Source organism: Theropithecus gelada, chromosome 8, assembly GCF_003255815.1.
Source record: "Theropithecus gelada isolate Dixy chromosome 8, Tgel_1.0, whole genome shotgun sequence".
Classification (NCBI taxonomy): domain Eukaryota; kingdom Metazoa; phylum Chordata; class Mammalia; order Primates; family Cercopithecidae; genus Theropithecus; species Theropithecus gelada.
Genome location: NC_037676.1, coordinates 27,215,582 through 27,359,760, shown reverse-complemented (window position 1 = coordinate 27,359,760; position 144,179 = coordinate 27,215,582). Strand labels below are relative to the sequence as shown.

General features: G+C 40.1%; 1 protein-coding gene across 3 annotated transcripts; it reads right to left on the bottom strand.

The window, feature by feature from the left end:
- Positions 1-69,208: 69,208 nt before the first annotated feature.
- On the bottom strand, positions 69,209-140,598 carry FZD3 (frizzled class receptor 3). 3 transcript variants are annotated; one of them, XM_025394360.1, is made up of 8 exons: positions 140,461-140,598; positions 134,519-134,557; positions 131,297-131,829; positions 112,920-113,116; positions 105,600-106,617; positions 82,213-82,361; positions 77,767-78,000; positions 69,209-70,862 (listed from the first exon to the last, which is right to left on the bottom strand). In XM_025394360.1, the coding sequence occupies exons 3-8, from the start codon at positions 131,483-131,485 to the stop codon at positions 70,649-70,651; spliced, it is 2,001 nt and encodes a 666-aa protein (XP_025250145.1). In that variant the 5' UTR covers positions 131,486-131,829; positions 134,519-134,557; positions 140,461-140,598; the 3' UTR covers positions 69,209-70,648. The 3 variants fall into 3 exon arrangements, with proteins under 3 accessions (XP_025250145.1, XP_025250143.1, XP_025250142.1); XM_025394358.1 differs by having other exon boundaries at positions 134,519-134,562; positions 140,461-140,588; XM_025394357.1 differs by lacking the exon at positions 134,519-134,557 and having other exon boundaries at positions 140,461-140,591.
- Between the last annotated feature and the right edge of the window lie 3,581 nt (positions 140,599-144,179).

Here is a 144,179-nt window from a genome sequence, read left to right as displayed (position 1 = left end):
CCTCTCAAGTTCAAGAGATTCTCCTGCCTCAGCCTCCCTAGAAGCTGGGACTACAGGCGTGTACCACCACACCCAGCTAATTTTTATATTTTTAGTAGAGATGGGGTTTCACCATGTAGGGCAGGATGGTCTCGATCTCTTGACCTTGCGAACCACCTATCTCGGCCTCCCAAAGTGCTGGGATTACAGGCGTGAGTCACCATGCCTGGCCCAAGATAACTCTTAATATCCCATTGAGGATCAGAAAATTAAGTAATTTGTGAAACTACCAACTAGCAGACCTAGGATTTGAACCTGATAAACCTGACTTCAAAGTCTATGCCTTTTCCATGACATCACCCTACCTCCTGTTTAGTTTATCTGAAGTATATTCCCTGGCTGGTTGCTAATCCCTGGTCTTCCCATCAGCAGTAGGCATTATCATCCCCAGAGCCTACTATCTTATGTCAGGATTAGCACAGGACTTATTCTATTCTTGTTTTAACACTTCAACGCCTGTTGGACCACTCAGCTCTTATTTCATGCCAAGGGATCCTCTGCCCTGTAGCACAGAGAAAATAACTGAGCTCAGAACACTGAGAACTTTTCCAATCCTCTCACTTCTCCAGGTTCTTCTGATGACTCATCGCCAGGTAACTTCCTGAAAGTGACTCTCCCAGAATCCTAGCACACCAGGATTCTAACAGTAAACCACTTTACACGTCAGTGATAACTCCAGAGAGCTTCCACCAAAGGTAAGAGGAGTGCCGTGGTATAAAAACCATCAGAGCTGTCCATAAAATGTTACTGATGGTACTGTTCACAGCTTCAAAATTATATTCAAGGGAGTCCACGTGATAAATCCTTCCTTGATTTAGCTCCAAAAAAAAAAAAAAAAAAAAAAAAAGTCCTCTCTAAAGTTGAATCTGTGTACTTTCTCTTACTAGAATAAGAAAATGATGTCACCCAACCTGTTTCCTTTTCTGTCGTGGCTTCTAAGAGACTTAAAGCCAAATTCTCTGCCAAAATGTCTCATCTCAGGTGTCCCATGAGATTTATTTCTGCTTCATTGCTTTGATCATTTTTATGTTTTATAATTTTAAAAACAGCTAGTATCTACTGTGTCTCCTATATGCCTGGCCCCATGCCATTCCTGACATGCCTTCCTTCTTTCTGCACACATTTCCTGATAGACCTTCTTTCTTTCCTGTATGCATTTCCAGCAAAGTTCTTTGACACCTCACCCACTTGTCTATCTACGTGTCTGTCTTCCTCCGCCCCAGTTATAAGCCTCTCAAGGGACAGGCACCATGTCTTACCCATCCTTACCTGTTCTGCTCCTAACACAGTATTGCCACTAATGTAGCACTCAGTGAAAATGCTGAATGAAAACACTAATGGATTTCTAGTTCTCCCAACACTCTGTAAAGTTGTTGTTATCTGCATTTTACAGATAAGGAAACATAACATTCTGGTAGGTTAGGTAATTTTTCCAAGGTTCCAGAGTTTGATAAGTGGTTTCAAAGCTGGTCATTGTTTTACTAAACCACCCTAGTGCCTCATTTTTAAAGTTGTTTTATCGTGTAGTCTACAACTCAACTCTCCTGGAAGCAAGCAGGTACAAATAGTGGGTTAATGTATTAGTACTGCTAATAAAGACATACCCAAGACTGGGTAATTTATAAAGAAAAAGAGGTTTAATGGACTCACAGTTCCACATGGCTGGGGAGGTCTCATAATCACAGCAGAAGGCGGAGGAGCAAAGGCACATCTTACATGGTGGCAGGCAAGAGTGTGTGTGCAGGAGAACTCCCCTTTATAAAACCATCAGATCTCAAGAGACTTATTCACTATCATGAGAACAGCACGGGAAAAACCTGCCCCCATGTATCAATTACCTCCCATCAGGTCCCTCCCAAGACACATGGAGATTATGGGAGCTACAATTCAAGATGAGATTTGGGTGAGGACATAGCGAAACCGTATCAGTTAAAAAAGAAAAAGAGGCTCTATCTACCTTTATGCATCATTGTGACGAGTCAGTCTGGCTTTATCCTTAGAGGCCACAAGATTGAGATGTCATCCCAGGAAAATTGTGGTTCTTCCAGATTGCACTCTCTTCCACATCTCTCTCTCTCTCTTTGCATCTCTGCTTATCTCTGAATATCTCTCCTTTTAGTCTGTCTTTTGAGTTTTCTGCTGCATGTATCACTCTGAACATCCATGCAGGCATTTAGACCTCCAGGCAATCCCCATACCTGGTCTCTGCGGGAGCAAGTTACACTAACAGGATTCCACTTCTGCATGTTACAGCCCCTAGACACATGTCTGAAATGGAATCCTGTAGCTCTGGGTGGCTTCCTTGACGGAAATGAAACTCTGTCTGGCATCTGGTACTGCCCACCTTCATCTCATATCATCCACCCTCCAACTCTACCTATTCCCGAGTGGCCCCATCCAGGACTCAATGAAAGCTTATGTAAAAGAAGTTTATGTCCAAGGGCAACTGGCAGAACATCTAGAATAAAGATGGCAGATGGTTGTTACTAGATAGAAAAACTAGAAATTGGAAAAGATATTTGACACGTTGTCAGCCCTCAAATATTTGATAATGAATGAATGAATGAACGAACGAACTCTAACATCACCACTTTTCCACCTTGATACCTAGACAGCCAGCAACCAAACACCAAATTCTGAGCACCCAAATCTCTTCAGCCATGGTAGTCCTATGAATATGCTGTAGCAAGACTGATGGAGATGGAAAACTCGGTTTGTTTTCTGCTTGAAAAGCAAGCCAGAGCACAGCTTTGTCAGTCAGCCCAGAGATTCCTTCTCAGTACCAGGCACTGGTTGTCTTTCAGGGGGAATGGGAGGGTGGGGGTGGGGGAGGGTGGACAGGTTTTGGCTTCACATCCTCCCTTTGCTTGAAGTTGCTCAGTGACCCTAGGCAGTCACTGGATAACTCGGGCCTTACTGTTCTCATCTGTAAAAAGAGGAAGTTGAACTAAATGCCATCTCTGCCACCTTTCAGCTTCTCATTCTGTGATTTGTCCTCCAGGAATCCAGCCAGCATTCTTTCCTTGGGCTGTGATCTATGAGATGCCCATTTTAATCTTCCCAATTGCATTTCCTAGTCTTCCTTATCACAAATCTGTCAGGAGTTGGAGATCAGCCTGGCCAACACCGTGAAACCCTATCTCTACAAAAAATACAAAACTGAGCCAGGCATGACGATGTACACCTGCAATCCCAGCTACTCGGGAGGCTGAGGCAGGAGAATTGCTTGAACCTGGGAGGCAGAGGTTGTACTGAGCAGAGATTGTGCCACTACACTCCAGCCTGGGCAACAGAGTGAGACTCTGTCTCAAAAAACAAACAAACAAAAAACAAGTTTGTCACAAGCTCCTAGATCTTGAAAATCTGATCATAAAGTGACGTTCCATGGAAATTTTTACGTGTGTGGTAAAATAGACTGAACATAAAATTGGCCATTTTCACCATTTTTTATTTTATTTAAGAGACGAGGTCTCACTTTGTTGCCCAGGCTGGAGCAGTGGTGCAATGATAGCTCACTGCAGCCTCAACCTTGGCTCAAGTGATCCTCCTGCCTCAGCCTCCTGAGTCACTGGGATTACAGGCGTGAGGCCACCCTGCCCAGCTATCTTAACTATTTCTTTTTATTTTTTGAGATGGAGTCTCACCCAGTTGCCCAGGCTGGAGTGCAGTGGTGCGATCTCGGCTCACTGCAACCTCTGCCTCCTGGGTTCGAGCAATTCTCCTGCCTCAGTCTCCCGAGTAGCTGGGATTAGAGGAGCGTGACACCACACCCAGATTATTTTTGTGTTTTTAGTAGAGACGGGGTTTCATCACATTGGCCGGGCTGGTCTTGAATTCCTGACCTCAGGTGATCCACCAGTCTCAGCCTCCCAAAGTGCTGGGATTACAAGTGTTGAGTCAACGTGCTCAGCCTATCTTAACCATTTTTAAGTGCAATGGTCTATGACATTACGTATGTTCACATTGTTGCATAACCATCACCATCATCCTTCTCTAGAACTTTTTCATCTTCCCAGGCTGAAACTTTATACCCGTTAAACACTAACTCCCCACTCCTCCTCTCCCCAGCTTCTGGCAACCCCCATGCTTTCTGTCTCTATGAACTCGACTGCTTTAGGGATCTCATACAAGTAGAATCATATAGTATCTGTCCTTTTGTGACTGGCTTATTTCACTTAGCATGATGTCCTTAAGGTTCATCCATGTTATACCATGTCTCAGAACTTCTTTTTTAAGGCTGAATAATATTCCACTGTTTGTATTGACAGGTCTTGTTTATCCATTCATCTGTCCATGGACACTGAGGCAGCAGCCACCTTTTGGCTATTGTAAAGAACTTTGCTAGGCACATGGATGTACAAATATCTATTCAAATCCCTGCTTACAATTCTTTTGGGTTTAAATCCAGAAGTGGCATTGCTGATCATATAATTCTATGTTTCATTTTTTCCAGAACTTCTATACTAGCTCACTGCAGCCTCTACCTCCTCAGCTCAAGAGATCCTCCCGGCTCAGCCCCAACTAGTAGCTGGGACAACAGATGCACAACCATGCCAGGCTAATTTTTGTATTTTTTGTAGAGACGAGTTTTGCCATGTTGCCCAGTCTTAAGTGATCTGCCTGCCTCAGCTTCCCAAAGTGCTGGGATTAGTCATGAGCCACCGTGCCCAGCCTCAAGGGAAATTTTTTTTAATTTTTTTTTTTATTTTTTATTTTTTGAGATGGAGTCTCGCTCTGTCGCCCAGAATGGAGTGCTCTTGGCTCACTGCAAGCTCCACGTGCCGGGTTCACACCATTCTCCTGCCTCAGCCTCCCAAGTAACTGGGACTAGAGGCGCCCACCACCATGCCCGGGTAATTTTTTGTATTTTTAGTGAAGACAGGGTTTCACGGTGTTAGCCAGGATGGTCTCGATCTCCTGACCTCATGATCCGCCTGCCTCAGCCTCCCAAAGTGCTGGGATTACAAGCATGAACCACCGCACTAGGCCAGGGGACTTTTAAATGCATAAACAGCACTGCTTGAGAAGCCAGACACTGCGGTCTCACTCCCATGCTGGCGCCTGAGGTGTGGGTTTACCTGGAAGGGTTGTCCCACCTCCGTCTTCAGAGGCAAGGACCTACCTGCTGTTCAGAATGAGCCCTGTATGAAAGACCACACCTGGGGCTGATTGTGCCTCTGCCCTCACTGGTGCCTTAGTACACACTTCTGGGAAATGGGCTAATAATGCTCAATTCATAGGGTTTTTGTAAGAATCAGGGATAGTGAACACAAAACACCTAAGTAAACACTTGTAGAATGAGCCTATTAATCTACCCTACAAAAACCAAAGGGTGGTTATAAAAACCAAATGAAATCATGTCTAAGAAAGCTGATAATGTCTAAGAATGAATGACCATTTGGTCACACATTCCACCAATGCTGCACCCTCATCATTTCTTTCCTAATCACCGTTGCAGCCTCTTAACGGCTCTTCCTGCCTCCTATCCTCCTAAGTCCATTCTTCAGTGAAGTCTCAGAGTAAGCTGCTTAAAGCAGATCTGATCCTGTTATTCTCCCAGCAAAGTTTCCAGTGGCTCCCCCTGCCTTTACAAGACTTTTTATGGTGTGACCCCTTCCTCTTTCTTTAGTCTTTTTCTGTATCTTTCTGGGCCTCATATTTTGGTACTTTATCTCCATCATTTAAAAACTTTTTTTAATTTAATTTTTTTTTTTTAGACAGGGTCTCACTGTGTTGCCCAGATCGTAGTACAATTGTGCAATCTCTCAGCTCACTGTAACCTCCACCTCCCGGGTTCAAGCGATCCTCACACCTCAGCCTCCCAAGTAGCTGAGACAATAGGAGTACACCACCTCACCTGGCTAATTTTTTTTTTTTTTTTTTTTTGGAGAAATGTGGTCTCACTATATTGTCCAAGCTGGTCTCAAACTCCTGGGTTCAAGCAATCCTCCCACCTTGGCCTCCCAAAGTGCTGGGATTATAGGCATGAGCCACCGTGCCTGGCCTTTACCTCCATGATTTTCTTAATGTTTGTCCCCTCTACCTGGAGCACTCTCCTCCCACTTCTGGCTAAAACTTAGTCATCCTTTAATACTAATTTCAGCCATTGATTTTTTCAGAGGTCCAATAGCACTACGAGCAGACATCTATCATCATACCATGTACATACTATAATTATCTCTGGGTTGATTTCCCCAACTAGATCAGCCTCTTAAAGTCACATGTTAAACTATTCATCTTCATATTCCTAATCCTAGAACTGTGCTAGGGTGTTTATTGAACAAATACATGAATAGGAATAGAGTGATGTTTTTATTATTGGAAACCTGGATAGTTCATGTATGAGTGACTCTCTCCTTCAGAATAACTGCTTCTATAGCCTCACATTACATGACTATTATTTAAAAATTAGTATCATTAGACAATAAAGAACTTTTTTTTAAAATTGGCACCACAAAAGGGGAAGCCACAGAGGAAATGCTCTGAGTTCCTCTCTGTTGTTCTTTCTCTGTTCCTTTCTCCCTTCCAAATAAATGATGTGTTTTAACACAGAGCTACTCATGTCTTTATGGTTCTTCTGAGAGATGCTTCTGTTTCATCAGTGCCTAAGAAATACACTGGCCCCTACTTCTGAGGTCTTGATGACACAGCCTCCATTAATAGATCCTATGTACAGTGTTTTCACTAGGAGTGAGCTAAAGCTATGAGTCCAGTCTTGCACTTAGTAGGTAAATAATCCTCAGAAAAAATGAGTAATTGATGAGTCAGTCACCTGTTTATGTTAACTCCTCTAAGTGCCAGTCTGTAACTACAGGTCCGTTTTTAAAGTTTACCTCCTTTAGAAGCAAAAACTATGCCAGTTGTGCCTTTTTGGAAGCATACGGGCATTGGAATTTTGTAAAAAACAGTGGATCATTTTTTAAATTAACCTAACATGGGTGTATTTACAGTTGATGTTGGAGACCCTTGATCTGCTTATTTTTTTAGTAAGCCCTGAATTTGTATTTAAATTTCTTGATCTGAGTGTCAGTGTCTTTCCATAGGAATCACTTGAGGCTATGGGTTTACCGATGTTCGCAAACCACTGTGCAAAGTTATTGTCTGAATTTAAGATGTCTTTAAACTTCTTTTTAAGCTTCAAATGGTGCCTTCTAGTCCTTATGGTGTTAGTGACTATTAATGACTAGATTTTGGTTTTATCTTTTGGGTTTACTGTCGCTCCAGGGAAGTCAAAATGGTAATCACTAACATATATTAATTTTTTCTTGTTTTTAATCTTTTAAAGATTTGTTTCTTTTTACTCACAAATACACAATGATTTTTATTTTTTGAGACAGGGTCTCACTCTGTCACCCAGGCTGGATGGAGTGCAGTGGAGTGGTCTCGGTTCACTGCAACCTCTGCCTCCCAGGTTCAAGTGATCCTCCCACCTCAGCCTACCAAGTAGCTGGGACCACAGGTGCTCACTACCATGCCAGCTAACTTTTTCATTTTTTGTAGACATGAGGTTTCTCCATGTTGCCCAGGATGGTCTTGAACTCTTGAGCTCAAGCAATCCTCCCACCTCGGCCTCCCAATGTTCTAGGATTACAGGTGAGAGCCACCACGCTTGGCCTCACAACACTTTTAAATGAATATTAATGTGAGATGTGGAATATTGTATATAATAGGCAATTCATAATTTCACATTTTGAAAAAGAACTGATAATTCCAGAGCAAAGTTAAGGACCAGCAGGAATTTCTGCTTAACAAAATATTTAGAATCCCAACAACCTGAGACTTACCTCCTTTCCCTGGGGATAGGTAAGGTGAGAACAATTTGAAAGAATTTTCTTTAGTTCTGGGGATGGGGAGAATTTTCTTACTTTTTATTATCTCAAGTCAACAGGTATGAACGTCTAGCAAAAAAGGAATCTGAGTTCATTGCTAGCATTTTAGACTTGGAATGAACAATAAATGTAATTTTAATAGTTCAACCTTCTCAGAGGCAGAAATGTTTTAAAACCAAGCTTGCCTGATTTCCCATCTGCTTCCTTTTATGATCAGCAAATTCGTTAAGGAGGATCGTGTTTACCTGATGAATACCTTTCAGTTTTCCTAATTATAACCTTTATTACTAAACACCTAAAGGAGTTAACAAGTAAAATCAACCAATTCGTCTTTATGGGAATGAAAATATAGGGTGAAGGTTTTAAATAAAAACATACCTTTAAAAACATGAATTATGCTACATGGGGGATAAGGATCAAAAGACACACGTGCTTTGCCAAACCTTGAAAAGTAGGCAAAGATGGGGTCACCTTAGACTTTCAGCCTGGAGCCTTCAGGGCAGGACATTCTTACCAAGGGGTGAGACTGAACGGATGGAGCCTTGCAGGGTGACCCAGAAACAGGCTGAGGACAGACACCAACAAAATGCAGCATTCCTAGCGCCCCCTATTCCCAGGCTTCCAATCTGCCAAACTTAACTTTTGAAAAGCTCCAATTGTGGGATACCAAATTAAAGTTAGCTGTGCTGAGGGGCTCGCGGGTACAGCTGGCTTTGGGGTCCGCATTCTGTGGTGTCCTCTGGGGTAGGTATGTTTGGGGCTGCAGGGACGGGAGGGCACCCACGGCACGGGCTTACCCACGGGGACGGCGCCTCCTGACAGCGCGCGGCGGGAGGGTGGCAGATGCCGCTTACCCCGTACCCGAGGCAGCAGGGGTTGGGACCCCCGGCCACAGTGTGATACGGACCCCTGCTGACAGCCACACTCTCCCAGCTCTCACACATTCCCGCCTCTGCAGAAACCCAGCCCAGCCCACCCCGGAGTTCACGTCCACACTCGAGGCAGGAGGCATGCACCGCGAGCTTGCAATCGCCCGCCCCAGACACCCAGAGCAGGCGCCCCACGTCCGGCCCGCGGACAGGACGACGGGGCCAGACAAAGAGTTTTAAAATCGATTCCCCGGGCAAAGCCCGGGCTACGGCGAGAAGTGCGAAGCCGTCTCTAAATTTTAGCAGCTCGCCGCTTCTCCCATTAGCACGACGCAGAAAAGACTTCCCACTCCCGAAAGGGAAGATCCCGAAGAGCCCCTACCTCGCTGCAGCGCCAGGTCCCGCGCTCTCCCGCGGCTGCCACTGCGGCGGGCAACAGGGCCAGTGGCCTGGCCCCGCCCTCTCCACAGTACCGCCCCCTGAGGCCCCGCCCCCGGCGCTCGGCAGTCCCGGCCCTGCCGGCTGCCGGTCCCACCCACCGCCCCCCGGCGGCTCTCGGGCCCGCCCCCGACCGAATGCCCCGCCCACCGCCCCCTCGGCGGCTCCCGGCCCCGCCCCCTAACGTCCCGACCACCGCCTACGCGTAGGCTCCCGGCCCTTTCCTCGGAGGACCCGCCCCCGCCGGCTCGCGGGCCCGCCTTCTCGAGGCCCTGCAGCTGGGTTCAAGAGGTAGTGCAGGCCCCAGAGCCCGGTGCATTGTGGGACGTCGCAGCCAACACCGAGCCTGCGCTGCCTCCTGGCGGGCGCCGCTGCAACAACACCCGCACCCGGGTGCACGCCGCGGAGGGCTAGGGCGCCGAGCGCCAAGGGTGCAGAGTCGCTGGGGTCCCGGTAAAGCATGACAATGAGCCGGATGCTTAGAGTGCGGGGCCACCTCCCGCTTAGCGATATAAGGAAACGCGAAAGCAGCGTTAAGACTAGGGCAAGCTTTCGAGAAACTAGGGAAAATCATTACAAAGGGTCAAACGAAATGACGTCAAGGGGAGGGAGAAACCTGTACGCGTCGTTTTTATTTCTGGGGAAACCACAGATCCGCTCAGTCTAGAGAAGAACGGGGTTCCGTGTGACAGGGGCTAAAACTGGAATCCCGAATTCTTCCCATACATGCCCCGAGGAAAAAGTTTAAATGGAATTAAACAAATTACACAAAAATTTAGTGAAAAATGAGAACATAACAAATGACTAGTAAGTCGCTACTTAAATAAGATATGAACATTGTCACTACGTGGAAATACTTGTCATGAGATGTTAAGTAACAAACACAAGACAGCACGTGGCCAGTGATGTCAACTGTGGCAAATCTGCGTGTCCACGAACAGAAGCAGCAGCTTCTGAGCAGCTTAAGAGTTTAATGCGTCTTAAGGTTCTTTATTTTTATTAGATCAGTTTTTAACGTTTCTGAGTGGTTGGGACTAATCCTAATTGTAGATGGCATTGCAATATTTCAGTTTTTCCTCACTGTAAGTAATAATTTTAAAAAGTGACTTAGGAAGAAAACATTCTGAGGCGTTAGGGAACCATGACAATTTTGCTTGTCTGCAAACCCTGGTGGGGCACAAACGGAAAAGTACGTTTAGCAAGAGAGCGTATTGGTTAGCTAGCGCTGCTGTCAGAAAGTGCCATAAGCTGGGGGGGGCTAACTCAGCAGACGTGTGCTGTCTCACAGCCCTGGAGGATGGAAGTCTGTGTTCAAGGTGTGGGCAGCCTTGGTTCCAGTTCTGAGGACTGTGAGGGAAGATTGTTCCAGGCCTCTCTCCTGGGTTGTAGATGGCCAGCTTCATGTACACGTGGCATTCTTCCTGTGTCCACATATCCCCCTTTTATAAGAACACCAGTCAGATTAGATTTGGGGCCCACCCTACTCCAGCATGCCCTTATCTTAACTAATTACATCTGCAATCGCCTGATTTCCAAATAAGGTCATATTCTGAGGTGCTGGGGCTTAGGACTTCAGCCTGTCAGTGAGCAAGGAGGGGGACAATTCAAACACACCTGGAGATTCAAAGTGTACTCTTTGGAAAATCACACAAACTGAATGACAAAAACAATCATAATTAACAATAATGTACATGATCTTAAATGTCTCAGAAAGCCAACAGTGGTCACTGTGGCTCACATTTGAAATCCCAGCACTTTGGGAGGCTGAGAGGGGAGGACCGCTTGAGCTCAGAAGTTAGAGACCAGCGTGGGCAAGATAGCCAGACCCGGTCTCCACAAAAATAAGAAAGTTATCCAGGCATAATGGTGCCCACCATAGCCCCAGCTACTCAGTAGGCTGAGGCAGGAGGATCACTTGAGCCTGGGAGTTCAAGGCTGCAATGAGCAATGATCACATCACTGTACTCCAGGCTGGGTGATAGAGTGAGCCCTATCTCTTAAAACAAATAAAAAGGAAAGCTAAACGGTTAAATACAGTCAAACCAAATTGATTACAATGTTTTTGTTTCTGTTTAACACCTTTCTGGCCTTTCCAGTTTAACTCCGAGATGTTAATGAGCTAAGACAGCCTAGAGGCCATGAAACCTACATGGCGAATCTAACGTGCCTGGACTCCGGTCCAAATGCCTGAGACGGGTGTAGGGGCAGCATCTCCTTGCATTTGAACCCCAGGAACATGAGAGGACATGGGTTGGCAGTTATGGGAAACAGCGTCCCCATTCTTGGATGGCACACACAATCCTTCCTGCTGAAGAACTCAGCGCTCTAGTTCGAGTTCCATAGGAGCCTGCAGAATGTGCTTGTGAACTGAGCCACCTCTATCAGTTAGCCCGACCACAGGGGTGAAATGAGAAGTTCTACAATGTCAGGGGGCACTGGCCCTGCCTCCTGAGGTGGTGGGGACTTAGTGGATCTCAGAGAATTGAAGCCCTGCCTGGCACTGTGGGATCAGTTTTTTTTCTTGCAGGAGTCTGTCTACAAGAACCAGAAGCCCTGTCGGCAGTGTACGGATACGGATGACAGCTGGCTCTCCAGAAATAAAAGCTCTGATGTGTGGTGTCTGCAGATGCCTGTGCTGTAATACTGCCACCCTCGCTGATTTCAAGCTACCGACATGAAGTCACTGAACAAGGAGCTGGGGCCCAGGTGACTGAGTTAACAGGGTCTCAAAGTGGAGAAGCTACTGGCAGGGAGCTGTATCTGGGAGCACCATGGGGGAAAAGCAGACAGAAGCAGCAGCCCTTGGGGGTTAGGAGCAGAACCTCCACCTGGCAGCAGTGGGCGAGGGGAGCTGGGAGCCATGGGCAGTGGGTCAGTCCAGGGAGGAGCAGCAGGGGTGGGGAATGGCAGGGAGCCCCAACACACCAGGAGGAAGCGTGTTCTTTCGGAGTGCAAAAGGGGGGCAATCTGAATTTTCAGAAGGGAGGAAAATCCCCTTCTTTCACTTCTCCCCCAGGAGACCTTGCCAGGAAGGTAGATATTTAGGTTAGAGGGTCCAGGGCTCACACAGGTGTTTCTTTTTTTTAATCACCAAGGTAATTTCTATGTGGGCTTCCTCCCCAGTTTAGAGACTTGGTATCCAGGTGAGCCTCGAGAAGGCCATATGGTCTCCTGTTAGAGCACGGGAAGCTCGTGCTAAATCAGGTAACAGAACTGAGACACAGGTGGGTCTCCTGTTTCTCACACTGGCTCTTAGGAGCACTAGGGGCTGCTGGGGAGTGGGAGCGAGGCCAGAGCCTATTTTCTCGCGCCTGGCTGACCCTGTGGCGTTCTCTCACTGCTTTCAGCACTGTTCTCAGGCCATAAATCCCCCACACTTGCTGGAGTGATTTTACCCACGGTCAAATCTGACCAGCCATAAGCTCCTTCCTGCTTAGAAACCTTGCTGCGCCAGGTTCAACCTCTTTTGTGCCAGACGTGAGGCTTCTCCTGATCTGACCTCCACTCAGCTCCCCAGCAGCTACATTCACTGCCAGCCCCTGGTGACTTCATTGAACCCAGGTTCCCATTTCCCAAGAAGCTTTGTTTGCTTCTAATTCTAGGCCTTTGCGTTTTTCCCCCCTCTGGATTTTATCTCTTTTCCATAGTTCCCTCAGTCTATTCCCATGCCAGGAATCTCGAGTCACATCTACAGTTTTACTATTATTATGATATACCTTTTTTTTTTTTTTTTAGTAGAGATGGGGTTTCACTCTATTGGTCAGGCTGGTCTTGAACTCCCGACCTCAGATGACCCACCTGCCTCGGCCTCCCAAAATACCTGGGATTACAGGTGTGAGCCACCACACCCGGCCTCACTGTCCTTTTTATTATGGTAAAATATTTAAGATAAAGTTTGCCATTTTAGTTATTTTTAAGTATAGAGCTCAATAGCATTAACTATATTCATAATGTTATGCAACCATCAACACTATCCAAAACTTGTCATCACCCATAAGATAAACTCCATATCTATTAAAGCAATAATTTCCACTCCCCCCTCCCCTTAGACCCCAGTGAGTTCGAATCTGCTTTCTGTCTTATGAATTTCCATGTTCTAGATATTTCATATAAATGGAATCATGCAATATTTGCCCATTTGTGTCTGGCTTCTTTCATTCAGTATAATGTTTTCAAGGTTCATCCATGTTGTAGCATGTGTCAGAATTTCATTTCTTGTTTTTTTGTTGTTGTTTTTGGTTTTGGTTTTGGGGACAGCGTCTTGCTCTGTCACCTAGTCTGGACTGCAGTGGCACTATCTCACTGCAGCCTCCATCTCCTGGGCTTAAGTGATCCTCCCACCTCACCTCCCAAGTAGCTGGGACTACAGGCATGTGCCATCACGCCTGGCTGATTTTTGTATTTTTTGTAGAGACAGGGTTTTGTCATGTTGCCCAGGCTGGTGTTGAACCCCTGGGTTCCACCAGCAATCCACCCACCTTGGCCTCCCAAAGTACTGGGATTACAGGTGTGAGCCACCATGCCTGGCCTGACCTTCATTTCTTTTTATGGCTGAATAGTACATATATATTGTACTATTGTATATTGTACATAAACATTCCTTTTTGTTTATTCATGTGATGAACACTTGGATTGTTCCCACATTTTGGCTATCGTGAATAATGTTGCAATGAACATCAGCTTACACTTCACATATGTTTTCCCCTCCGCATAAGACCTTATTTCCACTGTAGACCCTAGTCATAGGCCATCCTCATGCAAAATGAGGAAGGAAGCTGCCCCATCTTCTTTCTGTGTCCTCGCCTTCCCCGCACGGGGTGTTGCTAGCAACAGGTATGACTCGTTCATGGTGGAATTTTTGGCATGAGTAGGACAGGGCAATCTTGCAGACACTCCTCAAATCATTCCACAGAGACACACCACATACTTGGCGTGGCTAAAAAGCAAGTCCTGCCAGGACAAATCCTCTCAAGACTGAGACACTCTAACAGGAAGTGGGCTTCCTGGAGTCGAGTATTAGTAGGCATACTGTGTTTCCTTGATGCAGCCTTTGTGCAAAGGGTTCGAGCACACCTGTTAACTGAATTCACTTAGAGAGGAAAGCTCTTAAGCATTCAGGCAATATCAGCCCTGGGTAAGAATCTTGAAGAGCACACATTTTGGCTTTCATGTCTGACTGCCTCTCTTTCTCTTTGTAGGTCTTTCATCTCCCTCCTTCAGTTACTGACTCTTCATCCCTCACCCCCCTCCCCCATTTCCCTCCACAGAAAAGTATACCTGTTTATTGAAAGTCTCTTATATACTAATTCTTACTAAGGTACAAATGACTGAAAGTACCTTACTGTACTGCCCTTTGTAAGAATAGTTACATTTTTCACAATAATAATTTCACCAGTGATATATTTTTTCTTTTTTCTTTTTTTAAAAGATAGTCAGCATCTCCCTATGTTGCCCAAGTTGGTCTCAAACTCCTGGCCTCAAGTGACCTGCCTGCCACAGCCTCCCAAACTGCTGGGATTACAGGTGTGAGCCACCGCCTGGCCCAGTGATAGATTTAATGTAATAAAATCCAAGAGTTGGAGAAAGACATACTATGCTAACACCAATCAAAAGAAAGCTGCAGGCTGGACGTGGTGGCTCAAGCCTGTAATCCCAGCACTTTGGGAGGCCCAGGCAGGCAGATCACTTGAGGTTAGGAGTTTGAGACCAGCCTGGCCAACATGGTAAAACCTCATCTCTCCTAAAAAAAAAAAAAAGTATATATATATATATGCACACAAACAAAAATTAGCTTGGCATGGTGGTGCATGCCTGTAATCCCAACTACTTGGGAGGCTGAGGCAGGAAAAGTTCTTGAACCCAGGAGGTAGTTGAGCCCAGGTTGCAGTGAGCCGAGATCAAGCCACTGCACTCCAGCCTGGGCGACAGAGCAAGACCTCCATCTCAAAAAAAAGAAAAAAGAAAACTGGAGTAGCTATATTAATTTCAGACATATTAGACTTTTGAGAAAGGAAAATTATCAGGGATAAAGAGGAAGATTACATAACGACAAACGGGTCAGTTCTCCAGGAAGACATCACAATACTCAATGTGTATGTGCCTAACAACAGCATCCAAATAGATGAGGCAAAAACAGATAGACCTGCAGGGAGAAATAGATGAGTTCACTATTGTAATTGGAGACTTCAGCACTCCTCTATTCCTCTATCAGAAGTGGACAGATCCAGCAGGCAGAAAATCAGTAAAGATACAGCTGAACTCAACAGCACCATCAATCAACTGAATATAATTCACATCTACAGAATACTTTATCCAGCAACAGCAAATTACAAATTCTTCTCAAGCGCACATGGAACACTGACAAAGGTAGACCACATTCTGGATAAAATACATCTTAAGAAACATAAAAGAATGGAATTCATTCAAAATATGCTCTCAGACCACAATGGAATTAAACTAGAAATCAATAGCAGAAAAATAGCTGGAAAATTCTCAGATATTTGGAGATTAAACAACATAATTTGGAGGACAGGGGTGGGAGGAGGGAGAAGATCAGGCAGAACAGCTAATGGATGCTGGGCTTTATACCTGCGGGATGGGATGATGTGTGCAGCAAACCACCATGGCACACGTTTACCTATGTAACAAGCATGCATATCCTACACATGTACCCCACACTTAAAATAAAAGTTGGAAATAAAACACATAATTCTAAATAATACATGGAAGAAGTCTCAAGAAAAATTTTTAAACATTTTGAAGTAAATGAAAATGAAAATATCATTTATCAAAATTTGTAGGTGCAGTGAAAGCAATGCAGAGAGATAAATTTATAGCATTGAATGGAAATATGAGAAAAGAAGAAATATCCAAAAGCAGCAACCTAAGCTTGCACCTTAGGAAAATTTAAAAAGAGCAAAATAAATACAAAGTAAACAGAAGAGCTGGGTGCCTCACACCTGTAATCCCAGCACTTTGGGAGGCCGAGGTGGGTGGATCACTTGAGTCCAAGAGTTCGACATCAGCCTGAGCAACACAGTAAAATCCCATCTATACAAAATATACAAAAATTAGCTGGGCATGGTGGCACATGCCTGTAGTCACAGCTACTCGGGAGGCTGAGGAACTAGAATTGTTTGAACATGGGAGGCAGTGGTTGTAGTGAGTTGAGATTGTGCCACTGCACTCTAGCCTGGGTGGCAGAGTGAGACCCTGTCCAAAAAAAAAAAAGCAAAAAGCCCCCCCCAAACCCCACAAAGTAAACAGAAGAAAAGAAATAAAAATTAGGCTAGAAATCAAAGAAACTGAAAACAGGAAACCAATAGAGAAAATCAACAAAACTAAAAGCTGGTTTGTTGAAAGTATAATAAAATTGATAAATCTGACTGGGTTCAGTGACTCATGCCTGTAATCCTAGGGATCAGAAGGCTGAGGCAGGAAGATTGCTTGAGGCCAGGATTTTGAGACCAGCCTGGGCTCATGACGTTTCATGAGACCCCATCTCTACAAAAACATAAAAAAATTAGCTGGGTGTGGTAGCATGTGCCTGTAGTCCTAGCTACTCCAGAGGCTGAGGTCAGAGGATCGTTTGAGCCCAGGAGGTCAAGGCTGCAGTGAGCTATGACTGCACCAAGTGAGACCCTGTCCCTAAAAAAAAAAAAAAAAAAGAAAATACACCTGTGACTAGGCTAATAGGCTAACAAAAAAAAAACAAAAAGAGAGAGAGAGAGAAACACAAATTACTATTATCAGAGATGAAAGAAGAGAGGCCATCACTACTGATCCCATGGCATTAAAAGAATAATTAAAGAATATTATGAACAACTATGTCCAGAAATTGGATAACTTAGATAAAATGGACCAATTCCTTGAACTCACATAAGGAGTAGATAATTTGAATAGATCTATACCTATTAAAGAAACCAAATCAATAATTATTAACCTCCCAAAACAGAAAGCACCAGGCCCAGATGGTTTCACTAGTGAATTCTACGAAATGGTTAAGGAAGAAATGATATCAATTCTATACAATCTCTTCCAGAAAATAGAAGCAGCGGGAGTACCTCCCATTTCATTCTATAAAAGACAGCATATGGCCGGGCACAGTGGCTAACTCCTGTAATCCCAGCACTTTGGGAGGTCGAGGTGGGTGGATCATGAGGTCAGGAGTTCGAGACTAGCCTGGCCAACATGGTGAAACCCCATCTCTACTAAAAATACAAAAATTAGCTGGGTATAGTAGCGGTTGCCTGTAATCCCAGCAACTCAGGAGGCTGAGGCAGGAGAATCATTTGAACCCAGGAGGCAGAGGTTGCAGTGAGCCAAGATCATGCCATTGCACTCCAGCTTGGGCAACAGGGTGAGACTCCGTCTCAAAAAAACAGAAAACAAAAAAACCCAGCATACCTAATACCGAAACTAGACAAAGGCATTACAACTATAGACCAATATATTTCATGAACATAGATGCAAAAATCCTAAACAAATTATTAGTAAATTGAATACAACAATGTTTAAAAAGAATTATAGACTGGATGTAGTGGCTCACACCTATAATCCTAGCATTTTGGGAGGCCAAGGCAGGAGGAACACATCAGCTCACGAGTTTGAGACCAGCCTGGGCAACATAGTGAGACCTCATCGCTACAAAAAACTTAAAAATTAGCCAGGCATGGTGGTGTGTGACTGTAATCCTAGCTACTTGAATGGCTGAGGTGGGAGGATTGCTTGAGCCTGGGAGGTCGAGGATGCAGTGAGCCATGATTGCAACACTGCACTCCAGCCTGGGCAACAGAGCAAGACCCTGTCTGAAAAAAAAAAAAAAGTCAATTTGTGTAATCTATCACATCAATAGGCTATAGAAGAAAACTCATATGATCACAGCGATAGATGCAGAAAAAGCATTTAATAAAACTCAGCACCCGTTCATGATAAGAATTCACCCTGGGGCTTTTATAAAATTAAGAAGATAATAATAACTTTTACCTGGGTAGATTATTGGTCAAGCATACCTGGAGAGTTGACTCACTTTGCTAGAGTTTTGTTTTTTTCTTTTTTTTTTCCTTTCTTTTTTTTTTTTTTTTTTTTTTTTTTTAAAGAGATGGAGTCTCACTCTGTCACCCAGGCTCCCAGGCTGGAGTGCAATGGCACGATCTCGGCTCGCTGCAACCTCCACCTCCCAGGTTCAAATGATTCTGTTGCCTCAGCCTCCTGAGTAGCTGGGACTACAGGCATGTGCTACCACGCCTGGCTAATTTTTGTATTTTTAATAGAGACAGGGTTTCACCATGTTGGCCAGGCTGGTCTTGAACTCCTGACCTCAGATGATCTGCCTGCCGCAGCCTTCCAAAGTGCTGGGATTACAGGCGTGAGCCACCATGCCCCGCCCACCTTGCTAGAGTTTTAAGACATGTTAGAAATGTACAACCACCAAAAAGTTACCATAGGAGATTTAAACATCCGAAGAACATTTGCACTGAAGATAGATTTTGAACAAACATCACGCCACTAAGCTGGAGTGGCTCTTCCTGTCTGCCATCAGAATACTGTTCTGGATCCAGGTGGGCACACGTCAATGAAGAAAGAGCCCTTTGCTCTTTGCTGTTGGCAAAGCCTAAAAGAAATGACGGTCCTCTTGCAGGGAGCCCCGATGACGAGGTCTAGCTGGGGTGGGTGATAGCGGCCAGCTTCCCAGCCAGCAGTGAACAGACTCGGTTCTGTATTTAACCCTGTGACCCCTTTGACATTCGCCATCAGACTTGGTCTTCAAAGCACAATCATTTAGAAAATGAGAACTATTTTCCAGAGCTAAGGAAAGGAAGGCGCTGGGGGCAAAGGGAGCAAAGGGACTGCGACAGAATCCTTTATGCTTCCAAGAGGCCTTTCACCTCGGGGCTCGCAGCAACAAATCCCTGCATTTCAGATGCCCCAGCTGCTGAATCATCACCCCTCTTGCTGGGAAAGTGTGGAAATCATGCTCTCGCTAAAGCATTTCAGCTACAGTAAGATTCAAAGTCACTTAGAAAACTGAAACATAAACACACTCAAATGCATTCAGAATCCAGAATATTACAGCAAGATGAAACCATAACAGTCAATGTGGTTTTTTTTTTAGAAGCAGGGTCTCGCTCTGTCACCCAGGCTGGAGTGCAGTGGCATGACCACAGCTCACTGCAGCCTCAACCTCCTGGGCTCAAGTGATCCTCCCACCTCAGCCTACCAAGGAGCTGGGACTACAGGCATGCACCACCACACCTAATTTTGTTTATTTTTTGTAGAGATGAGGTTTCACTATATTGCCCAGGCTTATCTTCAACTCCTGGAATTAACCAGTTTTCCTGCTTCAGCTTCCCAGAGTGCTGTAATTATACAGCCCTGAGCCACCACACCCATCCTAATAATGTCCCACTTAATAAATGAAGAAACCCCAGCCCAGAGGGACTAAAAATCTGGCCCAAGCACATGCAGCAAGGAGAGGTAATACAGTGGAACAGCATCAAACAGATGTGGGGGGCGCAGTGGCTGACACCTGTAATCCTAGCACTTTGGGCGGCTAAGGTGGGTGGATGACTTGAGATCAGGAGTTTGAGACCAGCCTGGCCAACATGGTGAAACCCCCTCTTTACTAAAAATACAAAAATTAGCCAGGCATGGTGGCAGGCACCCATAATCCCAGCTACTTGGGAGGCTGAGGTGGGAGAATCACTTGAACCCAGGAGGCGGAGGTTGCTGCGAGCCAAGATTGTGCCGCTGCACTCCAGCCTGGGTGACAGAGCAAGACTCCATCTCAAAAAAAAAAAAAAGGCCAGGCGTAGTGGCTTACGCCTGTAATCCCAGCACTTTGGGAGGCCGAGGCAGGTGGATCACTAGATCAGGAGATCGAGACCATCCTGGCTAACACGGTGAAACCCCATCTCTACCGAAAATACAAAAAATTAGCCAGGCGTGGTGGTGGGTGCCTATAGTCCCAGCTACTTGGGAGGCTGAGGCAGGAGAATGGCGTGAACCTGGGAGGCAGAGCTTGCAGTGAGCCAAGATCGTGCCACTGCACTCCAGCCTGGGCGACAGAGCGAGACTCCGTCTCAAAAAAAAAAAAAAAAAAACAAAGAAAATTAGCCAGGTGTGGTGGCATGTGCCTGTAGTTCCAGCTACTCAGGAGGCTGAGGGAGGAGAACTGCTTGAACCCGGTAGGCAGAGGTTGCAGTGAACTGAGATCGCGCCCCTGCACTTCATCCTGGAAGACAGAGTGAGACTCCATCTAAAAAAAAAAAAAAAGAAATAGATCTGGGCTTGATTTACAAACTTGAAGAAGCCATTTTACCAACCTGAGCCCATTTCTTCATCTGTGAAGTGGGGAAAGTAAGAATCATCACAAAGTTCTGGTGTGGAAATTAAGACAGAGATCCTGAGAAGCACCACATAGGGTTGCCACGTGAAAGTGCTCGATAACTGTTATTTTTCTTTGTTTTGATTCCTGGAATCAGAGCTGGTTCTCAGCGCCTGAGCTCTGGGATCCCAGTTCATCCCTTTTTCCTCTGGTCCAGATGACAACCACAGGTAGTGTATTTGCCAGGACTAGGTCAGGTTGGAAATGAAAGAGATCCCTGGGTATGTTACAGCGGCTGTCCAGCACACAAGACATTGACTTGGACCTAATTAACGATCCGTTAACAAAGAGATGAGGAAATTTCCCCTGTTGCCCCAGGATTCCCCACATCTATATTTTCAGCCCTGATCTCTTTTCCCAGGACTCTTGACTAACTCTGGAGTTGTTTCACATGTGTACACACACACACATATATATTTTGAGATGGAGTCTCGCTCTGTCACTCAGGCTGGAGTAAAGTGGTGGGATCTCAGCTTAACTGCAAGCTCCGCCTCTCGGGTTCACATGATTCTCCTGCCTCAGCCTCCCAAGTAGCTGGGACTATAGGCACACACCACCACACCCGGCTAATTTTTGTATTTTTACTAGAGGCGGGGTTTCACCATGTTGGCCAGGCTGGTCTCGAACTCCTGACCGCAGGTGATCCACCTGCCTTGGCCTCACGAAGTGGTAGGTTTGATTACAGGCGTGAATCACTGCATCTGGCTTTTTTTTTTTTTTTTTTTTTGAGCCAATGTCTCACTCTATCATCCAGGCCGGAGTGTAGTAGCTTCATAACGACTCACTGCAGCCTCAACCTCATGGGCTCAAGCGAATCTCCCACCTCAACCTTCCAAGTAGCTGGGACTACAGACACCACCACACGTGGTTATTTTTGAAAACTTTTTGTAGAGACAGGATTTTGCCATGTTGACAAGGCTAGTCTTGAACTCCCGGCCTCCACCAGAGATCTACCCACCTTGGGCTCCCAAAGCTCTGGGATTCCAGGTATGAGCTACCATGCCTGGCCTTGCATACGCCTCAAAAGAACTTATGCAAAAGAGAACTCTGGATTCCACCTTTCCTTTGCCCACCCAGATCTCCTCCTTCAGGGGTCCTCATCCTTAAAAAGGCACCATAATCCACTCAGTAACTTAAACCAAAACTGTAGGAATTTCCCTAGATTTCTTTTTTTTTAATCTTCTTTATCGCTTGTGGAATCCATGTCCGAAATGCACCCAAGTCCACTCTCCACTTTTACTGTACCACCCTCCCCTCCAGCCAAATCCTCATGCCAGTGACCTTTTAAAAATATGCACCATATCAAGTTTTCCCTCTGCTTGCAGCTTTCCAACAATTTCCCATTGCAGTTAGAAAAAAATCCAGACTCCCTTCTCTGAGTCACACATTCTCTGTGATGGCCCCAGGCTATTTCTCTAACTCATATTGTACCCACTCTCTGTTCACTCACTGTGCTCTGGACAAATCGGCCCTTGTTTCTGTGCCTCAAATGTCTCAAGCTCAGTCCTGCCCGAGGGCCTTTGCACGATCTGTGACTCTGCCTGGGATGCTCTGCTAGCAGACCTCTGTGTGGTAGGCTCCTTCAGAACTCAGCCTAATGTCACAATCTCAGATCACCCAACACAAGAAGCCACCCATTCACCGGTACGCCATTTTATTTTAATTCCCAGCTCTTATTGCTGTTTGATAATTTTCTTGGTTATTTCTTCGGGTTTTGTGTGCGTGTGTTTTTTGGTTCATTTTTGTTTTTTGTTTTTCTGAGACAGTCTTGCTCTATCTCCCAGGCTGGAGTACAGTGGCATGATCTTGGCTCAACCTCTGCCTCCCGAGCTCAAGTGATCCTCCTACCTCAGGCTCCCAAGTAGCTGGGACCACACATATGCGCCACTATGACCGGCTAAGTTTTTGTATTTTTGGTAGAGACCAGGTTTCACCATGTTGCCCAGGCTGGTCTTGAACTCCTGAGCTCAAGTGATCCTCCCGCCTTGGCCTCCCAAAATGCTGAGATTACAGGTGTGAGCCACTGTGCCCAGCCAGGTTATTTCTTTGGTTATTTTCTATCTCACTCTACAGGAAGGGAAGCTCTATGAGACAGCAGAGATCTTATCAATGTATCTTGTTAACTATATCTTAGCACCCAGAAACTCTGTGGCTGTCAACAAAGGTATGTTGATTGGGTAAATGAAAGACTGAATTCCAACCCACAAAAACTAGTAGTAAAGTGGAGAGCCTTATCTTGGGGAGTGTTCATTTTCACTGGACTCCCAAGATGGTCTCACATTAGGCACATTTGTGCCTAAATGCACTAGCTCACTGGGCAGGAGTCACAGGATGGGTGAGTTCAGCAGGATACCTTGAACCCTTCCCCAAGTGATCCCAAGTAGCTGGACATCCAAAGGCCTCTCCGCCAGGAGATCTCTGCAAAGGGAGTTCTCTGTGTGTTTCTGTAATGGGACCAGCTTAATGGCCTATTTCTTTCTTTCTTTTTTTTTTTTTTTTTTTTTTTGAGATGGAGTCTCGCTCTGTTGCCCAGGCTGGAGTGCAGTGGCATGATCTAGGCTCACTGCAAGCTCCGCCTCCCGGGTTCATGCCATTCGCCTGCCTCAGCCTCCTGAGTAGCTGGGACTACAGGCGTCCGCCACCACGCCCAGCTAATTTTCTGTATTTTTAGTAGAGATGGGGTTTCACCGTGTTAGCCAGGATGGTCTCGATCTCCTGACCTCGTCATCCGCCCGCCTCGGCCTCTCAAAGTGCTGGGATTACAGGCGTGCGCCACCGCGCCCGGCCTTGATGACCTATTTCAAGACTGTTAACTTGTGTTCCCAGTGCTCTGTGCTATGGCAGTGGATGGTTTCTTACCACAGACATGTGCACGGAAGTTACTGCCTCAAGTCTGTGCTTAGCAGTCTTTTCGGAGGATCAGTTACCTAAAGTAAACACGACACTCTTAATTATTTCCTTCTTTTCATGGCATGCCACGTGCTTTCACACTATTTGCTTTTACCTGAGCTCCTTCCCACCCCACCCCAACTCACCACCTATGGAAACCCCATTTCTTCCTCTTTAGGGCACAGCTCAGGTGCTGCACCCTCTGAGAACCTGTCTGATATTTTCAGATTGAGATTGGTCACTGCTTCCCCAGATTCCTATACACTTTTTTTTTTTTTTTTTTTGAGACAGAATCTCGCTCTGTCGCCTAGGCTGGAGTGCAGTGATGCGATCTCAGCTCACTGCAACCTCTTCCGCCCGGGTTCAAGCGACTCTCCTGCTTCAGCCTACCGAGTAGCTGGGACTACAGGCATGTGCCATCATGCCCAGCTAATTTTTGTACTTTTAGTAGAGACAGGGTTTCACCATGTTGACCAGGCTGGTCTGGAACTCCTGACCTCAGGTGATCTGCCCGCCTCGGCCTCCCAAAATGCTGGGATTACAGGAGTGAGCCACCATTCCTGGCCCCAGTACTCTTTTGTATGTACACACATTATTGTACTTATTTTATCTTACCTTATATAATTACTTTTATACACCCACACCTAGAAAATCATAAGTTCTTGAGGGAAGAATCATGCCATTCTTTTTTTTTTAAACTCCCCTTAGCAACTATCACAGTTATTTATACTGAGTAGGTACTCAGTAAATGTTAGTAAAATGTATAAAGGAATCCAAAAGGTAGAAGCAACCCAAATATCCAGCTACACGTGAATGGATAAGCAAAATGTGGCTTATGTATTCGAAGGAATATTACTCAGCCTTAAAAAGGAAGGAAGACTGGATGCGGTGGCTCACACCTGTCATCCCAGCACTTTGGGCGGCCAAGGTGGGCGGATCACTTGAGGTGAGGAGTTCAAGACCAGCCTGGCCAACATGGTGAAAACCCATCTCTACTAAAAATACAAAAATTAGCCGGGCATGGTGGCTGGCGCCTGTAATCCCAGCTACTTAGGAGGCTGAGGCACAAGAACAACTTGAACCCAGGAGGTGGAGATTGCAGTGAGCTGAGATCGTTTCACTGCACTCCAACCTGGGTGACAGAGCGAGACTTTGTCTCCAAACAAACAAACAAAAAAAAAAAAAAAGGAAGAAAAGAAGGAAATTTGGACCCATGCTACAACATGGATGAAACTTAAGGACATGATGCTAGTGAAATGAGCCAGTCACAGCAAGCAAAGCTGTAAGATTCCACTTACATGAGGCACCAAGGGAAGTCAGATTCCTAGAGACAGGAAGTAGAATGGGGTTGCCAGGGACTGAGGGCAGGAGGAATGGGGATTAGTGTTGAATGAGGACAGAGTCTCAGTCTGGGAAGATGAAAATGTTCTGGGGATGATGGTGGAGAAACTACACAATGATGTGAATGTACTTAACACAACTGAGCTGTACACATAAAAAGGATTAAGATGGTAAATTTTGTTATGTGTATTTTTCCACAATTAAAACACTTTTTAGGCCAGGCACAGTGGCTCACGCCTGTAATCCCTGCACTTTGGAAGGCTGAGGCAGGAGGATCACTTGAAGCCAGGAGTTTGAGACCAGCCTGGACAACAAGACCCCCATCTCTACTAAACATACAAAAATTAGCTGGGCGCGGTGGCATGCACCTGTAATCCCAGCTATTTGGGAGGATAAAGCAAGAGAATCACTTGAGCCCAGGAGTTTGAGGCTGCAGTGAGCTATCATCGCACCACTGCACTCCAGCCTGGGTGACAGAGCAAGACCCTGTCTTAAAAAAAAAAAAAAAATCGAAGAGAGAGTGAGCAGAATTCCTTTTAGTCAGGTGGTAGCTGAACACCTTTGTATGACTACGGAAAGCAGACCCAGGGAGTGGGGAGGATCTTAAACTTCTGCCAGCAGTTCATAGCTATTTTCTCTCCTCTCAGCACAGGGAGACTGCAAATGCAAACCAAACATGTGCTGATCTGCTCAAGTAACACAGACCAGAGGTCCAGACCTCCCCCCTTGTCAGGGCAATATGCCAGGCACTCAGAAATTACCAAGCAACCCCAAGTCACTCTGTCCAGTCATCCTGAAGGGATGAGGAGGAACTGCTAGGATCAGACTTTTGTTCATGATAATAATAATTATTTTATTTTATTATTATTATTATTGTATTTATTTTTTTGAGATGGAGTTTTGCTCTTGTCACCCAGGCTGTAGTGCAGTGGTGTAATCTCAGTTCACTGCAACCTCTACCTCCCTGGCTCAAGTGATTCTCCTGCCTCAGCCTTCTGAGTAGCTGGGATTACAGGCGCGTGCCACCACATCCGGCTAATGTTTTATTTCTGTATTTTTAGTACAGACGGAGTTTCACATGTTGGCCAGGCTGGTCTCAAACTCCTGGCCTCAGGTGATCCGCCCATCTCGGCCTCCCAAAATGCTGGGATTACAGGCATGAGCCACTGCACCTGGCCTTGTGATATTTCAATTCATGTACACAATAGGTAATAAATTAGGGTAATTAGCATATCCGTCATCTCAAACATCTATCATTTCTTTGTGTTGGGAACATTCAAAATCTGTTCTTCTAGCTTTTGAAAATATACAATAAATTGTCATTAATTGTAGTCCCCCATAGTGCTACAACTAGAGTGTATTCTAGCTGTAATTTTGTATCCACTTAAGATAGGCTTTAAAATATATATACATACATACATATATATATATATTTGGGGCGAATTAATAGGTGAAATGTCAGGAGGCTGAGGCAGGAGAATCACTTGAGCCCAGGAGGTGGAGGTTGCAGTGAACCAAGATCACGCCACTGCACTCCAGCCTGGGCAATAGAGTGAGACTCCATCTCCAAATCAAACAAACAAACAAACAAACAAAAAACAGATGTGGACAGACATGGTGGCTCACACCTGTAATCCCAGCACTTTGGGAGGCCAAGGCAGGCAGACCACTTGAGGTCAGGAGTTCAAGACCAGCCTGGCCATATCGTGAAACCGTGTCTCTACTAAAAATACAAAAATTGTGGCTCATGCCTATAATCTCAGCACTTTGGGAGACCAAGGTGGGTGGATCATGAGGTCAAGAGATCGAGACCATCCTGGCCAACATGGTGAAACCCAATCTGTAGTAAAAATACAAAATTAGCTGGATGTGGTGGCGCGTGCCTGTTGTCCCAGCTACTCAGGAGGCTGAGACAGAGGAATCGCTTAAACCTGGGAGGCAGAGGTTGTAGTGAGCCAAGATCACGCCACTGTACACCAGCCTGGACAGCCTTGACAGAGCGAGACTCCATCTCAAAAACAAAACAAAACAAACAAACAAAACCCCACAAAAATTAGCTTGGCGTGGTGGTGCATGCCTGTAATCCCAGCTACTTGGGAGGCTGAGGCAGGAGAATTGCTTGAACCCGGGAGATGGAGGTTGAAGTGAGCTGAGATTGCACCACTGCACTCCAGCCTGGGCAACAGAGTGAGACTCTGTCTCAAAAAAAAAAAAAAAAAAAAAAGATGAAATGTTACAGGTTAATGAAGAAAATATACAACTTTAATACTTGCTTATAAAGTTTTTCTAAGATGCATCTTGTAAAGGATAAAGTTCAACTATTGTAATACAATTTTGTTTTTAAGTAAAGAAGATGGGAAATTCATGGCCTCTGCCTCTCGGGGACAGTAAATTTTGATCTACATGACCAAGGCTCCACCACCGCTGCAGGCTGGTGACATGAAGGGATTTCAAGGAGATATTTATTTCTGATTTTGTTGTCAGGAAAATTAATTTACTCATTTTTACAGGCAAATGACATAACTCTGAATGATTTTAACCTCTTATAAAAGCTTTGTCGTTTCCATTTTCTTTCTTTTTTGTCGTCAGCAAGAGAACACCCAATCCTGGAGCGCGCTCTGGGGACAGCATCCTCAACACCGCCCTCTTTGTTGGCTTTGACCTCAGGACCCCCTGATAAGTTTTTATTCTATGTGCTTGAGACCTGACTCTTCCTCCCTTTTCTTCCTTGCTTCTCTCTCCTTTTCTCTGACACTCTCCAGTCAGTTTATCCTTATGTCCCTCACCACTTCCCACCAGCTGGCAACCGAGTGGGTTTCTAGAAGCCACAGGTGAGAGTTTCCATGGAGGATGCTTCTCTCTCCAAGGCACCTTGGGTGAAAGCAACTGCGGGTTCGGTGCCTACTGAAGCTGAACGTGTGCATAGCTCTGCCTCCGGGATTCCATTCCTGAGTCTGCAAAATGAGAGTCTATGTCCACCAAAGGCTTGTACAAGAGTGTTCATGGCAGCTTTATTCATAACTCAAAGCTAGAAACAATGCAAATACCCATCAACAATGAAATAGATACACTGTGATCAGTCACATCACGGAATGATACACAGCAAGAAAAAGGATGAATTATAGGCCCAGCACAGTGGCTCATGCCTGTAACCCAGCACTCTGGGAGGGTGTGGCGGGTGGACCACGAGGTCAGGAGTTTGAGACCAGCCTGGCCAATATGGTGAAACCCCGTCTCTACTAAAAATACAAAAATTAGTTGGGCATGGTGGCATGCACTTGTAGTCCCAGCTACTCAGGAGGCTGAGGCAGGAGAACAACTTGAACCTGGGAGGCAGAGGTTGCAGTGAGCTGAGATCGCACCACTGCAGCCTGGGTGACAGAGCAAGACTCTGTCTCATAAAAAAAAAAAAAAAGAAGAAGAAGAAGAAAAAGGATGAATTGTTGCTATATGTACCACCATCCACTGATGAATGGCAAAAACAATAATGAACAAAAGAGGCCAAACACACAACTAATGCATACAGAGGTGTCTCCATATGTCTGTCTAGCACTCTGTCTCCATAGGTACAAATCACACAGGCAAAGCCAATGCATAGTTATGGAGACTAGAAGAGTGGTCACCTCTGGGGGATACTCACTGGGAGGGGCACAAGGAGCCCACTGGAGTCCAGAGGCATCCTATCCTATGTCTTAATGTGGTTGGTGGCTACGTGGGCCTATACACATGTAAGAAACTGTCATGACTTGCACACTTTACTGTATGTAAGTTACACCTCAATCAAAAAGTGAGAAAATATATTCTCATACCTGTAATCCCAGAACTTTGGGAAGCTGAGGCAGGAGGTTTGCTTGAGCCTTGGAGTTTGAGACCAGCCTGGGCAATATAGCGAGACCTTGTCTCTACTATTTAAAAAATATATATCTAAAAATTTTTTAAATTAGCCCTGTGTGGTGCAGTGTGCCTGTAGTCCCAGCTACTCTGGAGGCTGAGGTGGGAGGATCGCATGAGCTGGGAGGCTACAGTGAGTGGTGATCACATCACTGCACTCCAGCCTGGCCGAGAGAGCAAGAGCCTGCCTCAAACAAACAACAAAAGGAAAATGTATTTAGAAATTCAAAATAAAGTAACCCATAGATTATCACAAATTGCAAAGCAGAAACGAGCGGGGCTCTGTCCCTTTCCCCGCGTTCTCACTTTGCTGCCTGCTTGGTGTCTGTGCCCAGTGGCATCTGAGGGTGCTGTGAGTGTGCAAGACAAGCAGACACGCAGCAGGTGGAAGCACACGTCCCTCCCCAAAGGCAGCAATCTGGACCCTCCCTTTGCACTTTTGCAATCTCCTAGGCTGTGGATAAAGAGATGAGTGTATGCCCTGAGAAAAGTGGTGGAATTAGAAGTTTCTCTGATTGTGTTTTTCCCCTTGCGTTTTCCCTGATTGCACACACATGCTCTATCTCAGAGTTAAGGAAAATTCTCCAAAAGCACTGCACCTGTGGAATAACTTCTATGGGTGGGATCCACTATGGACAAGTCGCCCCGCACCCATCGAGCCTCTGTCTCTCCCTTTCCCTATTTTATCCTATTGTATCTCCTATTTTATCCTATTTTTCCCAGATCCTTCTCTGTGCCCACATGGTCTTGTCTCCCTCCTTCCTTTTTCTGTCCCCATCCCTCTCGGTGATTCCCTCTCTCTTTCCAATCTTCCCTCACGTAAAACCTCTAGGGTGTGGAAGAAAGATGTCACGATTGCTTACAGCATTCTATCTCACGATTGCTTACAGCGTTCTAAGTTATTTCCTTTTTTTTTTTTTTTTTTTTTGAGAATGAGTCTTGCTCTGTCTCCCAGGCTGGAGTACGGTGGCACAATCTCGGCTCACTGCTACCTCCGCCTCCCGGCTTCAAGCAATTCTCCTGCCTCAGCCTCCTGAGTTACTGGGATTACAGGCAGTGCATCACCATGCCTGGCTAATTTTTGTATTTTTGGTAGAGATAGGGTTTCACCATGTTGGCCAGGCTGGTCTCAAGCTCCTGAGCTCAGGTGATCTGCCCGCCTTGGCCTCCCAAAGTGCTGAGATTACAGGCGTGAGCCATCGTGCCCGGCCCCAGTTTTTCTTTCTTTTCTGTCCTTTCTTTCTTTTCTTTTCTTTCTCTTTTTTTTTTTTTTTTTTTGTGACAGAGTCTCATTCTATCGCCCAGGCTGGAGGGCAGTGGTGCGATCTCGGCTCACTGCAACCTCGGCTTTCAAGCAGAGGGTTCAAGCGATTCTCCTGCCTTAGCCTCCTGAGTAGCTGGGATTACGGGCGCGCGACACCACGCCCGGCTAATTTTTGTATTTTTAGTACAGGTGGGGTTTCACCATGTTGGCCATGCTAGTCACGAACTCCTGACCTCAAATGATTCCCCTCACCTCAGCCTCCCAACGTGCTGGGATGACAGGCGTGAGCCACTGCGCCCGGCCTGGTTATTTCCTTTTAAAAAGGACTTTGGAAAAAAACTCAGTTTTGTTTTACTGAACGCGTTTCCTGTTAATTTAGAGTCATGTACATTACTACGTGGAAATTTGATTTTTTAAACTACATAGCTGTCACTCTAAAGGTTAAAAAAAAAATAAAGAAATCACACCTGTTGGGGTTGTGGTGTGGTAGGCTTGCTGTTTTCTCCCCAGGAAAACAATTTACAGCAACGCTGGCATTAAGTACAGAAAAGATTTACTCCAGCTGAAAATCACATACAATTTCTAAACGGTCTCCATTTATATACACAGTAATTTACAAAATGCCTCGTGGTGGGAATGCTGTCGTGGGAGAGTTGTTTCATTGATCCCGTGTGACCCGCAGAGAGAGGAAATGCAGCTGGGGTATGGCTGGGGGGAGAAGTGAGGCCCCCTGAGGGAGGCTGCCAGGGCAGGGAGAGGCCTGCATGCTGGTGAGAGACAGGGCTGGGTGCAAGTTACCTGGGACCGTGGGAGGCAGACCACCTGCCTCTCCTTCAAAACAATAGTCTTCTCTGTGCCCACACATCCTTGTCTTCCTCCTTTTTTTTATCCCCACCCCCTCTCAGTGATTCCCTCTCTCTTCCCAATCTTCCCTCACATAAAACCTCAAGGCTATGGAAGAAAGATCTCACAACGCTTTACAGCATTCTAAATTAGTTTCTTTTAAAAAGGAATTTGGAGAAAGCTCAATTTTGTTTTAAAAAACACACTTCCTGTTCATTTAGACTCTTGTACATAACTGTGTGGAAGTTTGATTTTTAAACTATATAGCTGTCACTCTAAACGTTAAGAACGTTCAGTACGTGGAAGGGAGGCCACGCCGCATGGCGTGATGGGGCGGGGGTTGCCGGGAGGAAGAGCAGTGGACCCTCCGGTGGCCCTGCTCAGCCTTTCTTCTGCTGCCCTGAGGATTCAGGTATCACTGCGACCTGGCCCAAACCCTGCATTCACCGGGCCCTGCTCCACCCTCCGCCTAGTAGCCAGGGGTATGACTCATCAACTGTGTCTTACCATCTGCTGCTGTCTATGCTCCTTTCCCCAGGAAAACAGCTGGAAGTAAAACAGTCTCACCTCATTATGTGTCCAGTAAGGTATCCGCACTCTTTAGAGATTGATGTCTGGGCCACTACAGTTGGCTTAGCCTTTATTGTGTTAATTTATTTTGATTTTTTATTTTTTTGTAGAAACAGAGTTTTGCTAGGTTACCCAGGCTGCTCTCCTGGGCTCAAGTGATCCTCCCACTTCAGCCTCCTAAGGTGTTGGGATTACTGGCCCTGGCCCAGACTTTAAATCAGCCCTGCAAGGAGTTTTGCTGGAGCACTAAAAAAATCCCCGGTAAGAAAAAAAAATCTGGTCACTTACCCTAATTATCAGTTCCCAGATCTTCAAGATTAGGGTGAAAATACTTAACACACAGAGTTGTTTTGAGGCTAAATGAGATAGGAGGCCTTGTATACAGCAGGTGTGCAGTCGTGGTTGCTCCTCTCACTCACATCCCACTTCCCCCGCTCCACGCCCCTTAAACAAGATGAGTTGGTAAGTTTATTTCAGACTGCTTGGCCGGCAATTAAGAGACACTCCCCCCACGTGGGTAGAGCCAGCTTGGTTCCAGCCTGATGGTCCCTGGAACTCCATATTCTACTAGATTTGTGACAGCTTGATGCAGCTGCTTTGATGCAAGGGCATTTTTGATACAGTTTAAAACACCATCATTGTTTTTGTTTTTGCTTTGTTTTTGAGAAGGAGTCTCGCTCTGTCGCCCAGGTTGGGGTGCAGTGGCACGATCTTGGCTCACTACAACCTCCTCCTCTTGGAGTTCAAGCAATTCTCCTGCTTCAGCCTCCGAGTAGCTGGGATTACAGGCACGCGCCACCATGCCCAGCTAATTTTTGTATTTTTCAGTAGAGATGTGTTTTTGCCATGTTGGCCAAGCTGGTCTCGAACTCCTGAACCCAAGTGATCCACCCGCCTCACCATCCCGAATTGCTGGGATTACAGGCGTGAGCCACCGCACCCGGCCCATTGTTATTTACCTTAAGAAACATTACAAATTATAAACATTCTTGCTCCTTCCCTGAGATTAACCCTATTAAGACATCTCTGCTCTCCTATCCCTGGATGGATGTCAGTTCTGCAGTAATCCCTACCCCTCTACCCCAAATGCAGCTGAAGCTTTTTTATTTTTTGTTTTATTTTATTTATTTATTTTTGAGATGCAGTCTCACTCTGTCGCCCAGGCTGGAGTGCAGTGGTGTAATCTCGGCTCACTGCAACCTCCGCCTCCCAGTTCAAGCGATTCTCCTGCCTCAGCCTCCTGAGTAGCTGGGATTACAGGCGCCCACCACCACGCCTGGCTAATTTTTGTATTTCTAGTAGAGACGGTTTCACCATGTTGACCAGGCTGGTCATGAGCTCCTGACCTCAAGGGATCCGCCCGCCTCGGCCTCCCAAAGTACTGCGAATACAGGCGTGAGCTACTGCACCTGGCCACAGCTCAAGCTTCTTACAGTAGTTTGCCATTAGGGTTTTCATTCAGATAATGTTTTCCTACTAGGAATTACAAACTTGAAACACTTTTTAAAGCTTAAAAATATTTAAAACAGGCTGGGCGCGGTGGCTCACACCTGTAATCCCAGCACTTTGGGAGACCAAGGCAGGCAGATCACGAGGTCAGGAGATCGAGACCATCCTGGCTAACAGAGTGAAACCCCATCTCTACTAAAAATACAAAAAATTAGCCTGCGTGGTGGCGGGTGCCTGTAGTGCCAGCTGCTTGAGAAGCTGAGGCAGGAGAATGGCATGAACCCAGGAGGCAGAACTTGCAGTGAGCTGAGATCGTGCCACTCCAGGCACTCCAGCTTGGGCGACAGAGAGAGACTCCATCTCAAAAAAAAAACTTTTTTAAGAAATTAAAAGGATCTACTAATCCTCACTTGTTTTCTTTACTAATCATTTTGGATTTTTTTCCTTTGAATTATGGGCAGGGAAGATACTCAAATATGGAAGATTATTGCTCTAATTTGAATGAAATAAATGTTTATTAATGCGAGGCAAAAAAAAAAGAAAAAAAGTGGACTTGCAGCTAAGTTCAACCATAGGGACCAGATGGTGTTTTACAGACTTGAAAAAAAAATTACAACCCTTAATAACACTTATTCATGTAGTATAATCAAAACTGACCAGGCATGGTGATTCATGCCTGTAATCCCAGCATTTTGGGAAGCCGAGGTAGGAGGATCAGTTGAGGCCAGCAACTAGAGATCAGCCTGAACAACATACTGAGACTCCATCTCTACAAAATATAAAAAATAAAAACTTAGCCTGTCATGGTGGCATATGCCTGTAGTCCCAGCTACTCAGGAGGATCACTTGAGCCCAGGAATTCCCAGATATAGTGAGCTGTGATTGCACCACTGCACTCCAGGCAGGGCAACAGAATAAGGCCCTGTCCCTAAAAAAAACAAAACCCAAACATATTTCACAAAACAATACTTTTTGTTTTTTTGAGGCAGGGTCTCCCCCTGTCACCCAGGCTGGAGAGCAGTGGTGTGGTCATAACTCACTATAGTCTTCATCTCCCTGGGCCCAAATTCTCCTACCCCAGCCCCCCAAGTAGCTGGGACCACAGGTGTGTGCCACCACGCCCAGCTAATTTTTGTATTTTTTGTAGAGACAGAGTTTTGCCATGTTGCCGAGGCCAGTCTCAAACTCCTGGGCTCAAACAATCCACCTACCTCGGCCTTCTGAAGTGCTGGCATTACAGGAGTGAGCCACTGTGTCCAGCAACCATACCTATTCCCCTACCACCCCACATGGATATTTTCCATTCCATTCTATTTCAATTAAAAGAAAATCTAGGCGGGATACAGGGGACTCACACCTGTAATCCCAGCACTTTGGGAAGCCGAGGCAGGCGGATTACCTAAGGTCAGGAGTTCAAGACCAGCCTGGCTAACATGGCGAAACCCCGTCTCTACTTAAAAAATAAATAAATAAATAAATTAGCTGGGCATGGTGGCAGGCGCCTGTAGTCCCAGCTACTCAGGAGGCTGAGGCACAAGAATCGCTTGAATCTGGGCAGCCGAGGTTGCAGTGAGCCAAGATCGTGCCATTGCACTCCAACCTGGGCAACAGAGTGAGACTCCCTCTCGATTAAAAAAATTAAGAAAAAGAAAATCTTAGGCTGGGCATGGTAGCTCACGCCTGTAATCCCAGCACTTTGGGAGGCCGAGGCGGGCAGATCACATGAGGTCAGGAGTTCGAGACCAGCCTGGCCAACATGGCGAAACCCCACCTCTACTAAAAATATAAAAATTAGATGGGTGTGGTCGCACATGCCTGTAGTCCCGGCTACTCGGGAGGCTGAGGCAGGAGAATTGCTTGAACCCGGGAGACAGATGTTGTAGTGAGCTGAGATCACGCCACTGCACTCCAGCCCGGGTGACAGAAAGAGACTCAGCCTCAAAAAACAAAAGAACATCTTCTTTTGACCCACTAAGCTTATTCTACTTCCTGCTAATGGATTATGATACGCTTTGAAAACCAGTAGGCTAGAATGCAGAATTGCTCTGTGAAATAGAGAAAAATACATGTATAGTGTTTGGGGGTAACAGAAAAATCACGGGAGGAGGACAGGCGGGAAAGGGAAGCGTGAGGCGGCTGTGCAGACGTCACAAGAACAGAGCAATAAGGGGGCAAAATGACCAAGAGTCATTGGCTACCCGAGGGACTTTTAAACACAGACATTCTGATGTCTGTTTCCAGCTGTTTGCCTTGAAGCATTGTGACCTACTCTTTTTTTTTTCCTTTCTGTGAGCCTATGGATTATATTGAAAGACCTACTACTCTCTCTTCCTGAACATCAGCTAAGTCTATTCTTCACACAAATGCCTCTGGAAAGTAGGTTTTAGGTGGGACAGTGGGGGATGGCTGAGTCTCATTTCTGGGTCAAGGAAGTGCAGAGCCCACACAGCACTTACAGGGCCTGGGTGAGATCCATCAGCTCAACTCATGGTGGGAGCAGGGCTCACACTTGGGAAGTCACAGAAATGAGTGCAAATTCCTGGGCACGCGATGGACATTCTCGCCAATCTTATTTGGAGAGCAAGGCTATACCAGCACTGTCAGACCAAAGAACCCAAATCCCAACTATTCAGTGACAGTTTTGAGAGCGGCAGGAGGCAGCTAAATGCCTGGGCAGATAGGGGTGCATCCCCCGTGAAACCCCACCTCCAAGCTGAAGAGAGTTTAAAGCCTGAAAGCCAAGCTACAAGTGAAATCCTCAGACCGGATTAAGAAACTGTCTTCCCGCTTGGCGTGCTTTCCTCTGATTAATCCCACCCTTCACCTATTTGACATATACCTACATTTTCCTAATTGGTTTCCTACACTGTCATGCCCACCTTTGAGTGGTGTCTTCACTTTAACCATTTTGGCATGCTAACAAACCAATCAGCATGTACTCCCCATCCTGAGCCCTTAAAAGGCCCCAGACCTAGCCACACAGGGGAACTTTCGCGCCATCGGATAGGGGAACTACCCAGCCACCCCCGCCCCGTGTCCCTTCTCCGCTGAGAGCTGTTCCATCGCTATATAAAATTCTTCTCCGCCCTCCTCACCCTTCAATGTCCAGCATATCCTCATTCTTCTTGGGTGCGGTATAAGAGCTTGGGAACCACTGAACACAGGTCCAAGCTATGACACAGGTGAGCCGGGGCACGCCAGTGTGGCCGATCGAGGCCCAGGTGGAATGTTGCCGACCGAGTGTCCCCGGCTTGCAAAGCGACCAAGAAGAAAAATCCGACATCGGTTTCATACTCAAACGAGAGAAGGGCAAAGGAAAAAGGAGAAAGCTACGTGAGGAGGGGGAGGCCCCTCAAGACAGAAGGACGCACCCCTGGCTGATGGACCTTATAAGGAGCTCTCTTCTGGAACCAGGAAGGGCTGAAATAGAGACTGGATGAAACCATATGAGGGGGTGAAGAGAGCTGTGAGGGACAGAGAGGGTTGGGTGGAAGCAGGGAAGATGTGAGGGTCAGGAGAAACATAGGCAGGGATGGATGGGACTCAGAGTGGAAGAAAGGAGAGAGTGTGAAGGGAGAGAATGAAGTGGAAATAGTGATAATATTGGGAAAACCCATCTAGTGACATAAAAATTGGCCAGATGTGGTGCCTCACACCTGTAATTCCAGCACTTTGGGAGGCCAAGGTGGGTGGATCACTTGCGCTCAGGAGCTCGAGACCAGCCTGGCCAACATGATAAAACCCCATCTGTACTAAAAATACAAAAATCAGCCTGGTGTGGTAGTAGGTGCCTATAATCCCAACTACTCAGGAGGCTGAGGCAGGAGAATCGCTTGAACCTGGGAGGCAGAGGTTGCATTGAGCCGAGATCACGCCATTGCACTCCAGCCTGGGTGACAAAGCGAGACTCTGCCTCAGAAAACAAACAAACAAAAAAAACTTGTCCTTAGACAGACAAAAATGGCACTCCAATTTGGGTTATCACTTAACCCCTGAAGGTCAAGGTAACTTTTGTCAGTCCCTAAAGGTGAAATAGGGAAACTACTTCATTGGAGACCATGCCCCCGGGGTGTAGCAGGCACGGCTTTCCCTGCTCTGTGCTTCATTACTGTACCTTTTCCTGTTACTGTACCAAACACAGTGGCAATGCAAACACACAACTATCTGCTGGATGGAAGGATCTCAGCTCCAGACATGCTGTGGTATGCAGGTGGCATCCTCAGAGTTAACAGCTTTGACTTTTTTCTCTGAGTCCATTTCAAATTACACATGTTTTTGGTCTTGCTTTATAACTTTGAAACGATCTTTTTAGGACAACTGCTTTGTGCTTACCTTCCAGGAACTGCAATCATTTTATTGACTCTTAGTTGTAGCTTTTGTCTGGATTTTTTTTTAATCATCTTCTGGCATGGACAGCTGGAGATTCTAACGCAGAGTTACCTGTTTCAACTTCAACGCCGTCATGTTCATATTGTGTTGGTTCAAATGTCTTTGAGAACTAAGACTCATTCTTCCCAGAGATTCTTATCAGTTACTTTCCTTTCTGTCCTTGCTCCTTACCAAAGCATCTGAGAATGCTTCCTAGATGAGTGCATGTTTACTCCATTTGAAAATTAAGCTAGTGTCTAACTCTCTAAATATATCTCAAGATGTAACGGTTTCTTTTATTTATTTATTTAGTTAGTTAGTTTTTGAGACAGGGTCTTGCTCTGTTGCCCAGTCTGGAGGGCAGTGGTGCAGTCATAGCTCACTGCAGCCTAAACTCCTGGGCCCAAATGATCCTCTGGCCTCAGCCTTCTGAGTCACTGGTACTACAGGCGTATGCCACCATGCCCAGCTAATTTTTCTTTTTTTGTAGAGATGGGGGTCTTGCTGTATTGTCCAGGCTGGTCTGGAACTCCTGGCTTTAAGTGATCCTCCCACCTTGGCCTCCCAAAGTGCCAGGATTACAAGCATGAGCCACTGTGCCTAGCCCAGACTTTTAACATACCACAATGACAGCATCGTGCCAACAAAAATACCAATATTTCAACATTGAAAAATAATACAGCATACGGGAATATTTATATGCCAAGATATCGGAACGCCACAAAGTGGGAGTGCAGTCTGTACCCTTGAATGTCAAAGGGGTGTTCTCTGTAATTGTTGAGGCAAATCATGAAAAGTCTCGCATTGCTCAGGAGCACAGTATAAGACTCTTCCTTTTCTCCCCTACATCTGCAGCCACCTGTCCTGGCAGCCCCACAGCCTGCTGACAGCCAATCCTGTCCATGGACTGGAATTCTTACCTTCCACACCCGAGCAATATGCAATCTGAAACAGTGACGCTAGAGGGAGCCGTTACGCTCCAGATGCCTAAGTAGGCCATCCTGGGGAACTTCCCATTAACCGGGTTCCTGGGGGGCAAAGTGAATTGTCATAGGCAAGTCAAAAGCAGCCTGCAACTATCCTCATTAAAAAAAATGTTTCTAAGGAGAAAATATCCAGCTAGGTGGCTTTTAAAATTAGGAACATAGGAAGTCCTAGCCAGAGCAATTAGGCAAGAGAAAGAAATGAAAGGCATCCAAATAGGAAAAGAAGTCAAAACTCTCTTCGCTGACTGTATGATTCTATACCTAGAAAACCCTAAAGACTCCACCAAAAGGCTTCTGGAACTGACAAATGACTTCAGTAAAGTTTCAGGATACAAATGCAATGTACAATTATCTGGGCATGGTGGTGCCCACCTGCAATCCCAGCTACTTGGGAGGCTGAGGCAGGAGAATCACTTGAGCCAGGGAGGCAGAGATTGCAGTGAGTTGAGATCACACCGCTGCACTCCAGCCTGGGCAACAGAGCAAGACTCTGTCTGAAAAAAAAAAAATCAATTTACAAAAGCCAGTAGCATTTCTATACACCAATAATGTTCATGCTGAGAGACAAAGCAATAATGCAATCCCATTTAAAACAAAATACCTAGGAATACATCTAACTAAGGAGGTGAAAGATCTCTGCAAAATCTCTGTAGTTAACAAAACACTGCTGAAAGAAATCAGAGATGACACAAACAAATGGAAAACCATTTCATGCCATTGGAAATGGATTGGAAGAATCGATATCCTTAAAATGGCCATGCTGCCAAAAGCAATCTGCAGATGCAATGCTATTCCTATGACACTACCAATGTCATTTTTCACAGAACTAGATAGAACTATCCTAAAATTTGATATAGAACCAAAAAAGGACCCAAATCACCAAAGCAATCCTAAGCAAAAAGAACAATGCCAGAGGCATCACATTATTCAACCTCAAACTATACAACACGGTCATCATAACCAAAACAGCATGGTACTGGCACAAAAAACAAAAACAAAAACAAAACACAGACACATAGATGAATGGAACAGAACAGAGAACCCAGAAATAAAGCTGCTGCACGCCTACAGCCACCTCATCTTCAACAAAATCAACAAAAATAAGCAATGGGGAAAGGAACCCCTATTCAATAAATGGTTCTGGGATAGCTGGCTAGCCATATGCAGAAAAATAGACCCCTACCTTTCACCAGATACAAAAATTAACTCAAGATGGATTAAATATTTAAATGTAAGACCTCAGACTATAAGAATCCCAGAAGAAAACCTGGGAAACATCAGTCTGGACATAGGCCTTAAGAAAGAATTTATGATTAAGTCCTCAAAAGTAATTGCAACAAAAACAAAAATTAAGAAGTGGGACCTATTAAACTAAAGAGCTCTGTACAGCAAAAGAAACTATCAACAGAGTGATCACCTGAGGTCAGGAGTTTGTTTTTTTTTGTTTTTTGGTTTTTGGTTTTTGTTTTTTTTTGAGACGGAGTCTCACTCTGTCGCCCGGGCTGGAGTGCAGTGGCTGGATCTCACCTCACTGCAAGCTCCGCCTCCCAGGTTTATGCCATTCTTGAGGTCAGGAGTTTGAGACCAGCCTGGCCAACATGGTGAAACCCCATCTGTACTGAAAATACAAAAATTAGCTGGGCATGGTGGCATGTGCCTATAGTCCCAGCTACTTGGGAGGCTGAGGCAGGAAAATTGCTTGAACTCAGGAGGTAGAGGCTGCAGTGAGCCAAGATCATGCCACTGCACTCTAGCTTGGGCAACAAAGTGAGACTCTGTCTCAAAACAAATAAACAAACAACAAACATAAAAAATAAAAAGAGAGTGAACAACCTATAGAATATAACAAAATATTTGAAATTATGTATTTGGCAAAGGTCTAATATCCAGAATCTACAAGGGACTTAAACAATTCAACAAAGAAATAACCCCTTTAAAAAGTGGGCAAAAGACATGAACAGACACTTCTCAAGACATACAAGCAGCCAAGAAACATATGAAAAAAATGCTCATCATCACTAATCATCAGAGAAATGCACATCAAAACCACAGTGAGATACCATCTCACACCAGTCAGAAAGGTTATTATTAAAAAGTGAAGGCAACAACCCACTTCTCTGGGTGCCTTTTTTTTTTTTTTTTTAGATGGAGTCTTGCTCTGTCACCCAGGCTGGAGTGCAGTGGCACTATCTCGGCTCACTGCAACCTCTGCCTCCTGAGTTCAAGCAATTTTCCTGAAGTGATTCTCCTGCCTCAGCCTCCCAAGTAGCTGGGATTACAGGCACGTGCCACCACGCCTGGCTAATTTTTGTATTTTTAGTAGAGACAGGGTTTCACCATCTTGGCCAGGCTGGTCTTGAACTCCCGACCTTGTGATCCACCCGCCTCAGCCTCCCAAAATGCTGAGATTACAGACATGAGCTACTGTGCCCGGCCTCTTTCGCAAAAAAAAAAGTGAAAAAACAGATTCCGACGAGGCTGTGGTGAAAGGGAGCTCTTGTACACTGTTGTTGAAAATGTAAATTAGTTCAGTCACTGTGAAAAGCTGTTTGGAGATTTCTCAAAGAATTTAGAACTACCATTTGACCCAGCAATCCCATTACTGGGTATATATCTCAAAGAAAATAAATTGTTCTACAAAAAAACACATGTACTCCTGCGTTCACTGCCATTTTTCCATAAAATAGATAACATGTTTCTATACTTCAGGAGCCCCAAACAACTCTTGGTCTAAACAGGGCTACAGAGAAGCAGAAGCCAAGGGAAGGAGGCAGAGAAGCAGAAAGATGGAGAGACGCACAGAAAGAGCCAGAAGGAAAGCGAATGAGCAGCAGGGAGGGGGCCCAGCAGCCTCCTCCCCCTCCCCCCACCCTCCCCTGCTCCACATGTACCTGAAGCCCTTGCAAGGCTAAGCCTGGGCTCATCTCTGAAGATGGGCTTCCCTCAGTGCCTCTCTGTGTCCCCCACCCACCTCGCTCTCCTTATCAAAGCTGGTTTCCCACAGGAAAGGGAGCGCCATGGACTCAAAACTCACCAAGCTGCACCATTCCATGGCAACAGCAGGGCTCACAGTCCTGCGGTTTGTTAGGCTATGTTACCTCGGCTCTCAGGTCCCCTGTTTACCTCTCAAGTCCCCTGTTTCTCATTTGGACAATGGAGGATTCAAATACAGACACTCCTCAATGAGGATGGGATTACATCCCCGTAAACCCATTGTAAATTCAAAATATCCTAAGTCGAAAATGCATTGAGGCGGCCAGGTGCAGTGGCTCACTCCTATAATCCCAGCACTTTGGGAGGCTGAGGTGGGCAGATCACTTGAGGTCAGGGGTTTGAGGTAGAGTTTGACCAGCCTGGCCAACGTGATGAAACCCCATCTCTACTAACAATACAAAAATTAGCTGGGTGTGGTGGCGGATGCCTGTAATCCCAGTTACTCAGGAGGCTGAGGCAGAAGAAATGCTTGAACCCAGGAGGCAAAGGTTGCAGTGAGCCGAGATCGCGCCATTGCACTCCAGCCTGGGCAACAGAGTGAGACTCTACCTCAAAAAAAAAAAAAAAAAAAGTGCTGAATACACCTATAGAACATCACAGCGTAGCCATGCCTGCCTTAAATGTTCTCGGAACACTTATATTAGCTGATAGTTGGGCAAGTAATCTAATACAAGCCTATTTTACATAGAGTGTTCAATACCTCATGTAATTTAGTGAAAATCAGAAAAGTTGTATGGGTACTGGAAGTATGGTTTCTATTGAATGCATGTTGTTACCACCATCGTTAAGTCAAAAAATTGTTAAGTCAAACCATCCTAAGTCGGGGACATCTGTTGAGGATAAACGGACATTTTTGAATGAATACGACGTCAGCTCAGAAGTGCAGGGGGCAGTGGGAGTCAGCGTGTCATAGACAGACAGCAGGTGCAAAGGCTACCAGGAAGACCAGCTAAGGCTCTCTCTCTTCTAGGACCTGTGGGTGACAGGAACAGGGGGGCACAGTGAAGGGAACCTCCCTCTTTTGGTGGAGGGAGGAACCTCCCTTTTTGCACTTCTGTGGTCCTTTGTTTGTTGTTGTCGTTGTTGTTGTTTTTTGAGATGGAGACCTCAGGTGATTGGCCTGCCTGGGCCTCCTAAAGTGCTGGGATTACTGGGCGTGAGCCACCGCGCCCGGTCTGCATAGTGTGGTCTTGTGATTAAGAAGGTGGTTACTGCAGTGAGGCCATCAACCTTGTGTCTAAATCTGACCTCTGCCCTCGGCCTCTTCCCTTTCCTTGGGTGTCAGCTGGGGGATGGCCCAGGAGGGCATTTTGGAATTGACTTCTATAAATTCCAACTTAACTTTTAACACTAAATATCTAGCTTGGCTCTAGAGTTTTCATTCTAGAGTTCTTGCCAAGAGAAGAAGAGCTACAAGAAAAAGGTCCCGTCAGGGGTTTGAAGCAGGGCTAACACAAGGAATAAAGTGGCTGGATTAGGCCCGCGCCTTTACAGGAATAAGGACTGCTGACATAATATTCTTAACCTCGTGTTATTTTCTTACGGGTTATATTTCCTAAGCATCTGGGGGCTGGGGGGCAGGTATTGTTCAAAAGAACAGAGGCTTTTAGATGACTTGGGGCAAACAATGTTCCCATTCAAGGGATCAAGGTGGGAGTAATGGATGGAGGAAGAAAGGAATAGATCAAGTGTGAAAATTCTGTGCCAAGCAACTTCCACAAGCTTCCTTCCAGCTGCTCTGACCCTTTTCAGTGAGATGTGTGAACTACACTGTTGCTTTGAGATCTTTCCACTGAGGTGAACGTGGGAGCCACAGGCATTCCTTCATTTGCAATCCTACAAGACAAGGCTCTGGGCCAAAAGCGAATAATGAGCTCCTCCCCTCCAGTCAGTCAGCAGGCGGTGCTCATTAGGAAAGCTCCCTAGAGGGACGCCCCTCTGGGCTTGCCGGCAGGTGTGTCTGCACACGCCCCACCTGCTCCCCGTGACTGAGGCCAGCTGTTAAAGAGAAAGGGCTGCTGGGGCGAAGGGGAAGGGAGGGCAAATCCAGAGGCGCTTTCAAGACGTCTCGTCATCACCTGCTTACTTGTCTGTCTGGGATACAGAAGGTTTACTTGTTGCCCAGGCGACTCAAAAATCCTTGATGTGGGGGGACTGGGCAGAGGGGCTCATGACTGTAATCCCAGCATTGTGGGAGGCTGAAGTGGGAAGATCACTTGAGCCCAGGAATTTGAGATCAGCTTGGGCAACATGGTGAGACCGCGTATCTAAAAAAAAAAACAAACAAAAAAACCCCACAAAAAACAGCCAGGTATGGTGGCATGCACCTGTGGTCCCAGATACTTGGTAGGCTGAGATGGGAGGATCACTGAAGCCAGGGAGGTCAAAGCTGCAGTGAGCTATGATTGCACCACTGCTCCCCAGCCTGGGCGATAGAGCAAAATTCTGTCTCAAAAAAAAAGCATCTGTGATGTGGGGAAATGTATTTTAAAGTATGATCCCTGGGCCATAGAGGGCAGAATCATGTGTGCTTTTAAAATTCAGAGTCCTGGATCCTACCGCAGACCTAGTGAATCAAAAATCCCTTAGGAATCTGTTTTCTCATAATTGCCCCTCACCTCTCTGGCCTCCAGGTGATGTTGATGCAAAGCAAAATTTGAGAATCTCTGTTCTAATAGAAGGAGCTCTTCTCTGAGACTCACGGAAAGTGGATTTCTAGTCCTGGTTTTCCTTCAGGCTAACGGGGCCTCAGTTTTATCATCTGTTGGTTTGGATCAGGGGTCAGCAAACCACAGCCCTTGGACCCATTCTGGCCCACAGCCTGCTTTTGTAAATAAAGTTTTATTGGCACCAGCCTTACTCATTTGTTTCTGTATTATCCATGACTACTTTTGTTTTACAACAGTAGAGATGAGGGGTTGTGACAGAGACTGTTGTGGGACCCTAACAAATCAGTAAGTTAACAGGAACTAGGAAGGAGCCAGGCTGGCAGAACAGGGACTTAATCCAGGCACCGGGGGTCTGACAAATCAATAAGGTAACAGGAACTAGGAATGAACCAGGCTGGCAAAACATAGACCTAATCCAGGGACCGGGGCCCTAACAAATCAATAAGTTAACAGGAACTAGGAAGGAGCCAGGATAGCAGAACAGGGACCTAATCCAGGGACCTAACCCTGTTTGCAACCCCTTTGTGTGAAAAACCACAGCCAGTATCTTGCAGCTCCAGAAATGAAGGTATGTGAGTTGCAAGAAGGCTAAGATCAGCAAAGTGTTTCCCTCAGGCACCTGGAAAGGCCTGGCGGTTATAATTCACTCCAATATTTTCTGAGTGTATATAGCCCAAGCTTACTTGCATGTAACCCCCTCTAGCATGACCTTGTACAGCTTCCCTCCGGCCCCTGCATCTTTGCAGACAGCCCCTTCCTTGCTGTGCTGCCCCTTGCATTCTTGCAACTTATTCTCATCCTTTCTCTAATATATCTTCCTTTCTTTACCCATGACTGTCTTGGTAAATACTTTTACTACCTGTGACAACATGGGCCCCACTAGTCACACCCAAGACAACTGTCACAATTAGCCTGAAATGTTAACTGTGTGCCCTTTACAGGAAAAGTCTGCCAGTCCCCAGGTTGGATGATTTCTAAGCACTTTTCCAATCCTGAGATTCTTTTCAAAAGAATGAATTCCCCCCTCCATAGACATGTTTATGGAGTTCCTGCATCAAGAATTTATTTTATTTTTGACACGGCCAGGGAGAGTGAGGAAAACCAGGGATGGAAGAGGAAGAAGACAACATTTGGAGCCTGAGAATTGGCAGTTAGTACCACTGAAAATACAAACGAAGTGGGGATTGAAGAGAAGGTAGGATTCCTTTCTCAGAGTTTGTTTTAAACCAGTGAAGAGTGGTCTGGTCTAAAACTGTGAAGTATCGGGTTAGTACAAAAGTAATTGTGGTTTTTGCCATTACTTTTAATATCAAAACCCGCAACTACTTTTGCACCAACCCAATAGATGAAATTGGTTTTAGTGCCTACAACCTTTCGCCTAGCCTCATTCAGAACACGTTCCAGGCTTAGAACTTACATCCCCAGACCGAACCCTTATATTTCCTTCTACCTTACAAAATTTCCTATCTTTATCTCATCCATTCCAAAACAAAGATGTTAATCTGTAAATTAATCCATGCTGATAAGCTAATGGGGAAGAGAAAAAAAAGCCCACTCTCAAGTAGAAAAAGGAATTTTAACTGCATTTCTGTTGTCTAACGGTTAGACTCTAACCTATGCGCAACTCTGATGTTGAGAGTTTCAGTGTAATAAGTGAATTGAGTATCTACTGGGTTCTAGGACTTGGGCCACATGCTCTGCCTCTGTGAGGAATGCACCATCCATCTACAGCATTCTCCTCCACTTCTTCTTCTTTTCTTTTTTTTTTTTTTTTTTGAGATGGAGTCTGGCTCTGTCGCCCAGGCTGGAGTGCAGTGGCCGGATCTCAGCTCACTGCAAACTCCGCCTCCCAGGTTTACGCCATTCTCCTGCCTCAGCCTCCCGAGTAGCTGGGACTACAGGCGCCCGCCACCTCGCCCGGCTAGTTTTTGTATTTTTTAGTAGAGATGGGGTTTCACCGTTAGCCAGGATGGTCTCCATCTCCTGACCTCGTGATCCGTCCGTCTCGGCCTCCCAAAGTGCTGGGATTACAGGCTTGAGCCACTGCGCCTGGCCCTGCCCCACTTCTTGTTGCAACATCTCTTTACCACTCCCTCTCCCTCCTTCATGCGCTAAAGACTGCAGCATCTGGTCCCAGGTTTCTTCTGCAACCTGGTTCCTGCAGCTACCTCAGCAGGTTCAAGGTCTGTGCCAACAATACATCCAACACTACATCCAAGCCTCTTGGTTACCTGATACCCTCATCTCCAATGACCATTTCCTACGCTCCACCTTGGTCACCGTCTCCCACAGTCAGACCCTGGACTTCTTATCTCCAGAAACTGGAGCCAAAGTCACTCAAAGCCAGGAGCGTCCACTCTGCCCCCAGGCCCAACACATACCACTGACTTTAACTCACACTACCCACTTTTTAAGCCTGTTGTTAACTCTTCCTAGGATTATGACTTATTGCAGGCAACAAGCCTAGGGAGACAAGAGGACCCAAACAGAGCCTCATGACCATTACCTCATGACCATGAACCTCATGGTTCGTGACAGAACCCAAAATATCCCTAAATATTGCCAAGAGGGAAGAGAGCTGAGTCATCAGTCTGAGTCTGGTTGAGGGACCTTGGGAGGCCCCACAAAACTATTAGATGGGGAGAGAGATGGTTGGGTTGGGCACTGAAATAATGAGTAGCACTAATAAAATACATTCATATATTTTTTTTTTTAGATGGAATCTCACTTTGTCACCCAGGCTGGAGTGCAGTGGCACAATCTTGGCTCACTGCAACCTCTGCTCCTGGGTTCAAGCAATTCTCCTGCCTCAGAGTCCTGAGTAGCTGGGACTATAGGCACCCGCCATCATGCCCGGCTAAGTTATGTATTTTTAGTAGAGACAAGGTTTCACTGTGTTGGTCTCCAACTCCTGACCTCAAGCAATCCACCCGCCTCGGCCTCCCAAAGTGCTGGGATTACAGGGTGGGCCACCGCGCCTGGCCCATAAAATACACTAATATGTTTAAGTTCAAATAGCATTTTAGACCAGGCGCATTGGCCCACGCCAGTAATTCCAGCACTCTGGGAGGCTACGGTGGATTATTTGAGCCCAGGAGTTCAAGACCAGCCTGGGCACCACATAGCTGGGCCTTGTCTCTACAAAAAAAAAAAAAATTAGCTGGGCGTGGTAGTGCATGCCTGTAGTTCCACCTACTTAGGAGGCTGAGCGGGAAGGATTGCTTGAGCCTGGGTGGTTAAGGCTGCAGTGCACGGTGATTGCACTGTTGCACTTCAGCCTGGGTGACAAAGCGAGAACCTGTCTCTTAAAAAAAAAAAAAAAAATAGCATTGAATAAATAAGTAGCCTTATTCTGTGGAAAACACAGTTTCATCAAATCACAGATTTTAACATTAATTATAAGTTACAGCATAAGGTATAACAAAAAGTAAACAGGCTGGGCGTGGTAGCTCACGCTGAGTCAGGAGGATTACTTGAGCCCAGGAGTTCAAGACCAGCCTGGGGAGCACAGCAAGACCTCATCTCTACAAAAAAACTGAAAACTCAGCCGGGTGTGGTGGTGCACACCTGTGGTCCCAGTTATCAGGAGGTTCAGGTGGGAGGATTGCTTAAACCCAGGAAGCAGAGGTTGCAGTGAGCTGAGATTGTGTCACTGCACACCAGCTTGGGGATACTCTGTCTTAAAAAAAAAAAAAAGTGTAAGGAATGACAGAATTAGCAAAATCAATTATTTGACAGCTGTCAGAGTAATAGTCTGCTAACATTTATTCAGGTAAAACTCGTAGAAGGATGTGGGTAAAAAAAGCAAGTGGGTAAAAATGTGTTGAGGAATAGAATATATACATGGGCTCAAAGTGTATGTTCACAATTTGAATGGGATCCATGGATTATATGGTAGTACTGTATCAATGTTAATTTCCTGATATTGATTGCTGTAACTTTTATCATTTTCTTCCCTCTGCTTCCTTGGGGTTTAGTGTGCTCTTTTTTTTTTTTTAGGTTATTGATTTGAGAACCTCTTTTTTTCAATGTAGTTTACAGCTATAAATTTCCCTCCTTTCACTACATCCCGTAAGTTTTGGTATGTTGTGTTTTTATTTTCATACATTTCAAAGTATTTTATAATTTCCCTTCTGATTTCTTATTTGAGCCATTGGTTATTTAGTTCTTGTATGTTTAAAGTTTTTTTTCCCCCTAAAACTTCATTACTTGAAGGACACTTTAGCTGAACATAAAATTCCTTCTTTTCTCGAGTCTCCTAAAAATTAGGCTTTATGTTGGCCTTGCTTTGTATATTGCTTTTGAGAAGTTTAATGCCAGAATAATTCTCATGTCTTTTTAAGTTAGTTAACTTTTTTTTTCTTCTCAAGACTCCGAGGGTTTTTTTCTGTGTCCTTAAAGTCTAATCATTTTACCAGGTGCTTTAGTTAACCAACCACCCCAAAACTTAGTGACTTAAGACAATAAATATTTATTATATCTCATGATTCTGCAATTTGAGTTGGAATTACATGTGCAATTCTTCTGCTACACATGGTCTCTGTTGGGACACTCGCATGTTTATTGCCTTAGCTAGGGTGGCTAAAACACAGGGTAGCTGGGCCTCTTTATATGGGGGCTAATGGCTCCAAGTGGGAGCATTCCAAGAGGACAACCCCTAATATACAAACACTTAACAAGCACCTGCTTGCAACATGCTGATGTCTTATTGGCCAAAGCAACTCACATGACCAAGCCAGAGTCAGTGTGGGAGGAGATTACAAAGGACGTGAATGCCAGGCGGTGTGATTCATTTCGGTTGCATCCACAGTTTACCTTACCAGGATATGTTTCAGAATTGATAATTCCAAAAATCAGTTTTCTCAGTGCCCAGTGGACCCTATCAATATGTAGACTCCAGTCTTCTTATATTTCTGGGTAGCGTTCTGTTTTGGTTTTTCTCAGCTTTGCAGATATTATTTTTGGGTGGCGGTGATGGAAATTTTACCGGCCAAAATCTTTTGCTTTTCTTTTTCTGTTTCTTTCTTGAAGTAGGTTTATATAAGTGAAGACTGTTTACGTCTATGCATTTCCTGAGCAGGGTTTGTGGTGAGTTTGGGAGCATCTTCTTCTGATGGGGTAGTAAAGTGTATTTCTTCAATGGGCAGATTTTGGGAAAGGGTCAAGGGAAGGGTTTAGCTGTCCTTTGACTTTTTGGTTTTCTTTCATTTTGCAAGATTCTGAAATTTCCCCTCGTGGTTCTTTTCCCCTTTACTACTCAGTTTCCACAGGGCACTTCTGCCTCTACTGCTCCCCATTTTTTTACTCTCTTTGCCCCGAGAAGATGACGGTGTCCTTGAATCTTGCATGTACTCTTAAAGTCCTGCGACCTGTAATCTGACAGGACTCTTTTCCAATATTTTCATAATGTGAGTGAAACTTTGATTTTAGCTCAAACTCGTTTTCTCTCTCTCTCCTTTTTTGTTTTTGAGACGGAATCTTGCTCTGTCATCCAGGCTGGAGTGCAGTGGTACGATCTCAGCTCGCTGCAACCTCTGCCTCCTGGATTCAAGCGGTTCTCCTGCCTCAGCCTCCCAAGTAGCTGGGACTACAGGTGTGCACCACCATGCCCGGATAATTTTTGTATTTTTAGTGGAGATCAGGTTTCACCATATTAGCAAAGCTGGTCTCCAACTCCTGACCTTAAGTGACCTACCTGCCTCAGCCTCCCAAAGTGCTGGGATTATAGACGTGAGCCATTGCGCCAGGCCCCTTTTCGTTCTTAAGTGCAGTTTTTCTAGACCCTCTGGTTCTCTGCAAAGTCTGGCAGTGGGTCCTCAAGAGAAATCTCTGCTGTAAGACAGTGTTTACTTTCCTGCTTTAGGTAATTTGAAATTTGCGGTGTTTGTCTTGTTATGCTAAAGGTGTGTGATGTGTATGGTTGTATTCTTCTTGAAAAACAGTAAGAGGTAGATATGGAGGGACTTGGGGTAGGTGGCCATAGTGGTGATCTTGGCTACCCAGATCATTTGAGCCCTCATTCTTTTTTTTTTTTTTAGATGGAGTCTTGCTCTGTTGCCAGGCTGGAGTGCAGTGGAGCGATCTTGGCTCACTGCAACCTCCGCCTCCCAGGTTCAAGCAATGCTCCTGCCTCAGTCTCTCGAGTAGCTGGGATTACAGGTGCACGCCACCACACCTGGCCAAGTTTTTTGTATTTTTTTTTAGTAGAGACGGGGTTTCATCATGTTGGCCAGGCTGGTCTCGAACTCCTGATCTCTGGTGATAACGCCTGCCTCGGCCTCCCAAAGTGTTGGGATTACAGGCATGAGCCACTGCGCCCAGCTGAGCCTTCATTTTTGAGAGATAGTTTTGCCAACTGATAATTCCTGGTTTACAATTGCTTTTCTTTCAATAAACTAAGATATATTCCCGACTCCTGACTTCCACTATTGCTGTAAAGAAACCAGCCTTTGGTGTAATTGCTATTCCTTTATGATTGATCTGTCTCCGTTCTGGCTGCTTCATTTTTTCCCTTCTGGTATTCTTCCATTTTCCTATAAGGTGTCCAAATGCACTTAAAAAAATTATTCATCTTAGCATTCACTGGGCTCCATGGACTTAATGATTAATAGCTTTCAACAATTCTAGAAAATTCTTAGCTATTAGCACTTGAAATATTTCTTTTTCCCATTGCTTTTGCTGGAATGCTGATTTAATGTCATTTCACATCTATTTCTTTGTCTTGTGCTGCATTTGGGATAACTTCTTCAAATCAATCTTGTGTTAGTTATTTATTGTGGCATAACAAATTACTCCAAAAGGGAGCAGTGTAATGCAACAAAGGTTGATCATTTCACAGTTTCTGAGAGTCAGGAGTCCAGGTGTGCTTGGTTGGTGGTTCTGGCTTAGCGTCTCACAAGGAGCCGTCAGCCAGGGCTGTGGTCGTGTGAGGGCATCACCAGGGCTAGAGTAGCTGCTTCCCAGGCCTTGGCTTGCCCCAAGGCCTCAGCTCCTTGTCACCTGGCCTCTCCACAGGGCTGCTGGAGTCCCCTCATGACATGACAGCTGGCTTCCCCAGAAAGGGATCCAAGAGAAACAGCAAGAAGCTGCAGGAAGCCACAGTGACTCCTATGACCTTATCTCCAAAACTGTATAGCTTCACTTCTGCTTTATTCTATTTGTTAGAAGCAAAAAGCTAAAGAATCCTGGACATTTAAAAAAATCACTTTTTTATTTCACTAATCTCTCATCAGTTGTTTCTTCTGTTGTTTCTAATTAAATTGTTCATACCTATGAATTCAATTAGGTCTTTTTTTCCCCAAATCTGTCTTGGCATTTTCCACAGTATCTTGTTCCTTAGTTATACCCCAATACCTTCTTTTATTTCTTTAAATATATTAAATTATTTTGTATTCTTTATTAATGTTAGAATATGGAAGTCTTTGGCGAACAGGCTCTCACTCACAATGTCTTGTGCTCTTTTGTGTGTTTTGCTAGTTTTGACTATGAACTTTTCATTTACCTTGCAAATTTCTCTGTGGAAATTCCTGGACACCTGAACTGAAATTGCATTCCTCCAAAGAAATGGTGCATTTGCTTCTGCCGGTTGCATGAAATTACAGTCATCCAGGACCCTTTGAGTTATATTCTTGGCTTTAGGTTCAAACCACACAGAGAAAAGTGTGTGTTTGGAACAATGTTCATGAAGGCAGTTATGGTTACAAATTCTCAGGGGGGATTCACCATACTCCTGCCAACCAACGCTAAATTTGAAGCAATTAAGTTTCTTTGATGTCCTGTTCTGCATGACTTCTTTTTTCCTCCCTCACCTTCACATTGAAAGTATACCCCTTTGGAAGTCTCCTATTACATTCTCTAATGGGCTGGAGCTTAGGCTCAATCTCTTGCCCCCACATGCTGTGCTGTCTCTAGAGTTCAGCAGAAACTCTCACAGCAGAGCTGCTTCTGGTGCTTATTACCAATGATTTTTGCTTTCACTTTGTTTTTGTCTTTTATTGGTAAGATCAGGGCAGCTTAGCAATGCAAATTACAAAGATTTTCATACATAGTCCAGAATTTGTGCTGTTTTTGTTGGGAAGGTCACTGAAAGTATCTAATCTTTCAAGTGCTAGAAATGCAAATTCCCCAGTTACTCCTCAATCCGTTTGCAACTGCCCTTACTCCTACCCACTGAAGTTGTTCTTTTCAATAACCTCCATGATGTCAAATCAAATTGTCTTTCTCAGTCATCATCTTATTTGATCTTTATTTTTTTTTAAGACAGGGTCTTGTACAGTGGTAGCATCATAGCTCACTGCAGCCTCAAACTCCTGGGCTTTAAGTGATCCTCCTACCTCAGCCTTCTGAGTAGCTGAGACTATGAGCTAACCACACCTGGCTTTTTTATGTATGTGTGTATATATATAAATTAATATATAATATATAAAAATAAATATAAATTAATATATATTTTATATAAATCTATATATTTATATATACATTAATTTTTATATATTAATATACAAATAATACATACTAAATATATAATATATAATATACATAAAAATATATATAACCACACCTGGCTAATATATAAATTTACATATATTTTTACATATACATTTATATATAATTTATTATATAAATATTATATTTATATTATATTTAATATATTATATAAATACTATATATTTATATATTATATATGTAAAAATATATGTATATATGTGTGTGTGTATATATATATTTCTTTTTTGTAGAGACAGGGGTCTCACTTTGTTGCCTAACTGGTCTCAAACTCCTGGCTTCACGCAATCCTGCCACCTCAGCCTCCCAAAGTGCTGGAATTACAGGTGTAAGACACAGTGTCTGGCTTTATTTGATCTTTTTTTTTCTGAGATGGAGTTTCACTCATTACCCAGGCTGGAGTTCAATGGCATGATCTCGGCTCACTGCAACCTCCGCCTCCCGGGTTCAAGCATCCTGCCTCAGTTTCCTGAGTAGCTGGGATTACAGGCGCCTACCACCACGCTGAGCCAATTTTCTGTATTTTTAGTAGAGACAGGGTTTCACAATGTTGACCAGGTTGGTCTTGAACCCCTTACCTCAGATGATCCACTGGCCTCAGCCTCCTGAAGTGCTGGGATTACAGGCATGAGCCACTGCGCCCACTGCCTTATTTGATCTTTAAGAATCATTTGATTGGTTGAACCACTCTCTCCTTTACAAATCTGCTTTCTCTCCTGGCTTCCGTGATAACACATCCCCCTGACTGTCTCCCTATCTCACAGGTCTCTCCTTCTCTGCTTTCCTGACCTTTTGTCCTCTACTCAAATTCTCTTCACTACAAAGTCTTCTCCAAGGTAATCTCATGTAGCCGGATGGCTTTAAATACCATCTAAATCTTGATGATTCTCAAGTTTCTATCTCAGGTCAAACTCAACCAGAGCTCCAGACTCATATGTCCACCTACTTACCTGGCATTTCCACTTGGATGGCTAGCAGTCACCTTACATCTAACCAGTCCAGAATAGAGCATATGATTTTTCTCTCTCCAGCATCTGCTCTTCCCCCAGTCTTCATTTCAGTAAGTGACACCATAATCCATGAGGCTGCTCTAGTCAAAAAACAAAGTCATCTATTATTCATCCCCTTTCCTTCATCTGTCACGTCCAGTACATCAGTACTTCTAGCTCTACTTTCAAAATACTTCCCTTTTTTGTTCATCTCTACAACTTGAATCTGAGTACCAGCCATACTAGTATCTCTAATGTGTACTGGCATAGTTGCTTTTTGAATTGGTCTTCGTGTGTGTGTGTGTGTGTGTGTGTGTGTGTGTGTGTTTTAATACAGGATCTTGATCTGTCACCCAGTATGGAGTGCAGTGGTGCAATCTCGGCTCACTGCAACCTCTTCCTCCCTGGCTCAAACGATTCTCCCACCTCAGCCTCTCAAATAGCTCGTGGAGCCACAGGTGCACACCGTGACACCCTGCTAATTTTTGTATTTTTTTTTTTGTAAAGATGGGTTCCACCATGTTGCCCAGGATCCTATGTGCAATCTTGGTCCTAACAACCCATTTTCTATGGAGCTGCCAAATAATTTTTTAAAAAAATAAAATTATGTCATGTTAATCCCTTAACTAAAACCACTGTTTATTACTTTAAACAATATCCACATTGTTTATGAAGACCTTTAGGGGTCTCTTATCGGACCATGTTATAATATTTATCACTATCTGAAATTAATGTTTATTGTTTGTGTTCTCCCTTTAGATTCAAAATTCTGATTACAGGACTTCAACAGAACAAGGGCATTTTGTTCCCTGACGTAATCTCAACAATCAATAGGTGGTCAATAAACATTGATTGACTCTTCCATATTCTATAAACCCCTCTGTACCATCAGTCCTCATGGCAGAAGTTCTTCCACATGTGTGCCTCCATGATGCTTTGAGCACAGCAGTATTGCAGTACTCAGGTGTTTAGGAGCTCACCTCCTCACAACAGTGTGAGCTGTGTGAGCTTTGCACGATTAGAAACCATGTCACTGGCAGGGCGCGGTGGCTCACGCCTATAATCCCAGCACTTTGGGAGGCCAAGGCAGGTGGATCACGAGGTCAGGAGATCGAGACCATCCTGGCTAACACAGTGAAACCCCGTCTCTACTAAAGAATACAAAAAACTAGCCAGGCATAGTGGCGAGCGCCTATAGTCCCAGCTACTCGGGAGGCTGAGGAAGGAGAATGGCTTGAACCCAGGAGGAAAAGGTTGCAGTGAGCTGAGATTGTGCCACTGCACTCCAGCCTGGGTGACAGAGCAAGACTCCGTCTCAAAAAAAAAAAAAAAAAGAAAAAAAAAGAAACCACGTCATTTTCTCCTTTGCATGCCTAGGGTCTTACAAAAGGAGTAGGTAAACAAATTAGTATTTACTGAATAAATGAATGAATGAATGCTATTGAATGGTTATAGATACTTGAAACATCATTTTCTAAAGCAATTTTCATCAACAGACAAGGAACAATATACAAATGACCCTTGGCTCTGAAAACAACCAAAATTATGACAGCTGAAACAGGCTTAGAGTTAAATATGTCACGTAAAGAGCCTTTATCAATGAACAGGACAAGGAGAAGGAAGGAAGGATTTTTCAATTTTTTTCTCCCCCAAAATAGGACGTCAAGGAGTTTTCAGTTACAGGATTTAGCTTGTTCCCACCTGAGAACCTCTGGATTTGTTAATTTTAGTGCTGTAGCAGGGGCTCCAGAAATAAGCCAATATCTGGCCCATACATTTTTGGAATTTTCAGAAATGCTTACTACCATCACACTGAGAATGCACGGGAATCTTTGTCACTATAATAAGGGTTCATTTGGAATCCACCAAATTGATGAGTGGAGGCCCATGCATTACCTGTGCCCTGGGGGGCTGTTACCAACAGTTCCCCTAATCTGGCTCAACTGTACCCTATCTGTCGTCAGAGAACAACTTCCCTCTTTCTGCCTTTCTGGTCACCTGGACATGTGAGAAATCAAAAGCTTGCATACATAGTGTATGAACGTATTTCCCACATTTAGCAAACACTTTTCCAACAAGTCTGGTGTCATGTGGCGTGTTTAAACTCCTCTGCTGTTTTTATTATTGTACAGTAGCTTGTCTAATATTATTTGAGGCTGATGAGGACATTCCATTAGCCCCAAAGGGCTTTTAGTCTTGAGCTGTCCACAGAGATAGTGAAAAGAGCTCAATATAATTCTTCAGCTGCAGAATAGAAGACAGTGACTCATCAGTACCTTAGTAGAGAGCTTTTGTTATTTTCAAAATATTTTTGAGTGCCTGGTGTTGTAGCTTTTGTTTGTTTAAGTAAGTGGATTTGTGTATAACTCTTTTTTGTGTATGTTCACAGTCTCAGGAGAACCCAGAGACTAGATACTAAATCTGTGTTCCCTAACTTTTCAATAGTTGGTACATGTGAAAATCTCATTTTTCCAAAGCCTAAGTTGCTCCTCATCTCCTTCTGACAAATGGGTTCATTTGCTGGTGGAAGTGTGGGGTTGGAAAAAAAAACAACAAAAAACCACCATGCTTGATTAGATTAAATGAGAAAAATGAAGACCATATGGAAATAAATGAAAACTGAAAAAGTAATGGTAAAAAAAAAAAAATAATAATAATAATAAAAGAGATGAAATCAGAAGAAAGGCAGCAGGGACCGATTGCTCTTATTAATCTCAATTCCTCCAACCTGCCTCCACCCACCTCAACAGTCTGTTTCATGGCAACTGGCCAGCTCTCTGAAATGTTTCTGACTCTTAATGGCCTCCTTGGGCCATTTTCCATTACTCATTTGTTTACTGCCTACACTTTGCAGATGTGGAGGTGTGAGGCTTAGTATATTAGCTTTCTATTGCTGCCGTAAGAAATTACCCCAAATTTAGGGGTTAAAGCAACGTGAATTTATTAACTTCCAGTTCTGTAGCTCAGAAGTCTTGACGTGGGTCTTACTGCCTTAAAGTCGTGATGTCAGTGGTTCCTTTCTGGAGACATTCAGGAAGGATGAATACCTTTGCTCATTCTGGTTGTTGGCAGAATTTAGTTCCTTGCAGTTGCAGGACTGAGAGCCATATTTTCTTGTCGGCTGTCAGCTGAAAGCCATTTCCAGCTTTGAAAGGCTGCCTGCATTCTTTAGCTCATGGCCTCTTTCCTCCATCTTTAAAGCCAGTGACCTTGGGTTAAGTCCTTCCAATGTTGAGCCTTCTTCCATTGTCACATTTCTCTCTGACCACAGCTGGGAAAGGTTCTCTTCTTTTAAGGAATCATGTGATTAGATAGGGTCTCCTTGGATAATTCAAGATAATCTCCCCACTTGAAGATCCGTAACCTTAATCATATCTGCAAAGTCCCTTTTGCCATATAAGGCAAGGTATTCTCAGGTTCTGGGGATCAGGAAGTGGACATCTTTAAGAGGCCATTCTTCTGCCACACTTGGAGTAGGGGTCCTGAGCAGTTTGACTTCTGAATCATTGCTCCTGGGAAGCTTAGAGGAAGTGGGGGGTTGGAAACAGGTAGAATGTGAGGGCTATTTTCTAATTATGTAAAGCACATTACCAGTGTCTTGTTTTCACTGAGAACACTCAATTAGGAGGGCCACGTAACAATCGAAAAATTCCCGGGTAAGATACTTTTACCAAGAGTCTCTTCAAAACAAATGCTAATTGTTTCTTTAAAATTAACGGAAAGGAAAGGCAGCTAGAAAATGAATGGGGCATTAATCAGAGAATTTTAGAAGGGACCTAGAGATTATTTTAATTTACGAAAAAATTTTGTTACACTTTTTAACTGTAGATTTACATGCAGTTTAAAGAATACCCACACCCAGTTTTCCCCAGTGGTAACTATGATATAAAAACCAGGAAATTGGTATAGATATAATCCATCAATATTAATCAGATTTATTGGTTTATATGCACTCATTTGGGTGTGTGTATATGCAATTCTGTGCAATTTCATCACATGCTGATGTGTGTGGCCACCACCAGTCAAGATACAGAACAGTTTAGTAATTTTTAAAGTGGGCTCTTCCAGCTGGAAGAGAGCTCTGTCTAGGTGCTTCAAGAGATGCTGTAATGGACAGGGGTTAAGAAGGGCTGGGCCAAATAAGTGGAATTCAGGGACCTTACACTTCTTTTAAACAAAAGGGTGCTTTTATCTATTTTACGTACTGAGACTACATATACTATTTTATTTGATGAAGGATCCCATAGCTAAAAACCACTGGCTTAGTCCAATACTTCCATTTTGCAGATGAAGAAACTGTGCATATATGTACCTCTGTGCTCCAGCATACACGCTGATTAATCCTCAACTGGCGAATGACCGGCATTTGCCCACCAAGTTAGCCAATGATCAACATAAAACACTCAAAAATACCCTCCTCCCTTCCCTCAAAGGCGAATCTTAAATTTAGCAACAATAATTTAGGGTATTTTTCCATCTTAATTAAGTCTTTGGTTTATCTGAGAAATAGTCAGGAGATTAGGGACTTTATTTGGTTCACTGCCTGGCACATAGTAGACAATCAGTGCCTCAGGGAAATATTTGACTTTAGCTGACAAATTTGTTTGGACAATTAATGAATATGTATATATACATATCTTCATCATAAAAATGGCTAGACCCTTCAATGGTTAGAGGGAGATGATTGTAAAAAAGGGCTCCTGTTTTTCTGCATAAACTTCGAATTAACAGTAGTGTACAGGTTAATTCGAAGTTTATGTACATATAATGTACAATGCAATCTTCACTGATTTTACAGCATCTGGAGATGAGTGTTCAGTTCTTTGGAAGACTTTAAGAGGAATATTCACAACTGGAGTGTTTTGGAGAAGAACTAGGGTCTGACAGGATGTTATAGAAGAACTGGAGAATAGGAATTGGAGAATAGGACACATTTTGCCTGCAGAGATTTGGAGGAAATAGGATACCTTTTTTTTTTCCCCAAATGTCTAGAAAGTACTTCTGTGATAGAATTATTGTATATCTGTAGAATAGTATCAATGAGTGAAGGTATAATTTCCACTCAATATACGGAAAGTCTTTTATAACAATTAGAGTTGTCTCAAAATGAAATGGAAGGCCAAACAACAAAAAAAACGAAGACAAAATAAAAATATAAAATAAAATAAAAATGAAATGGAAGGCTTTACATAGTGAGCTTCCTGCTACTGAAATCATTCAAGCAGAGGGTTATAAAGGATGGTGTTTTGAAGGTCTGCACCAGGTTAAGCTGGACCTTAGGATTTCTAAGGTCTCCCAATAAAAAACTGTATGATCGAGGCAAGATATATGCTAATACATACTACTAATAGTTTAAATCCTCTTCTGCCTTCCTGTGCATGAAAATAAATCACCTGATAATTTGTTTGCTTATATGGGTAGGATTTCTTATTGGGAAATTGATATAAATACTTCAATGTATTTAACCGATATTTATTGAGCCTCTAGTATGTGTCTAATAGTGTAATGTGCTGAAGATATAACAATGAACAGAGATGGGTTTTATCTGCATTGACAAAATAAGTAAGAGAAAAAGGGATATAATATAGGATGGTGTGTGTTTATTTCTATGTGGCAGACTACTGTGATTCCTACATTATTATATGAAAAACTTAAAATATGAAAACATTTAAAAATGCAGTGCAGTAATGTTAAATAGACTGTTTAAAGGGTCTGGAAGATGACAAAGAAAATTATAATTTATCAGGTACTAACGACAGAAAAGAGAACAAAGTTTTTAATTTTATTAAAAATTTCCAATTTATAACCAAAATATACAACCACTACATTTAAAATCAGTTTGTACACTCACAGTTAAAGTGCTAAGAAAAAACATTTACAAAAACTGACATCAGTCTACTGTAAACAAAATAAATCTACAAGAGCAGAGTGCAAAGCACATCAGCTAATGTGAAATTCCCAGTTCATGCTCTAACCAAGTGCACTTGCCCTGTACATCCCAACAACAGCAACTTTTCCACTCATTTGGAAGTGAACCATTTTAATGAACATATAAAAAAGAAACACAAAGAACTAATGCCACAAAATACAAGTCTTTAGCATAAACACTTTCTAATTAGATGTTTATATGATAAACCAAGATTAGACATTTAGAATCACCTCAGCAATTTGATTCAGAATAGTTCGGAAAACTAAACTTCTAAGTGCCAGCTATTTAAAAATGATATATTTTTTTAGAATAATGAAAAGGATACCTTTTCTACCTTTATAGCTCTTGAAAAAGTGTAACAGTAAAATGGGGAAAGACTTTTTTTTTTTTTAAACAAGCATGGTTAGTGTTCATCTGTAAATGTAGTATCAATGAGAAAGAGGTGGAAGACAGACCTAGCTGTTGGTCAGGTAGAATGAGGGTGAAGGAGATCTAGGATGCTTCAGGCATTGCCCTTGAACTTAAAAAACAGGATCAGCAGGCCGTGACTTCATAAGGCCCATAAATACAAATGACTAGCTCCTTTTCTCAAGGTCACTGAAAATATACAGCAGTTTCAGACATCACATGGGTTTGGGCAAAGGGGGCAGATTTCCAAGCTAGGTCACTTAATGGTATCTCTTGCCTCAAAATGTCCCATCAACACTAATTTAAATGATGTCCACTTTTGTTTTAAAGCTTAACATTCTACTCATTGAGATTAATTTGCGCTAACAGCAACGTGGTTGCTTTTAATGCAGATTTCTCTTTAAGAGAGCTAAAAGGGCTATAGTCACTAACACTTTAATATAAATTAGTTAAAGCAAATTTCTAATACTTGAGATAGGTTATATTTTGGAAGTATTGATAAGAATAACTAGGGGATAGAAGGCAGGTAGGGAAGTTCTGGAGAATGTAGCATTTGAGGAATAGGTCACATGAAGAGGGTATCATGAGCATATTGCCCAGGAAGAAGTGTACCAAGCAATTATTGAGAGATCAAAGTAAACTTTCTCCACTATAAAAATGTATCTAGAGTACCTCTGTGGTGTACTAGATTAGTTTTTGTTGGCTAATCTTTTACCCTTATTATTCATATTATTTATATGATGAGATGTAGTCTGAATTTGGAACAACTCAATTTACAACCTATTAAATCATAAAATTGGGGATTTCCTGTGTAGGAGTTTCCTGTTTTTTTGTATGATCTTCAACTTATATACCTTTATTCTTATAACCTGAAATAAAGGTACAAAGAAAATCTTTAAATGGCATTTTATGGCAAATTTGTTTACTATACCACATAGCAGTATTCATTAATTTAGAATGCCTACCAAGAGGATACAATTCCAGTTGCCAAAATTTGAGTCCATATTAGATGTGAGGAGGAAAATTGTTTTGCCTCTAAATGATACTTACAGATGAATCCTTTTATGTCAGGTTGGTGAAAAACTAACTGCGGTTTTTGCCATTAAAAAACTGGCAAAAACTGCAGCTACTTTTTCACCAACCTAATATATAACAATATCTCAGATTATAAAAGCTTTAAACTACACACAGAGTTAGTGAAAGCCTTATTAACATATATATACTCCCAAAAGGTATTAACTTCAATTATGAAGTCATTTTGATAAAACATTTTTGAAAACTGGAAAATTTTACAACAAAATGAAGGATAATTTTTTTAAGGAGAATTTTCTTGGTAAGACTTGTGGTTATCTGTAGAATCTCCTTCATAAAACATCTGATATGTTGATAGGGTTAGGATGAGAAGTTAACATATCTATTCTAAAAGATCTTTTGTTTGTTCCTTCTTGAATATATATATGATGAAATTGCCAGCATCTGATCATTTTTGACCAATAAAACCAGCAATTTCAGGTGGTTCAGAATAATACTGTATTATCCAATTATGACCATGTAGCAGAAACCTTCTTGGCCTGACTCTAACAGAGAACAACTGATCTACTACAGGAGCTGATCTACATGCTGAGATGTGACCATGATCATCTAACAACACTGTAAAAAGTTAAGAAAACAAGATAAGAAAAGGCTCAAAAAACACCTCACATTAAATAAATATGAGTCTTGGGTATCACAAATTAGAGAGAGAAGTAACTAATAATTACTGTTAATTATGATACATTTACATAAATAATCCTCAAATTCACTATCAGATTAAAATACAAAAAGTATTTTTTTGGTAAAATATTTTAGTTTTGAAGAAACAGCTTCCACTGTTCTATTAAATAACAAGATAAGAGAATTTACTCGTTTTTGAGTTGTCGAACTTTTCTTTCTGGGGCTAGAGGAAAGGGATGGTGGATGGCATCAATATCAATCTTTATTATGCCAAAGTGAATGTCTAAATCAGTCATTCCTTCATATATGCGATACTTTTACACTTCAATGAGAAAATAAAACACAAAGATACAATTTGGCATTTGAAAATAAAAGCAGGAAAGTTGTTGGAAGTTGGGGTTAAAGACGTGGTGATTCTAGGGAAGTTAAATATTATAAAAAGATGAATGCTACAAAATTCGGATTTAGTCCAACTCACGCTAAGGTAGAAATAGCACCTGATGGCAAGAGAATGTCCAGCCTAAAATTTTCACATTGGGGAGTCCTATATATGATTTTTAAAGTTTTTTAAGTTCATATAAAAAGAAAATAAGAGTATTTTTAAGTATACATTCACCTCAGCTCAATGTAAAGAACTACTGTGTTGATCTTGTCTCAGAAATATGGAATTATTTCATATTAAATGTTTCTGCTGACAAGATGAGTTCAGGGAAAAATTATCTGAGGCAGGGATAAGGGAAGACATTTGTAAATTTCCTTTTAAAAATTTAGAATGGGAGGAGTAGAGAAATAGGAAAATGGTGGATGACTAAACATAAAGTAAATCACTCTAGGATTACTTGCTTTATCTTACAGGATATCCAATTATTAAAACCCAGAAAATATTAAATGAAATATCTGAATCTCAGATTCAATTTAACAAATGTGATCACAAAGACTTGCAGAGCCAGAGAACTGAAAACAATTTTTTTTTGGTACGCAATCAAAATAACATAATACAGGCATCTCTGAATGAGAAAGGCTGGGCATCTAATTTAATTTCTGACAGCCAGGAGAGTTACATGATCCAGTGAAATGACATAAGACAAGGAATCAAGTGGAGCTAAAGAATCACACCAGAAACCAGTATACCTTCCTATATCAACTTTCCACTATTCTCTAATCATCAGATCTTATCCCAACACCCAGATCTGAACCAGTGTTCAAAAGATTGATATGAGCTAATGTAGACAATCAGAGCAAACACAATGATCTTTAAAGGTAACAGGAACTTCCTTGGCCTAGTGCACAGAGAACACTTAATCTACCAGAGAAATCTGAAATGGAACTAATACAATCTCTTTTTTTTTTTTTTTTGAGATGGAGTCTCGCTCCGCCGCCCAGGCTGGAGTGCAGTAGTGAGATCTCGGTTCACTGCAAGTTCCGTCTCCCAGGTTCACGCCATCCTCCTGCCTCAGCCTCCTGAGTAGCTGGGACTACAGGTGCTCGCCACCACACCCGGCTAATTTTTTTGTATTTTTAGTAGAGACGGGGGTTTCACCATGTTAGCCAGGACGGTCTTGATCTCCTGACCTCGTGATCCGCCTGCCTTGGCCTCCCAAAGTGTTGGGATTACAGGCGTGAGCCACTGCACCTGGCTAATTTTTGTATTTTTAGTACAGAAGGGGTTTTGCCATGTTGACCAGGCTGTTCTGGAACTCCTGACCTCAGGTGATCCACCCACCTCAGCCTCCCAAAGTGCTGGGATTACAGGCATGAGCCACTGCATCTGGCCTCAATCTCTACATTCTATCCGATGACATTTAAGGAACCCTTTGAGAAACATTTTCTGTATAGCCAGAAAAAAATTAAAAATAGCAAGCCACACTGATCTCTAACAATACTTCAAATGAAGACATTCACTTGCCCATGGCAATCTGGCAACTATATTTACATAATAAACCTAAGAATGCAGCTTAAGAATAATTACTGAACAAAAAATTTTCAATCAACTCCTCTGAAATTTCTTTTATATTTTATAATTATTTTAATATTGGTAAATTGAATAGCTTTTAAATTTGCCATATGAACCACTGCTTTGTTCACTAATTTGATCCTGAATACATTTTGTGTAAACTTTAGGCTAACCAGCTATATTCACATTTAAGAGAACAAAGACCACAAAATGTTATGTCATTCTTTTCTATATATCAATTTAAGGTGCTTATATTGGTACTTAAGAAGACTTTCCCATTTAAAAAAGCCATGTCTAATATTTATAACTTTCTTTTTTATTACCTGTAATATAATTTTCCATTTTTGAAATTACTTAAAATTGCTAATGGAAAAAGTTGATAACATATCTGAATCCCATCAATTTACATGCAAATGACATTAATAATACAAGTCGATCTAGTAAAATAATACAAGTTGATCCAGTTCATGGGATGAATAACAAGAATAAAAATGAGACCAAAATAATGATTATAAAATGGTCACAGGAGAACTAAATGAGAGCTGGGTGGAATTTTAGACGCCATCTAAACTAATTCTCTTGTTCCCTAGAGAATGAGAAAATGGAGGCAGCACGAGGAGGTAAAATGCCTTGTCCAAAGTCACACAGTTAACTGCAAAAGAGAGGCAAGACTAGAAATCAAGTTTCCTCACTCAAAATCCTATGGTATTTTTAAAAATAAAATAATGCATTTGTACTAATCATTAAAAAAAATTCTGCCAATTTAGAAAAAATTTTTTTGTTTAATTTTAGACTCCAGGATAGAAAATAGAAATTATAAAGCTCTAAGTTAAAAAAAAAAAAAAAAAACCAATAAGCACAACACAAAGAAATATCTGCAATTTAGCATATACAAACAAGCTGACTTATACAACAAAAAGCCTTAACGCTACAATAATAATAAAGCAATCCATCCTACTTCAGGAAATATGATAAAATATCAACCTTAAAAAATCTTTAAAGACTAACTTTACCAGTTAATGGTAATTAGCAAAATAATGAAACAGTGAATCTTCAAAATCTGAATTATTTCAAGGTAAAAAAACTTGTTTAATCTCTATTGGGAAAAACTGGTGACAGTGACCAATAAAATGAGCATAAAGTATAAGAAACACTTTCACACCAACAAAAATATTCAGGAAAGAACATAACAGATTTCCTGAGGCAGATGATGATTAAAAAAGTAATCTGAAGGAAATTATCCTTCAATGCATTTCAACAGATTGAACTACTGTGTTTTAGGAAGTAAGTAATGTAGTGGTTTGGTGTTTGAGTGAAAACTTTACTTTCTTTTATATTTATGTCAACAGAATTTTACTTCCTAATTAGAGATCACAGAATAAGAAACATGTTTAACTCATATTAAATCTTTATATATTAAATCTTTATAAATCAACCAAATAGAAATGTCTACAAGGATGGCTGATTCTGGGTAGACTTTAACATTTTCATTCTTAGAAGACTTGGATCCTGAGAGAAAACTGTAATCCTATATCAATTTAATGACTAAAGAGGAGCACAGGATTAAGATTAAATCAGTAAAAAACCCAGGAGACTGATTACAGTCAGACGGAAGGCATAGTCTTCCTACTCCTTTCCCAAATTCATCTAATTGGAACAAAAGAAGGAGAGAAAAGAATGAAATTATGAAGAGATGCCAACACAATCATTTTCATACAAAATAGGTCAAAATTATATAAGAATAATGTATAAGATTATACAGCTACTAGGAAATACAGCTGTATTAAATGTAAACATTTTTTCTTAATCAGTTGTAAAACTACATAAAAACATTTAAAAGAATCATGAGTTCCTTTGTACATCTAGGTTCCATAAAAATGCTATCCTTTGTGAGTGAAGAATGGAGAAAAAATCCTTACTTTACACAGTTTAAAAAAATTATAAATGTGTACAATTCTCATAGTGTGATGACTTAAAATGTAAAGTTTTGCCATGATGAAAACCAACAAGTGAATGACTTTTTCAAAACTGTTCTCAATCAGAAAGAATTAGGTACATAAAAGCCAAAAAGTCAAAGACAAGAAACGTTATAGGGTCTACATTCTTCTTTATATATATATATTTTTATAATTTAAGTCAAGCTAATGTACTTACACAATTTCATATAAAAGGAAAAATATAATGAATATCCCCAAATTTGTTCTAGAAATTCAACTACATAAAATTTGAGAGCATAACACATATTAAAGAACCAATACAATTTAAAAGCATAACCTACTTTTTAAAGGTTAATTGGATGACCGATTTAAAGACTGTACCAAATGAATACTGGTCTAATTGCCTTATTTTGTTTGTTACTGCTAAAAAGAAATACTAATGAAGACTGTAACTTTGTTCTTTACAGCCCCCCCCAAATTCTAACAAAATCAAATGATATCAGTAGAACAATTTATGGATCAGGCATGGTGGCTCATGCTTGTAATCCCAGTGCTTTAGGAGGCCAGGAGTTCAAGACCAGCCTGGTCAACATAGTGAGAACCATCTCTACAAAAAATTTTAAAAATTTGAATTAAGCCAGATGCAGTGACTCATGCCTGTAATCCTAGCACTTTGGGAGGCTGAGGTGGGCGGATCACTTGAGGTCAGGAGTTTGAGACCAGAACAGCAAAACTCCTGGCCAACATGGCAAAACTCCATCTCTACTAAAAACACAAAAACTAGCCGGGCGTGGTGGCGTGCACCTGTAGTCCCAGTTACTTGGGAGGCAGAGGCAGGAGAATCACTTGAACCCAGGAGGTGGAGGATGCAGTGAGCCGAGATTGTGCCACTGCACTCCACCCTGGGCAACAAAGCCAGACTCCATCTTAAAAAAAGAAAAAAAAAACTAAAATTAGCCAGGTGTAGTGGTGCACGCCTACAGTCTTAGTTACTTGGGAGGCTGAAGCTGGAGGACTGCTTGAGCCTAGGAGTTCAAGGTTACAATGGACTATGATTATGCCACTGCTCTCCAGCCTGTGTGACAGAGCAAGACCCTGTCTCTAAAAAAAATTTTTTTTTTTTTTTTTTTTTTTTTGAGACGGAGTCTTGCTCTGTCGCCCAGGCTGGAGTGCAGTGGCGCGATCTCGGCTCACTGCAAGCTCCACCTCCCGGGTTCACGCCATTCTCCCGCCTCAGCCTCCGAGTAGCTGGGACTACAGGCGCCCGCCACCACGCCCGGCTAGTTTTTTGTATTTTTAGTAGAGACGGGGTTTCACCATGTTAGCCAGGATGGTCTCGATCTCCTGACCTCGTGATCCACCCGCCTCGGCCTCCCAAAGTGCTGGGATTACAGGCTTGAGCCACCGCGCCCGGCCAAAAAAATTTTTTTTAAGTAGAATAATTTATGGGTTACAGAGCATTATAATAAATGTTATTTCATTTGATCCTTACAATATCCAGTGAGGGAGGCTAAAACCAAAAATTACCTTATCCACATTTTACACTGAAGAAACAAAGACTCAGAGAAATTAAATGACCAGCCCAGTTGACATCATGAGTTAAATTCCAATCCCATGGGAATTTTCATTACACTAGACTACGTAAGTCATCCAAATATGGTAATATGTAAATGTACCTTTGGCATGTCAAAAAGCAATATAAATATCATCATAATGAAATTTTGGTATGTTGATATTTTCTAAGCTCCAGCAAATGATTCACTAATTTATATTAAAAAATTAAGTTGTTCCTTTCATTTCACAGAGATATAGCCTAAACTAAGATGGGTACAATTTGAGTTATTTCCAGCTATTATCACAAAGAAATTGATGAGGTAGGTTAAAATGTAGTAAATTTTTCTAATTTGAACATTCTTAGAATTTTTATAAATCTGCTCTAAGAGCAGCAGAAAAAGGAAGGTTGATTTGAAGATTAATTTACCCAACTGGTCCACAAAGATCTAACAGCATAAGACTAAAAGGAGTCTAATTACTCACTTCTAAGAATCATTCTTTATCTTCTAAAATTAATTAAAAGGATTGGTATATGTCTGTACATATATTTCTTTAATTACAATAGTGACATGGACTGTTATCTATGCAAAATATATTTCATTCAGTGTATTTTACATGCTTATTACCTGCCATATATTATTCTGGTAAAGCAGAGACTTCATTTCAAATACATTGGTTAAATTTAGATCTTTCCAATTTCTTTGATGTGAGACTCAGTACTAGAGTAAAAGCAAGTTGTGTGACAAGAATTGTTCATTTAAATATTTATTGAAAAACTGTATGAAGCCCTGTGCCAGCTGAGTTATTGACCAATTGTTCTTTGAAACAAACTGTTTTGAGTTTAATATTATCTTAGATCTTTTGTCTAATTATTGAATAAAACAATGTTGCTGAAATCAAAGTACTTTTTGAAAAGCTTTTGATAATATATTAACATTTTAGAGAGAACTATTGTTTTCTCAGTTGTCAACTGAAAAAAGAAAACACTAAACATTATCATATGCCAATCAAAGTTAAACATATGGTAGGAAAACTGTCCAGACTTACTCAGATTGGTTTAAGCTAGTTGAGACTTGAAACTGCTGCCCAAACTAAATACCGTTGTTTAAAACCATGGATTAACAATATTACATAAATTTTGTGGGACAAAATTAAGATACTTACTGAAAGTAAAAGTCACTATAGTATTCCCATACATACCAACAATTAATTTGACAGAGAAAATACAAATGAATATATAAAAATGTAGAAGCACGAAGTTAAGATTTTCATAGTGATGTTCACTTAACTGTCTATACTTGGCCCACTTGTAAAAGAAAACCAATTAACATTTTGGCAGTTGATAATATAATGCAGATGGCAATGAATGACAACATCTTCGAGCTCAAACTGGTACCTTCTACATTAACTTATTTTTGTTTGTGAATGTTTGTTTTGGTTCTCTCATGCTGTTTGCAGGAGAGATTCTCAGACAAAAGCTTCATGAATTATTGATAAATGAGTTGTTATATGTTTGGCTTTCAGAGAAAATGTTTATTAATTGTCAGTTATGAGGGAATTCAGACCTACCTGCCTTGAGCATTAACTCCAGTTCCAAGGCAGTGAACACAGAGAAAAACTGAAAACACTTTGGGCCAAATATTCAAATATCTCCCATGAAGAGTAAGTCATATTATCATATATGTACTTTGAAATATATAACATAATAGACAAATTATTACTATCAGAAAACTGACTTTGCTGCCTGAAGATTCTTTTTCAACACCTAACTTCTTGGCAGTTTTTGTTTTAAAGGGTGAGAAAGAAAGTACACATGAATTCAACACGTCAAGGAATATACTACAGCAGTCCTCACACCTCTTAAATCCACAATAACCTAATCCCTTATCATTCATAATGCTTTATGGTTTTCAAAGAGCTTTCACAGAATTTTTTTTCACTTGGTCTTAATTTGACAGCTTTGTGAGGTAGGTAGAGTAGGTATTTATCTTCTATCTTCATTTACAAACAAGGGAACTGAGGCTCGGAAAGTTGAATTGTTAAAGGTCATAAACTATAATAGCAGAAGGCAGAGCCAGGCCTCTTCAGAGTCTAGAATAAATCTTCAAAGTATGATTCTTGGATTATCTGCATAAGAATCACCTGCAGTATTTTTATAACTACAGATTTTTAAAGTCCTATCACTTTGGCCTTACTAAGTCTCTCTAAGAGTGGAGCCCAGAACTCGGCATCTGATGCAGAACAACTGAATATCAGATAATGATATGAAAGCCAAAGACTGAATCCATGTGGATGTTCATGTGATATATGATGCCATCAGATCAGCAGGGGCAAGTTATAGTAGTGAGTTTCAAGCCAGGCTGCAGATTAGAATCACCTGGAAAGCTTTTTTCCTTTTTAAGAAAGCTACCAATTCTTACTTGTATGAGGAGAAGGTGTTAGGCATCTGAAGTAACCCAAGTGATTCTTATCTGCAGTCAGGGTTGAGGACCCTTGTTTAAATATGCTTTTTACATAATACATCCAGCATGTTCCAGCATTTTTCTTTCTCTTCTGATTATTTCATGCCTAATAAGGTTTACAGTTTATATTGTAAATTATTTAAACATTACCAGATAAACATTTTTTACTTTTTTTAAGATTAAATTATATTCATAGTAAGACTACTAATCATGCTTCGTTTAGCTACAGTGATTTTCCAATATCAAATCAATCACCACTTTGGACTGAGGTTATATATATTTCAGTTGTAAACAAGAGTGATCCAGAATCTGAAAATAAGGGTGTGGGGCAAAAGCTGTAGCCTACTGGCTATTGGGCAAGGCAAGTGCAGACAATCAACTCACTATAGGAGGGCCTGGAAGCCAAGGTCTGGTGGCTTTGGCAAGATCACATCTCACTATAGAAAAATACAACAATGAATACAGAGAAAATGTTTTGCCATTTTGTAAGTGTGGTTACCACAAAGAACCTTATAATGTATGATGTTTATCTTATTACATGCCTCCACAAAGCAAATTTTGAACATTAAGTTCTGTATGAATCAATACTATTACATGGGAAAAGATGGCCACAAATTAAAATTTTTCCATCATGCATATGGATAAGTTATAAAAACACAGCCAGTAAAAGTAATATTTACAAAAGTTAGAAAAACAGCACAATTATAGGGGAAAGAATGCCCATCTCTTTATTCCACTGCTAATCCAAATCCTGAATATCTCTGGATGAAGATTATTTTGATAGAATGCTGAGAGAACCTTTCATAGACTAATCAAATTCTTCTGTTATACTTTTATTCTATTAGCTAAAATACCCTTGCTGATTTATTAAATTCTCCTACAGTTTAAAAACACAGTTCTTTTTTCACTTAGTGTAAATAAAACTACAAAGTCCTACTATTCATCTGAGAAGTAAACCTTGCATAGAAAATTTCTTTAATTCTGAAATTGTTTTATTAACTGAGCTACCAGAATGTTATCTCACAACTAGTTTACAGCATATGAAAGTTCACTACAAAGCAGTCACCACATATTTAGGATTTTTCTAAATATAAAATGAGTGGGTTTATAAAAATGCTTACCAGACAAATAATTATCTCTTCATAACCTAGAAAGACGAATTATTTTTGTGATGATAGAATTCTTAGTGTTTTGGATGCCTTGATGTTCCAAGTTTGATGCAATATAAAAAGCAAACATTTACCTTTCCAGTGGACACAATCTGTAGTTGACTGAAAGCATGTTAACAGTGAGTTACAGCAATCAGTCATGCAAAAGGCAAAGAATAAAATCTTTTTAAACAGCACAAGTTTTCCACCTTAGACAAGACAAACTAAGCACTGGTTCCATCTTCTTCAATAACCCGATTCATGCTGGTGCCATGTGTGATGTGAGTCATGGGATTATTACTGAGATCTCTGATGCTGCTATGTCGTGACTGTTCATTGAGTCGATGAGAACTACTATGCCTGGAGTGATCTGTTAGTCGTGACATGCTGCCATGAGGTAGTCTCTCCTCCATTCCTCTGTAACTGCAGGGTGTGTACCTGTCACGAGAGAGTTTATTTTGAAGTGGGTAACAGAACACACTAGAAAATTAATAACACTAATAATTTTCATAAAAACGCCTCAGTAAGGGAAATTATTAGGAAATCAACCATGAGAAAGTAATAACCAACTTTTGATTGCTTAACTTCGTTAACACTGTAGAATTATTGACATGGCCAACAAAAGAGAAGAGATAATCCACTCAGAATTAAGGTTCCATTCATTCTCTGCAAAAGGACAGAAGCTAAGATTAAATAAGGCTGATCGATTTAAAGCTGCACTAGATATGGGTACCTTTGTCATTCAAATGAGTTTTGAACAGGGTGGGTTCAGGGAGAGGGGTAACAACAAATAGAAGAAATGTGGCATTGTCCCTGGCAGCCAAGAAGAGTGGCTATGATCAGTAGACGAGTACACTCAAATTTTATTAAAAGACTGATTGGAAGAGGGAGAATATGAAATCAGAGGTGAAATCGGTATAACCTAAAAAAAAAAATAAATGAATAAACTGGCAAGCAATGATGACAGTATGTGCCGAAAGCTGCTTTCCAGATAGCCCAGTTAACAACTGAATTAACTACCTGTAAATTATCTTAATTACCTCTCATCAGGGCTTCAGGCTGTGAAGACGCTCCTTCATGGAAGCTACATCTGCTTGGAAGTTCCGTCCTAACACTTTGTAACCTATATTCTGGCTAAAGTAAATTCTTTGTACCTTCAGCTCTAGACCCAGCTTGGAGTATGTGAGCTGGGCTCCCTCTGCTAACTGCAGGTTGTCTCCTTCTCTGCACTTATCTTGGAAAGCAGCAATGGAGCTGTTAAATTTTCTTTTGTTGCAGTCCTGACTCACCGAGCTTTGCCATGAGGAATGAGATTAGCTCTAGGCCAGTCAAGGTCAGGAAAATCAATTATGACTTTTTTATTAGGCCTTTGCTTATGGAGCTAGCATGCTATTTATCAATGATTCTGGCTTTATAGTGTGCTCTTTCAAGGTAAGGACCATATTTTATCCTTTAATCCCTAGTGCCTCAGGAAGTATTTGTTTAAAATACTTTTTGTTTATACTTACACCTATACATATACCATTTTGTAAAAGTATTTGATTTAGGATAATAAACCTCAAAGAAAACTTAGTATAATCTATAACTTTAATTAACATTAAGTTTTAAGTAACGTTTCTAAAAATAATATATAGCAGGCTAGGTTTTTTTTTTTTTTTTTAAACAGTCATCAAAAAAACTAATCATAAGCAGCTGCAGATCTGTTGGCTGTCAGAAAGCGTTAATCCACCATTCCTTCACAAAAATAATTGTAACAAATTTCATGACTCAGTGTGAATTATTTATAAAATTTAAAGATAGATTCATACACCACAGAGGTGATCTTCTAGTAACATTTTCATTAGATCAGAGTTTAAAACTTGAGATGTCCTTTGAAAATTATTTTTTCAAAAAAACATGTATTTTGGCCGGGCAGAGTGGCTCTGGCCTGTAATCCCAGCACTTTGGGAGGCTGAGAAGGGCAGATCACCTGAGGTCAGGAGTCCAAGAGCAGCCTGGCGAACATGGTGAAACCCCGTCTCTACTAAAAATACAAAAATTAGCTGGGCGTGGTGGTGGGCACCTGTAATCCCAGCTACTTGGGAGGTTGAGGCAGGAGAATTCCTTCAACCTTGGAGGCAGAGGTTGCAGTGAGCCGAGGTCGCACCACTTTGCTACAGCCTGGACGACTAGGGCGACACTCTGTCTCAAAAAACAAACACATGTATTTTTCTTTCAGTAAAGCAAAAAAGAAAAGTTAAATATGAAAAGATAAATATTTTAAACATTTCTCATGTTAATGGGTAAAATGTTATTTCTCATTCATTAAAAGATAGCTTCATATTTAGGACCTAAAACAGTTTTAAATTTGTTCTGCATGTTTTGGCAAATAATGACAATGTGTGCAGATGAAAACATTTCAGAATGGGCTTGTTATTCTAGTCTAATAATTATTATTTTGCATAATGGTTGTTGCCTTAAAACTGAGTAGAAGATTTTTCCAAGTTTCCAAATATGACTTGGCAGCTGATTTGGAGATCTTTTACCTCTCAATGGCTACCCAAGCGTCTGTCTCAAATAAATATGGCAAATGAAAAGAGCAAAATATGATGCAGTTTTCTAGTAATGATATAAAGTTATCTTTTAAAAGTCACTATATAAAAATATAAGCTGAGCATTTTCTAAAATGAAATAGAAAGCTTTGAGTTACAAAAACTCAAATAATATATTTTTCATAGAAAAATTTACTATATTGAATAATTTTATCTAAATTCCTTAAGTGACACATATGGCCATCCACAAAACATTTTAGAATATGAACAACCTGCCCATGGATAATTAAGGGTCAACTACATAGAAAAGTAAATTTAAATATACTGTTTAATCTCAACTGTATATGTAGGAATTACCAAGTTTATTTTTTGACAGTCATTTAAACCACTGTGACCACTGACTCTAAAACACAATGTGAAAATGTAAATAAATTTTAATATAAGCTTAGACAAAACAATTAGGATGGTTAATTTGCTGCTATTGTCAAAAAGATACTGTGGTGCCTTCCAAAGTCAACATAAAAAAACCTTGAAGACGACTGACTCTTTTTGAGTTTCCATAGTATTTGCTATCACTAATCTAAATAACTGAATTAACTGTAGTTTTACTAATGCCTCCTTATTTATTCCCTAGCTTTTTCTTGTCATGGCACCCACTTACCAACCTAATCATTCATTCCCAAACCTCCACCTACCTACTTATTCACTTCCTTTTTCACCCACCCTCTCATCTAACCACCAATTACTTATTCTTTGAAGCTGACATATGTGTGTAGGTGTATTCACCTCAGCCTATTTTGTTTTATATAGCACAGAGATCAATAATTATCCAGCAAAGAATCTGGGCCAGAGTGAGTATTGGGAAGTGTGTGTGTGTGTGTGTGTGTGTGTGTGTGTGTGTGTGAGAGAGAGATCCCACAGCCAATGAGATGATGAGAAAATGACCAAAACATAGTGTTGACACACAAAGTTAAAAACTGACTGAAGCAGAAGGAAATCTCCATGAGATGGCTTTTCAAATTACGACAATCCTTGTTCAGACTTCTGGTTCACCATAGTCTTGGAATCTCTCAAATCTGCCCTAAAGTTCTAGGTACAGCAAAGAGTCCTACAGTATGAGTACTCGTGCGCCACATTACAAAACACCTTCAGTAGGGTGCCACTGTCATTCTGGCTCCTGAATTTCTGGGAAACATCCACATTATTTCTAAAGTCATTATTTATTTGATAGATGTGTACATTCCCTACTATATACATGCCTAGCACTGTGCTAGATACTGTGAAGGAATGTGGTGTCACTTAGTTCTTATTCTCTAGAAGCTGCAAACTTAGCTGAGGAAAGACAATTATACAGAAAATAGATCATAACAAAAAGAATGATAAGCAATTTCTCTGACTCACATGCCCATTGTTCTTCTTCCTGTATTATTATTACTGTGAATATTTCCCAAGGTCTTGTTTTTGGCCTGTTGTTCTTTTTTTAATAGTGACTCAAGGGATTCTAGCTCACAATTTTAATTGCCAACTACCTCATATTGATGATTGTAAACTTTCTTATCTAAGCTACAGCTCTATTCAGATGAGAGTGACTGAAATCTATTTTTAACTGCCCTCAGAAATTCTCTACTTAATATAAACTCATCTTTTACTGTTCATTCACCCTACTTATCTCCTCTAAGATATTTTCATGAACCAATCTGACCTTTCTCTTTCCTGCAGTTCTACATCTATTATCTTTAACACTCACTGTCTTAATTATATCCTGGCTTGTGCTATTATTTAATTGGTTCATATGTATATGTCTTATCTTTCCTATAAGGTTATATGCTCCTAGAATGCATAAATTACATGTTACTTTTCTTCCATACACATCTTATCTTTCCTATAAGGTTATATGCTCCTAGAATGCATAAATTACATCTTACTTTCCTTCCATATACATCTTTATACACAGTATGTCACATGCATAGATATTATACTACAAATAATTATTCATTCATCATTGAAAGGGTAAGGCCAGGCCAGACATGGTGGCTCATGCCTGTGCCAGCTCTTTGGGAGGCTGAGATGGGGAGATCACTTGAGGCCAGGAGCTCGAGACCAGCCTGACCAACATGTCAAAACCCTGTCTCTAATAAAAATTTAAAAAAATTAGCTGAGTGTGGTGGCACACACCTGTAATCCTAGCTACTCAGGGGGCTGAGGCATGAGAATCGCTGGAACCTGGCAGGCAGAGGTTGCAGTGAGCTGAGATAGTACCACTGCACTCCAGCCTGGGCAACAAAGTGAGTCTCGGCCTCAAAAAATAAATAAATAAATAAATAAATAAATAAATAAAAGAAATAAAGAAAGGATAAGGCCGATAACGTCAAATAAAGCTGAGTTCATGGAGGGTGGTGACTGATAAATATATTTTAAAAGAATTCTGATTCCCTCCCTCCTTATCAGTATTTTTAGCTGGGACCCCTAAATTACTGTAGAAACTTCCTAACTAGTCTTACTCACAATTTTCTTCATTCCGATGCTATTGCCAAGTGATTTTTCTAAAATACAAATCTGATTTTCTCACTTCAATGCCTGAAGTCCTATGATAGTTTCTCACTGCTGTCAGGGAAAAATGCAAACTCCTCAGTATGAATTCCTCTCCGTCAGTTGCCGAAACATGCAGTCTATGCTCTAGCCATACCCACGTACCTAACTACCTGCCTGTCTTCGTTGCCTCTGCATGTGCTGTTTCCTTGTCTTTAACTCCCAACTGCCTCCTCTGAATCCTATTGAAAGTAGAAGAGACATCTCTTGCGAAGCTTTCACTTTCTATGATTTATTAAATGGTTTTCTTCTCTGATATCCCAATGCACCCTGTACACATTTTTACTATACCTACTGAAGTGTATTGTAATTGACTGTTTACTCTTTTGTCTTCCTTCTCTGCATCCCCAGCACTTAGAAGAATGCTTCTCATATAGGAGCGCTAAGTGGAACAAAAGGAGGAAGGAAGGAGAAAGGATCCTTGTGGTTAAAATGAAGTCACTGGTGATGTTAGAGGGTACAGTTCAGGCAGGTAGAGAGGAGAAAAAGACTACATTTTCAAGGCATAAAGGATGGATTAGGAAGAAAAATATTCAAAATAGTTATTTCCAAAATTTAGTCAGGAAAGGAAAAGGAAATGGATACAAGATAAATCAGCATCAAAGAAAGACTGCTGCTCTTTTAAACACAGGGTAGCTGACCAACAGAAAGTAAAAGAAAACAAGTTAAGAGGAAAAAACAGAAGATTAAAAAAGGAACGTACAGAGAATCGGATCCTACACTAGGAGGACAGGGAGAAGACTGAGACTGACAGGACAGAAACAGCTGTGGAAACAGATGTTTTCAAGTGAACACAGAATCCTGTCATTTTCAGGTATTATAATTTCCATTCTTTCAGTTTCCCAAACTAGAAATCTTAAAACAAACAAACAAACAAAAAAATCCCAAAAAAGTCTTTAGCACATTCCTTTTCTCTAGCTGCTAATATTAATTTCTTACCAATCTCTATCATTTCTTCTTTCTTCTTCTTCCTTTTTTTTTTTTTTTTTTTTTTGAGACAGAGTTTTGCTCTTGTTGCCCAGGCTGGAGTGCAGTGGCATGATGTCAGCTCACTCCAACCTCCACCTCCCGGGGTTCAAGTGATTCTTCTGCCTCAGCCTCCTGAGTAGCTGGGATTATAGGCGCCTGCCACCACATCTGGCTACATCATTTCTTCTTTCTAAATATCTTTCAGGTCAGCTCTTCCTCTCCTCCCACTGCCACCATTCTCCTAAAAGCTTTTATCATCTCTCAAATAAATTACTGAAAAAATCCCAAGCAGTTTCTAATTCTAGTGTCTCATTTTTCAAATTTAACAAGAAACGCACAGCCAGGCTTCTCTCAAACATTTTCTCTGTGAAACCAACCCCTCCCCAGCCACCAGAATTAATCACTCCCTCCTCTATGCTACTACTGTACCTAGTAAACAGGGGTTGGCAAACTAAGGCCTGCTGGCCAAATCCTATTTTTGCAAATAAAGTTTTATTGGAATGCAGTTACTTCTATTTGACTACATATTGTCTACGACTGCTTTCATGCTACAACAGCAGACTCAAATAGTTGCAATGGAGACCATATGGCTCATAAGGCCTAAAATATTTACTATCTGACTCTTTACGGGAAACGTTTGCTAACTCCTGAACTATACTATCATACTTATATGTTACTTTGTCAATTACAATAATAATAGAAGCTGATATGAGGTACTCGCTGAGGCAGGCACTGTTCCAAGGAATTAGGTAGGCTATCTCATTTAATTTGTACAACATTATTAAAGAGGCAGATATTACTATTTTCATTTTATAAATAAGGAAACTGAGGCTTATCATTCCAGATCCATGTTCTAAACCACAAACTGACTACACTTCTTTCTAAATAGACTGTGAGCTTATTAAGAGCAAAGATCATGCCTAAGTCATCTTTGTATTCTTAGGGCCTAGCACAGTGCCAGATGTAGTAGGTGTTCCATAATTGTTTACTAAATTAGTCTTACTAAAATAACCACTTTTACCCTGTCTTCTCCCTGCTCAATCCCCTGCAATAACTCCCATATTGCTTACCGCATCAAATCTAAACAACTCTGACTGACTTTAAGTCTGACCATAGTCTGGACAACTCTATCTAGCAAAGTTCAAAGGCTTAATTATGTTCAACTTCTATTTCAGAATTGGCTGCTCTTCTTTCTTAAGCTGTATGACCATAATTCAGCTTATGAAATAAACTACACTACTAACAAAACTCACCTGCCATCACGTGATCTGTGGAGGCTGCCGTGGTAGCTGCTCACTTTGCTGTGGACGCTCCCTGCTTTGCTTCTTTGATCATCCACCATAGCCAGCTGAGTTGAAGAAGCATGGGTGGATGTTCCTTGAGTGGAAGTTCCCCTTGACTTTCTTATGATAGGAGTATTTGGATCCCTCAGGAGAGACTGAGCAAAATCAGGTTCCTGGAGTACCTGTCGGCTCTCATTCACTATCCTAGACAACAAAATAGTAAGTTTAACATACATACCAATCTTCCCACAGACCAATAAGCAATACTTCTGTGCAACACTGATATTATTCTTGAAATTAATTGCTCGCCAAATTAGATCTATAGGACTGATATGAAGAAACATTGTTGACAGAGGAAAGACTATAACAACAATCCATGTCAATCTGTCCCCTAAGGTGGTATGATGGAAAAAGGCCTGTGTTAGAATAAGGAAATCAGGATTTTAGTTCCAACTTTATCAACAAAAACGTGATCTTAAGCATGTCATTATCTCCTCTTCCTTTCATTTCTTCATCTATAAAATGAAGGTATACAATTTCATCATTTCTAAAAGGTCCCTTTCAGCCAAAGAAATTTGTCATTCTCAAGATACTGAACTATTATGAAGATATAACTCTAAAATAGAAAAATTGTTTTCTTGCATGGTTTATATAACTAGTAGAGGCTTCACTGTAGCATGGATACAACATTTAAGTTGTAAGAGCAGTTGTTTTAGTGTACGAGTTGATTTTATGCAGAAGCAGTTGTCTAGTGCTGGAATAAACATGAGCAGTCATAATTAGAATAAAACAAAATGAAAAATTAAAGTTACAATTAAGTCTCAGACATATTAGAAGCTTAAAGGGAAACATTTAGGGGAAAAATTATTGTCAAAAACAAAAAATTCTAACTGCTATCAAAGGATTAAGTAGAAAGATGGCTTATGATGATGAACAAGGCAGTAATTAAATTAATACATGAGCTAAACAGTTGTAAAGGTTAGTGTCTTGGATTATGTAAATAAAGGACTTACTATGAAAAATCATAAAGTTAAAATCAGATCATCAATTTCACTCCAAAAATAAAACTCCAGCATGTAAAGACTGGATCATATATTGAGAAATTACATATATTATAAATTTTCACATTACAAAAGGATTGTCATTATTGCTGTTGTTTTTCATGTTGGGGTAGGTGGGCTGAAGGAAGTCTAGTATTTATCGAGTACTTTATATATATTCTTCTTTGAATCCCCTTAATAATGTCATCATTACAGAGATTCATGTCCTAAGAGTATATTTCTAAGGGAATATTGGATATCTATTAATAACAGACATTATAATCCCCATTTCATAGACAAAGAAACTAAAGTTTTAAGAGATTAAAGAACTTTCAAAAAATCACACAACAAAACCAACAGTCAAGGATCAAACTTAAGTTTAAAGTCGTAGAGGCTAATCACAAGGTAATGATAAAACAGTGTTTATATATATCTGGAAAACAAAGTGTCAAAAACATGACAGAAAAAAGAACAAGTCAAAAATAGTGGGAAAAAAAAAATCTGGATTCGTTCCTCTGTCATCAATGACCTTATTCACATATATACATACATCCTACCAAGTCATTCTTGGTTGTTGACTTTATTTTCTAAACGTGGTTAAAACTGACTTCTAGTTGTCCCAAAAGTTTAACTCACGTTCAAATGGTGAAGGTTTATCCCCTCATTTTACAGATAATGTCCAGAGAAATAAAGTGAAATGACCCAGGTTATCCAAAAGAGGATTTCTAAAAATATTTAAATCTATGTCAGAATTATTAGCATAAGTATGGTCTTAAATCTGGCTTCACTTAAGGGGAGAACATTAATTTGATTAGCACAATGTTAGAAACGAGTCTACAGCATAGTATAACAAAGCAGTTAAAAGCAAAGCTCTGGAGTCAGACTGTTTGGGTTTGAATCTATATGTCAGCAATCACTTGTTATGAAATCTTGGTTCTATGCCTCAGTTTCCTTATCTGTAAAATGTCCTCCCTCACAAGGCTGTTTACAGCATTAAATGATTTAATGTGTAAAGTGCTTAGAACAGTCTTTGAGTATTAAATATGCCCAATAAATTAGTACCCATTATTATGATTATCTTATAGTCGTTTCCCAAAGGCTAACCAGACAAATGCCAGAAATAGCCAAAGGGTGCCCACACTCTTGAATGCCAGAATAAGGGGCTGCCACTCCAGCTCAGAGCACATTCTGGCTTGGAAGATGACAAGGACTGTTGGTTGGAAATCCACAGCTGCAGAAAACCAAATGGAAGGGCCCGAGAGTTTTAACCAGTTTCAGAAGGATTTGGGCCCAACCAGTATCCCCGCCAACTAACTAGGATAAATCTCTATAAGGAAAGCTTCAGTTTAGCTCTATCTGGAATTTCTAATGCAACTCTATTACAGAATTATTTATATATGGCCCAGAGGTGTCCAGGAATGTTTAATTCAAGTTCTTTCCTCAGCATCGTGTTTTACTGTGATTACAATACAGTTTTCTGAAGAATACACAAATAAATCACAGTAAATCCCAAAAGGGAGGAAACTCTAAGAGAGCAGGGTCTTGGCCTGTTCTGTTTGCTATCAAATCACTGGTATCCAAAAGTAGTTGGTGGCACATAGTAAGCATTCAACAAGACTTTCTTTTTTTTGTTTTTTTTTGTTTTTATTATACTTGAAGTTCTAGGGTACATGTGCACAACATGCAGGTTTGTTACATATGTATACCTGTGCCATGTTGGTGTGCTGCACCCATTAACTCGTCATTTACATTAGGTATATCTCCTAATGCTATCCCTCCCCGCTGCCCCCACCCCACAACAGGCCCTGGTGTGTAATGTTCCCCTTCCTGTGTCCAAGTGTTCTCGTTGTTCAAAGAATGAATATGCCTAGAAGATAAATGTTTTTGGTTGCTATTGAGTGAGCTCATCCCCTTCTTTCCTTCTCTGCTCTACGAAATTATATTTAAAGGAGAAATGCATTATCTGATATCACTAGTAGCAGTCTCAGATATCAGAATAAGAAATGTATACAGTCATCCCTCAATTTCCTCACGAGAGTGGTTCCAAGACCCCCTGCGGGTACCAAAATTCGAGGATGCTCAAGTCCTTATATAAAATGGCGTAGTATTTGCATACAACCTCTTGTATATTTCAAATCACCTCTAGATTACTTACAGTACCTAATACATCACTTTATTTGCATAGATTCAGTGTAGTGCTCAGCATGCAGCAAATTCAAGTTTTGCTTTTTGGAATTTTCTTGAATTTTTTTTTTCCCAAATATTTTTGATCCATTGTTGGTTGAATCCACTGATATGGAACCCCCAGATACAAAAGGCTGACTGCATATTAAACTGTGATGTTAATATAATTTGTGTAACAGAAATTGTTAATTACTGGTATTTTAGTGAATATAAACTTTATTAGTGAGGCAGAAACTAAAGTAACTTCAAATTGTATCATATGAGAAAATGACATTAACCAATACTAGGCACATTCTACATATAATTTTAAAATATTTACAGACTACCCCACAAAAAAATCATTCTTTCATGGATCCTAGGTTAAGTAAAATCATAAGAAATATAGAATCCACTAACTCAGAGTTTGCGATAACTCAGATAGAGATACCTATGAGACTTAAAACTAAGTAGAGTTTGAAATCATTTGTTCCACTGTGAAAATTGAAGGGTCTTGTTTTGTTTTGTTTTACAAAATAAGGTACAAACATTTAAAGATTCCTTAAATATGCCCTCAAATCACACTGTAATATGCAGTATGGCCAACTATGAATTAAACAACCTCTAACACATTTCAATTAATCTACTAATACCATTTTTCTATTTGGCTTTAACATGTACTATATTAGAATGGAGTAAGAGTATTTCTTTATGTCACTTTTGGTACACTTGGAAGAACAATGGACAACTGGAGACAGAAGTTTATCTAGCTCTTATCAGTAAATACCTGTGTGACTTTGGCCAAGCACTTAACCACTATCTTGGTTTTCTCATTTGTAAAAGAGAGATAAGAATATATGTCAACCTTCAAAGGAATATCAGGAAGATCAGATAAGAATGTAGAGAAAAGCATTAATTTGCTTTTAAGAAAATTACAATTTGAATTTTTTTTCACAAAGATTGGACTTCCTTCAAATACTCTGAATTAGTACAGGAGGCTTGGTCATCTTCGGGACTACTTGGCCATCTTCTCAAAATAAGTTTTTAGTTTTAAATTAAGACATGCTACTGTGCCAATCATAACTGGATACTGCTGAAAATGTTATAGTCTTGTTTGAATAATTCCCCAAATCCAAATCATTTTAACACAAGCAACACAAAAAAAATTACGTAAATGTGAGGTTTGTGAACACTGTGATAATTTATTTCAACTTACTCTTTTTTCCTACGACCATGAAAAAAACTGGCCCATTCAAAGCATGTCTTTTTGCTTCCAACCCAAAATACAGAGGGAATGCCAACTATGAGAGCCATCAAGTATTTCATCAGAAAGAGAATCAAGTCTGGACGACTCATTTGAGTAACCTGGAAGAACAGAAAGAAAAGCATCTTATATATATCAAAATAACTTTCTATTAAAGGCCATTATGAAATCTTTTTCTTCTTTTTCTTTTCTTTTTTTTTTTTTTTTTGAGACTGAGTTTTGCTCTTGTCACCTAGGCTAGAGTGCAATGGTGTGATCTTGGCTCACTGCAACCTCTGCCTCCCATGTTCAAGCAATTCTCCTGCCTCAGCCTCACAAGTAACTAGGATTACAGGCATGTGCTAACATGCCCAGGTAATTTTTGCATTTTTAGTAGAGAGGGGGTTTCACCATGTTGGTCAGGCTGCAGGTGATCTGCTGCCTCAGCCTCCCAAAGTGCTGGGATTACAGGCATGAGCCACCGCACCCGGCCCAAAATCTTTTAAATAAAGTAAGGGTAAAATAATTCTACAAATTTGATGTTCTCACTTATAAGGTTTTATAGGTAATTTTCTTATTATGTGGAAAAAACACACTCCTGAAAATTTGACAATAAATTTATACTCTATACATTGAGACATATCTATCTAGATAGATATGATGATAGACATTTGGCTGACATTAGTCATCTTCTAAAATACGAAAGAATGGAGAGCATTTGTACAATGGCGGGGGAAGGGTGGTGGTGATGTAGATGAACTTTTTAAAAGAGTAATGTGAAAATAAGATGCAATAAAAGGAAAAGACTGATAGTTTTGACTATTAAAAATTTAAAACTTCTATAGAACAAAAAGCCTTAAATCAAATCAATAGAATAATGACTAACTAGAAATATCAATTGTATTATCAATCAATAAAGCAAACCTAAGGAAAAGAAAATGAAGAATAGACTGGGTGTGGTGGCTGTAATCCCAGCACTTTGGGAGGCTGAGGCAGGCAGATCACCTGAGGTCAGGGGTTCAAGACCAGCCTGGCCAACATGGCGAAACCCCATTTCTATTAAAAATACAAAAATTAGCCGGGCATGTAGTCCCAGGTACTCGGGAGGCTGAGACAGGAAGAATCAGTTGAACTGGGGAGGTGGAGGTTGCAGTGAGTCAAGATTGTGCTACTGTGCACTCCAGCTTGGGCAATAGAGTAAGACTCTGTCTCCAAAAAAAAAAAAAAAAAAAAAAAAGATAAAAGAAGAAATAAAGTATTTGTTAAGACAAAAAATAGCAGAATAACCCAAAGTTGGTTACTGAAAAAGGAATAGTCCAGACTCCAGTCTAATCAAAACAAAGGGAAGAAAACAGCAAATACACAGACACAGAAACGATAATAAACAGATGCAAATAGAGAAAAATTAAATAATCTTAAAAAGACTACTTTGCTCAATTCCATGCAAACAGACTTGAAAACCAATGGAAACAAATGATAGGAAAATGTAATTTAACAAAATTGACTCCAGAGGAAATAAAAAAATTTAAACAGATATATTATAGAAGAAATAAAGTTGTCAAAGAGCCACCTCCTCTCAGAAAGCACTAGACCCAAGAGTTTCATAGGAAAATGCTAATAAACCATTAAAGAACACATAATTTCACATTGTCTGAAAACACACAAAAAGAAAGCTATTAAAATTATTGATATAAAGCAAGAATAAAATCGTACTTAACAAAGGCTCCATAAAGAAACTATTTATTTATGTCTCATTTAGGAATTTGTATGCAAACAGAATTCAATAGCAAATTAAAAGAATAGGCCAGGACCAAACAGGGGAATGCAAGCATGGTTCAATATCAGTAAATTTATTTATAAATTCAACATATTATTAGATCAAAGGGAAAACATATGATCATCTTCATAAATGCCACAAAGGCATTTGATAAAAGTATTCACTCTTGATTTTTAAGAACTGTAATAAAATACAAACAGATGGAGTCCTTAAAGACGCTATATATCTATATCACAATCCAAAAGCAAACATCATGCTTAATAGAAACACCAAAAGTCACCAGAAATATTTTCATTAAAATATGGGATACAAGAAGAGTATCTACTGCCACCACTCTTAGTTAACCATTTCAACAGCTCTAGACTGCAATTAGATAAAAGAAATAAAGGTTATAAAAACTAGAAAGGAGGAGGCAATGTGATCGTTATTTATAAATAATATAATTTTATACCTGGAAAAACTAAAAGAATAAAGTAAAAACTATTATAAATTATAAGCGGGGTGGCTAGGTATGAAATAAAATACACAAATAACTTTCACATATATAAATATCAATTAGTAGATATAAGAAAGAAAATTTTTCATTTACCATTGTTATGGGCTAAACTGTCTCCTCTATCCAAATTCATATGTTGAAGCCCTAACTCCCAGTACCTCAGAATGTGACTGTATTTGGAGGTGGGGCCTTCAAAGAGGTAATTAAGGTTATGTGGGTAGATCCTAACCTAATCTGGCTGATATCCTTATAAGAGGAGGAAATTTGGACATAAAGACACCAGGGATGTGTACACACAGAGAAAGACCATGTGAGGACACAGCAAGCAGGCTCCCGTCTACAAGCCAAGGACAGAGACTTGAGAGGAAACCAAACCTGCCAGCACCTTCATCCTGGACTTGCAGCTTTCAGAACTGTGAGAAAATTAGTTTCTGTTGTTTAAGCTACCCAGTCTGTGGTCTCTCATTATGGTAGCCCTAGCATACTAATACAAACTATAACAAAAGAGACAAAACACCTAAGAATAAATTTAATACGAAAAATGATCTATTTGAAGATGTTTTAAAACACACCCCACTTCAAACATGTTCTTAGTTAGAAATAATTTATCATAAGAAAGGAGATTCTCCTTGATTTAGTTATCAAATTCCAAAATTCCAATAAAAATACCAAGAGTTATATGGGAATTAGACAAGTTGATTTTAAAGTTTATAGGGAAAAACAAACAAGAACAAACAGGAAAGTCCTGAAAGAGAAGAAAAATACATCATTAAGCTATAATAATTAAAGCTGTGTAAATATGGAATACAGTGTTTAATATAAGCAGTACTTAAGTGACATTTCAAACCATTCAGAACAAATATGTTTATTCAATAAATGGATTCTGGACACGCTTCTAGAAAAAAACAGCTGTGAAGTCATACCATATTTCATACCTAGATGAATTTCTAAAAGATCAAAAATTCAGGCCAGGCGCAGTGGCTCAGGCCTGTAATCCCAGCACTTAGGGAGGCTGAGGCAGGTGGCTCGCTTGAGCCCACGAGTCAGAGGCTGCATGGCGCCACTGCACTCCAGCCCAGGCAACACAGCAAGATCCCATCTCAAAGGAAATAAATAATTAAATAAAAACAAAAAAACAAAAATTCAAACGTAAGAAAAAAATTAACAACAAAAAAAACCATAAAGTTAAAGTTGTAGATGAAAGCTTTTATTTCGGGGAGAGAGATGAGGAGTTACTTTCTAACAATGACACAAAACTTAGAAGCCATCAAAAAGAGACAAGTGAGCCAAGCGCAGTAGCTCCCATCTGTAATCCCAGTGCTTTGGGAGGCCGAGGCAGGCAGATCCCCTGATGTCAGGAGTTCGAGACCAGCCTGACCAATATGGTGAAACCCTGTCTCTACTAAAAATACAAAATTTAGCCAGGTGTGATGGTGGGCGCCTGTAGTCCCAGCTAGTTGGGAGGCTGAGACAGGAGAATTGTTTGAACCTGGGAGGCAGAGGTTGCAGGGAGCTGAGATCATGCCACTGCACTCTAGCCTGGGCGACAGAGCTAGGCTCTGTCTCAAAAAAAAAAAGAAAGAAAGAAAGAAACAACTATGCCAGATAAAATCCCACATTTCTGCATGGCCATAACTATTGTTAACAGCAGCCAAAATACAATTAAAAAGCTGATATAAAATTGTTGCAAATTATATGGCAGATAAAAGGGTTAATTTCGTTAATGAATAATAAACTCCTACAACTAAAAAAGCCCATGACCCGAAGAAAAGCAGGCAAAATATATCAACAATTTACAGAAAACAAAAGACAGATCTAGAGCTCAGATTCATAGTTAATTATATGCTGGTTCTACTTTTCAACCTATCAAATAGGTAAGATCTGAAAGTCTGACAGTATATTGCATTAGCAAATGTGTGGACGAATACTCTCATATATTGGCGATGGAGAGGTAAATTCATAAACCTCTATAAAAGACAATTTGGCAATATCTATCAAAGTTATGCCCTTTGATTAAGCAACTATTTTAAAAATGTATGCTATATATTCGTATATATATGTGAAATGATGTATGTTCAAGTATTGTACATATATCATATACCAATAGTAAAATATTAGAAGCAGTATGATTTATCCACTCAATGGAATACCATGAGGGCATGAAAAGATACTGAGGAAGAGTTTTCTCTTTTGGTATTGATCTCCAATATATCATTAAATGACAAGAGCAAGGTGGGGAAGTGTGTGTGGGAGCTACCAAGTGAGTAAAAGAAAGAGGGAGCAAAGGAATATACTTGTTTGTACACACATGAATACCACTGAAAGAGGATATACAAATTCCTTATAAAATTCCAAGTAACCCTTGGAATTTTACTTGGAATTTTATAGAGGGGCACTGGGAAGCTGGGAAGCACAGGCAGTGATAGAAGAGAGACTTTTCCCATATACTTTTGTAGCTTTTGGGTTTCGAACCAGTAAAAATTTTTTTTTTTTTTTTTTTGAGACAGAGTCTTGCTCTGTCGCCCAGGCTGCAGTGCAGTGGCACGATTTTGGCTCACTGCAAGCTCCGCCTCCTGGGTTCATGCCATTCTCCTGCTTCCCAGAGTAGCTGGGACTACAGGCACCCGCCACCATGCCCAGCTAATTTTTTGTATTTTTAGTAGAGATGGATTTTCACCATGTTAGCCAGGATGGTCTCAATCTCCTGACCATGTGATCCGCCCACCTCAGCCTCCCAAAGTGCTGAGATCACAGGCGTGAGCCACTACACCCAGCCTCGAACCATTAAAAACTTTTAAGAATAAAAAAAAATTTAAAAAAATATATGTATGAAGATTCTAAATATAAAAATAAGTGCTGGGTGGGGCACTGGGAAACATCCTCACTGTTGGTAAACTGGTATAACCTTACTAGTACACAATCTTATAAAACTTATAAAAAATTTAAATGTATATTCCATTTGATTCAGCAATTCTATTTTGAGAAATAACATCCTAAAGAAATAACAGGTCAATAATAGGGGATTGTTTAAATAAATTATGGTACATCCAAATTACCAAATAAACAGTCATTCAAAAAAATAATGTAAATGAAAAAAGGAAAATACAGACAGTGGTGTGCTGGTAAAAGTTCAACAACTGGCTCTCTGGGTCAAGGGAAGCCCTGATTTGCAGCATCTGCCAACTTCGATGGTCATTTTCAAGCAACCAGTGTGATATCACTGAACGTGGAGTTGCCTCTTACAGGCCTGAGAGCCAGCTACAGCACACAACTAGGTGTAGACCGATGTGCCAAATATGATCACCATTTATGTTTCAAAATTATACAGTCATGTGTCACTTGACAATAGGGATATGTTCTGAGTGATGCGTCATTAGGCAATTTTGTCATTCTGCGAGTATCAGAGTGTAGTTAGACTAAACCTCGATGGTATAGCCCACTACACACCTAGGCTTTATGGTATAGCCTATTGCTCCTAGGCTACAAACTTGTACAGCAGGTTACTGTACTGAATAGTGCAAACAATTGTATCACAATATTAAATATTTGGGTATCTAAACATAGAAAGGGTAAAATAAAAATACAACATTATAATCTTATGGGAACACCATAGTCCCATATGTGGTCCATGGTTGACTGAAACACTGTTATGTGGTGCATGACTGTAATATCTATAACATTATTTATACATATATTAAATATGACTTTTGGTATGTTTTTTAATATACCAATATGCACTGTTCTGGCCATCTATGACTGTGTAAAAAACTACACCAAAACTTAATGGCTTAAAGCAAGAATTTATTCTCTCTCAGTTCTGTGAATTGACTGGGCTCAGCTGGGTGAGTCCCACTTGGGCTCTCACATGTAGCTGCAGTCAGATGATGGCTGGGGCTGGAATCATCTGGATGCTAGTCTGAGCTGGACATACCTACAGGATGGCTTCTTCACTCAAATGTCAGCTAGGATGGCTGGAAAAGATGGGAGCTGACTGAGAAGATCTCTCCCTCTCTCTGTGATTGATCTTCTCAATCACCTTTCTTTCTGTTTCCCTCCCTTTATGAAGTCTTTCTACACAGCTTAGGACTAGCCTGGGCTTCCACACATCTTGTGGTCTCAAGATAGTCTGACTTCTTACTAGAGGCTGACCTCTCCCAAAGCAAGCATTCCAGGAGATCTTGGCCAAGTCCTGGGGTCATACAGAATCACTTTTGTTGCATTCTACTAATCAAAGGCAAGTCACAGTGCCAGCACGATTTAAGAAAAGGGACTACTCAAGAGCAAGAGATGTGGTTCCCTGGTTGGAGGCAGGGGGCTGCATCTCTCTGAAGAGAAGCTACCATAGTGGTTGCTACATATGGTTGGAATGTTTGTCCCCTCCAAAACTCACGTTGAAACGTAAACCTCAGTGGGGGAATATTGAGGTGGGACCTTTAAGAGGTGTTGGGTCATGAGGGCTCTGCCTCATAAATGGATTAATGGGTTATCACAGGAATAGGACTGGTGGCATTATAAAAGGAGGAAGAGGGACTGAACTAGTACTTTGAGCCCTCTCGCTATATAACGCCCTGCATCAACTCAGGACTCTGCAGTTCCCAACAGGAAGAAGACCCTCACCAGATGCGGCCCCTTCAACCTTGGACTTCTTAGCCTCCATAACTGTAAGAAATAAATTCCTTTTCTTTAAAAATTACCCAGTTTCAGGTATTCTGTTATACTCAACAGAAAACAGACTAGAGACATAGGGATCAAAAAGTATGGAAAAAACGTAAATTGTGGTTATATTGATTTACAGGGGTAAGAGGGCTTTTCCTCTGAGTATGTTTTATCATTTTCTTCCCACATATTCTGGACTTTTTAAAAAGTAGAAAAGACTATATGTGTATAATCAAAATTGACAAAACATTTAACCAGGAAAACTTTTACTGTATTAATGGAATTCCACAAGTTCAAGAGACACAATGTAAATTTATATTATGATAGATATCAACAAATGTTCTACAAATGAATTGCTCTAAGAAATTATCAAAAATTATACTGATATTTAATCTACAGTATATGATACAGGAATATCATAAATATGTAAAGTAAGCTATATAAATAAATCAATGATCAACTAGATAGAAAACACAATAAATCTGTAAATGAATCAATACCTAGGACTTATATTCTGCATACACAAACACATCCTTTCTTGCATTTTCCAATATGTATTATCCAATATGGCATACTACTTCTTAAAGGCAGATATTCACATAATATTAAGGAGGAACACATGAATGTAGTAGATAAAACAGGTTGAAAAGCGTAAAGTACTTAGAACTGTGTTTGACACCTAATAAATATTCAAAAATGTTTTTTAGGAGCACTACTATCCCAGAAGATATTAACAGGTAATCCATATTTTATCCGATTTTATTTTACCACAGAATATCTTAAAAAGATATTGGGTATTATGAGACTCTCCCCCTGCCCCTGAGGGATTAGACATTAATATATTCAAGGTTCTGAGAAGTCCTGAAGAATTGTTCATTTTGTTTACCTCAGTGTTTTCTAAGCTGATAGATACATTTTCCCCACTGAAAATTAAGGAGTTGGAATAGGTAAATTCTAAGATTTATTCTAATAGCCTATGAGCCTATTAATCTGGAAAAACTTTATAAGGGAATGAGAGACTAGTTTTGCTACAAAAGTTATTTTCCTTTTCCATTATTAAAAAATCTATCATATTAGTTAAAATGTACATATAACCATGACTGTATAAATTTTTTTTCTTTTTTGGCTCACAAAAAGAGAAAATCTCATAAAAAAGGAGTGTGGGCCAGACGCAGTGACTCACACCTGTAATCCCAGCACTTTGGGAGGCCAAGGCGGGCAGATCACTTGAGGTCAGGAGTTCGAGATCAGCCTGGCCAACGTGGCAAAACAGCGTCTCTACCAAAAGTACAAAAATTAGCCAGGTATGGTGGCAGGCGTCTGCAATCCCAGCTACTCGGGAGGCTGAGGCAGGAGAATTGCTTGAACCTGGGAGGCAGAGGGTGCAGTGAGCCGAGATCACACCACTGCACTCCAGCCTGGGTGACAGAGCAAAACTGTGTCTCAAACAAACAAACAAACAAACAAAAAACAGTAGAGTGTGGCAAGGGAAAGAATGAGAGCTGGGAAGCAGACTTCAAATCACATTTGCTTATACTCAATAAATGGTGAGAAAACAAAGACTAACTGAAGAAAAATAATTATTTGTAAAGAGGTGACTTACATAAGTAATATGATGAAGAGGATGAAGGCAAAGAACATAAAAATTAAAACTAATAGAATTGTAATGAAAAAAGATAAAGAGAGCTAATCAGAGTTGATAGCAGAACAATTGTGTGATATGAAGAGCACTGGCCTGAAAATGTGACATGGGTCCAATCACTTTTTATAAAATAAGAGGCTTGAACTTAATGACTTCAAGGCTGTCTTCAATTCTAGATGACTGATCATGATTCAGAAAATTATCTGCCCTTGTTGAACTTACACTCTAGAACAGGGTAAGGGTGCAGTGCTATCAATGTATAGGAACTAAAGAAATCTTACAATTTCAGGTAGCAATAAGAACAAAAACACAAGGTAGGGGATAACGTGTGTGGGTGTGGTGTGGTGGTGGATGGGCAAGCTATTTTATTTATTTTTTGAGACCCAGTCTCACTCTGTTGTGCCCAGGATGGAGTGCAATGGCAGGATCTTGGCTCACTGTAACCTCTGCCTCCTGGGTTCAAGCGATTCTCCTGCGCCAGCCTCCCAAGTAGCTGGGAATTACAGGCATGCACCACCACGCCCAGCTAATTTTTGTATTTTTAGTAGAGATGGGGTTTCACCATTTTGGCCAGGCTGGTCTCGAACTCCCTGCCTCAGGTGATCCACCCACCTCGGCCTCCCAAAGTGCTAGGATTAAGGCGTGAGCCGCAGCACCTGGCCAGCAAGCAATTTTAGATCAAAGTGGTCAGTAAAGGCTTCTTCAAGGACATGACATTTAAGTAGGGATTTAGGCAGAAGAAACGGCAGTAACAATAATCCTGACAGAACAAGTCTGTTGTCTCTGAAGAATAACAACAAGGCCAGCAAGGCTAAAAGTGAGCATGGATGGAAGAGATGTGGTAGGAGATGAAGTCAAAGAAGGAGGTAGGGGTCAAGTCATATATGGCACTGCAGGGAACAGTATTTAAAAAAAAAAAAAAAAAGGATTTTATTCTAAGAGTAATAGGAAGCCCTGGAGGGTTTTGTACAAACCGGCGACATGATCTCACTTATGTTTTTAAAACTCACTCTGACTACTGTGTTGAAAACAAACAAAAGTAGAAGCATGAAGATGAATAGGAAGGCCACTGTGAATTACTGAATGGCTTGGACTAAGGTAGAGGTGGAGGTACAGAGAAGCTGAAGGACTGGATCTGAGATATGTGAGAAAGACAGGGTGCAGAGACAGCTCCAAATTTGTGTCTGAACGAGTGGACGATGATACCATTTACTGAATGGAGCAGAACTGGGAATGGGATGCAGGAAGGAGATTTGAGAAAAATTCAGAGCTGTGTTTTAGACATACTAAGTTTGAAATGCTTTATAGACTTTCAAAAGGAAGTGTCATGTAAATAGATATTCTGGAACACAGAAACAAGGTTGGGCTGTATAGTCTAAAACATGGGACTGGATAAGATTACACAGAAAAAAGGAGAAGGGAAAGAAAACAGAGATCCTAGGAGAGACACCCTATCTTCCAACTTCTATTCTTTAGCACCTTAAACTGAATTGTCTGTGTAAATTAGAAATATTGTTCACATAACATAAATGCTTGCATAAGAGGGAAGGAGTGCTAAAAACAAAATCAGTAATAGCAATAACCAAAACCTCCAATTAGGCAAGAAGATTTGGAAAACAGCAAGGATGTAACACAGAACATTTTGCATTACAGAGTTCTGGTTAAAGCCAAAATTCCAGAAAAGACAAGTCAGCACCTGCCCATGGCAGGGATACAGTAAGAAAGCAACTCAAACAACACCTGTTTTTTGAACACGCCACAGGCAGAGTGTTGGAGCCAGAGGGCCAAGACACTACGGAAGAACAGCCAAGCTACTGCTATAAAGGAGTGTCCCCTTATAAATGAAGAACAAAGAGGAGGGAGAATACATTATCATCTACTTATAAATCACACAGAGACACAAAAATAGTGGGGTAGTTAGTATGTAAAATAGGCCATATACTAGCTAGAAAGGCAAAGCTCACTAAAGAAAAGTATTTAAATAAAGGAAATGGGATACAGTGTTTAGTTTTTATTTTTAAAAAGCCCTATAATAAACCGAATTTTATTTATTTGTTTATTATTTATTTATTTATTTATTGAAAGGGGCTCACTCTGTCACCCAGGCTGGAGTGCAGTGGTGCAATTCTCAGCTCACTGCAACCTCCACCTCCTGGGTTCAAACAATTCTCCTGTCTCAGCCTCCTGAGTAGCTGGGACTACATGCACCCGCCACCACGCCCAGCTAATTTTTCTATTTTTAGTAGACACGAGGTTTCACCATGTTGGCCAGACTGGTCTCAAACTCCTGACCTCAAGTAATCAACCTGTCTTGGCCTCCCAAAGTGCTGGGATTACAAGTGTGAGCCACCACACTTGGCTATAGAATTTTTAAAGAAAAAACTCACAAAACATCTCAGTTCCTTGCATAATTAAAATGGACAAATAAGAAAACTTTCAAGTATTCTTTTTAAGTGTTCCTGAAAACGCTATATTCCTATTGATGTTGTATCACCTTTGCAATTGGAAAAAACTTACCTGATGTATCCCAGCACTTTGGGAGGCTGAGGCAGGTGGATCACCTGAGGTCAGGAGTTCAAGGCCAACCTGACCAATATGGTGAAACCCTGTCTCTAAAAACACAAAAATTAGCCTGGTGTGGTGGTGGGTGCCTGTAATCCCAGATACTCGGAAGGCTGAGGCATGAGAATAGCTTGAACCTGGGAGGCGGAAGTTGCAGTGAGCCGAGATCGTGCCACGGCACTCCAGCCTGGGCGACAGAGCGAGACTCCATCTCAAAAAAAAAAAAAAAAAAAAAAATCCCCAAAACTTACCTGATGTATGTCTTTGATCTACCTGGAGAATACCTGGCAAAAAAGGGAGACATCAGCATCTACTTACTGTAAGCCCTGGGTCTTGATGACTGTCCCTGTTCTACAACAGCCTGGCTAGCTATAAATAGCCTCCATTCACTGTCTTCTGAATCACTGATCTCCACTAACAGTGCTCCGATTTAATCTACAGAATTGCAATAACTCTTTTCAACCATCATATACAAACCATTTACCTGCGTTTTGATTTTTCTATTTAGATACATAATCCACAAAGACTTCGAGGCTTAAATTATTTTTAATTAAATAGAAAAAAAACTACTCATGCTAAGGGTGAAATACCCTGCAAAAAAAGAAAAACACTTAAAGTATTTTATTATTATTATTATTATTATTATTATTATTATTATTGTGGCAGCCTAAATTCAATACTTGTTTTTGAGACCTTAGCTTTGAATCCAGTTGGCAGAATCCTTGGCTTCTTTCCCTATCAAGAGGAATCTATACTTTACTAATAGAAGTACATATTGCATTGGGCTTGCTTTTATTTTTTTAAATAAATTCATTACAAAATATTGACTTATATCAAGCCTATGGTCACCTAAAGCCCGCATAAAAATGAGCTATTCATCAGGTTCATACAGAGTCTGTCATACAACTGGTAAGTGACAACAGTTCCTGAATGGAGGTCTTCTGATTCCTGCTTCTGTGTACTTTTTAACTATACTACACTGCTTAGCAATCTTTACTGTTATTATTCTTTGAAAAGTCACTTACTCGCCCTATCAAATATAAAGGCTTATTATGTGATAGCAATTAAGACAATGTAGCCTTCAATAGAACAGCAAAACACACTTCACATATGGGAACTTGATATATGACTAAGGCAGTATTATAGATCAGTGGAGAAAAGATGAACTAGTCAATAAATGCGCATGCAACCTAGATTCCTCACACGCGCAGCTCACAACAGGGTTCGTGCTATGAGAATCTAATGCTGCTGCTTACCTGTCAGGAGGCTCAGGCAGTAATGCAAGCGATGGGGAGTAAATACAGATGAAGCTTTGCTGGCTCACCCACCACTCACTTCCTGCTGTGTGGACCTATACTGGTCTGTCGCCTGGGAGTAGGAGATCCCTGATATAGGGTATAACTATCATATTCCTGAAGACATTTTTATTTTTACTAGGGTTCTCCGTTTTTTTTTTTTTTTTTTTTTAAGAGATGAGACAGAACTAAAAACTAACTGTTCTTTAGTCATAGAATTATCTGATTTCCATGTTTATTTTCTCTTACTAGGCTATGAACTGTAGGGCAGAGGCTGTATTTTACTCACAGTTGCTTCTCCAGCAACTATCAATATGCCAAAATAGTACATATATAATAAATGGTTTTGCACTAATGAATGAATTTTGTAAAAGGGGAAAAACAAGTTGTGGTTTAAGGGAGAACAGTTTCTAGATTCATTTAATATTAGACCTAAGAAAAAAACCCTACAGATTATTCAATCCAATCCCTTAAAAATTTTAGAGATGAAGAAAGTTTAAACTTAGTGACTAGCCTACAGACACAAAACTAAAGATCTAGCCAGAACTACATGATGTCTCTCCAAATACTCAAACTTGTGTTTTTTGCATAGGAAGAGGTGTAAAGTGATGTTAAGTCTATAGACTTTGGAATCAGCTCACATCCCAACTCTGTAACTTACTGTATGACTTGGGATAAACTGTATAAATATATGAGACTCAGTTTTCTCATTTGTAAAACTGAGTACAATATAACTTACTGGGCTAATGTGAGGATTAAATGAGATGACGTGTATAAATTGTTGAGCACAGGACATGACACACAGCATATAACTTAAAAAAACTAGAAGAAACTGATTATTAAACTATGTTGCTTCTAACTCTACTATTCTCATAAAATACTAAAATTATTTCCTTAAATTGGTATGGTAATGCCTTCAAAGATTACTGGAAATACGTCTTATTCACATGTGTTTATTATAGTGATATGTTAGAATTCATTTTTATTTATTTACTATAGTGATAGCAGTACTAGGTTATATTGAATTTTTTTTTTTTTTTTGGAGACAGTTTCACTCTTGTCGCCCAGGCTGGAGTGCAGCACGTGATCTAGGCTCACTGAAACCTCTGCCTCCCGGGTTCAAGCAATTCTCCTGCCTCGGCCTCCTGGGTAGCTGGGATTACAGGCGCCCCCCAACTACACCCGGCTAATTTTTGTATTTTTAGTAGAGACCAGGTTTCACCATATTGGTCAGGCTGGTCTCGAACTCCTGACCTCAGGTGATCTGCCTGCCTTGGCCTTCCAAAGTGCTGGGATCACAGGCGTGAGCCACCAAGCCCAGCATATATTAAATATTTTTAATACTATTATGCAGTAGAGTAAAAGGATGATCCTCAAAAGTAGTAATGAGAATGCAACAATGACAATTTATATGGGACAGAAAAATGTCATAGGTCACCAACCACTGTTATAAAAGAATGATCAAAGATGGCATAGAATAATACTTGCTATAGATGAGGGGTCAACAAACTACAGCCTGAAGACCAAATCTGTTGCAATGCCTGTTTCTACAAATAAAACTTTATTGGAATACTTCCTTCCATTTGCTGACTTATTGTCTATGGCTGCTTTTGTACCATAGCAGCAAAGCTGAGTAGTTGTACCATAGCCACAAAGCTGAGTAGCTGCAACAAAAAGCAATGGCCAGAAATGTCTAAAATGTTTATTATCTGATCTTTTACAGACAGTTTGCCATGCCCTACTGTAGATAATGACAAGTACATTGAATTTTTTCCTAAAAATGTGTAAGCTATTTGCATACCAGGTATTTCTGCAGTTAAGACTTAAACTGAACACACAGGTTATTCTGTTTAACAGAGGCCAGAATAACTTGTATATTTTATCATATTTATCCAAAAGTGTCATTTGACAGCATTTTACAACCAGTACATAACAGTATTAACGGTTTCTATAAATTTCTATAACAGTCTATGTTTCCTTCTTATCCTATTCTGTAATATTTTCTGGCAAAACAAGAGATATAGAATATTTTTTCAGGGAATTCTCATTCTTTTCCTCTATTACAGAAACTAAATAATTTTGATGTTTGGCCCTAGGAAGTCATAGGTAGGCAGGATATTTACCAATTTAAAGATTAGTAGCAAAAAAAAAAAAAAAAAGGTTAGTAGTACTACATATTTATAAAAAAGAATTACTCATTGTCTAATGTTGGAAGCGTAAAACATACCCATTTCCCTCATGGTCCTTTCATAAACAATTCTGACTCCTTTTGGAACTGCCTGGTAAAGGGAAAGACTCATCAGAAAATGAAGCTAAAATCATAACAAATTAGATTTAATGTTATTCTGCTATTTTTGTATTTTTCTGAATCAAGACTAGATAAAACAGATGGGATGCCTTGTGTGCTCAGAAGAACAGAAATAATATTTTTTGTTTGTTTTCTATAAAAATAATTTTGCTTTGAGACCAGGTCTCCCTCTGTCACCCAGGCTGGAGTGCAGTGACACGATCTCGGCTCCCTGCAACCTCTGCCCCCTGGGTTCAAGCAATTCTTCTGCCTCAGGCTCCTCAGTAGCTGGGATTATAGGTGCGTCGCCACCACAGCCCAGCTACTTCTTGTATTTTTAGTAGAGATGGCGTTTCACCATATTGGTCAGACTGGTATGGAATTCCCAACCTCTCAGGTGATCCACCCTCCTCAGCCTCCCAAAGTGCTGGGATTATAGGCATGAGCCACTGTGCCTGGACTATAAAAATAATTTTTAAAGAATTCTATAAATGGTTATAATGTGAATTTGACAGTCTTGGTTAAGCTGCCTGTATAACACATTTCTGTTGCTGAAATAAAAGTTCTAATGTCAAAATTCCTTGGGACACACTGCATTAAATTAGATGGATGAAACAGATGAAAAAAATGAAGGAAGGGGCATTTTAGGAAAGGAAGGAAACATGTGCTTTTCAAAATCGATGTTTAAAAGAAAAAAATTACTCTAGTGCAGAGTATAGGATAATCCTTTTTAAAGCCTCAAGAATTATGTACTTGTAGTAACAGGAGTTAATACTGAAATTTTACTTTGTGCAAAGCACTCTGGTAAGAGGTTTAAATTTCTCATTTAATCTTCATTGCCACCCATGAGGTACATATTACTGTATTTAGCATACTATTTCCTGCATTTTATATGAAGGAATGGTAGCAACAAGTCATAAACCCAGCCTGTCTCATTTTAAAGCCCACATTTTTAATGAATATCATGCTAAATTCAAATTCTTTTCTAGAAATATCAAGAATCTTTGAGAACTGTAACTCTTTCATAGGATACTTTGAAATTCTTAGAAGGCATTAAACAGAGGAAATTATTATTGGACCAAAAAAACCCAAATATCTGTAAAATTACTGATCTGTTATTTTTAAATACACAATATAAAAAAAGTATTCTAGAAATAAACCAGCTTTTAAATTGTGAAATACTACTCTGACTACTCAGACTATGTTTCATAATTAATTCATAATTTAGGCATTCAATACTACTTTTCAAGTATTATTTAATAAACATTAAAAATGAGTCTTCTTGCTAAAAATGGTTGGTATAGTATTTTAAAATCTAGGTAGTGACATCAAAAACAAAGAGAGGCTGAAAGACGGTCATAGCCAAGAGGAGGCCAAGGAGACATGACTACTAAATGTCATCTCCTGGGTGGGATCTTAGAACAGAAATGGGACGTTAGATAAAAACTAAAGAAATCCGAACTAAAGTATGGACTTCAGTTAATAATAATGTATCCCTATTGGTTAGCCAATTACAACAGATGTACCACAGTGATATAAGATGTTAATAACAGGGAAAGCTGGTACAAGGCATATGGGAACTCACTGTATTATCTTCACAATTTTTCTGTCAATCTAAAACTGTGCTAAAACCTAGAATTTTATTTAGAAAACAGAAAAAACAAGCCAGTGAAACTGTTTTCAGCCACAGCACTCATTTTAAAATACTTTACACCCAGCCAATTTTTCTTTAAATTATGAATTTACATTCACGCGATTTGCACTAAACCCAATTGGTATTTTGAAAAAACACGATAAACAACTCACGAACTGATTTTTTCAGATATTTGAAAGTTTCTGTAATATGAGAGATAACTGTAAAGCAACCTTACTGGTTTTTAAGCAAATATATTCAAATATTTTCTCTTTCTAAGTCACCTGAGGAGACTGCTCCATCATTGCTTAAAACATTTAAAAAACTTACTAGGAATTATCATCAGCACCTACTAAGTGTTCTATAAGGCACACTCAATAACAGCAGATCTTTATTCAAGTATGTGGGGTATTACTTCAATATAAAAATTTCACATCACTGGTGCTCAATTCAGAAATCTGTGTAAGATTCCTCTAAAAATAAATTCTGAACAAAAACAAATATTAATATCCTAATATCTGAATATTTAAAAAATCAAAGTACGGCAAATTATTGTATAATTCCATTTATATGAGATATCTAGAATTAAATTCATAGAGACAAAGTAGAATGGTAGTTGACAGGGGATGTGGGGAAGAATGGGGAGTTATTGTTTAATGGGTGCAGAGTCTCACTGATTGATTGGCTGATTTTTATTTGAGATAGGGTCTTGCTCTCTCACCTAGGCTGGAGTGCAGTGGTGCAATCACAGCTCTCTGAAGCCTTGACCTCTTGGGCTCAAACTATTCTCCTGCCTCAGCCTCCCAAGTAGCTAGGACTACAGGAGCATGCCAACATGCCTGGCTAATTTTTTATTTTTTGTAGAAACGGGGTCTTAACCGTGTTGCTAAGTCTTCTCAGTTTGAAAAGATGAAAAAGGTACTGCAAATGGATGGTGGTGATGGTTGCACAATGTGAATTTACTTAATATCACAGAACTGTACACTTAAAAATGATTAAAATGAGAACGTATACATAATGTGTGTGTATGTGTATAAAACTACAATTAAAAAAACAGGTGGCTGGTCCTCTAGTTTATCTGTAGGCTACAGTTCAGATGGGCTATAGTTTGCTGATCCTTAAGCTAATGTAACTGTGTAAGCCACATTACTTCTTTCTGCTTTAAATGCTTTTGAATGGCAGGAATGAAGCCATGCTGTCTATTTGAAAAGGTTGTTGTGGATATCAGTAACCACAGATTTTACCCACAATGACGTCTATACAAATAAGAGTTCATATTTATAGTGCTTTATTTTTTTTGAACAGGCCAGGTTTAACTCAACATCTACTTACGCAAGCAAGATTGGAAAGCACAAGAATCACAAAGGAATTCATGGGACTCACATATAGAATAAAACTTTAGCCACACCAGCACTATCTTCTAGAACAGTCTCTGAATTATTATGCTAAAGAGAAAGGAAATCCTAGAAAAAAATACTTATTGGAGGGAATTTTTAAAATGTATTCAAGTGTTATTAACCCATGAGATGTTAGGGTAAAAAACATCCCTTTCCATCAGCTTTGTGAAGGGACATTTCTGTGAAGAACAAAAAGCCAGAGAGAGATTCCCAAACTTCAATAAATAAAGGTTCTCCAAAAAAAAAAAAAAAAAATCATAAAGTTGCTTAAAGCTAAGTTCAGGAGACAGAATGAGTGTGAATGACCAAACTGGTTAATAATGGTCTTTTGGTTAAATTTAAAGTAACTATTAAATGTATTTTTAAAATTAGAAAATATTGACAATAAATGAGTTAAGCTTTCAATTCAAGAATCTAGAAAAACGAAGTAATTCTAAAGAAAGCAGTAGGAATGAAATAAGACCAGAAATAATTGAATTAAAAAGATAATCTTTGGTGGGCACAGTGGCTCAGGCCTGTTATCCCAGTGCTTTGAGAGGCCAACGAGGGAGGATCCCTGAGGCCAGGAGTTTGAGACCTGCCTGGGCAGCATAACAAGACCCCATCTCTACCAAAAACAAACAAATAAAAAGAAATAATCCTTTAACAAGATTGATCATGGGGGAAAAAAAGGAACATATATATTAGGAACAAAAAGTAAAATGGTAAAAACATTTTAAAAATGAACAAATTTATGCCAATGTATTTGAAAAGTTAGATGAAATAATGTTCCAGAAAAATATAAATGAAAAAAAAAATGCCTCAAGAAGAAATAAAAGACCTGAATAAAACCATTAGTATTGAAGAGATTAAATGGTTAACTTATAAAAGCCTACTTTCTTAACCAACTTCTTTCCTTTCACTTCAAAGATACGAGGACAGAGTTTTACAGGAGGACGCGCAAATCCTTTCCAAGAGTAGGCAGCTCTTACATGAAATATAAAACTTGGAAAGCAAGCGAGACAGATTGGTCCCTACTTGCAAACAACATGATTTCTAGAAAGAATATCTAAGAGAATCCATACACAATCAGAACTAATAGGGGTTCAACAAGGATGTCTGATATAAAACCAATACACAAAATCAATCAGGCCAGGTACAGTAGCTCACACCTATAATCCCAGTCTTTAGAAAGCCAAGGTGGAAGGATCACTTGAGACCAGCCTGGGCAACACAGGGAGACCCCATCTCTACAAAAAATAAAAAAAAATTAGCCAAGTATGGTAGCACACGCCTGTAGCCCCACTTACTGGGGGGATGAGACAGGAGGATCACTGGAACCTGGGAGTTCATGGTTACAGAGAGCTATGACTGTGCCACTGCACTCCAACCTAGGCAACAGAGCGAGACTTTGTCACAATAAATTAAAAAATTTTTTAAATGGCATGCCTGTACACCACCAACAACCAATTTAATGAAAATGTAAATAAACAAGATATCAAAACTCAATATTGCAAAAACAGCAATGTTCCCCAGATTCATTTATAAATCGAAAACGATTTCAATGAAAATCCTGACAGTGTTTTCATGGAGAATTGATTTTAAAACTCATACCGAAGAGCAAAGTACCAAGAATAGCTAAAATAGTTTTGAAGAAGAAGAACAAGGTAAGGAAGATGTGAAGTTGACACATGGTTATACAAATGAGAGAGCCTAAAAATCAAACTTGTGCATGAAAGAGGTTGCATTACAATTGAAATAGATGAAATATTTGATCTATGATGCAGAAAGCACATGTCTTATCCATATGGAAAAATAAAATTATGTTATGATATTCACAAAAATAAATTTTATGGGATTAGAGATATAACTCAAAAAAGCAAATTGTAGAAACTGCTAGAAAAAATACAGCAGGCCCTTTTAATGACTTTAGTGGCAGGGAAGGATTATCTTAAAACACAAAAGACAAAGCACAAATAAAGTGAAAAGACAAGCCACAAAGCAGAAAATATCTGTAATGCAAATGACTGGCAAAGAATACCAAGAATATTTAAACAGTAAAAAGCAAACAATCTAACAGAGCAATGGACAAAGATAAAAAATAGGTAAATCACAGAGAAACCCCAAATGGCCGATAAAAATACGAAAACACATTCAACCTTACTTATAATAAGAAAAAGGTAAATTACTACAGAATTAAGATATTATTTCAAAGGTTGGCAAAAATTTAAAAGCCTGAGAGTGCCAAAATGGGCACAAAGGGGAAACGCATACTCTGGTGTGAGTATAAATTAAAATAACCACTTGAGTTGAACGTGCTTATAGCCTACAATGCAAAACTTCCAATAGAAGCTCTTGTTCATATGTAAGAAATGAAGGTGTTATAAGAATATTCACTGAAAAATGGCTTATAACAAAAAATTAGAAATGACTATGAAATTCATCAATAAATGAGTGAATAAATTACAGTATATTTATACAGTAGCATACTCCACTGCAGTTAAAACAAATTATCAGTACACAAACCAACGTACATATTCTCAAAAACAGAAAAATGAGTTAAAAAATGAGCTACAGAATGATCTCACGTATATGCATTTTAGAAACTTGCATCAACAGCAAATTTCATGGATACATAAATACTCAGCAACAGTATAAAAATATTCAGGAGAATGAAAAATACCATATTTATGAGAAGAGTTTCTCTAGGGAGGGAGACAGAAGAGGAATGGGAATATGGAAAGGAACAGAGGAGGTATTAACTATATCTTTAATATTAGATACATAGGTACACAGACAGATATAGATACATATGCCATAATTTCAAGATTTCACAGTAGTTGGGTTGTGAGTACATGGATATTTATTTTCTATATCTCTATATATTTGAAATATGTTATAAATTTCCTTTATATTAGTAAAAGGAAACATTTTAAAAACTAGAGTTGTAGTATTAACATAAATGCAACTCAAAAACAAAATGTTGAGTTAAAGAATTTAGTCAAACATGGGTGAAACAAACATTTTTTATAACTACATATGTATTGGTAATTGTATCGGCTTTTATGGGAATGAACAACTCCAAATTCACCATGATGGTTGTCTCTGGGGAGCGAATAAGAGGAACAGGATGAGGGAAGGGTACACAGGAAGTTTCAGCTAAATTTATGACTTCTTTTAAAAGTCTGAAACAAATATTGCATTTGCTAAAGCTTACTACTGGATGGCTTTTAAAAAACATATTTATATGTAAATAATGGTAGCGACAACAATAATAGACAATAACAAGTAAGAATAGAGCCAACATTTTGAGCACCTATTATGTAGTAGCCACACTTCTCCTACCCAAGGACTAACCAGGCCCGACCCTGCTTAGCTTCCGAGATCAGAAGATATCGAGAGCATTCCGAGTGAAGTGGCCCTAGACTAGTAGCCACACTTCTAAGTATTTACATGCATAATCCTAAAAACAACCCTAGGACGTAGATTCTATTACTATCCTCATATTATGAAGAACTGAAGCAGAGAGAGGTGAAGTTCATCCAAGGTTATAAAGTTAATTAATGAAAGTAAGAAAAGAAGCTAGGACTCCTACAGTTTAATACCTTACAGTTTAATACCTTTGTTGTTATTATCATTTGTTATTCATTTCTGTATGATGGAAATATTTCTTAGAAAACACTATTAATCCCGCCCCCAACACACACACATATATATTTCAGTGTAGTTCAAACTGGTTCTAAAGATGCTAAAAGAATTCTAGGTATGTCATGAAAAAAGCAGCATCCCAACTACTTCACTGATTTACATGTTTGAGGTTTGGTATTTTTTAAGACCATTATTTCATGGTCAAACATTATTTCTTCAATAGCCCTAAAATAATAATTTACAATCTTAGAAACTGACATGGGGAAGCATAAAATATAACTCAACATCTCTCTCTCAGAAGGAAAACTGGATTTTTACCTTTAGGTCTGAAAACTCGTATTAGGAGTTTTTAGTAAGCAGTTCTGGCAAGAAATTGAATGAAATTTCAATTATTCATTTTTTCCTAGTCTCTTAAGTTATGAGTTGGTTTATTTTTTAAAAATCAGTACCTAATATTATACAATGATAAATATCATTTGTATAGGACTATTTATACCAAAATAAAAGGGAAATTGGCATTCTCAGTGATCAAAAATGTATCAGCATTTATTATGTGCTAACCCCATACTCTCTGTAGCAGTAACCACTTCTTAAATGTACATTTCTGTTACCATGTCTTAAAAATGTCTTCTCTTCTCAAGCTATATACCCACATTCTCATTACTATTATCTACAGAATGTCTTCAAAACACAAAAAAAGAAATTCTTCCTTTCAAAGAATTCACTGTATAGTAGTAGGGGAAACAAACTAGTAAACAAAAGTTATCTGTAATACATAAGTACTTCAATAAAGGTATTTAAAAGTATTAGAGTAACAAAGGTTGGAGGAGATGAAAAGGTGGCTGGTGCACTTTTATAATAGGAAATCTGGAAAATGACAAACAGGAGACACCACATTAGAGTACTCTTTTAAGAAAACTTGTTTTAAAAGAAACAAGAGAGGCTGGCATGGTGGCTCATGCCTGTAATACCAGCATCTGGGGAGGTCCAGGAGGGAGGATCACTTGAGGCTAGGAGTTCGAGACTAGCCTGGGCAACGTAGTGAAACCCCATCTCTTAAAAAAAGAAATAAAAAATGAGCTGGGCATGGTGGTGCACACCTGTAGTCCTAGCTAATCGGGAGGCTGAGGCAGGAGGATTGCTTGAGCTCCTGGAGTTTGAAGCTGCAGTGAGCTGTGATCATGCCACTGCATTCTAGTAAGACCCTGTCTCTAAATAATAATCGTAAATATATAAAAGGGTAATAGTAGGAACATAGATTCTAGAAGTACTAAAGATGGGAGAGAGAAATACTTAGCATTAACTCCTCTGATATATTTTCCTTGACTACATTTATCTAAGACTAAATCCTAGCTGTTCATTTACTACTCATGAGCAAGTCATTTAACATTTCAAAGCTTCAAATATGATGCTAGATGTTCAAGAACTCTAAATTACAGAGGGAATCTGAATAAATGATCTCTAAAGTTCTTTCTAGATTTGAAATTCCATAATTCTAAGACTACCAGAGGCTCTGAACTCTAAACTCAAAAAGAAATCACAAAATATTCAGTATGTAAAGAAGAAAAATCAAGATCATTAAGAGTTTTTATACTTGCATCTTATTTTTGCAAAACTGCTATTAATAAAACAATTTCTAACCTGAACATCAGTAAAATTCCCATAAAAAGACAGCACATTTTTATAAATGTTGGTAAAGTGCTTCTCCCCCACAATACTGCACACTTCTGGAAAAAAAAAATCACCAATAGAAGTACACTGCTTAAAAGCCCATAGCGTAGACTTGTAAGTCATCTTTTAAAATGAAGATGTCTATCAAATATGTGTATTACATATTTACTACAAAATATTTATCTCACCCTTAAAATGTTAACGTACAAGTTGAAGATTCATGACATTTCAAAAAACAGCTGATATTAACTCATTATAGTAATATGCTTTTGTTTTATTATCACACATTCTGAAATTTGTAACAAGGTTTCCCTTACCTGATATGGACACGGAATGTGATATTCTCTGCAGCGTTCTTGTATCCACGTTGTTTCCCAGATGCCACGGTAAGCTTGCTCATAAAAGTAGCATCCAATTACAACCAAGAGTGGTACGAGATAAAGAATGCTGAAAACACCAATCCGGATCATAAACTTCACTAATTTATCTTGGTTCTCCTTTTCTAATGGAATCTCAATTCGAACTCTGTTTAGGGATATAATGCCAGCTAAGAGGAGAGAAACCCCAACTACCACATACAGGCAGAGGGGAGCAAGAACAAAATATCTCAATGCATCAACATCGTAGAGGCCAACAAAACACACGCCACTAATATTATCACCTTCAATTTTATTCATCGCTAAAAGGATGATAGTTAGAGTTCCAGGGATGCCCCATGCACTGGCGTGAAACAGCAATGCTTTCTTCTCAATAGCTTCACTACCCCACTTTGGCACAGCTGCTAAAAACCATGTGATGGTAAGAATTACCCACCATACACTGCCAGCCATAGTAAAAAAATAGAGTACCATAAAAAGCATGGTACAGGCTTTATTATGAGATCCTTGTGTCACTGTAGAAGCCTTATATTGTGCAGGGATGGACGCATTGCAGGCTACTCGATCCTCAAGCAAAAATCCAATGAAGAAAATTAAGGATACCATCATGTAGCAGACTGCATAAAATATAATAGGCCTTTCAGGATAACGGAATCTTGTGACATCAATCAAAAAAGTTAAAAAAGTAAACAATGTGGCAGAGAGGCAAATGATTGAAATCAATCCTATGAAATAGCGAGCAAATGATAGTTCTTCTCTCCTGAAGTACATATTTGGACAAGGAGGTGAACAATCACGCACGTGCAGAAAAGAATAACCCAGATCAGGATCAATTTTTAACTCTCGGGGACACCAAAAACCATAGTCTCTCTGCACTGCCACTGGGGCTCCTTCAGTTGGTTCTCCAGCTAAATTCAGATCCACAAGTCGAGGATACGGCTCATCACAATCTGGGAACCTAAAAAACAAAACAACAGGAGAACTATTTTTACTTATGGGGAAATCTACCACGATCTAACAATTTGGATTTCCAAATCTGGCATTCACAACCTTATTTATTCCTGGAGAGCAAATGTAATATGTAGAAATAAAGTAAATGGTGATATCTTGTTTATGGTCCATACAACCAGATTTTTGACAGTTGAGCAAAAAATACTAGTTGTATGTCTTGAGAAAGTATGATAGCCTCGAGACAAAGAAAACAAGGTTGTGTTGCAGATATTTATGCAACTAAGGAGACCATTATCATGAACTCCCTTCATCTTTAATTTTTTTGCCAATAACTGTTTCTAAGACTTTAGACTCCCAGTAACTAGCTGTTTGCTGTTTTATATGTATCATATAGTTTCTAAGAAATTATCATTAAGTTTGCCAAACACATATATAACCTTATACTGTAGATGATTAATATCTTCAAATTTTTTAGATTTTCTAATACAAACCATTTTCTTTACAGATAATTATAAAGCCAATGACAGAATGTATTGCATTCAAGTATTTATTGGAACACTGCAATATGCCAGGAGTTAAAAAGATAAAAATACAGATCTCTATACTTGAATCTAGAAGGAGACACATACTTATAAACACAACATACACAAAATATAGCAGTGTGACACTCTGCTAGCAATTAAAATCTGTATGAGGTACAAAAATGATAATGATAAAGACAAATTAATTACCTAAGTGGTAGGAATTATGAAAGACTTCACAGAGTAAGTTCCCCAATACAGGATTTTAAATCAGTATTAGCAGTAAGCCAATCAGCATTCTAGTAAGCAAATATAGACATAGGCATAGGTGTCTGAACAGGGTGTGTTTGTTACTGCTGGAACATAAAGTGTGCATGACTTGTGGCAGGAGATGAGACTGGAGAGGTAAGCATGTTGCAGAAATGTGTGTGTGTGTGTGTGTATGTGTGTAAACATTAACAAAATTTAAAACCATGTAAACACTACAATTTTCCCATGTTACCCGATACTGATATATCTATGGAAATTATTTGTATATCTAACTGCCAACCCAACATATACACTTAGATATATAATAGGCACCTCAATCTTCAACCCTTCTGAAAGCAAATTCTTGACTTCTACTCCACAGCTTTCCCCATATCAATAAGCGGTTATTCTATTACTTCTAGCTGCTCAGGCCAAAAACCTTGGGGTTATCGTTGAGGTCCCTTATCTTTCATATACACATCACAATCTACCAGCATTTCCTGTGATTCTACTTAGTGATACATCAGGAAACCGACCTCTTCTCATTTCCTCCCCTCTGGTGCCCAGTCTGAGCCATCAATACTTCTTCCCTGGACTTCTAGAGGGGCCTCCAACTGATCTCCATCTCCACAGAGAAGCTAAAGTAATCCTTTAAAGATATGCTACTCCTGTGTCCGTGATTCTCCCTCTCTTCTGCTTAAAACCCTCTAATGGCTTCTCATCTCAGAGTCAAATCCAAATTCCCTACCACAGCTACACAGACCCTCAGCCCCAGTACTTTTCTGATCTTATTTCCTTCCATTCTCCCTCACTCACTTGGCTCCAACCACTTTGGTCTCCTGTCGTTCTGAGTTTAGGAAGCATGGTTCCACTTCAGAGTCTCTGTACTTGCTGCTCTGTTTCCCCTCTGCCTAGCCTGCTCTGCCCCCAGATATCATCATTTGTTTTCTCACTTCATTCAAGTCCCTGGTCCAAAGCCTCCTTATCAAAAAGGACTTCTCCAAGCACTCTATAGAAAATAGAATCCCTCTGCTCTCCTATATTGTATCCCTATCACCTACCGCATTTGTTCTTATTAGCATTCATTTTCCTGTGACATTGTCTACAATTTTATTTACCTCCACCACTAGAATTTTCACTCCATAAGAACAGGATCTCTGTTTTCCTCACTGCTCATTTTTGGCATCTAGAATAGTGCCTAGCACACCAAAGACATTCAATTGACATCTGTCGAACTAAAGAATGTTGGTTGAGTGAATATATTCATATAACCCAAACCCAAGTAATCAGAAAGGTAACCAGGAGCAGCGTAAAAGATAGACTTGAGTGGGGCAAAAATGGGGGCAGGGACACCAGATGTGCCAAAATGAAAGCCAAATAAGGCAGCGAGAATGAAATGGATATGAAATTAGTTAGCTAAAAGCAACAGAATGCATAACTTGAATGTGGGAGTTAAGATCAATGAAGTAGGAACAGAAGATACTTCAAGGGAATAAAAAAGTAAGCCAAGAAGTAAAATCAATTTTACATATGCCAAAATTGAGGTTGCTGAGACAAACTGAGGCCAGGATTTCCAATGGCTGCTGGATATATGTTAGGATTTTCAACAGCTGCTGGATATATGCAGGTTTTGAGCTTTGCAGGGAGAGGCTACAGATTCAGGTTTAGGAATTATCAGTATATAAATAAGAGTTAAAATAGGTGAGATGAGATTATCCAGCGAGGGCTGTAGAGAACAGGAACCAAACTCTGGGAAGCACCATTATTCAAGGGGCAGAAAAAAGAGGAAGATCCAGGAAGGAAACTGAGAAGGAACAGTCTGAGACATAACAGATCACAATAGTTCTCTTACACGATGGACTGAATCATTTTCAGGAAAGGAGGACAGGCTGAGGTTGAAGGAAATAAAGGTGAGATACAAGTTTAAGTGATACAGATTTGGCAAAAGTGCTGAGGAAAATGAACAGAAATTTTTCTGACCAAGACAAGTGGTTACAAATAGAAAATACAACTGCTGTAATTTCAGAATCATTAAATATATAGCATAATCAATTTGTAAAAAAATTAATCAGTCTATTTGGAGGTCTAAATAAGTACAGTAAGAGGAATGAGATGAAACTGCTATCAAACATGTTATTTCAAGTGATAGACCACAACATTTAAGCTAAATAAATAAACAAATGAGACCAGAAAGGGTCTATTTAGGATAAAAAGATAAAAATTCTGGGGTTGTCCATGAATTATTAGAATAGGTGCTGTCTTCATCCATTTTGTGCTGCTATAACAGAATACCTAAGACTGGGTAATTTATAAAAACCAGGGATTTATTTCTTACAGTTCTAGAGGCTAGGAAGTCCAAGTCAAGGGGGCCTGCATCTGGGAAGGAGGTGCATCCTTGGTGTACCAACCCATGGCAAAAGGGCAAGAGAGCATGGGGGTCCAGGGAGGAAAAGAGGCCAAACTCATCCTTTTATCAGGAACCCACTCTCGCAATAACTAATGCCCTCCTGAGATAATGGCATTAATCCATTCATGAGGGTGGAGTCCTCATGATCTCTTAAAGGTCTCACCTCTCAGCACTGTTGCACTGAGAATTAAGTTTCCAACACATGAACTCTGGGGGACATGAATATTCATGAAACAATCCCCACTGCAGTGGCACTCAGAGGCAGAGCCTGGCCAAGTGCAGTGGCTCAGTTTATAATCCCAGCACTTTAGGAGGCCAAGGCGGGAGGACTGCTTAAGGCCAGGAGTTTGTGACCTCCTTGGGCAACAAAACAAGACCCCATCTCTACAATTTTTTTTTTTTTAATTAGCTGGACATGGTGGCACGCACATGTAATCCCAGCTACTTGGGAGGCTGAGGCAAGAGGACTGATTGAGCCCAGGAGTTTGAGGCTGTAGTGAGCTATGACTGTGCCCCTGCACTCCAGCCTGGGCAACAGAGCGAGACCCTATCTCCAAAAAAGAAAAACAAAGTGAGGTCTTTGGGACAATTAAGGGATTAATGTCCTTATAAAAGAGGCTGCAGAGTGAGCTTGCCCCTCTTGCTCTCCTGCCACATGGGGATACAGTGTTCCTATCCACTGAAGGATGCAGCAACAAGGTGCCATGTTGGAAGCAGAAAGCAGCCCTCACTAGAAACACAACCTGCCTGTGCCTCTGCCTGAGAAATAAATTTTTATTATTTATAATTTGCCCAGTCTGTGGTATTTTGTTATAGCTGCACAAATGAACCAAGGCAACCAGTATAGTAGGTACAAAAGTATGAGAGCTATGGAAGAATAAAAGGTTGCTATGAAAGTTCCCTTTGAGGCTGGGCACGGTGGCTCATGCCTGTAATCTCAGCACTTTGGGAGGCCAAGGCGGGCAGACCACCTAAAGTCAGGAGTTCAAGACCAGCCTGGTCAACATGGTGAAAACCCGTCTCTACCAAAAATGCAAAAATTAGCTGGGCATGGTGGCGGGTGCCTGTAAGCCCAGCTCATCGGGAGACTGAGGTAGGAGAATTGCTTGAACCCAGCAGGCAGAGGTTGCAGTGAGCCGAGATTGTGCCACTGCACTCCAGCCTGGGTGACAGAGCGGACTCCGTCTCAAAAAAAAAGAAAAAAAGAAAGTTCCCTTTTTCAGAATTTAAGATTTCAAATTTAGGCAATCCCAGGATATAATGAGGACATACAACAGGTTTAATCCTATCAAAACAAATTTTAAAAATAAAGATTATGAAATTTCCATGCTTATATATAAGCTATTAAAATAAAAAGACACCTAAACAATAGGCGTTAAATACAAGAAGCATAAAACAAGAGTTCCTACCCAGGCAATTCATAATTGTTTTATTTACGGACTTCTAAAAGAGAAACTAGCAACATTTTCAGGTGTCTGGAGAGAGAAGAGATGAATGGTTAGATGGGACTAAATAAAAGGGCAGGTAAAATAGGTGGGAAATAGACAAATATGAGAAAGCAGAACATCAATGAATTGACTACAAGAAGCTAATACAGTAGTCCCCATTTAACATCGTAGATAGATTCTTTTAAACTGTGACTTCAAGCAAGACACCATACAGCAGGTCCTTAAAAATCACTGGTTTTTTTTCAACGTCATTTTGTTGTAACGTTTATAAGAAAACAAATTGGTATCCACGAGGCTAAGGCAGGAGAATCGCTTGAACCCGGGAGGTGAGGTTGCAGTGAACCAAGATCATGCCACTGCATTCCAGCTTGGGGCACAGAGTGAGATTCCAGCTCAAAAAAAAAAAAAGAGAAGAGAAAAGAAAACAAATTGGTTTCATTAAATGTCATTCTGCTTAAAGTCACATATTCTGAGAACCTATCAACAACGTTAAGTGAGGACTTACTGTACAGCATTTATTATTTCTTAAGTTTCTCCATCTGTCAAGTAAGTAACAAAATCTGCTTTACTTGCCTCCAAGGGCTATTGCCAGACAACAAACAAAATTATTTTTAAATATGAAGGAGAAAAGAAGGTTGCTTATAATAACAAAAACCTGGAAACAACCTAAATGACCATCAGTAGAAAGCTAAATAACTGTAGGATATTAATACAATTGGCCACTACACGGCAATTAAAAGGAATGTACCAGACCTACAGGTTATAGGTACAAACACAGATAGATACATACAAAAATGTTGTGTTGTTTATGGATATGCATATATGTAGTAAGAGTATATAAGCAAACATGGGAATGATTTTAAAACAAATTCAACATAAAGATTATCTCACTCCTGGGGGGTAAGAAGATAATAAGTTCAAGATGGATAATAAGGAAAAACCTTCAATTCAACCTGTATTGTTTTATTTCTTAAAAAAAATCTGAAGCCAATATTACAAACTGTTAAGATTGGGCAAAGCTAGATAATAATAGATACATAAGTATTCACCTTAATCTTTATCCTTGAAATATTTCGGAATACAAATAGGTAAAACATTGTTATATAATAAATATAGTATATTATTACTAATAACAATGCTCACTCAAATGAAACTTTAAGAATATCTAATAAATCCTCAAAACTTTAAGACATGCTTATTATAGTCTATATACTGGATGTAATTTGAAAAGTATTTGACATTTTCTGGATTTGGTATGTTAATACTTGACAGAAAAAAAGAACTGAGAGAACTATCCTACAAGTCTATAGTTAAATCATAAAGGTATTTAAGCTCCTGCAATGATGAGGTAATAAATGGTTTTCTTCTCTGTATAATTTTTCACAAATAGCACTATTTTCATAATCAGAAAAGAATGTTTTAAAGGGGGAAAAATCAACTGTCTTGATTATGTAATTCTTAAGTCTTTTAAAAACTTCTTCACAGAAATGTTTTCTTTTTCATTTAGTGCTTCCAAATTTCTAAGCAAATAAACAATTCTGAGGCCATAAAACTGCTATTCAAAATTAATGACTAATATGTACACTTCAAAAAAAGTTTTTTAAAACAGATGGAAAAGAAGACAAGTAATTTCAAACATATTGCAACATAAGAAATGATCCATGAAAATCTACAATTTTCGCACCTACTGCATTCCATATCTTCAGGCCAAGGAACACCGAACATCTCCATGAGCTTCGAACACTCACTGTAAGCCCGCTGACACAGCCTACGACAGGGAAGTGTGACACGTCCATATTCCATACAAATAGGAGCATAGAGTGCACAAAGAAAAGGCCGGAAATCCCGAGAACAATCCAGATTCACCATAGGGTGGAATGGCTAGGGAAAAGTTAAAATTGAATAATTAGTTAAAGAGCTGTATACAAGTTAAAGCTTTCTATAATATTGCAACATTCTCTTTTTCATTAAAAGAAAATTCTGAGGATTATTAAAATTTTCTGAAGGGGACTTTTTGGTTTTTTAAATAAAACTCTCCTAGCCCTACCCTTGAAGATTCTGATTTAGTTAAATGTGAGGTGTATCCCAGAATCTATATTTTAGGTGATATTAATGAAGAAGCAGGGTTGAGAACCACTGACAAAATCCATTTTACAAAGAATAAATACACAAAACACATGCACCAAATGTTCGAAAGTGTGACTAGATCGGTGACGGGATTACAAGAAATTTTAGTTTTCTTCCTTTAAGTATTTCTTTCTTTCTTTTTCTTTTCTTTTTTTTTTTTTTTTTTTTTTGAGATGGAGTCTCCCTCTGTTGTCCAGGCTGGAGTGCAGTCGCATGATCTCGGCTCACTGCAACCTCCACGTCCCACATTCAAGCAATTCTCCTGCCTCAGCCTCCCGAGTAGCTGCGATTATAGGCATGCACCACCACGCCCAGATAATTTTTGCATTTTCAGTAGAGACAAGGTTTCCCCATGTTAGCCAGGCTGCTCTCAAACTCCCCACCTCAAGTGATCTGCCCAGCCTGGCCTCCCAAAGTGCTGGGATTACAGGTGTAAGTCACCACACTTGGCCTCCTTTAAGTATTTCAATTTCTAAATTCTCTTCAATTAACAATAGTCAACAGGAGAGAGAGGACAAGTAATAGGAGAAAAAATGGGAGGAGGAGAGGAAGGTAAGTAGCAACATAGTAGCAATTTAAGCATTGAGGGTGGGGAAAGGGCTCTCACTTTGGGCTCAAATTTTCTTGATCTTTTTTCTTTTTTTTTAAAGACAGGGTCTCGCTCTGTCACCCAGGCTAGAGTGCAGTGACAGGATCTCAGCCAACTGCAACCTCTACCTCTTAGGCTCAAGCAATCCACCCACCTCAGCCTCCTGAGTAGCTATGACTACAGGCACGCACCACCACACAGGTTAAATTTTGTATTTTTTGTAAAGACAGGGTCTCACCATGTTGCCCAGGCTGGTCTTAAACTCTTGGGCTTAAGCAATCTGTCCACCTCAGCCTTCCAAAGTGCTGGGATTACAGCACCATGCCTTTTTCACATTTTAAACAGAGTTCTTTATACTGTGAAATCACATGATGTAAACAAAGCTAATGCTGTAAGTTAATATTAAGGAAAAAAAAACAGTAGCCCCAAACATAAAACCCAGTAAAATAATCATTTCAACCACAGGAATAGAAAAAATATCCCAAGGATGTGCGTCTGTGCTTTTGACTATGGAATATTTTTTGCATTTATTTATATAAAAGTTTGAGTCACTGCTGATTTTGAAGTTGTTTGAGATATTCTTACCACCAGGACTTTCTAATGTGGACGAATCAATTTGTTTCTGGACTGATGTATATTATTTTCCAGAGCCTCCTATACATAATACAATTAGAAAATCAAGAGTCACTTAAAGAAACTGATGTCAGAGAACTATAAAATGAATATAATAACTGATATATAACAAACTATGACCTTCACTTCTAAGAAAGAGTACTCTGTATTACACCAATGTTTCCATCAAGAACAACTTACAAAGAGAAAAAAAGTTTTAAGTTATCTATTTAAAGCCACTGGAGAACTGCTAAAGAACTTCAGATGGAATAAATTCAAAGAGCAGGAAAGCACAAACAGGTAGCCTGATACGTACAGCCACTTTTCGAAGCAGGTATTTGTTGAACTGGGCATAAGACAAGAGGCTAGGAATCAAGCTCGGCCTAGGCTGTGCTGGAGAACCTGAGAAACTAGCAGAGCTGTAGGTGGTCTTTTCAGGCTATAGAGACAAAATTGGAAATGAAAGAAATAAGATCTAAGTGAGAAGAAGTGGGAAGGATTGAGCCTAACACAGAGTCAGTTTTCCCTATGTGTATCTGAAAATTCTAAAGCTACACAGGGAAGGAAGCTAAGAAGCTAAGCAGAAAGAGAACAGAGTGGAGATTCTGGCAGTCTTATCAGTCTAAAGAGACATGAATTACAGTTCAACCTCCACACAGCATCTCAACATACCAAACTTTCTGCTGAGAAGTCCTGAATGACTACACCCTAGTAGCAGAGACAAATCAGAGGGAGAGACCTACCAACACTGCAATGCAGCCTCTAACTCAGCTCAGTTCCTGACTGAATTAAAGTGATCTGCTGGCTGGATACAACAGCTCACAGCTGTAATCTCAGTACTTTGAGAGACCAAGGCAGGAGGATCACCTGAGCTCAGGAATTTGAGATCAGCCTGGGCAAAACAGCAAGACTATCTCTACTTTAAAAAAAAAAAAAAGCTAGGCATGGCGGCATATGCCTGTAGTCCCAGCTACTTGGGAGGCAGAGGCAGGAGGATCACTTGAGCCCAGGTGTTCAAGGCTGCAGTAAGCTATGATCGAAGCTGCAGTGAGTTACGATCACATCACCACATTCAGCTTGGGAGACAGAGTGAGACCCCGTCTCTAAAATAAATAAATAAATAAATAAAACAAATAAATAAAAGTAAAGTGCTAATTGCATTTATCTGCTAAGCAGAAAAGAGGATTAATCTTTTCTATAGTAATATAACCTATCTGGAATCTCACTAATATTTTATAACGTCTAGCACTTAGTAAAAAATTACTGGGCATCTCAAGAGACAGGGTGATATAACTGAAAACCAAAAAAAAAAAAAAAAAAAAGTGGTGATCCAGCTCTTAGAGTTAACAGACAAGACTGTATATAACTATGACTATCTTTTTTATCTTCAATAAAAGATTAAAAATTCATCAGAAAGTTAGAATTATAATAAAATTAAAATTCTATAATTGAAATTATATTACTGAAATTAAGAACTTATTAGAGATATCAAAAGATAAGACTCGCAGAACAGAAAACAAGGCAAAAGAAAATATTCAAACAGAAGGAAGGTCACAGACCAAAAAATACAGAAAAGAGGGTAAGAAACATGTAAAACACAAAAAAGATCTAACACATGTAAATGCAATCTCAAAAGGACAGATCAGCAAGAACGGGGCAGAGGCAAAATCTACAAAGATGACGGCTAAGGATTTTCCAAAACTGATTAAAGAAAATCACCTACAGATTTGAGAAGTTCCCCAAACCGCAAGGATAAATACAAGAAAACCTCAGCTAGGCATATCTTATTTAAACAGTTGAAAACCAAAGAAAAATATGTTAAGGGCGGTCAGTGGAAAAAGGACATTACCTTCAAGGAAGTGACAGTAACTTTCAGAGTTGACTTCAGAAAACCAGAAAACAATGGAATGGCTTATTTAAAAAGCTGAGAGAAAATAACTGCAAACCTATAATCTCTAGCCAGTAAAAATATTATTTACAAATGAAGATAAATACACTTTTAGATAGACAAAAAAGGAAAAAATAGCCATCAGCAAACTGCACTAAAAGAAATGCTTGAAAGTTCTTTAGACAGAAGGGAAATGATCTAAGATGAAAATTAAAAATGAATTAAGAGCAACAAAAGGGATGACTGTGGGAAAATATAAATGAATACTCTCTGCCAACAAAAATAATATCATCTTAAAATACATACAAAATACACGTAAAATTAACATGCATTATAGTAAAGTGGAAACGGTGGAGGGTCAGAAGAACACTAATGGGGGAATGGTTGAAGTAATTATTTCTATCAGAATATTATAAGTCAAAAGTACCTATCATAATTTTTAGGGTAAACAATAAAAGAACGCACAACTAACAAAGCAACAGAAAGGGAAACAAACAATAAAAAGAAGAAGGCAAGATAAGAGAGAAAAAAAGGATGCAAAATAGTTTGAACAAATTAAAATCAAATATTAAGACTGTAGATATAAACCCAAGTAGATCAATGAAAATTTTAAAAACCACCAACAGAAAAGAAAATTATAAAAAATTATTCCATTTAAAAGAGTATCAAAAAGAATAAATACTTAGGAATAAATTTATCCAATATCACGTAAGACAGAAAATTATAAAATATTGTTGACGGAAACTGAAGACCTAAATAAACAGAAAGACATCCTGTGTTCATGGTTTGGAAGACAATGTTGTTCAGATGGCAATACTCCCAAAAAAGACCTACAGATTCAGTGTAATCCCTTCAAAAATCCCAATGGCCTTCTGTTGTTGCAGAAATGGAAAAGCTGGTCCTAAAATTCATATGGAATTACAAGAGACTCTGAATAGCCAAAACAATCTTGAAAAAGAACCAACTGGTGTACTCATATTTTCCAATTTAAAAACGTATCACAAAGCTATTATAGGAATCAAAAGTGTGTACTAGATAAGGACAGACATATAGTTTAATGGGACAGAATCAGGAGTCCAGAATTAAACCGTCACATGTGTGGCCAATACATTTTCAACAAAGATGCCAAGACTGTTCAATGGGAAAAAAGTCTCTTCAACAAAAGACAGTGGAATAAGAGAAAATCCATACGCAAAAGCATAACATTAGTCTCTTACCTTACCTTATATACAAAAATTAACTCAAAATTTTATCAAAGGCCTAAGTATAAAAGCATAATCTATGAAACTCATAGAAGAAAACATGGGGCAAATCTCCATGACCTTGGATTTAGCAGTGGTTTCTTAGATATGACACCAAAAGCACAAGTTGAAAAGAAAAAAATTGGTAAACTGGACTTCAACAAAAATAAAAGCTTTTGTGTACTGAAGGACACTATCAGGAGAGTGAACAGACAACCAACAGAATGGAAGAAAATATTTGACATTCAAGCCGCTCTAAAATAATAATTGGTTTCAGCTGATGCCAGGGAACGGCATCCTCCCAACAGATAAGAAAAACCTGAAATTGGTGATTAGCAGCTTCCCGATAAGATCTCAGGAGCTGAGGGAGTGGGCTCAAACATGTTCACTAAGAGGCAAAATAGCAGCATTTTACTGGTATATGACCTTCCTCTAGGAAGGCTAGACGGGTAAGGGAAGAATGCGTCAGGTGAGCATGCATACAACTCCAGTAAATACACTGTACATGCAGCCCCTTCCCAAGTGCTAGCAGGTTACTGCACATGCAAACAGCCCACCCCAAGGGAAGACTCAGGGGAGAAGACCCAGAAGTATGCCAACATATAAAACCATAAGTCAAATCAAACCACGCACCTGATCGCTCAAGTCACCCGCTTGGCCTTCTTCCAAGTGTGCTTTACTTCCTTTCGTTCCTGCCCTAAAGCTTTTTACTGAACTTTCACTCCTACTCCAAAACTTGCCTCAGTCTCCCACTCTGCCTTATGCCCCTCAGTCGAATTCTTTCTTCTGAGGAGGCAAGAACTGAGGTTGCTGCAGACCAGTATGGATTCGCTGCCACTGGTAACACACTTCGGTGCTGTGTGATTTGGATACATTCCAATGCTAATACAAGCACTGTTCAAAATGCCTTACACATATTATCTCATTTAACCTTCAGAACAATCCTATAAGGTAAGTACTATTATTATGAACTCATTTTACAATACACGTGAAGAAAATGAGATATAGAAAACTAAGTAGCTTTTCCAAGATCACACAACTACAAAGACAAACCCAAGATTAAGTCAAATCTCGGCATTCTTATCCAGAGCCCTTGCATTTAACAAATTTGTTGTATTCAAATCTCTCTAAGCTTCAGTTTCCTCTTCTGTAAAATGGTCTTAATAACTCATAAGTAAAAAGATAAAGTTAGCATACAGAACACAATTAATAAATGATAGCTTGAAAGGGATTGGGGAAAAGGTGCAAGTTAATAGAGCTGTAGCAGGCCTACTTGGTGGGCATAAGGAGGAACCTTGCTAAATTCCCTGTTCTCAACTGCCAAGTGAGACAGTTTTTAAAGTGAAGTTTTCAAAAAAACAAAATAAAACACAGATGAATCTCAAAATCATTATGCTGAATGAAAGAAACCAGACATTAAAAAGTAGATACTGCATGATTCTATTTATACAAAACTCTAGAAAATGGAAACTAATCCATAATGAAAGAAAGCAGATCAGTGTTGCTTGGAGCAGGCAGTAGAGAGCGGGGTGACTACAAAGCAGCACAAGAAAGCTTTTGAGGTGATAGGAATGCTCTGTATCTCGACTGTGGTGATGGTTTCACAGGATCTGTCAAAACTCATCAAACTGAATGTTTTACATGAGGGCAGTTTACTGTACTCACATTATATCTCAATAGAGCTGTTACATAAAAACAAATACAAATATTAACATTTTTCAAATAAGCAAATTGCCCTGATTTTAACCTTAGCAATTTCTGACCTCAGCAAAATCAAAATTAAATGAGGTAGCCTGAACACCAAAAATCTGAGAACAAATGGATAACATAAGAAACACTATGAAAGCTCTATGAAGTACAGAAAAGGAACTTTAGCTAACTGAATTTTAAAAGATTCTTATTGAGTACTTCCCTAAACCATAATACTTTTGTTCACTAAATCAAGACCAGGGTATAGGAAGTTTACAAACTGGAAAGTAACTTTCTAAAATTAAATTTCTGGTTTCTACAACAAAGGTGCACTACAGGGAACCTTCCATTCTTTGTTCAAATTCAAATCAACCAAGTCTTTGTGCTACCATTCTCTTTCTTCTTTCAAATTTCCATTCCTGTTACCATAGGAACCTGCTTGCTGACAAGCCTTCAAGCATAGCAACAGCCCAAGCTTAGCAAGGATGTGCAGAGGAGACCCAGTCAAAGGCCAAAATTTGACTCATGAGAATCAGAATTCCAACCTTTGTCACTCTACAAAGGGTCTGGTAACCATAGAAACTGTACCCTATGGGGTTTGGGAGTTTTATGACTAAATTCACTAAATATAAAACCAAACGTGGAATGGTCTTGAAAATTTAAAAATGGCTATTTCAGATCCCTTAGAATGAGAAATTATTCAAAAACAACTTTTTAGAATAACTGTAAGTGACTAAAAATGAGACCTTTTAAAAATCCCCTTTCTGTAACAATAAAATGCCTAATGAGAAAAGGTCCAAACTTTAATAATTATTTTGTATTAAAAAAAAAAAAACTCTAGGTTTGTAAAAATGTCTTTAATCTCATAGATTTATTTTCCTGTTCAAATCTTAATTTTTTTTTTTTTTTTTTTTTGAGACGGAGTCTTGCTCTGTCACCCAGGCTGGAGTGCTGTGGCCGGATCTCAGCTCACTGCAAGCTCCGCCTCCCGGGTTCCCGCCATTCTCCTGCCTCAGCCTCCGGAGTAGCTGGGACTACAGGCGCCCGCCACCTCGCCCGGCTAGTTTTTTTGTATTTTTTAGTAGAGACAGGGTTTCACCGTGTTCGCCAGGATGGTCTCGATCTCCTGACCTCGTGATCCGCCCGTCTCGGCCTCCCAAAGTGCTGGGATTACAGGCTTGAGCCACCGCGCCCGGCCCAAATCTTAATTTTTAAAAATGTTCTGTGATAGCATATTAAATACCTTCCAATACTTTTTCAGTGAGTTTTTTACAGAAATTTCTCATTATCAGAGAAGAATATGTATTTTCATAAGTTAAAGCCAAGTTCCCAGAGAGGTCCATAAATCTGACTCTCCTATGGGAAGTAAACTTTTAATATTTCCAATATCATGGACGGTTCTGAATTAAGTCTCAAAAGATAAAGCTTTACAAACCAAATTTCAATGCATTTAATAATTTAAGACAAATCACTTTATAGTGATTTGTCACACAAGAAAATCAATCAAAAATTTCAGAAGCTGCTATTTTTTGTCCTAAAGTCTGAAATGACTAAATGCAATTTACTACTTGTATGTACCTTTTTGAATTTGGAAGTTTAATTCCTGGCTGGTTTCTCGTCACACCAGGCTTCTTAGGCCACTTTGCTAGATGTTTGTTTAGGGAAAACCACCTAACCTTAACAAAAAATAATAAAGAAAGTAAATCTGTTTGATAACGCACATATTCTAAAGATTAACACCATGAATTCTATAAATGTAATAAAAGAAGTTTCATTTTCTAAAAACCCTATCCATAAAATGTTAATAATTATTGTTATATGGGGGTACATTATACTATTCTCCTAAAATAAAAACTACAGTAAAAAAATCTGTCTTTCAAGGTTCATTTAAATACCATCTGCGATTTGAAGCCTTCCATGACTCCTTCCACGTACGACCATTCTCTCTTTGAATCCCCTTAGCACTTTGCTTTTTTGCAGTATTTACCAAGTTCTTCCCTATATTGTACTTATCCAATCAAAATATACGTAAATACTAAATCTTAGACCCTGCACCAGGAGCTAAGCAAAAAAGGACAGTTTAAAGTTTTTAAAAATAAAATTTGCTAGTTTTACTATTTTAAAAGCATAATGTGTTCCTTACAGGAAAACCAGAAAATGTACATGTACCCTAGAACTTAAAGTATAATTTAAAAAAAAAAAAAGAAGAACATAAAAAACACAAACAAACTACTAATTCAGGAACAACCACTGTTGGTCCTGGTGAAAATCCCACCAGATCACTCACTCTGAATGAACATGCATATATGTTTTTCAACCAAACCAGGATGATACCATACTAATGTTTTGCTATCTACCTTACTTTCTTTTTTCAACCTAACAATGGATCAAGTACAAGAGAATTTTGATAAGCAAAGATGGAGAATATGCATGCAGAAGAAACATGAAAGGCCTAGACATGAGAAAGTTGTGTTGCTTTCTTTGCTTAATTACACCACTTATAAGTAGAAACACATAATGTTGAAGGATTCAAGTCACTTTGACACCCTGGCCCCCCAAAAAAAAGAAAAAGAAAAAAAGTAAAATACTAGTATTCAAAAGTATATGGTAACCTTGGTACTGGAATTACCATCACCATCTCCACCAACCACAGAATTATTTATAACCCTAGGAAATTAAGAGCTTAGGTATAGCACTAAACCGTAATCAATTACTACTGCCACCTCTAAGGGATTTAGGATTTATAAAGTTCATGAATTAATTCAAACATTTATTTAGCAGTTACTATGTGTGAGGTTCTGTGTCGGGTACTAGGCATACAAAGATGAATAAAGACAAGCTCTACTTTCAAGGGGTTAATTCTAGTAGAAGGAATAAAAACGTAAACAATTCCAATATAATAATATACACACAAAAATAGAGGTACATATAAAACACACTGGTGAGTATGGAGGAGAGAGTCACTAACTTCTAGGCATCCCAGGTTTCACAAGGAAATAACAGCCACACCAGGCCTTGAAAATTAAGACATTACCAAATGGGATACTACAAAAGCCTTCCAAGCAGAGATAGCATTTACAGACTTGATAGACTTAAGGAATGCTAAATAAGTAGAAGCCAATTTGTGAATGTCTATTATGCTTTGGATTTGATCCTCTAGGCAAGGATTGGCACTGATGTTTTATTTTGTGTGTGTGTGAGATGGAGTCTCACTCTGTTACCCAGACTGGATGGAGTACAGTGGCACAATCTCCACTCCCTGCAACCTCCGCCTCCTAGGTTTAAGCAATTCTCCTGCCTCAGCCTACCAAGTAACTGGGATTACAGGAGCACACCACCACGCCCGGTTTTTGTTTTTATTTTTTATTTTTTTTGAGACAGAGTCTTGCTCTGTCGCTAGGCTGGAGTGCAGTGGCAGGATATCGGCTCACTGCAACCTCCGCCTCCCAGGTTTAAGCTATTCTCCTGCCTCAGCCTCCCAAGTAGCTGGGACTACAGGCACGTGCCACCATGCCCAGCTAATTTTTGTATTTTTAGTAGAGACAGGGTTTCACCATGTTGGCCAGGCTGGTCTTGATCTCTTGACCTCGTGATCTGCCCGCCTCGGCCTCCCAAAGTGCTGGGATTACAGGTGTAGGTCCACTGCGCCCGGCCAATTTTTGCATTTTTAGTACAGATGGGGTTTCCCCATGTTGGTCAGGCTGGTCTCAAACTCCTGACCTCAGGTGATCCGCCCACCTCAGACTCCCAAAGTGTTGGGATTACAGACGTGAGCCACCGCACCTTGCCAGTGTTATTTAATTATTTATTTTTGAGATGGAGTCTTGCTCCATCGCCCAGGCTGGAGTGCAGTGGCATGATCTCCGCTCACTGCAACCTGTGCCTCCCAGGTTCAAGAAATTCTCCTGTCTCAGCCTCCCGAGTAGCTGGGACTACAGGTGCCCACCACCACGCCCGGCGAATTTTTGTATTTTTAGTAGAGATGGGGTTTCACCATATTGGTCAGGTTGGTCTCCAACTCCTGACCTCAGGTGATCCGCCCGTCTCGGCCTCCCAAAGTCCTCAGATTATAGGCCTGAGCCACCACGCCTGGCCCACTGTTATTTTAAAAAGCAATTTTCACATATCTCGTTTGATCCTCATAACCAATTCCATTCTAATGATGGCACATGGATATTATATTGTTACTGTCCGCAGTTGATAAGTAGCAAAACTTGGGCTTGAACTGCTTTGTCTCTGAATTTCATACTCTTGTCGGTACTAAGATCCCTCATGTATCAATAATTATGAAGGTGTTTCTGTCTCTGTAAAGTAGGTGATGAAAATCATTGAGACAACATTTCCCACCTATCATACTGGTTTAAAACAAACAAACATGACAACATACTATTTTGGTAAAGCTGTGAAGAAACAGATACTCTCACACATTATTAGTGGGAACACAAAATGGTACAACCCCTATAAAGAGGTGTGGCAATATTAAGGAAAGTAACACATACATTTATACTTCTAGGAACCTATCCCAAAAATACACTAGTCAAAATGTGAAAACACACTTGTAAGATTATGTAACAGTAAAAGACCAGAAACACAGTTGTTTCCTGTGTCCATCAACAGGAATTGAACGCATAATACTGTATATCCAACCCAATGGAGTAAAATTTAACTATAAAAAAATAAAGATCATGTCATACTTATGAAGACAGCTATTAAAACAAAACAAAACAAAACAAAACAAAAACAGAAAATACCCAGTGTTAGCCAAGATGTGGAGAAACTGGAATCTTGTGTATTACTGGTGGAAATGTAAAATGGTGCCACCATATGGAAAACACTTTGACAGTTCCTCGAAAAATTAAACATGGAATTAACATACGACCCAGCAATTCCACTTTTGACTACAAACCCCAAATAATTTAAAGCAGGAACTCAGATTGTACATTTATGTTCATAGCAACACTATTCACAATACTCCAATGGTAGAAACAACCGAAGGGTCCACTGATGGATAAATGGATAAGCCAAACATGTTATATACCTACAATGGAATACTATTCAGCCTTAAAAAAAGAAGAAAATTCCAACACATGATACATCGATGAACCTTGAGGATGTTATGCTAAATGAAATAAGCCAGTCACAAAAGGGCAAATACTGTGATTCTTCTTATACAAAATACCAGAGGCAAAGAAAGTAAAATGGTAGTTGCCAGAGACTAGGAAGAAGAAAAAATGGGGACCGATTTGTTATTTAATGAGTGTAGATTTTCAGTTTTGGAAGAAGAGAAAACTCTGGAGATGGAATTGTAATTATGTTACATAACTGTATTATGTATATCTTACCACAATTTTTTAAAATTTTAAAATGAGGAACATCTATAAATGCTACTATGAAATATCCGAAATATATTAAGTGGAAAAAAAAGTAGGGAAAAAAACAGTATAACTGTATCAAAAAAGGTGAAAGAATATATATAGATATATATTAAATAAATATTTTATATAAGTGTTACATTTAAGGTTTTTAAACGGAAGGATAAAAACTTTTTAAAAATGGCTACCTTTAGGTGAAAGGAAAAAGTAAGATAGAGGTGAGAGAGGGATAGAAACTAGACTTCTCTGAATGTACCTTGAAGTATAATTACAAAATAAATGTCATTCCTCAAAATCAAAATAACACGTATGAACCTGTGTACTGTGTTTAACCACATGAAGAAAAAATATTTCGGTGACTTAAAACACAATAATTTCACTGTACATCCTTGCTGATACACATCCCTAAAGAACAAAAAGTATAAAGAAATCTTTGTCCCACGGCCGGGCGCGGTGGCTCAAGCTTGTAATCCCAGCACTTTGGGAGGCCGAGATGGGCGGATCACGAGGTCAGGAGATCGAGACCATCCTGGCTAACCCGGTGAAACCCCGTCTCTACTTAAAAATACAAAAAACTAGCCGGGCGAGGTGGCGGGCGCCTGTAGTCCCAGCTACTCGGGAGGCTGAGGCAGCAGAATAGCGTGAACCCGGGGGGCGGAACTTGCAGTAAGCTGAGATCCAGCCACTGCACTCCAGCCTGCGCGACAGAGCGAGACTCTGTCTCAAAAAAAAAAAAAAAAAAAAGAAATCTTTGTCCCTAAAGGACAAAAAGAAGTATAAAGAAATCTTAAACTGCTTGCTGTAATCATTGTTAGTAATAATATTACTAATATTATTCTGAAAATCTATAATATATGTGTATAATAAACTTGAGTATAAGAGAATAGAGAAACAAAAATGAATTTAAAGATGCTAAATAAAATCCATAGCCAGGCATGGTGGTTCACATCTGTAATTCCAGCACTTTGGGAGGCCAAGGCTGGTGGATAGCTTGAGAACAAAAGTTCGACACCAGACTTGGCAACATGGTGAACCCTGTCTCTACAAACAAACAAACAAAAAACACAAAAATTAGCCAGGCATGGTGGCATGCACCTATAGTCCCAGCTACTCAGGAGGCTGAGGTAGGAGAATTAATTGAGCCTGGGAGATTAGGACTGCAGTGAGCCGTGATTGTGCCACTACACTTCAACCTGGGTGACAGAGCAAGACCCTGTCTCAAAAACAAAACAACATCCTGCAATATTACTTGAATTGCAAGTATCAGTATAAACTTATGATTGACTTTCTCTTAAAAAAAAAGTATTCCCTAGCTGTGTTCATGAAAAGGCCTAAAAATGACTTAGTATCAACAGACTTAGCACCCAGATAGTGATCTCTTAATTCTATCATTTCCAAAATAAAAGGAACCAGTGCTTCCTAGAGAAATTGATGATTCAGGGTTTGATGCGGAATTGTATGAAGTGAGATTGAATCACACCAGAAAGAAAAGAAACTATTAAATATCATTAGGGTGGTGTCAAAAACACTAAGGAGGGCTAGGTGCAGTGGCTCATGCCTGTAATCCCAATGCTTTGGGAAGCCAAGGCAGGAGGATAGCTTGAGGCCAAGAGTTCAAGAGCAGCCTGGGCAACATGGTGAGACCTTGTCTCTACAAAAAAAAAAAGTTCTTTAAAATTAGCCAGGCATGATGGCATGTACCTGTAGTCCCTACTTTGGAGGTTCAGGTAGGGGGATTGTTTGAGCTTAGGAGCTTGAGGCTACAGCGAGCTATGATTGCTCCACTGCACTCCAGCCTGGGTGACAGAGCAAGACCTTGTCTCAAAAATAAAACACTCAGGAGCTACCATGTAGAGGCTCCAACTACCAAACATGGAATATTCTGAGCCTCAATAATCACTGTGATAGATTTAAAACATCAAATATGTTAAAAACAAACAAACAAACAAACAAAAAACAACCTTGAGTTCACAATGAAACTTAAACCAAAAAAAAAAAAAAGAACCCTCACTGGTCACCTTGGATGGATGGTTGGGAATCAACTAATTATTCTAAAAACTAATAAAGGGGGAACACGGAAGCACTTATCCTATCTTTCTTATATAAACTGTACAAGAAAGTAATCCAATAGTCAATGAGAAGCTTCCAAATATTCCAGCTAAGAAATGAAGAAAGGGTAACAGAATTAGAATATCACCATGTTGCAAACCCCTAACAAAACTATTGGTCTAGGAAATCATCAATGGCTGCTAACATTTACAAAAAGAGTAACAACTTAATATTATGCGCTCTTGGCAGGAGTATGTTAGCTACCTATGAAGTATTCCTTCCAAAACAACAATAAAAAACCAAACTGGTGTCAAACCAAGCTTCTACAGTGCCTGTTTACAAAAATAAATGAGACAGAGACATGGTAAACACCACCACAGGGATGCAATCAGCAAAATAAAAACTATGGGAAACTCTATAAGACAAATATATTACAAGAAAAAAGGGGAACAGGAAAGGAAAACCTATAAATTAAAACAGACTTAAGAGACATCAATCAGATGCAATGTATGAACCCTGATTAGAAAAAGCCAATATGAAAAAAAATTGTGGAATATGCAAGAGTAATTTGAACATTAATTTGATACTTGACACTGATAAAGAAATAAAGGTATTGTGTTCATGTATTTTCAAAGAGACCTTACTTTTCAGAGATATATATCAAAATATTTGTGGATTAAATTTTGATATTTGGGATTTGCTTCAAGGTGACCCAGAAGGGCGTGCAGTGATAATGAAACAAGACTAGCTACGAGTTGGTAATGTTTAAGGCTGGATGCTGGATACATGGCATTTCATTATATTATTCTATTTGTATATACTGAACATTACCATAATAAAGTTTTTTAGTAAAAAGCTCAAATTTGAGTTTGGATAACTGGGAGACTGGTTCAAACATACTTGGTTCTTAATGAACCATAAAAGATACAGGATGTTCAGGCTTTTAAGCTCTGTGTTCCTACTAGGATTATTTCACTGCCAGATTCCCATGCTCCCATTATAAGAAAACCTTAAATCATAAAAATATCTTTAATGAGAATGACAAAGGAAAACAGGAAATGGAGGCAAACACAAACCATCCCAGGAATTTTTCCTCTGATTATCCTATAGAGAGGCCTACTTTCCTCTATATACGGGGTGGGGAGGGGCAAGCAATCAGCCTCCCAAAGAGATTAAAGATTGCTCATTCTACACACTAACTGAAATTAAAAAACAGGGTGACAGGCAACAAAGAATAATGCTCTGTATTCACACAGCACTTTAACTTTTCAAAATTCTTTAACATAAATGCCACTTATCTCACTTGATCTTAACAATAACCCTATAAAATGGCAGGAGAAAAAATTTACTTCCTATTGGAAATCAACACAAAGAGGTCTCAAACCTAGTTAGTGACAGAATACAAGTCTTCTATCCCTATTCTAGTGCTTCTTACACTAATCTGTTCCCATCCTAGCCAATTTGGTTCAACTATTCAGTATGAGGAAAAGCCTGCCCAGATCTCTTTTATTACCACTAGAGTCGTAAATACCTGATAATAGGGGGCTCAGTAAAGATTGCTACTGACATTTGTTGATTATTGCTCCATGCTGAACAGTTCCCAAAACTTTTCTTAGCAATTTGGACAGCTCAAAATGGTTTGGAAGGCTCAGAAGTGAGAATTTTTTTTCCTATCAAAAGCTACTCATACCCAGGGGGAAAAGAGAACATCAAGTTAACAACTTAGAAGAATGTAGCATGTATGTTTGTATATTGATGTGCATGTTTTGGAAGGCAGAGATAAAGAAATAAACATATTAGCAAGAATCTTCTTTTCTAACTTAATGGATTGACACTTACCCATCTAAACATGTCCCAATCTCAATAAAAGTATAGAGTATGAACCCTGCAGACACGATGTAAGAAATCCAACTTGATTGTGAATAAAATTTAAAGTAACCCAGATTCTGTTCCCCTCTTTGTGGCTAATCTAGCTTACTGCCCACATACCATTGTGTTCCAGGCACTCATTTTAACTCACAAAACAGTAAAGGAATGGACTCCAACCAGGCGCAGTGGCTCACACCTATAATCGAGCACTTTGGCAGGCCCAAGCAAGTGGATCGCTTCAGCCCAGGAGTTCAAGACCAGCCTGGGCAACATGGCAAAACCTTGTCTCTAAAAAGAATACAAAAAAATTAGCCAGGGGTGGTGGCACACACCTGTAGTCCCAGCTACTTGGGAGGCTGAGGCAGGAGGATCACCAGAGCCTGGGAGGTTGAGGCTGTGGTGAGCCATGACTGCACCATAGCACTCCAGTGTGGGCCACAGAGTGAGAACATGTCTCAAAAAAAAAAAAAAAAAAAAAAAAAAACACAAAAAAAGAAAAAAGGAATGGACTCTAGGCAGGCTTAAAGCCTGGGGCCTGCTGAAAGATGCTACACCTAGGAAACTGTCTTTGAATTCATCCAGTCTCACAGCAAACACTCAAGAATGTGCTGGGTTTGCTCCAATTACTTGTGCCTGCTAAGCTGGTTCCTGGATCAGTAGAGGGATGGAGGTGGAGAGAGTCATCAGCAGCACTGAACAGGCTGTGTTGTCTGCTGAATTTCCACGTCATTTGCTATTAAAGAAATGTTACACTCTCAAACTGTGTTTGATTATTCTTTCAGCCAGTGGCATCACTGTCCTGATATGATAACCATGCAATATGCAACTATTCCCAACATTACTTCAAGTCATTAGAACCTTCTCTTAGAAACTATTACTCACTTAGGTGCTCTCCCTAGAATGTCTGAAATTCAAACAGAGGCAACCCCATTGTCACTGAAATATCTAGACTACCTGTGTATATTTGAGAAGGCAGAGAGGGCCTATCACGCTATCACTATGAATGAATGCCCCATGAACCTACAAGGAGGGATGCAAATTCACTGGAGCAAATATGTGGTGTTTCTAGTACTTCCCTTTAGATGATTTAGAAATGGAATTTGGAATAGAATTAATATTTGCAAATCACCTATTGTGTATGATGCATTGTGCTAGCTACTTTATAAATCTCTTATTTAATCCCAACAGCCCTTCAAGGTATATCATATACTGCCTTTTCACAAATGAAGAAAACAAAGATCAGGAGTTTAAGTAACTCGTCCAAAGTCTTAAACCTACTACATGGCAGGGCCAAAAGTTGAACCCAAGTCAGGACAAGCATCTTTATGACCTGCTTCTTATTAACCTATTTGCTTCCCAAAGGAGTTATGATTTAAAATGATACCAGACATAAAAATGTTTCTAATTCAATTTTCTGTGAGAAATCAATAGCTTTAATACATAGCAAAGACTACTATACCTGGAACCAACTTATTGTATTAAACCAATACCCATTTTTATATATCCTAATCTGATAGCCTATACCAAATCTCTCTCTTCACCCACTTAGACCTCGTGTACTCAGAGGAAAAGCAAAAAATGTTTTGTTCAACATCTACAGCATTTTCAAATATGTGGAATATATAAGATGCCCTCCTTATTTCAAAATATATGAATAATAATCTTACAAATTTTCTCAGACTTAGGTTTTTCGATTTTACTATAAAATGAAGAATTCTAAAACATAGGCTTCCATTTGCTGAAAGCGCTATGGAAACAGGCTGAAGTCTAATGTATCAAGCATTCCCTCTAAATTATATTAGGTAGCCTCACTAATATGAGAATATGAACAAATGGTAAAAGCTATCACTTACAGAATACTTACTATGTGCCAAGTACTATACATGGATTTTCACTTTGTACCTTACAGAAGTCTCTAAGTTACAAGCAAAGAAACTATGGTGAGAAAGTGGTGAGAAAGTTCATATAACGTGGCCAAAGTATACAGTTAGAAAGTGGTAGATGTAGAATTCAAACAGGTTTGTCTACCTCAAAGTCTATTTTTAATACCACCACTGCTTACTGCCTCCCAGTTCTTATCTGGTATATATATATCCCTGTCCTCAATTCTAAAACCATTATAGATATAAATACCCTTATTTAAACCTATTATTAACTATATCAATTAATGTGTCCACAGTTTGTAAATTTGAAATAGTTTCTAAATTAAAATAATTAAGAACTGTCTGAAGAATTACCATTAAAAAAATTCAAATAAGGCAGCAAACTTTCATAAAATTCTGAGAGATCAAGAACAGATAATTCGCATTGACAAAAAATTTTTCACTGCTTGGGAGTTATTCTTAAATTTTAAACTTCTGAATGGCTATTATCTCCCATGTTCTGGTATTTCAAATTTCTTTATAAAAGTATAATGTCTAAAATATAACAGTTACATTCACCAAATGTGAATTCTTCAATCTATTAGAGTCTGAAGCAAAACATACAAATTTTTAAATGTGTAAGACATAATTTAAAATAGCATATTATTTTCCTGTTGTTTATCAAACACATTCATTAGATTGGCTGATGGGACAACACAAGAGTCATTCACTAAGATACATCAAAGAATAGACCAAGTCTTACCTCCATTGCTAAAGCTGCTGTCTGTTGGTCATAATGATTCAGAAGATTAGGCATGAAGGTAGTATTATAAGGCAAATCTTGGCACATCCTCAAGGTAATAGGTTCACAAGAAAACAAACTGTGCCCACCTATATGCCCCACGAACACAGTCAAGGGCCAAAAAGAGAAGACAATCCAAGTCATAGCCATCCTTCCTGGGTCTGAACGAGATTCGGATGATCAGGCCTACTCAATATGTATTTTAGATGTTTATACACCTGCAGGTCTCAGCTCGAAGATACTTCTTCTATATCTTACTGTTAAGTTCTTCAAACAGTTAAATACTCTTCGCACCGTCAGAGGTTTGTTAGCTTGGTCTCACAAAAGGCGTTTGTTTTTGGTTTCACAATATGGGAAAATGACATCATCTTGTCTCTTCTTTTCATTTTATTACATGGGGCACATTTGGCCAACATATCAAGTTGATCAACCACATTCCCAAACCACAGATTCCATCTTAGGAGAAGAGCTATTTCTTCCTTCGACTGAAATATCTGGAAAGCATTATTTTAAAAAAATGGGAGAAATTAGTCATTTGCTCTCAAAGTATTATGCACTTGACATTAATAATCTTTGATGAGAGATATTACACTGACCTAATAGTTAACAATATGTGGGTACTTTATAAAGATATAATTTTTCTACTTTATCATTTATGCTATAGCTACACTAAAATGATTCTTAAACAGCATTTAAATGCAAATTTCATTTCTTCCCTCAGTTGCTTATATAACACATGGTTTAACTTCTCATCTATAATGGCAATTTTTCATCAGTCACAATATATAATTGATTCATTTTGAAAAATTCTTATGCTATTGTCTTGAATTTTATTTAAAATATAAACATTATGCTTATAACCTAAATTATTGAACTTAAAATTTTATGTGTTTTAATCTTTAACAGTATATTTTTGCATTAACTGATGTAGCAGAAGACATCTGTGAAAGTGGTCTGAAAAATAAGTCAAAAGATACAGATTCAAGTCTCTTGCTAGCTGTGTGAATGTAAACATACCACTTAACTTCTATGCACCCAGAATTTTTCTTCTTGAAAATGATTCCAATACCACCTCGCTCACAGGGATGATATGAGTGAATCATTAAGACAAGGAACGCAAAGGTACTTTATAAATGGTAAAGCAGTATTAAACATTAGACATTTTAATCACTGAATTAGTTTATACAAATGCTACCTCTATCAACCAATACTGAACTGACGTATAGAAGGTTCTAAAATACTAGGAAATTTTCACAGTATTACATTATATTTTAGATAGTACAAAAATTTAACAACACAGATGTAGCACTAAGAAATATTTCATCAACGAATGGTCATTACACATAGCCATGCTGCACAGAGAATAGAAATCGTCCCTAAAAAGTCACAGCAGAAATAAGAATAATTCCCAGTTATTGTTTCCACGGAGCTTTAGAATTTCTAACTTGTATGTACTTCTCCAGGGGCAAACTTATGTGTGATTCTCAATTGGAGCTGAGAGGGTGTGGGTGGAGTGGAAGGCAGGTCTGGTATGAAAAAGGCATATTCTAAGCTATCACATTTCGATTTGGTTTAGTAACGATGTTAACTTTGCTTTTATTTCAATTTGTTTCATATGCATTGGATAGTTTTATGTTTGTTGTGGAGAGCCTAGGTTGGGAAAAGATGAGAAATTCAGGTTCAGAAATTCTCAAAGCCCCAGATTAACAGGACAACTCAAATACTAGCACCTATAATAACTTAGATTGTGGGACCCGGAACTGCTTTGGCTTAAGCGGGGAAAGAAACTATCCTTTGTGCATTAACTATCAATGATTGGGAACTCTATGTCCCAAGCTTCAGTTACCAGACAGAAAACTATTTGGAGAAAGTAAAACAATGGCTGAATCTTCCCAATTTCTCCCTCTAGCAGATGGTCTTGACTAACGGAAGGGAAAAGTGTATGGTCCCTAGAATTAGGAAACTAAGGTTAAAAGTAAACCCTGCTCAAAAAGCCCCAAAGCTCCTCATGTTCTACATCAGAAATTTCTGAAACGGATTCTTGGCCTGCCATATTTTTTTTCTCCCCACAAATGTGGAGGTCTGCCTATAGAAAACTGATACTGGGCTGGGCGGGGTGGCTCATGCCTGTAATCCCAGCACTTTGGGAGGCTGAGGCAGGTGGATCACGAGGTCAGGAGTTCGAGACCAGCCTGGCCAACATAGTGAAACCCCGTCTCTATTAAAACAAAAAAGTAGCCGGACATGGTGGCAGGCGCCTGTAGTCCCAGATACTCGGGAGGCTGAGGTAGGAGAACTGCTTGAACCTGGGAGGCTCCGGTTGCAGTGGGCTGAGATTGCGCCATTGCACTCCAGCCTGGGTAACAAGAGCGAAACTCCGTCACAAAAAAAAGAAAAGAAAACTGATATTAACCATAGTTAAAAACATATTTATCTTAATTACCATGCAGCACAGTAACAACTATGCATATCATTAAATACATCAAATAACTGTTGAAAGTTTTATTTGATTGTAGTATTAAAACATCCATGTAAGTTCAGTCTTTGTTGTTTATTGCTTATGCAGCATATTCATCTGCCTGCAACTAAAAAAAAATTAAAGGGAACATTACTCCCTATTGAATATGTATATAGTAACACCAAGAATTTCAAAAATTTCATTTAAACTAATCTATTTTTCAAGCAGGTAGGGGTTTCAAATCAATGGTTCAAAGAATACTACCACATAAAACCTGAGGAAGAAACTGAGCAATATCTCATTCAGCTTTTAAAACTAGCTGATATGTCCCCCTACATTCTGCCTACTCCATCTATTTTACCTGGTTTCCTCTTTTATTCCTTTTGCCTCACTTGCAAGTAAAGTATCCCACCTTCTTATAAAAGTGCTTCCTTATGTACTATGACATTCACATTACCATGTACCAAGATGCTTTTGTAAAATCTACTGTTCAGCTGTGAAAGGACAATAATCTTGATACAGAAAGACTGTAGTTTATGATTATTAAAAGAAGGGAAAAAACAGCAGTGGAATTCAGTGAGACAAAAAGAAAACAGGCAAAGTACAGGTGTTAAAGAATTTTCATTTCCCCCAAAATAGCCGTTCTCTAATCTTAAAGTGTAGCAGATTCATGGATTCTCCCAGAAATCTGAATCCTGGAGAATGATATGCATTCTAATGATTACCTCAGGTTACAAGTGCTCCATGTCAGGTCTTGAGAAATGCTATCCTAGAACAGAATAATTAAAAAGAATAAAGGTATCATTTATATAATTATATACATAAAATGAATTTTAAAAATAAAAGCAGATAGGGGATAACATTTTAATAGAAACATAAGCAAAAGACATAAATTTACAAAAGAAAGTAGCCAAGAAACATATGAAAAGATATTCAACTTCACTAATAAAAAATAGAAATGTGAGATAAGATTTTTGCCAATCAGATGGGAAAAAACAATAATGATAGAACATAGTAAAGGGTGGGAGTACAGGGTAAAGAACACCTTCAACATTTCAACATTTTCAAATGCTAATAGTAAACTAGTTGGTACTTTAAAAAAAAAGGGGGGGCTACTTACATCAAAAGCCCTTAAAATGTACACAATTTCATCCAGCAAATCTATCTTATAATTTATTCTAAGTAAACACATAAGTACACATGATGCACAACCAAAATATTAGTGTAACACTGTTTATAACAATTAAAAAAAAAAACAAACCTAAAAGTTGGAAACAACCTGAATGTCTACCAATAAGAAATTGGTTAAATAAATTATGGTATAAACACATGATGGAATATTATATAGTTACTAAAAATGATGAGCATAAACCTGTATTTGTGGATATGGTAAGACAGTAACAATAAATAAAAAATAAAATTTAGGCCGGGCGTGGTGGCTCAAGCCTGTAATCCCAGCACTTTGGGAGGCCGAGACGGGCGGATCACGAGGTCAGGAGATCGAGATCATCCTGGCTAACCCGGTGAAACCCCGTCTCTACTAAAAAAAAAAAAAAAACACAAAAAACTAGCTGGGCGAGGTGGCGGCGCCTGTAGTCCCAGCTGCTCGGGAGGCTGAGGCAGGAGAATGGCGTGAACCCGGGAGGCGGAGCTTGCAGTGAACTGAGATCCGGCCACTGCACTCCAGCCCGGGCGACAGAGCGAGACTCTGTCTCAAAAAAAAATAAATAAATAAAATAAAATAAAATAAAATTTAAAAGCAGTTTACAAAACAGTATATGTATATAGCTCATTTTGTCAGAAAAAATATACGTACACGTAATATAGTAAAACTATTTCGATTGTTTAAAAATAAAATATTAAATGCTTTATGGAATTTTGTTAAAGAACCTATCATGCATTATTTTGTGTATGAAGTAATTAACTCTGCTCAATCTATAAATGTGTGCTGACTAGCTGACAAGAAAAACTACTAGTGAAATGACTGGTTTATTGACTACTAATTAAGCAACAAGCCAAGGAACACGTTACTGCTCTACCGTACCTAGTAAGAAAAGCAAATCAGTGATGATCAATATAGTAAGAGTCAAAATCTGATTTTCAATACTAAAAAAATCAGATAACCAATCAACTGAATCAAATGGTATGCACAACTTAAAAACATTCCTGGCTGGGCACAGCGGCTCACGCCTGTAATCCAAGCATTTTGGGAGGTGAAGGCGGGCCGATCACTTGAGGCCAGGAGTTTGAGACCAGCCTGGCCAACATGGCAAAAACCTGTCTCTACTAAAAATACAAAAAGTAGCTGGCTTGCACCTGTAGTCCCAGCTACTCAGGAAGGGCTCGAGAATTGCTTCAACGTGGGAGGCGGAGGTTGCAGTGAGCAGAGACTGTACTACTGCACTCCAGCCTGGGTGACAAAGTGAGACCCTGTCTCAAAAAAATTAAATAAAATAAAAAAATTAAAACTTTTGATAAACATTCCAAATAATATGTCTTCAATAATATAATGAATTATCTGCTTTAATCACAATCATGTGAGCATGCCATTTTTCCTAAGGTAGGGTCATCCATGGAAAAGCTGTAAGTTGAAGTTCCAGATTTGCAGGACATAGTAAAGATTCTGGCCAAAGAGATCCTATCCAAATGTAGCAAGTCATTAAAGGTTAAGAGTTGTTTGGGGCGTTCTTATTGATATTATCTTCTTTTTTTATTATAAGAAACTGCAGTATATCAACTGGAAAAACAAAGGGGGGACCTACTAGATTAACATAATTGGAGTGAGCAGCTTCAGGGGTGAGGGCCCTGCAAAAAGTGAATGCTATGCAACAGTTGCTCATGCCCTTTGTAGGGGAAAAGAGACACATTCACTTCTCCATAGAGCAATACAGAATATCTGGAAAACTGATTTCAGACTAAGTTACTTGGTTAACATTCCATCAGAAAACAAAAAGGACTAGATACTTTAAAGTTTACACATTTCTATTTTTATGAATGTACAACATTAGGAATTTATATTTCCCAACCATTATTTATCAGGTTTCTTTTGATGACAAAAAGTCTTTAAAATAAAATAAACTAAGTATTTCTCCTGAAAGACAGCAATAAAGGGAAGGGATTCCAATCTTGGAAGACCATCTTCCCAGGCTGGCTGCAAAATCAGACCCAAAGAACTCGGTGGGAAATGCAGGAGGTGGCAACTGGGAAGAGGAACGCAGACTGAATCCCAGAAGAAAGGATGATGAGAGAAGTGGGCCCTAAGGGTTTGTCAAAGGGGTTCTGCAACAAAAGATTATGTTCAGCAACTCTATTCCAATTTACACTTTCTCTACAGATAGGGCTCCATTTCATTGTTCTGTTGAGAATTCATTTTCTTGACACCTGATAAATGCAGGTAACATTTTGCATTTCAACTTGAGAAAGATCATCTAAAGGTTGTCTCAAGAAGTAAATGCTGGTTACACAGTGCCTACAGAGGGAACAGGAGGAATATTCTTTGTCTTTTTTCAGACACGTTTTCAAGAACGCATTGCAAAGATTAGCAGTAACTATCTCTAAATAACAGTTCCTTCTCTTAAGAAAATTATTGTCTTGTTAGACAAAATATACACTCAGCGAACACTCATTGCTCAAATGGTACTTTCCTTTTCTTAAAGTCTATATAGTCTTTGGCCCTTTGCCTACTGGTTGCTACAAGAAAGTTTATATAGCTTCATATTTAATTCACAGGACCTAGATTCCTACTAATCTCAGAGAATCTCTTTTCTGAACTTTCCTACTTCATCTAATGTTTAAAGTCCATTTGTCATCATCTACTGATTACAACAAATAACTTAATCTTCCAATGTGTTAAGTGATTAAGGCTTAAAACACACACACACACACACACACACACGCACACAGAGGAAAAGTAAATCCATCTAGGTTCAAAATTTAAATGAATGGTAGGCATCAAAGTTCAGTCCAATTTAGAAATTATTAATTACTAAGACTAAAGAAGACAGAAGATCTTTAAAAATTGACCTGAAAATAAAACTGAAAAGTTAAGAGACAGATAGATTCTGGACTTTAAAATGGGCTGAAATTTCAGTCCAGCTTCTCTTAAATCTGCTATCAAAAAATTCTCTAATACCAAGTCCCTGCTTTCCATCCCCCTTAACAAGGCTTTGACTACGGAATTATTTTAATGAGATAAAATCTGGGGACCAGGATTTGGTTTTCAGGTCCACTAGCCTAGTTATATTCATCTCAAACTTAATGTGCAATACACTCCTTGAATATACCGAACTGTCAATAGTTCCCAACATGATGAACTGGAAAGCAAAAAGAGGAAATTGATTTTTTGACATAGTAGGTAAAACTCTTTCCTAGCCAGCAAGAAGCTGTTACACTTCACTTGTTCCTAGCATTATAGAAATATCACTACTGAAAATCTAATTTCTTTCCTCGAGACTACCACAAATTTTCCTCCAATCTATGCTGAATAATTTATCCAGTACATATTTTCAAAATCATTCTTTTTATTTTTGTGCACAGCTGCAGTTTTAATTATGCATAATTCTAGAATTCTGGGGATAGGAAAAAAAAAACCCAAAAACTTCAGGCCAAAACCGCTCAAAGAAGTGGTACGAATTGTTTCCTACTATCTGTCTCTGAAGGAAAAGAAAGTCAACAGCAGCTTAACATCAACAAACTCACATACTCAGAAAAAGTTTTGAATATAAAATCTTAGAGTTTCACTATCAAACTAATATGAAATTTAAGTTTGTTTCCTGGGAAACAGACAACTTATTGTGAGTAAAAAACTCCTCTCTCCTTCCCCAGTGATAAAGCTTTCACTTTGTTCTATACAAAGAAAGAATGTGCACTTTGCTATTAAATTCCCTTAGCCCTCTCTACTTCAAATATCTCAATCACGGAACTCCCAAGAAATATCCACCTGAATGCTCAAAGCACAAAATAAAGCTCAGAAGCATAGAGTAGCTAGGATGAGGAAACGGCTCATTGTCCTTCTTCTCCTTTTATAAATGGGACGCTTTTACAGATTTAGGAGAAATGGAGATACAGAATTTTAGTAGTGGATGAGGGAAAAAGGATAGGAGGAAAGAGAGGGCAGAATGATAGGCTTTACCCGTAATTTACTTATTTTCCTAACAGTTTCAAACAATGGGGTGGGACGGGGATATAGTAGAAGGGCTGCCTCTTAGTTATACTTTATCTTCAGCTCTATCCTTCCAGCCCCGCCCAGTCAAGCTCTTACACCTCTTTCCTAGGCTCTCCGACTCTGATTTTTTTTTTTTAATCTTTGTGGGTTTTCTTTTTTTCTGGAGGAAAAAGATAGTATTGATTTGTTTAATAGTAAAGACGGAAAGCATTATCTTCAGGAGTAACCACTTCTTAATAATAGAACTAAGGATTTCTATTCCTTTTCCAGACTAAAATGCAGGAACGGCACCAGCACACCACCAAGGGCTAAAGGAGGATGAGGGAAGGAGGTAACATCCCCAGGGGTAGTCAGGTCTTTGTTTCCTTGCTCATATCATACTGGCTTTACAAAGTAACTCAATTCCCAGCAATACGCATTCCCTATCAGAATTACTTCTCTAAGATGAAGCTGTGTCTGAACACTTTCCCATAGCAGTAACTGATGTGGCTGCTCTTCTGTACTGCTGCTGCATCTCCCTCAATCCAGACAGGGACCAAAATTCAAAGAGTCATTCTACACTGGGCAAACCGCCGAACCTCCTTCATGGGGCCGATCTCTCTAAATCTGAAGTCTACTCCTCTGCCTCAATTCATGGCACGTGCTTTTGTTCTTAAAAACAAAGCCAAGAAAAGCCCCCTTGGCTTATCTTACAACAGAGGGATCGAACTCAAGACTCCTAGGATGTAAAACACCTCTAGGAAAATGTTTACATGTCTTGAAAGGACACAAGGCTCCTTAACCTTGCAGGCTATTTCACAACAGCTTGATTTCAGATGCGGACCCTCGGGCATCCAGCAGTGGCCACCCCACGGCAAACCCACAGCCCGCGGAGGAGGCAGCCAGGGGAAGCTGGCGGAAGGGAGCAAGGATTTTGCAAACTGACGGAACGGCGGGGAAACTTTCAGGCGTGGGCAGGCAAAGGTGGGCCCGAAGCTGACCCGAGCCGGGGCCGGGAGCCTGGCGGCGCGCGCTTCGGGCTGCAGGGAGCCACCGGCGCATTGTCCTCCGCCCACGCCCCCCGGCGCCCCGCGCTGCCGCCGGCTCCGGCCAGGCCCCTCTCCCAGCCGCGCAGGGTCTGGGCCGGGGTGGAGGCGAGAGAACCGCGGTCCACACTCGCACAGGTTGCCGAGCGCGGGCTCAGGGCGGACAGGGTTAACCGTCTCCAGGGGCAGCTCCCCCGTCAGCCCTCAGCCCCAAACTAGGCGTCCCCGAGGCCCCCTGCCGCCACCGCGGGCCCAGGCCCCCGCTCCGCCGCCCGCCACAGCCCGGTGCCCAAGGCTTTTGTTGTGGCCGCGACGAGAGGAACGATCCCTAAGGAGGAGGCGCCGGGCTGCTGCTGGCTCCTCGGCGCGGGCTGAGGCGGAGCAGCAGGCAGCCGCGCGGCGCGTCCGCGGGCTCCACACTCGCTGCTCCCTCTCCCGCTGCCCCGGCCCAGGGGCCCACACGCTTCGGGGGGCTCACCTCAGACCCCGGCGTCTGGCTCCAAAGCGGTGGGGGCTGCACCGCCAGCCGAGGGCAGCCGCGCGTCCCTCAGGTACCCCGAGCGGCGGAGGACCGCCGGCGCGCGCCTTCCAGCGACAGCGAGCTTTCGCGAGCGCCAGGGCGCGCGGCCCGGGGAGCGAGCGCACGAGCGCGCGCGCACGCACGGGGCAGGCGCACTGAGCACGCTCGGCCGAAAGCTCCCTGCCGGAGCCTGGGCATACCGGGCTGGCCCGGCGTGTCTCGTTGTTCTCTGCCTCTCGCCCTGATTGACGTCTGGAGCTGCCCTGCTCCGGCGTGCTGGTTCCCAGCCCCGGAGGCGCTAATCTGAGATGCACTCGGGTGCCTCCTGGCAATGCACTCCCTCCCCTGATAACACGCGAGCGCGGAGGTGTGATTGCAGGACCACCTACATCTGGTCTGAGAACCAGAGGTGCCGACCTCCGGACCTGGGGATTTGGGGTGCTCAAGAGGCAGATGCCCGGATGCTGAGGGTGGAATGGGGTGCAGGAGCTCTGGCCTGCTACAGAGCTCCACGCGAAACAGCATGGCAGACAGGCTACTCGCCCGGGATAGTTCATAGCCTCTTGGCCAAGCCCTTTGGAAACAGGTGGAGCTGGTCGTTACTGGTGCGCGCCCCAATTTTTGCTCCTTAGGAAATGTTTCTCCTCTCCTTTTCTACATAATTGGCTTTAAAGCTGAAAGAATTCTTAAAGATCGTCTAAATTGAACCTCTCATTTTTCAGACGAGGAAAAGATCGCCCCAAAAGGTTAGATGATTTACCTAAAGCCATGCAGCGTTTTAACAACAGGGCCTGGATTCATCCCAACCTGTTGTTGGGATGAAAAGAAAAGGGCTGTTTTTCTTTTCACTGCACCGTTTAACCGTTTCTTTCTCTTCTTTTTTTGTTCCTCGTGAACCTAGATTGCATGGGCATCATTTTGTTCATTCGGTAGCACATAGAACTTAAAGAAATTGAACAATGTGAATGGACTTAGCACTATTAGAATTGTACACTTAAATATGGTTACAATGGTGCGTTTACGTTGTGTGTGTTTTACAGTTATTTTTAGAAAGGCGCTTGATACGTGTTAAGTAAATGTTTAAGAGTATTGAACTTAGACCTAGTGTTTCACATCAGAAGGTAAGCTGTGTGAACAGGCATGATAAATGAGATCTGAAATGACAGTTTCAGTTTCTCTAATAAGTAAATACTTATGCAGTAAACAATGTTTAAAATAATATTGATTCTTAGGTTGATTCTAGGCAGGGCAGTGTATCCTCTGGAGCCAGCGGTGCCTCTGTGGAGAGTGAGTGAGGGGGCAGATAGTGTGGGGGAAATCTGTGTGTATCAGATCCCTTGTAGCGCTGTGCGAGGTGCATTTTTATTCAATTTAGCCACCATCCTGTAAAGACTGTCAGGAATGGGACACATCATAGCTCAACATCGGGAGGTGGGAATGATGTAGAAATGATCACCACTGTATCAGCATGACTAAATCTCAGAAAAAGAACATTGAGTGGGGTGGGGGGGACACAAGATATATAAGTGATTATGCCTCTTTAGAAAAAAAAACAAACTAGCAATACTATACAATGTCTATGAGGGCAAACATACATATAATAAAAGCATAAAAATGGACAGAAAGGCTGCACACCAATTTCGTGACAATGACTACCTCTAGGCAGGCAGGGAAGGGAATGAGACCTGGGAATGAGACAAAAGAAGCTTCTCCTGTATCTGTGAAATACACACAAATGTAACATTTTTTTTAAATCTCCGTGGAGAATCAAGGGTGTTTCTTATGAAAGTGTCCAAACTTTTCTTTATGTTCGAAATGTCCCCCTTAAAAGTAATTAATATTTGGGGCTGAGTGAGGTGGTTCAGGCCTATAATCCCAGCATTTTGGGAAGCCGAGGAGAGAGGATCGCTTGAGCCCGGAGTTGGAGACCAGCCTGGGGAACATAGCAAGATCCTGTCTTTACAAAAATAAAAATTAAAAAAATTAGCCTGGGAGGATTGCTTGAGCCCAGTAGTTCAAACTGTAGTGAGCTATGGTTGTGCCCCTACACTGCGGCCTGGGCAACAAAGCCATCCCTGTCTCTTAAAAATAAATAAATAAATAAAAAGTAATGTTGCAGTGTCAGACATTGAGAACTCACTGTGAACACAGACAGTGTGGACGGTGTGGCTCAGGTTCTTTTGGGAGGACAGTAGTCTGATGATGAGGTGCAGGACAACAAGAGGCCCAGAAGGTGTTGGTTGAGAGGCAAGAAGAAAGAGATCTTCTTTTCAGGAATGAAAATATTCAAATCCAACAGGGCTAAAGGAGATGCTCTCTATGATCCCATCTCTCTTTCATTCCATGTTGTAACCACAAATACGAAGTCTTTAATGAGCGGGAACTTCATAGAGAGACACAGCACTCCCCACATTGTTAAAACTGGTCTCTTTCTGGATGAACCCGTTTTGAAACCATAAAAGCTAACTGGTAATACATGGTAATTTAGTATTGCATCTAAGTACCTCCCCCAGGCCACCCCCTCACCACCCCTTTCCCCAAGGCTTTGTTTATTCATTTAGGTACAACCTGGTCATGTGGAAAAAATCCCTAGGCTGGAATTCAAACAACGTAGGTTCTAATTTCAGTTTGGCCACTTACTGATCCATTTTAATCTAAGGAAAGCAACAACTTCTATGAGCTTCACTTTTTCTTTTCAAACTGGAGATACACAAATGCTGCCTATTTAAAAACTATAAAACAGGTCAGGCACAGTGGCTCACTCCTGTAATCCCAGCACTTTGGGAGGCCGAGACGGGCAGATCACCTGAGGTCAGGAGTTTGAAACCAGCCTGGCCAACATGGTGAAACCCTGTCTCCCCTAAAAATACAAAAAAAATTAGCCGGGCATGGTGGCAAATGGTTGTAATCCCAGCTACTCAGGCGGCTGAGGCAGGAGAATCGCTTGAACCTGAGAGGCAGAGGTTGCAGTGACCTGAGATCGCACCAATGCACTCCAGCCTGGGCAATAAGAGCAAAACTCCGTCCCCTAAAAAATAAAAATAAAAACTATAAAACACAACAGAAACACAGGGTTTGTACATTTAAGTCGGAGAATGCCTTCTTATTGGTTTTGGGAAACAAAGATAGTGAGGAAAGTCTTTTTTGCTGTTGTTTTGTTTTGCTTTTTGTTGTTGTTCACTGCTGCTTATAAGACCTGATTTACATTGACCAAAGGACCTCTGTTCCGGAATTTTGAACTTTTTGGTATCCTCCAGCACTTGTTCATAACTCTATAACAGCTGTTAACCGTGGGAGCCTTCCATTAGGTATTTGTATATTGCACTTTCCAGTCTTCCTTTTTAGATTTCTTTTTTATCCTTGTATTCTCATTTCGCTTCTTATTACAAGACAGGCGCTCAATAAATTTAATGAATTGGACAGGATTCTAAGAGATCCCAAATTTAGTTATTCTTATTAGGGCGTGCCATCTGCTGGTTCCCTGGTGTATCTGTCAGTCAGCCTGAATTCTATAATCCAATAAATTGAAATTTGCATTTAAGCATTTGTGTGTCTGTGTGTTGGGCAATTCCTCCTGGCCCCATCCTTCCACTTCCTGTTGCAGGTGCTATTATTTCATTGAACCAGTCTCGAATTCTTCTTCCTCCAACCCTCTGTTTACCTGTTGGCCACTCTTA

Bases quoted from the DNA above. Each gene is read 5' to 3' on its own strand.
- FZD3 (XM_025394360.1), bottom strand. From the start codon at position 131,485: ATGGCTATGACTTGGATTGTCTTCTCTTTTTGGCCCTTGACTGTGTTC. The intron at 113,117-131,296 runs GTAAGACTTGGT...ACTTTTCCCTAG, and splicing joins CAGCAGCTTTAGCAATGGAG to CCATTCCACCCTATGGTGAA. The intron at 106,618-112,919 runs GTGCGAAAATTG...TTTGTTTTTTAG, and splicing joins GAAGATATGGAATGCAGTAG to GTTCCCAGATTGTGATGAGC.